At 43.4% G+C, this 144,179-nt stretch overlaps 3 protein-coding genes, 1 non-coding gene and 1 pseudogene across 4 annotated transcripts; 1 reads left to right on the top strand and 4 right to left on the bottom strand.

Annotated features, from left to right (window-relative positions):
• Positions 1–38,015: 38,015 nt before the first annotated feature.
• On the bottom strand, positions 38,016–76,895 carry LOC142432628 (uncharacterized). The gene is made up of 10 exons (XM_075537850.1): positions 76,822–76,895; positions 71,962–72,048; positions 69,601–69,727; positions 68,436–68,531; positions 63,804–65,500; positions 55,791–56,005; positions 52,382–52,433; positions 46,993–47,119; positions 46,413–46,514; positions 38,016–45,020 (listed from the first exon to the last, which is right to left on the bottom strand). Exons 2-10 carry the CDS (start codon positions 71,974–71,976, stop codon positions 43,222–43,224), a joined length of 4,230 nt encoding a protein of 1,409 aa, XP_075393965.1. The 5' UTR covers positions 71,977–72,048; positions 76,822–76,895; the 3' UTR covers positions 38,016–43,221.
• Positions 76,896–80,973: 4,078 nt separating this feature from the next.
• On the bottom strand, positions 80,974–97,019 carry LOC142432284 (zinc finger protein 160-like). Its single transcript, XM_075537421.1, has 5 exons — positions 96,979–97,019; positions 94,338–94,426; positions 91,883–92,009; positions 91,309–91,386; positions 80,974–87,634 (listed from the first exon to the last, which is right to left on the bottom strand). Exons 2-5 carry the CDS (start codon positions 94,350–94,352, stop codon positions 86,394–86,396), a joined length of 1,461 nt encoding a protein of 486 aa, XP_075393536.1. The 5' UTR covers positions 94,353–94,426; positions 96,979–97,019; the 3' UTR covers positions 80,974–86,393.
• LOC142432916 (small nucleolar RNA SNORA5) lies at positions 81,165–81,297 on the bottom strand. The gene has a single exon (XR_012781005.1). It is a non-coding gene; the product is annotated as a small nucleolar RNA SNORA5 (small nucleolar RNA).
• On the bottom strand, positions 89,539–89,693 carry LOC142432800 (U2 spliceosomal RNA; annotated as a pseudogene).
• A 19,895-nt stretch (positions 97,020–116,914) lies between the features above and the next one.
• Positions 116,915–124,207, top strand: LOC142432276 (uncharacterized). The gene is given in 5 exon segments (XM_075537405.1): positions 116,915–117,643; positions 118,007–118,133; positions 119,278–119,373; positions 122,431–124,028; positions 124,031–124,207. Coding segments are annotated over 5 exon segments (1,953 nt in total). The 5' UTR covers positions 116,915–117,541; the 3' UTR covers positions 124,061–124,207.
• The last annotated feature ends 19,972 nt before the right edge of the window (positions 124,208–144,179 follow it).

Genomic DNA, 144,179 nt, shown 5'->3' with positions numbered 1-144,179 from the left:
ACTCTTGAATCAATTTCTTGACATACCTCAAGTATGATATACAATTCAATGACTTAAATATATTTTAGAGTTATGCACTCATCCCCACAATCAATTTTGGATCATTTTCTTCATTCTTGTATCCATTATTATTAGGTTCCTACTTCTCCCCAAGCACCTCTGTTGTAAGCCTAATGAGCTCTCCATCTTACCAGTGTCTCTATGAATTTTCCTATTCTGGTTTTCCTATGAAGACAGCCAAGCCCTCTGAAAGTGGTCCATGAGCAACAAGAAAATAAGTAAGACAGGATAAACAACAAACCACATCAAAGCAGTGAATCTGAAAAAAACTAGCACAAAATAGCACAAAATAGGTCCAAGGGAAAACAAAGGGTAAGATATTAAACTTTAAGCTAACTATGTCTGCAGGAATCAATTTTCCAATGCAGTCTATTTGAGGACAGAGTGAATTTTCCAGAATGGAGAACAACTCTTTTTTTCTGTCTGTACTTACTGCTCCATGTCATGCATGAGCTCCACATGGTTTCCTGACATGCTCTTCCTTTCATTTACATGCTTTCAAGCTTTTCCCCGTGTACTTGGTCTCATTCCATTGATCTGTGTACAAGGTACATGATCATGCAGCTCCCTGTACCCAAGTTTGAGCAAGAGCTTGAGTAGAAAAACCTGTCAGGGAGTAAGGTTTAGAGAAACACCCCTGTTTTACTACTGATCCCTTCCTGTGAGATTCACTTGGCCTTCAGGGTCTTGCAAACAACTTTCCAAAATGTTCTGTTGTTGATTTAGGTAATTAGAAAGTGAAGAAAAAAAGTTTTAGAAAAAAGTGTTCTCAGCTCCCCAGGCTGCCACTGTCAAAGACACTGAAAGTGAAATGATAATGACCGCTCAATGGGGACATGAGGTCACTAAGTCACACGCTTATATTTCAGGGTCGGGCTGCCTTCCTTTCTGAAACCTACTGGCTATCATTCCCTTCACCCTGTCCTTCCACCAGCTTAATGAAGGGACGCTTTGGGTAAGTAATTTCTATTAAGTCTAAAAGAAAGGGAGTGTTACAATCTGTGGGAGAGATCATGTGGGGAAATGGGATACTTCTGGGCGTGGGCTTGGTCCACAAGTTATGAGGTCCCATTATGCAGGCTCTGACTCACGGGCAGCCTGTGCACAGCAGTAGGAGACCCTGTCAGGAACGACGCCACGCTCGCCCCCGTTGTTGCCTGAGTCCGTTTGAGAATACTGTGAAAGCTCATCTCCTGAAGCGTCTTCCTCTTGTTCATTGACCTTCTACTTTGCCATGCATGATGCCTTTTACAGAGGCCTGTCTTTTCTGATCATGTGCCCAAAGCACGTGGAAAGATCATTCTGATTTTTTTTGGGTCAAAGATGAATTCACTCGCTCTGCTGTCCATTCAAAATGCGTTCAATATTCTTCACCAATGCCAACTTGAGAGCATAACTTTTTGTGGTCTTTTTTATTCATTGTCTAACTTTCACACGCACCTGCCCGTCAGTTTGTCACACTGCGGTGGCTGGTGCATTGCGGTGATGCTGCGATTTCATACCAGCAGGTTCACCAACGGTGAACATGTTTCAATGGTGTTTCCTGAATAAGGACACACTTGGAAAAAGGAACATATTGCCCACATCTGATAAAGCAGACACCGAAAACCTGACTAATAGGAGCAGAGCATTGGTTCACATGGTAAACAGGAAGAATTACTATGCTAGGAGCATTACTGGTAAGACATATGGAGGTCCTGAGTCCTATGCTAATCCCTCATGGCTCCTAATGTAACTTAATGTAAGGCTCGCTGAAAGTAAGTGTTGGTGGCTCATCGTAATGCTATGGAGAGCTGACGGCTAAAGCGTAAGGAATATTATTCTAAATTCATTCTGCTCAGCTCACTTCACAAGCATCATAAATCACTAACGATATTTTTTATTATACTCTGCTTGTGCGAAAGCATAAGATGACTGCACAGGAGTCACCCAATCCCATGTAGAAAACAGAATCAAATGACAAGTGGGTCGAAGTATACTCTTCTCTATCTAGACATATGACACAACCAGTAATGATAATAGTTGTGTCTTACGGATTCATTACTGCAAAACAATGTTCCTTTTGGCAGTCAGAGAAATGGTCCGTGAGGGAAAGTGAACGTCACTGTGGGTTTCTGGTAAGATCCAGGAAGCTCTTTCTTGTGATGTTTTCACCATTTCAGTGATATTCTCCTAGTAAACCCAAGGGAGCCTTACTGGCATAGTGGATTATGCAAGGCTAGCAGTTCAAAACCACGGGCTGCTCCTCAGGAGACAGAGGAAGCTTCCTGCTCCCATAAGGATTAACAATTTTAGAAACACATAGAGGGACCTATACTCTGTCCCATAAGGTTGCTGAGAGTGTAACTGATTCTAGCCAGTGTAAGACAGAACAATCCATCCAAAATTCTCATTCATGTTATGAAATGCTTAGGATTTCACGTACACACCTTCTATTTTGCAACGTTATGAAAATGATCCGTTATTCTTTAAAGTCTATATGTTCAATCTTGGAAGCAATTAAAGAAGAGGACGCTTTGGTCTACCTAAATTCAAACCAACGGTAATTTGGTGACTACTAGGCACAAAACAGACTATATCCAAATTGCTTGTGAGTCCATAAGAGAAAGATGAAGCTTTCTCCTCCTGTAAAGATTTGCAGTTCTGAAAACCCACAAGGGCAGTTCTACTCTGTCCTTCAGGGTGTCTATGAGTCTGAATGGACTGGATGTCCGTAGAGGGTTTGAGTTTTAATAGTAAGTGTAGACTATGATATATTATTTGACATAATCCATATAGCCCATGCCTCCTGTTCCCCTGCAGGAACTTCTGACACTGAAGAAACTTGTCAATCACTGCAAACTGATGAAATGGCTGCCCAGTATTTAATAATAGAAATGATCTTTATATCACAGACTGTACTGGGAATCTGGGGGAATTTCGCACTTCTTTGCCACTATGTTTTCCTTCACTTCACTAGGTACAGGCTAAAGTTCACAGATGTGATTATCAGGAACATCCTTGTAGCCAACTCCTTGGTCATTCTGACTAAAGGAATCCCTAATTCGGTGGCTGCTTTTCGGGTACGGTATTTCCTCAATGATTTTGGATGCAAACTCATGTTCTATCTTCACAAAGTGGGTAGAGATATGTCCATTTTTAGCACCTGCCTCTTGAGTGTCTCCCAAGCCATCCTCATCAACCCCAGGAGCTCCAGGTGGGCAGACCTGAAAGGAAAACCGCCCAAGTCCATAGTCTTCGGTTGGATCTTCTACTTAGTGGTAAATGTGTTGATTCTTGTCAATGTATCTGGTAAATACAGCAACAAAAACAACACAGTGACAAAAGATTTAATATACTGCACTTCTTCTAAAATTCTCGGTGAAGCCATGGCCTCACTCTATTCCACACTGGTACAATGTTCTCATGTTATCTGTCTGCTACTCATGCTCTGGGCCAGCACCTCCATGGTTTTCATCCTGTACAGACACAAGCAGCGGGTCAAACACATCCATAGGAACAATGTTTCCTCCAGATCCTCCCCTGAGAGCAAAGCCACCAAAAGCATCCTTGCCCTGGCGAGCACCTTCATATCTTTGTATGCCGTTTCTACCTTCTTACATACTTATGTGTTTCTTGGGAATCATCTCAGTTGGATGCTGGTGAACCTCTCAGCACTCGTTTCCGCATGTTTCCCGACTGTCAGCCCCTTTCTCCTCATGAGCCATGGCTCCAGTGCATCTGTTCTATGCTTCTCCCGGGTACGGAAAGAAAATGCCCTGCTCCCGTGAGAACAATGTAAATTGTATGACTTTTCTCAGTGTCCCTTTGTTGACTCATTATGTTTCATAGAATTTTTGAATTATTTTTATTTTGTACCATGTTCATCAGTGTCCTCTCTTCTTCTTCTTTAGATTTCCTCCCTTATTGTCCAGCTTTCACATGTGTATGACACGATTGAAAATATCATGAGTTGACTCAGAAGCATCTTAGTCCTCAACTGACTTCTTTGTTTTATATAGATATACACATATATAATTTTACTGGGATATCACCCAAATACCATATAACTCACTAGTGGTGGTATACACAACCACATCTATAGATCTTGTATCGATGCCTGTGCATGTACATGACTCAGATTATGTCTCTTATCCTTTAAACAATGTTGTTGCGGTTGTTAGATACCATACAGTCACCTCTGACCCGTAGCCCACCTCTGCACAACAGCAGGAAACCCTGCCCGATGGGGCCATCCTCACAATTGTTTCTGTGCTTGAGCCCATTGCCGCATCCACAGTGTCAATCCATCGCCTGAGGGACGTCCTCTCTTTCACTGCTCATCTACTGTGCCAAACATGGTGTCCTTCTCCACGGACTGGTCTCTCCGGACAATGTGTCCAAAGGATGTCAGATGAAGGAGAACCCCTGCCATTTGACCTCTAAGCAGAATTCTGACCTTACTTCTTCCAAGACAGAGCAGCTGGTCCTTTGAGCAGTCCATGGTGTTTTCAATATTCTTCTCCAATCACACATTTCAAGTGCGTTGATTCTTCCTGGGCCTTCCTTATCCAAAGTCCAACTTCACATGTATCTGAAGGCCATGGAACAGCCAAGGACTTGTGTCAGCCACACTCTAGTGCTCAGAGAAACAGCCTTACCTTACAATTCCCTTAAGAAGTCTTGGGCAGCCAATTTACCCGATGCAATTTGCCTTTTGATTTCTTTTTTATCATCCTGATTTCCTGACAGTGCTTCCATGAGCATTGTTGTGGATCCAAGTAAGACACAAACCTTACAATCCTTAACAACTTCAATCTTTTCTCTATTTATCATGGTGTTACCTATTTAGAGCTCTTTTTTCCCCTTCAAGCAATAATATTGAAATGTTATACATCAATAAATGCAAGACATAAAATGATACTAATGATAACAGTGATCATGCTTCTTCCAGACACCTACTTATCTGATAAATAACCTTCCCTGACAATTGTTTAACTGATTAAAATGACATGGAACGTGTTCATTTCATCTAGTTTGATGTGTATATTTTAATTTCATGTCTCAAAAAAATCTAACTGAATAAAGTCAATTCTTCAGATGGTTTATAGCTAATATGATAATGGATATATTTGAGAATAATTTGCCAATTTAATCGGAGCATTTTAGGATACTCATTTTTCTGTGGGAATTTGAGGACTTGGAAGGAAGTGTATGTGGCCTACTACCAGGACAGCTCTTGGACCACAGCAGTTGACACACAATCCCTAGTGTGAGACACGCCTCCGCAGTGTGAAATACGGTAAAAGCACCTCAATACAAATATTCCAGAGAGGACGTTTCTCCACAGCACACCTGCCCCCATAAATGCGTCTGCACCAGACGCCCGGCTCCTCCTGCGCACAGTTGAAGCGCATTTATCTCAAAGAACATTTGCTCCCTTGCCACTTAAGGAAAGCTTGACCTCTTGGCTCTTTTATGCTTGGTGCTCCTCCTGACATATCCCTGGTAAATGCCTGGAATACCAAGATGAGTACGTTGCCCCTTTGTCTGATGTACATGATTAATGAAAGGACCGCGCGCCTCAAGAGCTACAAAATCCCATCGTGGAATAAACTCTGGGCTCTTCTCCCTCTTCTGGCTTCTCCCGAGCATGGAGTCACGTCCCCTGCGCCCCTTTTCTGTATTCTCTGTCTTCTTTAACTGTGCACACTACTCCTAGGGCCTGTTCGACTGTGGGGCTGGACCCCACATCTTTCTGAATCTAGCTAACTGTACCTCATCTATGTCCATTTATTTGAATCGCCCTACAGTTTACTGTGTCTCTTTCTTGTTTGACTGGTAGTTAGATGAACTTATGTCAACTTGAAGATGAAGGAAAGTATAAGAGTGGAACCCAACCTGTCAATCAGGTCACTGCCTGAGGATGCCTCCTTGGGGTGTAGCCTTCCTAGAAACCAGGGAGGGAGGAGGGGTCTGGCACCGCCCTCTGTCTCTGCCACTCGGTCTTCCTGCTTACTGGGACTCTGCTGCCCACCCTGAGAGCTTCAGGTGCCCTTCCATGCTGCCTTGTACCCACATGACTCTGAACCCTCCATCCTGCGATCTTTCTGCATTCTTTCACACTACATGTAGCTACATGAGACTGAAGAGAGACTTATGGACTAGAATCTGCCTAATGGACTTGGGTTGGACAGAGCTGATACATATAAATTTACATTTATACAAACATATATATTTATATCAATATAAATTATTTCTTATGTGAAGCACTTACTTACACATATATGAGTATAACTGAATTTGTTTCTCTAGTCAACACAGGCTAACACATTAAACTATGAATCACAGCAAAAAATTTAAAACTATTCACAACGTACAGTTTCTTAAAATTTCATTTAGTTTCTACCTTTACAAAAGGACATAAAGGTTATCTTTCTGTTTCTGGGTTTGTATTATTGGAAAAACTGTTCATGATACATGCATGGGGCACCCTTGAAGTTTACAAACTGAGCACACTTGCATTGGCAGCTCTTAGATTAAAAGAGCTAAAAAACCCCACAACAACACAATGTTGGCCTCCGGTACTCATTCCCAGCCCTGTCCCCACTGTATGAGAGAAAGTTGAAGCTCCTCGCTCCCTGAAGGATTTGCAGTCCTGGAAACCCTGTAGAGGGTTGCTATGAGACAGAATCCAGATGATGCCAGTGGGCTGGGCTTTTTGTTTTGTTTTGCTCAACAAAAATGCCCATAGCCATTGAGTCATTTTGGACCCACAACAACTATATAGAACAGAGGAGAACTGCTCCTTTGGATTTCCAACACTGTAAATCTCCATGGGACCAAACAGCCTCATCTTTCTTTTGTAGAGTGGCTGGTGGGTTTGAACCATGGACCTTTCAGTTAACAGCCCAATTCCTGACCACGGTATCATCAGGGTCTCCTTCACTATGGTCAAAGTTCACCAGTATTCTGATTTCTACTAGCATTTTCATCTTCTTGGTACTTTTAAGAAAGGGGATCATATAAAATGGACTCGTACTGGGTTTCTTAAGTTTTCTATGTCCTTTGTGAGCGTATCTGTATTTTCACAACCAGTAATAATAAAATTCCAGGTGTATCATACAATTTCACATGTCAGTGGTTTTTAGGTTTAAGCTATAATGGATAGTGTTACTATGTAAATTCTGGAATGAAATTTGAAGACCAAACTCGCTGCACTGAGTGCATTCTGACTCATAGTGACTCTACAGGACAAGGTAGAACTGTCTGTATGAGTTTCAGAGGCTGTAAGTAACTCTTTATGGGAATAGAAAACCTTACCTTTCTCCCATGGAATGACTGGTGGTTTCAAATTGCTGACCTGGAGGCTAGCAACCCAACATATTACCCACTACCTCACCAGGGTGTCTCCTTTTGCATGACACTGGTAGGAATTTTTTGGGGTGTGCGGACTAGTGGAATTGTGGTTGAATGGGAGGCCAGCTCCCCCAACACTAATCACAGGTTCAGTAGGCACAATGGTACGGTTGAGATATAAAAGTATTATATTAAAGTCAAAGCATGAGAGATAGAAGAGAAAGTCAAAAAATGGAGTCGGACATATTTTATGGCAGCATGCTCACCTCCTGGATGGCCATGATCTTACTGGCCAGGTCCGAGCACAGCGTGGGCCGAGGCAAGGTGGGGCGGAGACTTGGCAGGATGCTCGAGAACCCAGCAGGAGGATTTCATAATCAGAAAAACATACTAAAAAAGACAAAAATATTACAAAACAAAGAACTCAAGAATACCAAAGAAAGCAGAGGAAAAATCACACTCATGAAAAAGCAGAAAAATATTAAAAACTAGAGTCAATTGGAAACGGGTCAAAAGAGGAGAGCATATGTCTACGTGTAATTTTTTTATCCTAATAGCATCTGCAATAACGTACTCTCCACTGCCCTCCGTACGCTAGCAAGGTGATTCACATACCTGGTCTAATGTCAGAGGGGGTTCACCGGAGGTTTCATAGCCATGGGGATCCTACAGAATGACTCAGGGCTGCCACTGTCATCCACAGCCTTCTAGAAACCAGATGTTCAGATGCTCTGATACTGTTCCCTCCTTTGGATTTGATTTTATGGCTTACAATTCTTGAAATTCACTGCCTGGTTGCTTCCTCCATGTCAGCTTAGTTGAAGCCTCTTTGAATAGCTGCTTATTTTTTTAAAATAAATCTTTAAAACCCCAAATGCTCTTCATTGTAACCGCCAGGCACCATCTCATCCGATCACAACAATTAGCAGCCGTACATTCAGTGATCTCTTCATGAGGGCAAACATCAAGCATTGCCATCTTCTAAGTACCATTTGGTCCTCAGATTGGGACTAGAATTAAGTGTGATCCCAAATTCATTACTAGAGCTGTGGCTAATCTATTTCAAGGATGCCGAATACAAGAGTTCATCACTTATAACCTCAAGACACAATCACACAAACAGATATCCATAAACTCATCACCATCAAATCAATTCTGAGACATACTGACCCTATATACAGGGTAGAACTGCTCTGGTGGATTTCTGAGACGATAAATCTTTTTTTAACAGTTTTATTGGCATTTTATCCACATATTATATAATTCAATAGAGACTATAATGCTTTACCGGAGTTAAACAGCCTAATCTTTTCCCTGAGAACAGAAGGTGTTTTCAAACTGCTGATCTTATAGGTAGGAGCCCAACACAAAATGACTCATCTACCAGGGTTCTTCTTCCTTCATGTAAAGTGAAAAAAAAATTGCTGCCAGCGAGTCGATGCTGATTCACAGTGACCCACTGTTGCATTCAGAGTCTCTGTTTATATAAAGTACCCAAGAAATGAGTGTTTGATCAGTGGGTGCAGAGGCAGGAGGGAGCATCTGAGCTGATCGTGATGATGTATATACAACTCAGTTTAGAAGCAGTTTAACCATGAAAATGTAGGATATGTGAACATTTTACCAATGAAAGTACAATAAAATAAGAAGGAGAGAACCAAAATTGACCTTTGGTTACTGTGGGTGAAGGAGGTAGAATTTTTATTAGTGGGTGTTGAATTCATGTTACTGTTGGCAGACAAATGTGGATGTGGAGAGGGATAACGATCATGGTTGCACAACACAAAGAGAATAATTAATGATACTCGATTATTCATGTAGAAGTCATTCTATTGGTGAATGTCTTGTTGCGTATATTTTTACCAAGATAGAAAAAAATCCATGATTAGCAATTGGTGTGGGGAAATGGAAAACGTTCTGAAATTAGTTTTGGTAAAGATTGTAGAGCTTTTTTTTTACATTTTATTAGGGGCTCATACAACTCTTATCGCAATCCATACATATACATACATCAATTGTAGAAAATACATCCGGATTGTACAGCTTTTATTGATATGGTTGAACTATTGGATTGCATGCTGTGTGAAGTGCCAATTAGACTGTTACAGTTAAAAGAAATGTGAGTGCTGTTAGAAGTTTGATTAGTGTTTTACTGTGCATTTAGTGAATGTAATTCTGTTGCTACTGGGGGCTAACTGTTGGGCTGTTCATCTAACGTTGCTGTTCAAACCGAACAGCCACTCTGTGCAAGAAAGATGAAACTGCGCCCATAAATAATTAGTCATGGAATCGGAAGCAGTGCTACATGGTCATTAAGAATCACAATTGCTATTATGACAGTGGCATTTGGGTTGAGCTAAACCAGAAAAATATCAAGTCCATCCCGATTCATAGCGACCCTATACGGGGATTGACAGTCTGTAGATCAGTGTAGGAGCAGATAGCCCTGTGGGTATAGAACCGGTAATGGCTTCAGCAGTCATGTCGTGCTCTGAACATAGTCTGTGTTTTGTCTGCTTGCTTGCTTTAATCTCAAATAGAAAAAGCAAACTCACTGCCATCCACTCCATGCTGACTCACAGCGACTCGCTGTGGGTTTTTGAGACAGTAGCTGTTTGTGGCAGTAGAAAGCCCAGTCTTTCTCCTGCAGGGCTGAGGGTGGTTTTGAACTGCCGACCATGCATATCAAAACCCAACCCATAACCAACACACCACCTGCTCGTAGCACGTTGAAATAAAACAATAAAGAGACTGCCTCGTCTTGTGCCGTTCTCACAACTGTTACCTTCTGGGTGACCATTCTTGAAACTGCAGTGTCAATGAACCTCATTAAACATCGACACAGTTAATAGATAAGGATATCATTTATCTTTGAAGTCATTTGATCTTTCACATTAATCTGAAAGTCATTCATTTTACTCCTGTGGTACTTGCTGAATTTTTACTTCCCATGACTGGTGGAATTTCTATTGACTAAGTATATTTTCTTCTAATAGATTCATTATATTTGCCATCAAAACAAATGTGTTAGGCATACTTGAGCTACTTTGTGACCAGGAGTCTTATGTAAATTATCGGCATATTCTTTCTTTCATTTGATTGTCTTGAAAACCGAACTTGTGTACCTTCTCTCTTTCCATCTCTCTGCATACAGTTTATATGAGGATGCAATTTAATTGTACGTAAGTGAAAGTTGAGTTGAAAAATTTATCTAGGAGAAAGGTATTCCAAGGAGACACACCTGTTTTGATGCCAGTCCCGACCGGATAGACCTCAGCATTTCCTCCTGCCTCCATGTGAACCTCAGTTGGCCTCCAGGGATCCTGCAAAGACTCTCCCAAAGTTCCAAGGGTCTCTTTGAACATGCTAAGAGAAGCTTGTTTGTTGACTTCAGTAATTAACCAAAGTGGGAAGAGTTTTGGAGAAATGTTCTCATCTCCCCAAGCTTGTGCTGTCATTGCCAGTAAAGGTGAAATGAAAATTACGGTTCGGTGGAGAGATGAGGTCACAGAATGACAAGCCCACATCTCAGGCTCAGGTGCCTGGCTTACTTAAACATGCTGGCCATCACGACCTTCATACTGAGTGCACCAGCTTGACAGACACAAGGAATTTGGTGAGTGTTTTCTCTTTTGAGCGTGAGAACAGGGACTGTAAGGGAAAGGGCAATTAGAAGTTGAGCAAAGGGGAGGTGGGAATTTTCTGTGTATGATCCAGGTCCCTGTGTTGTTGTTCACTTCTGCTGCAAAGCAGAGCCACCCCATGCACCACAGAGGGAAACTGCCATATTGTGGGATACAAACAGACTGTCCCCCAGCTCGTCTCCCCCAAATATATATGTTAGACTTAGGACACTGCTTGCAACTAATGGTACATGATTGTCAAGTTATCTCCCTGAAGACCCAGCCATCCAGAGCAAGCAGACACCATTGTTTCTCCACAATAGGTAGGGCTTTGAGGGAGAGTGGATTACTTTCCCTGAAAACTCAGGCTAAATAAAGTCTCCCTCCCGAGGGCAATCAAGGTTAGGCTGTCAGCATGAATCCAGGGTCTGCCCATCTTGTTACATGTACACCCTTAATCCCTCCTCTTCCTATAGCGTGTCACCCCTAGATTGTCCCCCTCCCATTACTGTATTACCTATAGTACAACCCTTTCCTGTGACGTATGTCTTTACCTGTAATTAGGGGGCTTGTATGTCCCCAAAAGATATATAAGCCTTGGTTAGCAATAAATCGCTCTGCTTGCTCCTGCCCTGTACCACCAAGAAGAGCTCAGGTGAGCATGCTACCAGGAAATGTGTCTGACTGCTTTAGGTTACTCTCTTTCCTGTCGCTCTTACTCTCTCTGACTTTATTATAATCTTTGTAGATGTCACCGTACAATTGCGTTTACTGAACCTGTGATTAGTTTTGGGAGACTAGCTCCCCCCACACCATATTCTGCACATGATGTTTGAATTCTCATAGTACGTTTGAGGCTGTGTGGCAATCATTGTGGCATGCCACCTCAGGGAGAATTTCCCTTGACCCTCCACTTTCACAGGCGGGGTGTCCTTTTTCAGGGACTTGCCTATCGTGTTGGACTGTTAACCTCAAGGTCAGCAGTTGGAAACCACCAGCAACTCCACGGGAGAAGCATGAGGCTTTCAACACTCATGAAGACTTACAGTCTCAGAAACTACGCAGAGCTCCACCCTGTCCTGTAGGATGCACCTGAGTTGGAATGCACTCCATGGCTGTGAGTTGGCTTTGGGTTTCGGTGTGATCTAATCACAGCTCTGCCCTTTTGACACCTCCCTCCCAAATAGCATGTGGTTGTATTTCATCCAAGATAGATTTGTTCTTTTGAACCTGCACGGTACTTCCCACATTCTTCACCAATACAATAACGCAAATGCACCCGTTCTTTTGTCCTTCTTTATTAATTGTCCGTGTTTCCCACAAGTATGTGCTTGCTTGCTACTGTGATGCTGGAAGCCACGTCACCAGGATTTGAAATTCCAGCGGAGTTAACCATGGCGAATAAGTTTCAGCGGAGCTTACAGACAAAGCACAGCTAAAAAGCTCAATGTCATCCAGTCAATCATGACTCCTAGCGGTGCTCCAGGACAGGGTAGGTCTATCCCTGTGGATTTCTGTAATGGGAAGCCCTTTACCTGGGTGGAAAGCCCCATCTTCCTCCTTCAGAGCGATGGTGCTTTTGGACTGCCTGGCTAACTGTTAGGAGGGTGCACATAGCCCACCACGCCACCCAAGCTCTTCAAAGGACTCTGCTGGCCGCATCTGAGAGGCAGCCCTGCTGAACAGCAGCATGTCAGAAGAAGGGATGGTTCCTATGGCATGAGTCCTAACCAGTGGGCTCATGGGGTCTTCGACCTTCTACCAAACCACGACGGCTTCTAATGTAACCCTCCCTGGCATCAATTTGCATATAATGCAAATACTAATGATATCTGATTGTTAAGGAGCTTAAGGACTGTTGTTTTGAAATCACTCGATTGTTCAGCCACCTCAGAAGCATCATGGATTACTAGAGACAGGCTTAGTCTTCTCTGTGCCTGCACTAAAGCATAGGATGCATCGGATCTTGTGCAGAAACGATAACCAAAGGGCAATTGCTTGGGTGGAAATATCTCCTGCTAGCTCTGGGTATACGGCATACTTCATGGTGACAGTAGTGTAGCTTACTGACTCAGTGACTGTGAAGTGATTTTCCATTTTGAAAGCAGAGAAACCGTTTTTGAGGGAAAGATAACTTCCTTATGGATCTCAAATAAAAGAAAGCAGACCCTTCTTGTGATATGCTCGCTACTTTTATAATATTCTCCTATGAATCCAAACGTCTGCGATTTCAGTTTTCTAAACGCACGAGATTTTACGCTACACACATTCCACTTTTCACTTCTACGAAAGTCAATCATACATTATAAGCATGCTGTAAAGGCTACACATGCACCCTTATATGTGCAGACTTCCAAAAACCACACCATTCTCCCTGTCTTCCAGTTGATTCTGACTCATAGTGACCCTTTTATAGCTAGGAGAGAACCGTCCCTGTGGGTTTGAGAGAAGGTAATTAGTTACAAGATTAGAAAGTCTCATCTTTCTAACTTTGAGCAGCTGGTACTTTTGAGTGGCTGGCTTTGAGGTTAGCAGTCCAGCACGTGCCACTACGCCACCAGGGCTCCAACTAAAACCTTAGGTAGATCCGTCATACTCAGGCCTGGTGGTTAATGGATATTGTTGTATTTCGGTTGGTGTGATACATGTAACCTATGCCACATATTCCCGTGCAGGAACTCTGGCTCTGAAGATAGACATCAGTTATTGACAACTTGGAGAATGGCTGCCAGGGATTTAGCAATGGGAATGATCTTCGTATCACAGACTGTACTGGGAACCTGGGGGAATGTCTCACTTCTGTACCACTCTATTTTCCTTCACTTCACTGGGGGCAGGTTAAAGTGCACACATGTGATTCTCAGGAACATCCTTGTATCCAACTCCTTGGTTATTCTGACTAAAGGAATCCCCCATTCCACGACAGCATGGGGGTGGCAGTCTTTTCCCAGTGATTTTGGATGCAAACTTGTTTTTTATCTTCACAAAGTGGGCAGAGATATGTCCATGTTCAGTGCCTGCCTGCTGAGTGTCTTCCAGGCCATCACCATCAACCCCAGGAGCTCCAGGTGGGCAGAGCTTAAAAGAAAAGCTCCCATGTACATAGAATTTACTAATCCTGGGCTGGATCTTCTGCTTACTGATAAATTTCATGACTCCTCTGGTTATGTTTGGTAAACGGAGCAACAGAAAAGAGATTTTGTATACTGTTCTTCTGCACCTATTGACAAAATGACACAATCTGTGTATACAGCATTGGTTTTGTTTCCCCATGTGTTGTGTTCAGTCCTCATGCTCTGGGCCAGCACTCCCGTGGTTTATGTCCTGTACAGACACAAGCAGCAGGTCAAACACATTCGTAGAAACCATGCTTCCCCCAGCTCCTGCGCTGAGACCAGAGCCACCCAAAGCATCCTGCCCTGGTGAGCACCTTCGTGGTGTTTTACACCTTCTCTTCCGTCTTGCAGATTTGTGTCTTTCGTTGTAACAGTTTTGGTTCCTGGCTGGTGAACACCTCTGCACTGACTGCTGCCTGTTTCCCAACCATCAGCCCCTTTCTCCTCAGGAATCACGACTCCAGTGAATCTGTTGTATGTTTTTCCTGGTCAAGAAAACACAATCCTCGGCTCTTGTGATGAAAATGTCAATTGCCTGTATTTCACAGTATTTAGTTTTTTGCTCACACGTGCTCCACAGAATCACGTTTATTTTCCATGTCAAGGTCTTTAGTGTGTTCCTCAGAAGAAAGTCCTTTTGGCTGTGCATTGCATGCAGGTTTGCAAACTCATTCCATTTTCCATTCAGTAATTCATCCGCATCCTATTTCATGTTATTGATCGCAAACCCCACAATGTAGAATTACGCATCCCACCTTCTCTGTTTTTCATCCCCCTCCTGTCCTATCCCCTCTGAATTGTCTTGGTGCCTCCAGAGAATCTGAAGCACAATGTGGTATGCACATATTGCAAGAGAGGTGGTGCACACAACCACACGATTACATGTCCTGTGGTAATGTGTATGTATAAAAGGCAAATTAGGATGATTACACCTGAAGCCATGATATTGTAAAATTGTACTTTAAGAAATGTAACATTTAAAATAATATTTGTCATAATAATGGTCATTTTGTAGTGACATCTATATGTTTGATATTTACCCTGTGATGCTATTTGGTGAATTGATTCAAATGATATGGAATGTGTGTTTTGATTATCTACTTTAATTTGTATGTGTAAACTCTAAATCTTAAAAATATATACCCAAACTGATTATAGTCCAACAATGTATTATTTTCACAGGAGCAACTATTTGCTTATATTTTATATGACACTAGATATTGTGTGAACTATTGCTAAACATAATGGGTGTTCTTTATGATTTTTCTGTGTTTTTTAGTTTGTCTGACTTCACTTCATCTATCTTATTTTATTTCAATCATTCTACATTTTATCCCCCCTTTTTTTAATCCTGTATACTCACTAATCACTTTTTAATCTGAAAATTGAAGCTAAGTTGTTTTTTTAAATCATTTTATTTGGGGCTTGTAAAACTCCTATCACAATCCATATATACATCCATTGTGTCAAGCACATTTGTACATTTTTTGCCAACTTCATTCTCAAAAACATTGTCTTTCTACTTGAGCCCTTGGTATCAGCTCCACATTTTTCCCATCCCCATGAAGCAACATTGAAAACACTCATGACAATGTAACGTTACTTAATACCTTTGTTAAAGTCTGTCTTGGCATAACAACATTAATACTAACCATTTATCCTTTTACCTTTTGATATATTCAGGGCATGAGTGAAATATCCCAAACTGAACAACATGCATTTGAAGCTCCTAGATAGAAATAGCAGTATATTGTCAGTACTTCTGATATTGCCTGTGACCACCCCCCCCCCCACCAGCCGTGTGCCCGTTATGGAGAAGGAAGGTGAAGTTATCTGGTTCACAGCCTCAGAAAGATCCCGTAGTGCTTTTCCCACCACCGTTGGAACTATGATAAGATTTCCCGGGAGCAGCATCTGCCATACAGTCCTGGGAAACGTGGTGTACTGGAGATGATTGGATCCAGAGGAAGAAAGGCTTCCTGAGACGGTTGGACCCCTCATGTTTGTAGCAGCTTTGAAAACAGTTGTCTTTCCAGGTGCTGCATGTTCGTCTAGATGCTTAGCGCAAGAGGGACAGAAGCCCAGACCCTTGGAGACACAGTTTTTCACCAGAGAGGATTAGTTCCCTGAGATCACGGTTTCATCTTCCATCAGAGCTCTGAGAGGATCAGCATTGCTCTTCACCCAGGCCTAGTTTAGAGACTTGACATGGGAAGAGGAGTTAGGAATAAGTTTGTTGAGAGTCGGTTTCCCTGAAGGGGTCCTTATTTTCTCTTAATAATCTCTTCCAGGTCTGCTGTGGCCCCCCGGGACATTCCTGAATCCCCCAGGACATTCCTGAATCCACCAACCACATGGAAATTCGGGGCACATTTTGATCAAAAGCTATTACTCAGTTCACACTACCCAATCTCTTTTTTTTCTTCTTTTTTTCTGTGAGTGAGAGAGTGAGTGAGAGAGTGAGTGAGTCAGTGAGAGAGTGAGTGGGTGAGTGAGGGAGTGAGTGGGTGAGTGAGGGAGTGAGTGGGTGAGTGAGGGAATGAGGGAGTGAGTGGGTGAGTGAGAGAGTGAGTGGGTGAGTGAGAGAGTGAGTGGGTGAGTGAGAGAGTGAGTGGGTGAGGGAGTGAGGGAGTGAGTGGGGGAGTGAGGGAGTGGGTGGGTGAGTGGGTGAGTGAAGGAGTGAGTGAGGGAGTGAGTGCGTGAGTGAGTGGGTGAGTTAGTGGGTGAGTGAGGGAGTGAGTGAGGGAGTGAGTGAGGGAGTGAGTGGGTGAGTGAGTGGGTGAGTGAGGGAGTGGGTGAGTGAGGGAGTGAGTGAGGGAGTGAGTGGGTGAGTGAGTGGGTGAGTGAGGGAGTGGGTGGGTGAGTGAGGGAGTGAGTGGGTGAGTGAGAGAGTGAGTGGGTGAGTGAGAGAGTGAGTGGGTGAGTGAGGGAGTGAGTGGGTGAGTGAGGGAGTGAGTGGGTGAGTGAGAGAGTGAGTGGGTGAGTGAGAGAGTGAGTGGGTGAGTGAGGGAGTGAGTGGGTGAGTGATAGAGTGAGTCGGTGAGTGAGGGAGTGAGTGGGTGAGTGAGGGAGTGAGTGGGTGAGTGAGGGAGTGAGTGAGTGAGTGAGAGAGTGAGTCGGTGAGTGAGGGAGTGAGTGGGTGAGTGAGGGAGTGAGTGGGTGAGTGAGGGAGTGAGTGGGTGAGTGGGTGAGTGAGGGAGTGAGTGGGTGAGTGGGTGGGAGGGAGTGAGTGAGTGGGTGAGTGAGAGAGTGAGAGTGAGTGAATGAGTGAGAAAGTGAAAGAGAGATAGTCGCTCAATCTCTTTTTTTGTAAGAAGGATGTTTTTATAGCCTTGTCTGACAATCCCACCGGCGCATCAGGAAATGTGCGTGATCTCTTCATGTCCGCCGTGGAAGCCACATGACGCATGAACGCTATCTTTCAGCGAGCACCATAATGAGATGCAGGCCCTATGCAGATGCTCTGGCTCCAAGGCCTACGATCTACAGACGTCACCCGTGTGGCTACGCTGCCAAGTGCAAGAGGAAGTAGAACTGCTGTGCCAAGATGAAATGACGGAATGCCACCCGGACTGATCCAGGGAGACATCTGAACATGGCAGACCGCACCGCCGATCCCAGGATGGATTCTGTGAATGAGCAACACCTTAACCCAAGAGGGGAGTATTTGCAGCGTCCAGCACATCTGGAGGATGTCAACATTTAATGTGCAATAAATGTCCTCGTATTAAAAATGTAAAACAAGAAAAGTAGAAGAAAAATTTTGTAAAGAGGAAAGAGCAAAGGTCAGCCTTTTTTCGGTTATGTTTTTCTCAGTTTTGTTTTTGCGCATATTATTGTCTATCCATGTCTGCCTGGACAAGATAGGAACAATCCAGAGGAGAGAAAAACGGGACCAACAGTTCGGGGGGTGTGGGGGTGGACAGGAGGGGGAGAGATGGGAAAAGAGGGGGTTGCCAACAAACACAGGGGCAAGAGGAGAGTAAGTGATATAAAACTGATGGTGATTAAGGCATAGGATGCTTAGCAGGGGCTCAATCAAGGGCAATGTAGTCGAGAGGAATTAACAAAACCTGAATGAAGGCCAAACGTGGTAGTGGAATGGGAGCACAGTAAAAGGAAATAGAGGAAAGAACTGGAAGGCACAGGACATTTATAGAGGTCTAAATACAGGCATGTCTATGTGTTAATTCATTTATATACAATGACAGGGGAATAGATCTTTGCACATATATTTATAAAGTATTATGGTAGTGGATGGACAGTGGGCCACCACTCAAGTACTCCCTCAATTTGTTCTACTAACATGGCTCTCTGTGATGCTCACCTTCCCTGACACAATCACGGAAGACAAAATGGGTGCATAAGCAAATGTGGCGAAGAAAGCTGATGGTGCCCGATTAGCAAAAGAGTTAGCATCTGGGGTCTTAAAGGCTTGAAGATAAACGAGCAGCCATCTAACTGAGAAGCAACAAGACCCACGTGGAAGAAACACACCAGCCTGTGTGTTCATGAGGTGTCAATGGGATCAGGTGTCAGGCATCAAAGACCCAAAACAAAACAAACAAACAAAAAGCATATCAATGGAAATGAGAGGGAGGGCAGAGGGGAGACCCAAGGCCCATCAGTAGTCAATTGGACACCCCCTATCAGAACGGCCACAAGGAAGAGAAGAGCCAGTCAGGGTACAGTATATCACCGATAAAACACATAACCTTTTTCTAGTTCTTTAATGTTTCCTCCTCCATCCCACGACCACAGCTCTATCTAACAAATCTGGCCAGACCAGAACACGTATACTGATACACATAAGAGCTCACAACACAGGGAATCCAGAACAGAATAAACCCATCAGGACCATAAGGGGAACAGTAATACTAGGAGGGTAAGTTGGGGCATTAAGAGGGAACCGATCACAATGATTGATATAGGGCCCCCATCCCAGGGAGACAGACAGTAGGAAAGTGGGTGAAATGAGACAGTAGTGCTGTAAGACATGATAAAGAAACGACTAATGTATAAATTATCAAGGGGCCATCAGGGAGAGAGTGAAGGTGAGGGAGACAAGGGAAAAATGAGGAGCTGATGCCAGGGGCTCAAGTAGAAAGAAAGTGTTTAGAAAAAGATGATGACAACATATGCACAGATGTGTTTGACAAAATGGATATATGGATTGTGATAAGAGCTGTAAGAGCCCCCAATAAAATAAAATTTAAATTAAAAAAATACTCACAAGAATGTAGACGGCGGCGTGCAGGTGGAGGCGTCCCCCGGGGTGGCCCGGCGGCCGGGCACGCAGACTCCGCTGCTCAGCCGTTTTCTGGGCGCGAGAGCGCCCTCCCAGGCCATCAGCCTCCGGAACTTCAGCCGCGTACGAGGCGCCCCACCCCCCCCCGCCCCCTCCGCCGAACGCCCCATCTGGTGCGCTTCCCTGAGCAGCGAGGAGGAGGAAGCTGAGTCAGCGGAGGAGGCCTTGGAGCCCTAAGCGGAGAGAGCCCAGCCGATGGTCCTGCCTGTTCCCCAAGGCCAGGCCCTGCCGCCCTTTGCGCACTGGCCCCGACCCTGAAATAGGAGGGAGGCTGGAGGGCCTGAGCCGGGCCTGGGAGGAGTGTCCAGTTTGGTGGGAGCGAAGGTGAAGCTAGACCTGCGCCCAGGCACGCTGTCCATGCCCTGCCTGTGAGGGGCTTTGTGGATCTTGGCCTGTGGTTCCCAAACTTGAAGCATCACCAGGGGAACTAACAGTGCTGGACACAACTCCACTTCTCACCTGGAGAACTTGCATTTCTAATGCGTTCCCAGGTGACGCTGCTGCTTCCGGTTTGGAAGCCACAATAAGAACCACATGGGACAGAAGTCTTCATGGAGGACCCACCATGATGATCCTGGCTGGATCTCACCCACCTCTAATTTTGAACAGGGCTGCGCATAGCAGGCGGCGGCCCTGGTGGGGCAATGGTCAGGCTCTAGACTGCTAACCAAAATTTTCGTGGTTCAGATACCAGCTGCTCACCCCCATGGGGGAAAAATCCATCTGAAGAATATAGTCTTGGATATTTGGTGGGGCAATCCTGCTCAGGCCTGTAGTAAGCTCAAGTCAGAGCCAGGGTTTGGGTTATATTGATCTAATTGACAAGAGGAAGCTTAGGGGGGTTGAGTTTGCAGTTGACATGCATTCGGTAATGGGCTTCTGCCCTGGAGGTTGTTCAGAATCAGTTGTGAAGATAAGTTTCAGCACCCACTAGATCTTGGAATGAATGCTTCTACTCTGCTAGCCAACCAGAGAAAGGGCAGCCTGGGGGGGGGGGCGCAGGCTGTCCATCTTTGGGGGGAGGCTGCAGTGCTGGGAACACCTCAGTTATGAAGTTACAAGAGCTCCTGTGAAGACCCCGCAGAACACAAGATTTCTTGATGGGATCCATCAAGATTCCTGTCTGCTAAGGAAGTCAAAGGAAGATAAAGGACCGGGCAGTTCATTCTGTTGTGCTAGGGCCACTGTGGGTCGGGCTGACACGATGCACCTGGCACCTAACAGCACGTGCAGCCTCCTCTCACCTTCATCAACTAGCTGAGATCTAACCCAGTGACCACGGAGATCTAACAAATCCCATATATAGAGAACTATTAAATAAAAAATTATGCGTTGACAGGAAGTTTTGCTTCGGGGAGAAAACGGGCACCAATATAAAATGGAAGGCCAGTTTACAATAAAGCCACTAAGCAGAGAAGGGAATGGATCCTTTTAAAGATTCACTGGCTAGTGCAGGGCAAGTACAAAGACCAGACCAGACCTACTAATGGTCTGAGGTTAATCTGAACAAAGCATGGTGGCACTTTCAGAGATGAATCCCGTAGCCTGGCGGTGGAAGAGCAGGAGCCCTGGAGGGGCGGGGAGTGGTTTGGTGACAAGTGGAGCTGTATTCCTCACAGTTGGCAGCTTGATAGCAGCTCCTGGAGAGAAGCCTGGGCCTGCAATAGGGCTTGCGCGCAGTCAGTACTGACTCTATGGCAGTGAGGTTCAACCCTCCAGCAGACAAGGACCAGGTGCTATAGCTTTGCTGTCATGGAAGACATGCCGCTAGTCTTCCACTCCCACAACCCTTACTTGCACCCTATGATTTCCTTGGCAGCAAGTAATCAGAAGCCACCCCCACCCACATCCTTTCTTTTGAACCCTGGTGGCATAGTTGGGCTGCCAGGTGAGCAGTTCGAGACCACCAGGTGCTTCCAAGGACAGACTAGGTTTTCCTCTCCCCAGAGCTGCCAATACTCATAGAGCCAACCCTACCCTGTCCTATAGGTGAATTACAATTTAATGTCTCTTCCAGCAGAATGCCGGGTCTGACGGGCTAGAACCACTAACCTTTCAGTTAGCAGCCAACATAAAGCTCTCAGTAAACATGAATTATCGAGATGAACCAAGGTCAACACAGGTTGTCAAGGAAGTATAATAAAAAAAAGATTGATCTAGCTTCCTTTCTTAAAAAAATGTAGAGGGCTATAGTAGTTACAATGACGGGGTTCAAACATAACAATGTGTGTGAAGATGGTGAAAAGTGGAGCGGTGCTGTGTCTTGTCATAGGAAGGGTTGTTTTTTTTTTTCTCCTCTTTTTTTACATTTTATTAGGGCCTCATACAACTCTTATCACAATCCATACATATACATACATCAATTGTATAAAGCATATCTGTACATTCTTTGCCCTAATCATTTTCTTTTTTTTCTCCTCTTTTCTTTTTTTACATTTTATTAGGGACTCATACAACTCTTATCACAATCCATACATATGCATACATCAATTGTATAAAGCACATCCATACATTCCCTGCCCCAATCACTCTCAAAGCATTTGCTCTCCACTTAAGCCCTTTGCATCAGGTCCTCTTTTTTTTCCCATCCCTCCCCGCTCCCCCCTCCCTCATGTGCCCTTGGTAATTTATACATTGTTATTTTGTCATATCTTGCCCTATCCGGAGTCTCCCTTCCCCCCCTTCTCTGCTGTCCATCTCCCAAGGAGGAGGTCACATGTGGATCCTTGTAATCAGTTCCCCCTTTCCAACCCACTCACCCTCCACTCTCCCAGCATCGCCCCTCACACCCCTGGTCCTGAAGGTATCATCCACCCTGGATTCCCTGTGCCTCCAGCCCTCATATGTACCAGTGTACAGCCTCTGTCCTATCCAGGCCTGCAAGGTAGAATTCGGATCATGGTAGTTGGGGGGAGGAAGGGAGGGTTGTTTTTGAGTCCGAATCAACTCAAAGGCACCTAACAACAACAACAACAAACAGCACTCGGGAAAATAAAAGCAACATTAAGCTGCTTTTGAGTTTATGCAAGGAGCCCTCTTGGTGTAGCAGTTACTCGTTGAGCTTCAGTATGAAAGGTCAGCAGTTAGAGGGCACCACATACTATGAGGGGAAAGATGGGGCTTTCTATTCCCATTAAGAGCTACAGTCTGGGAATCTCCCAGGGGCAGCTCTACTCTGTCCTCCCCTGTCACTGAGTTGGCATTGACTCTCAGTGCGTTTGATTTGAGCATAGTACAGGTCACCATACTTGCTCGATGTCCTGCCCCATGCGCTCTTTGCCAAGTTTAACAATGCGCTTGTGACGATTTGCTTTTTGTAACCCCAGTTCTTGCCCAATTTTACAAGGGCGTGTGCGTGTGACGGAAGGATCCATTAGAAATCACGGAGCACTGTGACCAACAAGGACATCAGATGTTCCCCTGAATCCCTGAAGTGACTTTTCGCTTCAGCCAACCCAGCTTAAGGAAGTGAAATGGTAATTCATCAAGCCAGGATCACATCATGCCCATTTGAAGCTGAGATCCCCAAGACCAAAGGAAACCCCAGAAGCCTGGTCTGGACTCTGAGGTCTTCAAGGCCTTACATATACGTTTAAATGAATCACAGTATAAGTCTTCCCAGTTGGCTTTTCACTTCCCCTAATGACTCATCAGAAAAATGGTCTTTCTTTTCTTAAGTACTTTCTGTATTGTTTCATCTCTACTGTTCTGTGTTGCTATCAGGAAAGGCTGGTCCCTCGATAAAGTACAGGGGCATCGAAAAGGAGGTTGGCTTTTTTTTCCCCGTGGAAAAATAAAAATGTTATAGCTACAAAGCAAGAACAAAGAGAAAAATCTCATCTTCACGTCATCAAAACCAAAAACCAACTCTAGTGACGTCAAGAGCACTCTGACTCATAGAGGTCTGTAGGGCAGGGTGAAGTCTGTGAGTTTGCCACAGGGTTTTGTTTATTGTTTACCTCCTCCCTTGGGTCTTGTATTTCCCTTTGGCACTATCATTTCATCCTTTTTCTATATTGCTCCCCTTATATCCTGTATGATTCGAAGCAGCATTCTGAAGATCATTTTCTTTAAAAAAAAAATCACTCTTTTTGACTCAATGGCAGTAAGTTTTGAGTTTTAGTAATTGAACTACCACTGTAATTGTTAATTCTGCTTCTCCAGTAGCCAATAAATGTCTTGAGGTCTTAAAAAATCATTTTATTGGGGGCTCTTACAGCTCTTATCACAATCCATAAATACATCCATTGTGTCAAACACATTTGTACATACGTTGCCATCAGCATTTTCTTTCTACTTGAGCCCTTGGTATCAGCTCCTCATCTCCCCCACCCTCCCTGATATACCCTTGATAATTTATAAATTCATATTTGCCCCCATGTCTTACACTGACTGCTGTCTCACTTCACCCACTTTTCTGTTGTCCATCCCCCTAGGAAGGGGTTATATGTAGATCATTGTGATCAATTCCCCCTTTCTACCTCCACCTTCCCCTTCCCCTCCTGGTATCTCTACTCTCATTATTGGTCCTGAAGAGTTTATCTGTCCTGGATTCCCTGTGTTGTAACTTCCTATCTGTAGCAGTGTACGTGCTCTGGTCTAGTTAGATTTGTTAGATAGAATTGAGGTCATGATAGTGGGAGGGGAAAGGAAGCATTAAAAAGCTAGAGGGAAGTTGTATGTTTCATTGGCTCTATACTGTACCCAGACTGGCTCATCTCTTACTTGTGACCCTTCTGTAGGGAATGTCCAATTGTCTACAGATGGGCTTTGGGTCTCCACTCCACACCCACCTCCCCCTCATTCACATTAATATGTTTTTTTGTTCTGCGTCTTTGATGCCTGATTCCATCAACACCTCATGATCACAGCCTGGTGTGCTTCTTCCCTGTGGGCTTTGTTGCTTCTCAGCTAGATGGCACTTGTTTATCTTCAAGCCTTTAAGACCCTAGACATTATCTCTTTTGATAGCTGGGGACCATCAGTTTTCCTGAAGATTTCTTTGTGTGGCACTTCAGCATGTACTTCTATGCATGTCATTAGGCTCACCATTTCTTCCAGCATTGCCTTTTGTTTCTCCTATCCAGTTGGGCTCTCCTTGTGGAAAGGCCCCACACATCTTCTTGGTCAAATGGAATTCTATGAGGAGGTTTCAAAAAGTTTGCATCAAAACTTAATATATTCATTCCATTTTTCCATGAACTTTTGGAAGCAGCTGGTATATTCAAGCATGAAGCCATGTTGACTCCCAGGAACTTCTTGGCTTTACAAGAATGCCTGGTTTTCCTGGAAACCTTCCTTTCTTCTGTGTCAAATCTCTATAATACCTCAAGTCATTTGTTTAAAGTGCACCAGTGACTAACATGGCTCGATTAACTTAACCACGAAAAAACCCTGTTCCATGTGGGAGTCCATCCATAGTGTGTTGCTGTTGTTATGTGCCACCCAATTGATCCCAAATCAGGCACAGTAAGTCACAACGAACCTTGGGGAATTATATGACATGTGGATAAAGTGCCAATAAAATGTCTTTAAAGAAATAAGTAACTTAAGGGAAGTTAAATTTGAGTAGTAGTGTAAGTAATTCTATGGTTAAAACTGCCTTGCTTTCCATGTAAACCCCCAAATATAAACTATGTCTGACATTTATCAAAAACAACACATTATCCTGATTAGTGTTTGGCAGATATGATGAGCAATAAAGCAAGAATGATTCTGCTGTTTGCTTCAATCTCTACTTGCAATCTAGAAGTGGTTAAGGAGTCCAGTCACTGCTCTGGGGTTTCCTTTGGCTTCAGGACATCAGCGTTGACTGGGCATGACTTGACTCAGGTGTGATGAATTGAAGATTTCACTCACTTGAGCCATATATCTGTGTTGGCAGAAATGGAAGGTCCTGCTGGAGAGAGCACCTGCTTTCCTGTGTCCTCCTATCAGTTGAGAAATGTACTTGTGACCATGTAGTTTCTTTAACCTCAATTCTACCCAAATTTTACAAGGCAATGAGTGTGCAACAGATGTTTCTGTTAGAAGTCATTAGGAGAATGACACAGTGGCAGGAAATTGAGTGAGTATGATCGTCTGTAAATCTTGAGGCTTCCCAGCCACATGTAATGCTTTTCTGCCTAGTTGGCTGTCAGGGGAAACCAGCCTCTAACAACCAAAGGGCAAGACGGGGCAAATGTACAGCAATGATGAAAAAAGATTATAATAAAGTCATGGAGGATAAAAACGATAGGAGAGAGAATAAAACAAAGGAGTCAGACCCATTTTATGGTAGCATGCTCACCCCAGCTCCTCTTGATGGAGAAGTCAGAGAGAGCCTTTATTATTTTGGGAAATTGATAGGTAGCCATAGACTTGCATATTCGGTAGTTATATATATCACAAGGTGGGTGGTATCTACATTAAGGTCCCTGAGCTCACAGGTAGGGAGACCTAATACCTGCATTGAGGGAAGGTACAAGGGGGTTGGGAATCACAGCAGGAAGAGAAAAGGATCATGTCTGCTTTTATAGGGAGATAGAATCAACCACGTGCGCACTTTAAGGCAGCGTAGCTGTTAAGGGGAGAATCTGTGGGCATGATTTTCAAAGCAGGATAATGTACCTGGGCTTTACCTCTGTCTTACCAAAGTGGAGGCTTTCCTACCATGGATTGCCAGCTTTCCAGACTCCCTCAGTAATAAGTTAGGGAATATAGTCCTCGTCCTGTTTCCCTCAATGTTAGTGTCCCACAGATGGCCCCAATTTATCACTGGAACTATAAATTAATATCACTACATACAAGAGTTGTGGGTTTCTTTAGAGTGGAGGAATAAATAAATATAGACATTTATGCAGATACACTTTTTTTGCAGATACACTTTTAAGCACCTATTATGAACTATGAAATCTTAGTATTTGTTAGTATAAATACAGGTTCATTTGAGACTTTTTTTAAGTCATGAAGTGAAATATGAAATTTGACTTGTGGTCTCTGTGTTTGTGGACGTTCATAATTCATAGTATGCTCTCCAAGATTCTTTTACCTATGATTCTGTCGTTATTAACAGAGTATGTCTAAAATAGTGCCCGCGGCTTCATCTGGGGAATAGAGTACTATTGGCTCATGGTGTACCACTCACTGATGTCCCCAGCCTGCCCTTTCCCAGAAAGTGGTAGAATAAATCACCCAGGCAGTTGAAATTACAAGTCATTAGGACTCCCACAGTTCTGGAAGAAACGCTTTCAAGTGGACCCAGGAACAGAACTGAATTGCAAATGGTTTGAATTGCAAAAAAGTTCTTTCAGAATTAGAGTCAAAGCTTGGTTAGCTGTTGATATACATTTACTGTCCTATGAATTCTCCACTCTCTTACCTAAACGGTGGCAAACAGAAAGATTTCTCCCAAGTTGTCTCCCCCAAATAGATGCCAAACCCAAGATGCTGCTTGCTACCCATGGTAAATGACTGTACACTCAGTGGTCAATGAGAGTAGGTCAGAGGTTATTCTCCTTAAGGGTATCCACAGCAACCAGACTCACCCTAAGCACGGCCCACTCCCTTCTGATATTGCTCCCTCAAAGGAGAGCCCGAAGGCAAGCCTGGGACCACTCCAGGATGACTAAGGTTAGGCTACTATATTGAGTCTAGGGTCAACCCATGTTGCCACATATGGACCCCTATTCCCTCCCTGTACTATTGTGTGTACACCCTTAGGTCATCCCCCTCCTGTTGCTTGTATTGCCTATGTTACAACCCCTTCTCATGATGTAGATCGTTATCTGTAATCAGAGGGCTTGCATGCCACCAAAGATATATAAGCTTTGGTTAGAAATAAAACCTCATGAGCTGTCTCCTGCCCTCTTGTCTCCCATCTCCACATGTACCACCAAGAGGAGCTGAGGTGAGAATGCTACCATGAAATGTCTTTATTTTACTCTCTTCTATCTCTCCCATTTCTCTATGCGTTTACTATTATCTTTATATATCTTAACCATACAATTGTGCCTACCAAACCCGTGATTCATCGTGGAAGCCACACACAGACACACATATACCGGTTTTACTGAGGCTGGCCTCAAAGAGCTCATTTGTGCCTTCCCCAAACCGGTTGTTAGGACTATGGACCCACTACTTATACTTTAAGGAGCCCTGGTGGTCCAATAGTTAAGCACTGAGGTGCAAACTCAACTGCACTGTTAGTTCAAATCTGTCTAGTGACTCTGTGGAAGCCCTTGTAATCTGTTTCTGGGGAAACTGCACCCTGTGAAACCCACTGGGACAGTTTTACTGTATGACACTAGGCTGGTATGAATAAAAAACTAACAGCTCCTATTTTGAGCTTTCTGGGAATGTTTAAAAGCAATAAGCAGCAATGTGTGTGTATATATATATATATATATATATATATATATATATATATATATATATATATATATATATATATACACACACACACACACACACACACACACAACTAACTAGTACCTGTCTTAATTTTTAAGTCCTAAAAAAAGTAAAAAGCAGAAACAACAATAAATCTCCATTTTAAATGCCTGTAATAGAAATGTATTTCTATTACACTCCTCACCAGCACACACATTAATCCTGTAAATTCTTCAATCATTTTGAAGTGTTTCCACCCTGGGAATCTTCTCCTATTATGTCCTCTACCTAATTGTTTTTTTTAACTAATTAATCAGGTGTTGAGGTGATCAATTATAACAATTAGGCAAAGTGTAATAATCAAGCATTTAATTGCTTGCAAATAACCAAGCCATTACTTAATGTGTATTTCAAGAACGAAGCAAAATGATGTGCCAGCTCCCAAGTGTTGTTCCATTTCCCTGCACAGCGCAGAACGGTGGCAGCATCAGGTGGATGCTGCAGAGACTGAAGAGAAATCATCTCACTACTAATGAGCACCAAGAAAAATAACAAAAAGAGGGGGTGCCACTGGGTGGAGGAAGGGTTGGGAATAGAAATGTATTGAAAATGAAAAAAACGAAACAAAACAAACCCTAGCTACAGTCCCAGCTGTAATGTCTGAAATGTTAGTATGAGCGTGGTGGGCTGGAACTGAGAGGGCCAAGTCCTTGGTTATAACCCTCTCCAGAAACTGAACGCTGAAGAGAAAGCATCTCATCACCTCTGGAAAGGCCTGAATGATTGGTCACACAAGAGTTTGACCTGGAGCAGCAGGACTTCTTGCCTTTCCCGCCTTGCAGCTGGCCGGCCTAATCTTTCAATCTTTTCAGAGTACTGAGCAAATAAAACCTTTATCATAACAGGCATAGTTGGAGACCCTTTTACAACTAGTATCCACTCTCACGAGACTTTGATTTTTATTATTGGTGGTTTAAGTCAGCATATAAGCTACTTGAAGGTAGGGAATTGAAAAATAAATCTGCAACATATTCCACAATGCAATAATCTTAAATGGACATTTTCATAGCCTGTGACCGATTGCCTCTCTATTAAAATTACTCATCCCTATGGATAACCGAATGAACGTTTCCAGTTAATTTTCAGAGCATGGGAGGCTTGGATCAGACCTAACTCAGCACAGGACCCCTTAAACATCCCAAAGACCTATCCTCCAGGCTTAAAGCAAGTGACCAGACCTAACCAACTTGCAAAAGGCCAGCCTTTGTTCTTGGTGCATTAAGTTTGATGAGCCAAGAAAAGGCTCAAGAGTCCCCATAGCAGTCTGTTAATATCAAAGAGCAAGCACCTCTGCTTGAAAGAACATCACAGCTTTTATCAGGGAAACATAACCTAAGCACTCAAGTCATTCAAATTGCTACTGGGGTTATCCAAAGTTGTGGAGGAAAACTAAATGCTGTAATTAAACCAGAAATGGGTCAATTGCCTAAAAGAACTATAGGGCGTTTATTAGAAAAATAACCTAAATTCTCAAGGTGTTCAGATTGTTATTGGAGTTATTGATCAGAACTATGAAGGAGATTTTAAGGCAGTGATTAAATCTGATATACCATGTTTTATAAAGGATTGCTTAAGCCAATTATGTTTGCTTCCTTACATTTCTAAGCTTATACTTATCAGGAAAGAGCACCAGAGAAGTCTGACCACCCTATAAATTAAGGGATCTTTTGGGATGCTGTTGTGGGGAAGCAACAGTGGCCCCCATGAAATTAGAAATTGAAGGGAAAATGTTTTTAAATTCTGGCTATGGGTGCACTCCCATCAAGACAGCCACAAGGGCCTAAGGCCATCCCACTAACGTCCTCTAAATTCAGAATGGATGGAATAAGAGAAGCACAGTGGCTGTGCAGTGGTTAAAGCACTCAGCTGCTAACTGAAAGGTCAGTCATTCATACCCACCAGCTACTTGGTAGGAGAAAGATGCAGCAGTTTGCTTTTAAAGAGATTTACGGGGGGGGGGCAGTTCTACTCTATCCTACAGGGTTACCATGCGTCACAATAAACTCAATAGCAATGGGTTTGGGTTTAAGGTCCCTGGCTGGTTAGGGAACATTGCCCAGCAATTAACAAAGGCCCCATCTACCCTTTTTCCCCCCAAATAAGACAGTGTCTTATATTAATTTTTGCTCCCAAAGATGTGCTAGGTCTTATATTCAGGGATGTCTTATTTTTCCATGAAGAAGAATACGGTACACATTTACTGTTTATTGTTTTATTAAAAGAGATGTCGCACTTACTGTCTGCTCCGGCTGCCTTGTGGCCAACAGTGAGCTGCGTGGCAGCGCCCGCTGCTACAGTCCGGAGTCCAGAGTTACGGTAGCTTGGGGGGGGGCTTATTTTCAGGGAGGTCTTATTTTAGGGGGTGCTTTATATTTCAGCAAGAGGCGAAACTGTAAGTAGGTCTTATTTTCGGGGGATGTCTTACTTTTGGGGAAACAGGGTAGTAACTGACAAGAAGCATGTGGACTGATTTACATGGAGGCTCAGCTGGAGTTTCCAGGTTTCCGGGTTGGGCAGAGCGAACTCTGCTATGCATCACTGATGACATTGAACACTGCACTGACACTCCTCTTAGACCGTACTCGATGTGTCTCCTCATTTGTGCTCTCTCTTGTCACATTAAAGTTGTTATTGCAAGGAAGGTATCGCCCATGAGCTCCAAACATCTTTCCATAGAATTACTGAACCCAAAGGAGCAGGAGCAGGCAGCTCTAAAGAGGAGGGACGATGTGGCTGGTACCCAGAGGAGCTACAGGAAAAGGTAGATTGGAGTCCAGCATGTCTAACAGGGAGGCAGTTGTGTTATCGGCCGCACACTTCAGTGTTGGAGGTGCCTGATCTTGATCGTAGGTCCTCTGCGAGGTCCCTATCATGGGCATGCCGTAGCTGGCAGGGTTTGCCGCACTGACCACTAGCCGACCTTGCATTTTGGCTATTTTCATCTCGTTCTCCTCAGTCCAGGGCACTGTCCCTTTCTTCAAAATGGAGCCTTTATTCACCTCAGAAGAAAAGAGTCCTGATTAGAAAAAGGGACCCTGGTGTGCTGTAGCTTTTGTAGAATGTGCACTCTAAGTTTATTCTCCTCAGAACGTCGCCGCTGCCGCAAGAAAAAAATATTTTAAAAATTCATGCACAGATTTCGTTATCCAGAATGCTTAGGGGATGTATGAAATATGCAGATAGCTAGCTCTCTTTCGGTAACCACCAAATCCAAAGCATGGGAGTAAAGCAGGAGACTGGTGAATATTAAGACTTAGCCACACCGTTTTGTGCTTACATAAGCTGGGGAACCAGTACTACATTAGTATAAAGCATGCATAGTGTTTTGAAGAAAAGCCAAACTTAACCCATCGGTTTCAGCCAGGCACCCTGAAGGTTAGGCATTAGACTGCCGACTGCAAGACCTGCCGTTTGCCATCACCAGCCACTCCACAGAAGAAAGGTAAGGAGAGTGGGGATACTGGGAGGATGGAAGGAGGGTGGGATGGAACGAGGGAACCGATTACAGGGATCTACATATAACCTCCTCCCTGGGGGATGAGCAACAGAAAAGTGGGTGAAGGGAGACATCGGATAGTGTAAGATGTGACAAAATAATAATTTATAAACTATTAAGGTTTCATGAGGGAGGGGGAAGTGCAGAGGGAGGGGGAAAATGAGGAGCTGATGCCAGGGGCTTACATGGAGAGCACATGTTTTGAGAATGATGAGGGTAACGAATGGACAAATGTGCTTTACACAATTGATTGTATGTATGGATTGTGATAAGAGTTGTATGAGCCTCCAATAAAATGATTAAAAAAAGAAGAAGAAGAAAGGTCAGGCTTTCTACCCCAGTAAAGATAGACCATCTTGGAAAACCCAAAGAGCAGTTCTCCTCTTTCCTACAGGGTTGCTATAAATCACAATCACCTTAATGGCGGTGAGATTCTTTTTGTTTTGGGTTTGTTTTTTTGAGTTGTCGTGTCAATTCTGACTCATAGCAAACCCTACAGGACAGAACAGAACTGCTCCCAAAGGGTTTCTGAGGCTGTAAAGCTGCACGGAACCAGATAGATCTGCACCGGATGACCGTCTCCAGTGGAGCTACTGGTGAGTTTGAACCAATGGTTTGTAGCCCAGTGCTGAACCCGCCATGCCACTATGGCTTCTACTGGCAGTGGGGAAGGGTCCAGACCAGACTCTGGATTGTGAAACTCTTCATTGCTGAATCTAAGTTCAATCCCTGTCAGAAGAACAGATTTCAAAGTCCATCAAGCACAGAAACTCACAAGGCAAAATGCAGAGATACACAGGGCAGATCCTGACTTCTGGGGGGAAGGGATGCTCGCCCAGGGAGACCGGGTTCCTCTAGTGCTCCAGCATCACCTCACAGCACAGAGCCCTCTGAGCAGGGTCCAGGCAGTCCCACTCCTCCTGAGAGAATTCTATAGCCACATCCCTGAAGGTCAACAGTTCCTATAATAAAAATCACATCTCAACAAACAGATAAGAAAGAGTTCTTATTTTTACACAACATGAAAGCCCGGTGGCCACTGGCATCAAGTTGATTCTCACCCAAAGCAACCCTACAGGGCAGAGTAAAAATGTTCCATAGAATTTCTAAGGCTCTAAATCTTTACGGAAGTAGACTATCATAGCCTTCTCCCTCAGAGTAGCTGGTAGGTTTGAACCACTGACCTTTTGGTTAGTAGCCATGCACTTTAACCAGGGCATCACTGGGCACCTCAAAAGAGGTATAAGGATCAACCAGGTTGATATGAGAGTGTGAGAGATCCACATTTTGCCCCTCCTTGTGTTTCAGAAAGAAAAGCCAATGAAGCAAATAAGCCAGTGAAAATCCTAGGGATCGTGATGGTGGAAAGTCTATCCCACAACACTGCTCAAGTGGAGCCTCTTCACTCGTTCCCTTTCCTTGGGTCATGGTGGGATAGTCCCTGTGGGGATGACAGGTCCTGGGGTGAGCGCAAGCCACCATCACACCGGACATATCAGAGTCTCAGGACAGCATTTCAGGAAGGCGAGGGCAGAACCACCAAGAGGGATTATGACAGTTACCTCAGACAGAGCCATTCTCGATGCCTCTATCTTCTTCTTCCTCCGGGCTTCATTTCAGGAATGATCAGTCTTGAGAAGTCAATCCTGAGCATCAAAATTATGCAGTTAAAAGGCTCAGCTTGCACACACCCCTTTCCTGTGCCACAGTCACACACACACACACACACACACACACACACACACACACACACACGACTATGGAGGATAAAGGCAGTCCCTGTTGCCTATGCTGTAGGAGCAACTCAAGGACTATGATCTTCTACATGGAGATCAGCAGGTGACATTACTGCCCCCACCTGGTGAAGCCCACTTGGCTACAACAGGGAGATCTGGACTGTGGCAGTCACTTAATCTGGTGCCAATTTGAGGATTAAGAGTGTATGGGTGGAGTCTAGGCTGTCAATCTGGAGATAGCCAATGAGACTTCTGTGTGGGCATAGCCTTCTCCTGAGAATTCTGGGAAATATGGTACTTCCTCCTTAGAGGCAGAAGACACTTCTTGCTCTCTCTGCCACTCCCTGGGAGACATTTGCAGAAGACATGCCACATGGATGAAACTAGATCTCTGAAGCCAGTGGGTAGATAGTCACAGAGAGACCCCTGCCAGTGCTGAGATACTTACAAAGACCCTGGACCCAAAGACTTTCTACCCACTGGCTTGTGATCATCCTGCATTTGGCTTCATTGCATGTGTTTTGTGAATATGAAGAGGACTTTGTAGATTGGTATTGAACACATGGGCTATTATCAGATTTATGGCCTTGGACTGGACTGGGATATTTTCTTAATGTACAATTGCACTTGTATATAAGCCTCTTCCTTATTTATACACACGTGTGTCCATAGATTTGTTTCTCTAGTCCACCCGGACTAATGCATGGGCTGAGCTGACCTCCCCTTTGGATCTCAGAGCAGACCTGACACCATACTCCATGCACACCAGAGGCCCCTCATCTCTCCCTATTAGGAAGATTGATCTCATGCTCAGAAATGGAGGATAGCGCCCTGGATATAGACTAGAATCACCGGGGGGCCCATTAACATTGCAGAAGCTGAGTCGGATCCCAGGGAATCTCTGGAAAGGTGGGATAAGCAACACGTATGAGGGAGCTTCACATCATTCACTGAACAAATGGAGTGACAAGAGAACAGAATACTTGCAAAATGCTCCTGCAGTCCAGTGTGACTCGGGGCTGAGCCCGCCTTGGAGGAGATAAGCCCCACCTTGGCCCTGCTCTCCCCTGGATCCAGAAGGGGTAAAGGGCAAAAGAAGAGAGAAATGTGCAGAGTAGGCATTATGAGTTGGGGTGGGGTGCCAGGTATGGCTGGGATAGGTTTAATGTTGGACTCAGAAGGCCCCACTGAGATGAGATCATTAAAAAGTCGCTGAGAAAGAAGGTGTGTTTACAAAGCCCACATGGAAGAAGCACACTAGCCTGTGTAGATTACAAGGTGTCGAAGGGATCCGGTATCAGGCATCAAAGGACAAAAAAAATCAAACAATGAATGAGGGGGAGTTCAGATTGGGGACCTAAGACCTATCTGTAGGCAACTGGACATCCCTTAAAAAAGAATCTCAAGAGAGGCGACGAGCCAGTCAGGGTGCAGTGTAGCAACGATGAAACATACAACTTTCCTCTAGTTCCTAAATGCTTCCTCCCTCCCACCACACCTCACCCCCATATCATGATCCCAATTTTACCTTACAAATCTGGCTAGACCAGAGGATGTACACTGGTATAGATAGGAACTGGAAACACAGGGAATCCAGGACAGATGATCCCTTCAGGACCAGTGGTGACAGTGGCGATACCGGGAGGGTGAAGGTGAAAGGGGGAGCTAATTACAAGGATCTACATTAACCCCCTCCCTGAGGGATGGAAAACAGAAAAGTGGGTGAAAGGAGATGTTGGACAGTGTAAGATATAAGAAAATAATAATAATTTATAAATTATCAAGGGTTCATGAGGGAGAGGAGAGTGGGGAGGGAGAGGAAAAATGAGGAGCTGATGCCAAGGGGTCAAGCGGAAGCCAAATATTTTGAGAATGATGACAACAGGTGTACGGGTGCGCTTGATGCAATAGATGGATGTATGGATTGTGATTAGAGTTGTACAAGCCCCTAATAAAATATTTTTAAAAAAAGAGTTGTATGAGCCCCCAATAAAAATATTTTTAAAAATAAAAGTTAAAAAAAAAAAAAGCAGGTATGTCTGACAAGTTAACTGGAGGGGTCAGAGATCCAATGAGTCAATATTGATAGAGCATTATTGACCCAAGTTCATAGATTATGTAGATTTTTTCCAGTAAATTATTTGTCATGTCTCCTAAGGCTCTTCTTGGCTGTGACAATTCTCAAATACCTCTTAAGTTTGGTGACTTTAGTTACCCAGTGCTGCTGAAACAGAAATACCACAGTGGATGAACTTTGTAGTAATTTATTCTCTCCTAATTAAGGAACTAAAATTTTAATTCAGAGCACCAGAAAATGGAATTTTAATTCAGAGCACCAGAAAATGGAATTTTCTGTCCATTCTGGAGAAAGATCCTGTCTCTCAACTTCTCCTGGGTAACCATCAGTGGCTTGACAACTCTCCTGCTTGTTCGTTTTCAATCTCAAAAGAGAACAACGTGATATACACTACACTAATTATGGCACATTAACATAACAAAGACAAGCCACTCCCAACTGAGATCATAATCACAAAAGTTAAGATTTAAAACCTATTTCTGGGCAAGAATGCAATCTCTATCAATGTCCTTGACAGTTTTAAGGAATATTGCTTACATTGTATGATGTGGTTCTACTAACATTCTGTTCTTTTCCTGATTAGGAGTGATACAAGATTTCGGGAGTAAGATAACATAAGTGACATTTCATCACATCCTATCATGAGAACATACAAAGCCCATGGCTTATCCAAATCATCACAAATGGACCAATAGGTAATATCGTGATAAAAGGGGGAAAGGTTCAAGTTGTGGAGGATTTCATCTTAGTTGGATCTGCAATCAATGCTCATGCCAGCAGCAGTCAAGAGATCAAAGGATGCATTTTCTTGGGTAAATCGCTACTACTTAAGACCTCTTGAGAGTACTGAAAAGCAAAAATCTTACTTTGAGGACTAAGGTATGTCTGACCTAAACCACGGCACTTTCAATTGCTTCATATGCACATGAAAGTTGAACATTGAATAAGACTGAAGAATCGATGCATTTGAATTGTGGTGCTGGAGAAGTGAATTCAAAGTACCACACACTACTAAAAAGACAAATCAATCTGTCGTGGAAGAAAGGCAGGCAGAGTGCTCCTTAGAGGCAAGGACGGATGGTGAGACTTCATTTTACATACTTTGGACATGTTGTCAGGTGACACCAGTCCCAGGAGAACATCACACTCGGTAGAGGGGTGTGAAAAAGAGGAAAGCTCTGAGATGGATTGACACTGGCTGCCACAATGGGATCGAGCATAGGAACAATTGTGAGGATGGGGCAGGACCAGGCAGCGTTTTGTTCTGTTGTGCATAGATAGGGTCACAATGGGTTGGAACCAATTTGATGGCTCCTAACATCACTATGGAAAGGAGCCCGGGGAGTAGTCAGTTAAGTGTTGTACTGCTACCCATAAGGTTGGTGGTTCAAACCCAACAGCCCCTTCTAGGGAGGAAGGTAAGGCTCCAGCAGATTTACAGCCTTGGAAACCCTGTGCATCTGAAGTTCAACTGGTTTGCAATGGGTTCAAATCACTGTGAACGTTGACTTTCACCACCCCTGATGTACTATTTCTAATAGTCTCCCCTCCTTTAATGTACAATGTTTACACAATGATTTGAACATGGGCGTTACAGATCTGCCTCCTGTTCTCCATTTAGCAATTCATCCTATCACTATTTCATGTGGGCGTACAGATATTTTACACTTTGGTTTAAAAGTATATTTACTTTGCTACTCAAAACCGCCACAGCTTTGTTCACTGGGCTTTCATTTGGCCTGTTGTACCTTGTTTCCTAATTTCTTTTTTAAAGGATTGAGTCCTTTAAGATACTTCAGGATTACCATGTGTTATCACCTCTGTTCTAGAATTAGTCAACCCTGGTTCCTTTGAAACCAAGCTGTAGGCGCTAGTTGTGCTTGTTGCCAATAAGTTTTAATTTAAGCATTCTCAATGACAGAATGTGTATACACCAAATCCAGCGCTCTGATGGTGCCGTGATAAACTGCTCAGCTGCGAACCAAGAAGTCAGCGGTTGGAAGCTGTGAGCTATTCCATGGGCGACGTGAAACTCCACCCATAAGACTTATAACCTTGTAAACCCTGAAGGGCCCTTCTATTCTGCCCTACAAGTGAGAAGCCAACTCAATGGCAGTGAGTTTTCTATCAACCCATGTCTATCTCTGGCACAGTGAGGAGCCCTGGTGGTGTAAGTGGTTATGTATTGGCTATGTGCATGGGCAGCAGTTCAAATGACAGGAGTGCCTCAGGAGAAAGACTGGGCTTTCTACTCCCACAAGTTAGTCTTCGGAAACCCACAGGACTATTAGTCAGCACTGACTCGATGGCAGTTTAGCACAGAGCAAGCTACAACCACAGTTTAAAACGGGGTTTTCTACTCCCAACGAGTCAATCTTGGAATCAGACAAGGATAGTTCTACCCTGTCTTGTAGGGTTGTTATGAGTTGGTATGACTTGACGGCAGTGTTTTGTGTCGTGTAGTTTACACAATATTTCTGTACTTAGACATCTATAGCTATATTAAAAGGGCATGAATTCTTGTCTCAAACTCAAAGCTAATTTGTCTTTTTGATGTTTCCACTTCCCATGATAAGCTTAGCTTCCACCCCCTGTCCACACTTCTTAGTCTTGTCTAAGTGTATAGCAATCACAACAAAAATTGTTAACTGGTTTTCCCATGGAATCACCGGGTCAATAAGGTGGCTGGATACACGTATGATAGTTATTTTGTTACATTCATTCCACTGAGGGCCTATTAACTAGAGTTTAGAAATGTTGCATCATTAAGGTCTACTCTGTATCCTATGGGTTCTATCAATGTATAATGTCACACATCGTAAGTCAAAAAGTAATGCTACAAATCATAGAAACCTTTATTAAATAAACAAACCAAGCTATTGTTTCTCAGCATTTGTTACATCTAGGTATTTCCATCTCTCCGACATTTCTCAGTCTTTTACACCATGTTAAAACATCAGCTTTCGAATCCTTGAGGGAATCCAATCATGTTCCTTGTCAATGTTCTTTGAGCTCTCGGAACAGAGAGAAGTCTGAAGGAGCAAGATCCGCGTTGTAGTGTGAATAAGGGTTCGAAAGATCAGTTGCAGAGCGAGTAAGGGTTCGAAAGATCAGTTGTAGAGTGAGTAAGGGTTCGAAAGATCAGTTGTAGAGTGAGTAAGGTTTCGAAAGATCCGAGTTGCAGAGTGAGTAAGGGTTCGAAAGATCCGAGGTGCGGTATGAATGAGGTTTCCCAATGAAGTTTCGTAGCGCAGTCCATTGCCACCCTCAAAGGAGCGGTGCATCGTTGAGATGAAAACAAAATAAACCTTCTGCACAATGTTCCTGTTATTGTTGTGAGTGGTTTTCACTTTTCTTGATACTTCTTCCTATTATGTCCCCAAGATGACTATCCAGTGTGTCCTTTGAGAAAATCTATCAAGATGACCCCTTGGGAATCCCAATGATGTAGCTGTAATCTTGTAGGCAGGCTTCTCTACCTTGACTAACATGGGCCCAGCTGAGCCCCGTCAGACATCACTGCTCTGACAGGACTTTGTGTGTGTGCATGTGCATGCACGTGTGCGTGTGAAGGCACCTTAATGAGACTAAGATAAGTGTATTTCTAAAAGAACTTGTTTGCAGTTATCCACTAATCACCAAGACGTGTTTAAATACATTTTATTTGGAATAAACCTAGGCATGCATTAACTGGAACCCTAGTAACAATACTTTTTACTTACCCTTGTATACCCACCATTATTGTACCAGTATGCTCTTTCAATCACTGGCATAAAAATGGTTCAAAGCTCCAAGTGTATAAAATACTCTCTTCATTTTGTTTCAATTGTGCAAGAAAACTTGTAAAATGAATATGGAAGTTTTAGGTTTAAATTAGATTTTTTAAAAAATAAGCCAAGTAATATATATGCTAAGCACTTCAAGCAGACCAAGACTTTCAAACACTCCTTGAGATAAATTACAACCATTTTTCATATGAGGGGAGAAGGCACACAGAATTACTGTATGCAACACTAACTATAGAGACTGACTGCCTGATGACCAAGGTAAGTTCATGCTTAGGGAATTAAGAACACATGGGCGCTCGTTGTCCAAAACGAAGACCCATATACGCCAAGCAGACAGGACACAAGGTAAAGCGAGCACTGCAATGGAAGGGAACTGACGAATGAAAATGGTTTCGGCTATAGTAATGATATCAGTCCCCTCCATTGTAACAGGAATTCCTTGTCTCAGTGGGTGTCTTGGGGGCATATAATTGATTTTTCCTAAAGAAGAGGTGGAGCATGCTGTTGACGCTAACTCCTGCTACATTTACCCAACGTGCAGCTGGATCCAAGTTTGGGCTGTGGTACTGCATAACCGGTCTCTGATTCACTGTGAGAGAACTGTCTTGTACATCCATGTCTGCTGATCCAGCAACACCAGCCAGGAAGGCCAGTAATACTCTTTGCAATGACACAAACCCAAGGGTATGCTCTCACACATTCTTGGCAAACTAATGAGAACCCAGTCCCAGATGGTGGGCAAATGTGAGTGAATCTGAGCAAGTTGACCACTGCAATAAAATCAACCAAGTTATTTTTTAACAATAAACCATTTACAAGTAATGTCCTACGCTTTGTAAACAATATTTATGACTTTAACTTTAAAATGCTTGGCATACACACGAACACAATCTAGTATATGCTTAATACTAACATGGGCCAATAATTTAATACTGTGGAGTATTACTTTCGTAGAAAATGTGGCTTATGGGAAAGACTTTAGTACCCACAACCACTAAGTTCTAAAATTCAGTTCATCTCATTTTGCTAAAATGGCACACACCACTTTTGTGTTCAATCACGAGTGCTATACAGTTGCATTAAAAAGAAGTTACATCAGTTCAAACACACACACATATATACACATATATACATATAAATCATATATGAAGAGGCATCAAGAATTTGTAGAAAGTGGAATTGAAAGTTTCTCCCTACAGAGTTCTTGAAGCCCCTAGATATAATTCGCATATCCTGTTTGAATGCATGAGTAAGCAGAGGAGGGGGCACCACAGATTACCAGTGCCTTAGCGTCTTCATATGATTTAAACCAGCCTGAGGTCATAAAATAAGCGAGGCAGGCAGGATTTCATCCTGAGCTTGCTGGTTCAGGGCACACATGCCTAAGTACTAATCATCACTGCTCAAGGAGTATAAATCATGAGAGATGACAGCAAATCCCAAAACCGTACGAAGAAATACTTCAAAGCAGACACCGGATCTCAGCTGAATCACTAATAGCGTGATGAAGCCATCACTCCTGTATAAAATAATCTGCCACCACAGGCAAAACAAGTCTTAACAACTGGGATCGAATCTCTTATATATTTGACGAATGATTTTTTTCCCCCTATTTGTTCATTCACTTTTACCTCCAAATCCTTGCTGACATTGAGGCTGCCCTACATGAACTTGTCCAATATAATCCCCATATGGGTCACCATGAAAAACTTTTTTAGGGCTGCCTGTGTTCTCGTTAGAATGGAGTAAATAAGCAAGAACACACCCAACACGTTTACACATGTTGAGTATCAAGTCCAAAAGTAATAAAACATTGCAACTTCCAGAAATCTCTAATTTTGTCTTTTATCAGAAAAACTGGAGAAAGAGGAGGCTGCCTGCTTCCATAAAGATTTAGTCTTGGGTGGAAAAAAAAGAAAAAGATTTACAGTCTTGGAAACCCTTGCATAGGGGCCACTGTGAGTCGGAATTGACTTGATGGCAGTAGGTTTGATTTAGGAAACAGGAGCTTCGTACCACATGTCTCAGCAACACACGTCTAGGGCACTCTTCAGTCTTTCCTATCTGGGGAATCTTCTCTTATGTCCTCTACCTCATTGCTTTTTGGTGAGCAATTAGGCTTTGAAGGAGTCAATTAGGATAAGGAACAAAAATACAAATAAAATTAAGCCTTTTTACTGAGCCAGATACAGCAAGCAAAAAAGTTAAGAGGAAAAAACTCACCAAGGTTCCCATGAAGTAGATCTGGATGAGGTCCCTTAGAAATGTGTATAAGCCTGGTTACTCTGGAGGTGAGTGGCTGAGTCCTTGACAGCAACTCTCTCCAGAACATGGCACTGCACTGGCCGTGTACCAAGTGTAACGAGTGGAGGAAACTTCCCAGGAGGTCTGCCCTACAGTGTGAGGCTTGACTGATCACGCATAAGACTTTGACCACAAGAAAGACCTCTCAACTTTCCCACCTTGTCAATGCCTGGCCCAGTCTTTTATGGTTCTGTTCAAATATAACTTTATCATACACTTATAACTTGAGAAAACTTTTAAAACTAGTATACCCTGTCACTCTATTCCTTTAAATGTACATTCTACTGGCTTATCCTAGTAGAAGATAAGCTACTTGAAGTCAAGAGAATCGAAAAAGAAAATATTCCCAACACAATTCAAATGGATATATTGATAGTCTTTGACAAATTCCTTTTTGAGTAAAATTACTGATCCACATGAGTAACACAAGAAAACATGTCCGGAATTAGTTTTCCTGAAACTATAAAAGTAGCTCAGTTTATCTAAACAATATTCTACAACACTTTTCAACAATCGTCTTGTGCAAATGCGCCCATGTGTGTTGCGGGAAAGATCAAGCGTTGATATCTTCATGAAGAAAAGTGGGTTTCCCCAACCAATCAAGGAAGGAGTTGGGAGCTTCCAGAATACATACGCAGTGTTATCTGCAAGAACCAGAATTCATTTTCTGAGTTCTGACTACTAAAAATTCTTATGTCTTCTTCCCTCTTCTCCTAATACAAGTTAATAAAAAGTGATTTACGGTCCCTCGTTTGGCACTACTACAAGTTTAATTCACACATACTTGTACACTCACACTGGCCTCACCCTCTGACCACAAGAATTCTTTTTTTTAAAGCAAATCACCTTCCCCTTTTCTAATTTGGTAACATTTTTACATCCCTTGTTGTGCAGGATCATTTAAGTCAATATTCCTAGCAGATTTTGATGGGGACTCTGTTGGTGACCTCAAGAAGATATGTTGAAGTCTTCACTGCCAGTTATCTGTGACTACAACCTCATTTGGAAATAGTGTTATAACAGATATAATCAGTCAAGATGATAAAGATGATCCTTTCTCTCTTCATAATTGCTTTGTTTGCTTGTTTAGAGATAAAGACACATATGGAGATCACAATGAGATGAATGGAAGGAATCGCGCACAAGCAAAGAATGCCAGAGGACCGGCCACCCCCAGAAGCAGCACGCAACAGCCTTTCTTAGGTTCTCCAAGGGCCAAAACCTGCTAACACCTTGACTTTGGACTTCTAGCTTCCAACACTGAGATTAATAGTCAGTGGTTTGAAACTACTCAGCTTTTGGTACTCTATTAAGGCAGTCCTAGGAAAATCAGAGTTCATCTCGCTTCTGTAGATTGGCCACAGTGGAATTAATGAAAATTACTTCAGAGGCGAATATATAAACACTAAAGTTATTTGTTTACAAGTAAAAAAACACTTTCCCACTGTGTACACTAAGGGAAACTCATGAATATTCATCTTTTAATACTAATTCTAAACTAAAGATTTAAAGGGACTAGCTGTGTTCATATTTAGATAGAGCATGTACTTTGTATTTACAATGGCCTTATGTGTGTTTTCACGTTGTAGCTTTCAAAAGATGTTTTACGTATCTCTGTTTTCCCTAGAAGAACACTTGAACAAAAAGTAAATTAAAATATATAAACTAATATGAAGTGGAGGAAAAAAGGTAACAGAAATAACAAACCTAAATAGAACGACTAATTCATAGTTAAGATTTTTCCACACCTGTTACCGGTTGCCATCAAGTCAACTTCGACTCATGGAGACCTCATGTCTGTCAGGGTAGGAAAGTACTCTATTGTACCCCAAAGTACTCTCTTGTAGGAAAGTAAAGGACTATTGATTTTGCAGAAGTAAATCAGCACATCTCTCTTCTAAGGTGCCTCTGGGTGGACCCCAATACCTAAGTGTTCAGTTACAGGTTAACTGTTTCCACCACCCAGGGACTCTGCCACATATTTTACATCTATAAAATTTTGCTCTCTAATGGACTCTGTGATATCTAGTGAGAAATGGGCTTTCCAACATTCATTACATTTGTACCTTTTCTCTCCTGCACGGATTCGCTCATTAACTGACTGGTAAGAATGAATGAATTCCTTACCACAGTCATCACATTTGCAAAGCTCCCCTCCAGTATGATTTTTTTGATTTCCCATAAAGCTTGCACTCTGGGTAAAAGTCTTGGCACACTGCGCCCGCTTACAGTGCTTCTCTCCAATATGAATTTTCTGATGATACACAAGGCTCGAACTATGAATAAATGCCTGACCACACTCATTACATTCATAAGGTTTCTCTCCAGTATGGATTCTATAATGGGTTGTAAGGCTGGAACTCTGAGTAAAGAACTTGCCACATACGTTACATTTATATGGCTTCTCTCCGGTATGGATTCTCTGATGTTTAGCGAAGACTGACCCCCACTTAAATGTTTTGCTACACTGATTACATTTATAAGGCTTCTCTCCAGTATGAATCCTCTGATGTTCCACAAGACTTGAATTGTGGATAAACGCCTTACCACAATAATTACATTCGTAAGGCTTCTCCCCGGTATGGATTCTGTAATGAGTTATAAGGCTTGAATTCTGAGTAAAGAACTTACCACATACATTACATTTAAATAATTTCTCTCCATTATGGGTCCTCAGGTGGCTAGTAAGATTAGAGCCCCACTTAAAGGCTTTGCCACAATGGTTACATTTGTACGGTTTCTCCCCGGTATGAATTCTCTGATGCTCCACAAGGCTGGACTTATTGATAAAAGCCTTACCACATTCATTACATTTGTAAGGCTTCTCTCCTGTATGAATCCGGTGATGTTTCACAAGGTTTGCTCTTTGGATAAAAGCCTTTTCACACACGATGCATTTGTATGGTTTCTCTCCCGTATGGATTCGTACGTGCTTCGTGAGAACTGAGCGCCACCGGAAGGCCTTGCCGCATTCGCTGCATTTATACGGTTTCTCTCCAGTATGAATTCTCAGATGATTTGCCAGGTTTGAGTTCTGCCGAAAGAACTTACCGCATACTTCACATTTGTATGGGGTCTCTCCAGTATTAGTAATTTTTGATCCACAATTAAAGGCTTTGTCACACTCACTACCTTTATAAAGTCTCTGCACAGAATGAATGCCCTGAAGATTGGTAAATATTGACCTGTGGCTAAAATCCAGCCCATATGCATTATAATTGTAGAGTTCTTCGGTAAGGTGAGTTTTGGGATGTTGTTGTTTAAGCAACGAAGGATGCATGAAGACCTCCCCATATTCGTTAAAGATGTTGGTATTTGGAGTCGGAGGGCTTCTTTGAAATGGTAAAACCGAGCCATGGTTTGTAGACTTCTCTACTTGCATACATTCGTATATTTTCTCTCTGGTGTTGTATCTGTGCTGCAGTTCAGACAGATGTGACTGAAAGCTTAGTTCAATCTTATTTTCAAAACACGGCATATACTTGTTTCCTTGACCTCTGGTAGCACGTGGGTCCCTTCTCACAGTGAAATCGTTGGCACAGGTCACAGTCACTCCTTTGCCATTTCTTTCATCATCTCCCCACTGACTCTCAGACTCATGTGTACTTTGCCTAACTTGCCTGAAGTCAAAATCTTCGATGCCAGGATATTCGGGTCTTTCTAACATCACTGTCTGCAATAATTCTCCTTTGTTAACGTTCTCCTTTGGTGATAAGTCCTCAATCGTACATGTAGGAGAGACATCTAAAATATATAAAGAACCATTCCTATTAGCTATAGCTAGAAACACATTTAATATTGAAAAATGTATCACTCTAAAAACAATCCATACGGTGAGCATATTTGTAACGCTTCTTAATCATAATCTTCAAAGGCTTATGATACAAAGTTAATAAACCTCCTTATTGTAGAAGGAGTAATTACATGTAATTCAAATTACTTTCAGGAAAGCTCATTCAAATGATGTATTATCATATTTGGATTTCTTTTTATCTCTGCAATAAGAGACATAAAATGAGGGATGCTCTTACAGTTAGTATTTGTAGATATATAATTATATCTATGAATCAGTAGAAGTCAATGTGCACTTAACTGGATTTAATAAAGAATGAATTTATACGTATCACCACCAGAACAAAATCAAGATGATTTTTGTTGTTAGCCAATATTCAGTCAGTCCTGACTGATGGTAAGTAACCCTGTACAAAGGAATCGGGCTGCCATGACCCATAGGGTTTTTACTGGTTGGTTTTTGGATATCGGCATTTCTTCCTAGTCTTAGAACAGAAGCTCCACTGAAACTTGTTTAACGTCACACCAGTATGCAAGTTTCCACTAACTTCAGTGATAGCTGTGCTTTGGGTGTCCTGGAAGGGAATCAAACCTGGGTCTCCAGCACGGAAGGCAGAAGTCTACCACGGAACCACCAGACTTCTAAGCACTCGTAAGAAACAAATAACTAAATCATCAAGAATGAACAGTGACCCGTACAAGAAGGGTGGTGCTAGTAGTGGCAGTGAAGTGTAGAAACAAATGAGGGAAGTTCCCCAGAGACCATGGAGGGGGGGCTGTTAAAAAGAGAGTTGGTCCGTGACAAAGTAGCCAAAAATGGCCAGAGAAATCTAGGACAAGCACTGGGGTCTGAGTCAACAGGGAACAAGCAATAAAAAATTCAGTGATTTTAAACAAATTCCAATATGTTTAGAAAACATAAGACATGCTATAATAAAGCCATTTTATGTAATAAATGATTGAAAATCAATTTAATGGGTTCACATTAAAACAGCAACTTGATTAAAAAAGCAAACAAAAGAAACTCAGTGCATTCTCAAGATATCAGAAATTTCCAACTTGGAAAATTCCAATGAATTTAAATGGAAACTGTGAACTTTCATGTAGTAGGTACTACTTCAGGTAAAAGTGAGAGGAACAAGTAAGACCATCTTTCCACGAATGATAAATAGTTGAGGCAGGAGTCAGAGTAATGAAACATTTCTGATAAAAAGTTCACAAGAAATAGATGTGTTTTCCCACGTAGGGGGTTTCCCGCGCAACACTCAACATTACGACTGCTGCCTTGTTCTCTACTGAGACGAGCTCTTACCTAGAGTCGCATCTGCACACATTCCCACTTACCTGGGGTTCGCACTATTTTCACCTTGTTCTCCACGGTCCAGGGTTCTTCTGCGGTCCCTTTCTTCAATATGGAGATAATATTCATCTCAGAAAGAGAGACTTCTGTTTTCCAGAAAAAACAGAGACACAATGTGCTGCAGACTTTCTAGGATGCAATCCAAGCTGTTTGTTCAGCTGAGAATATCACAGGTTTCTCCAGAAAAAGGTTTTCATGTTCACTAACTGCTTCCTTCGAAATGCTTAAGGAATATTGAAAATATGCTGACGCCTAGCTCTCTTCTAGGAACCACTAAATCAAAAGCACAGTGTAAAGTCACAATCTAGCGTATATTAAAATCTAGCCATATGGTTTTGTGCTTAACCAGTACTACGCTAGTGTGAAATGTATAGTCCACTGGTAAAAAAGAGGAAGCTAAGTACCAGATGCTGCTTTCCAAAATGTTTCATTTCTGAACAGACTGTTATTTTGTCTTAAGAACGTGGGTTTCATCCAACACGGCAGGGATCTTCAAGAGACTCACAGGCGAAGTAAGAACTACCTAAGGGAAGGCCCTGATTTCTGCAGAGAAGTGATGCTCACCCAGGGAGACCAAGTTGCTGTAGTTCTCCAGCATCACGTCCCAGTACAAAGTCCTCTGAGCAGGGTCCAGGCAGTCCCACTCCTCCTGAGAGAACTCCACGGCCACATCCTTGAATGAGAGCACTTCCTGTAATGGAAAACACCCTATGAACAGGTGAGAATGTTCTTTCCCCCAGAAAATAAAGAGACGCATAAGGATCGATAGGTGGATGTAAGTGTTCCGACAGATCCACATAAGATACTATTGCACAAGTTACATATTCTGAGTTTTGTTTTAGGAAGAAAGCTTTAGCAATTGAGGACAGAGCAAGGGGCTCTGTTTGACTTTCTCTTGTATTAAACAAATAAATGAAGAGGAGAAATCGACTCCAGCCCCAAGGTTGACTGTCACAAGGCAGAGGCTGGACAAGCGTCCCACCTCCAGCTTTCTTTATCCTGCTCTGACACTAACGGTCCCTCCCAGGGCACTCTACTTCTCTGCTAGGTTTGGCAATCGATTGTAGTGGCCCCAGAGAATTCAGACAATGCTCACAACGTTACTATAAGTCAGGATCAGAAACCATTAAGGGTAAACCCTTGTGTCCACAGTGTCTCTCCTCAGTTGTGCCGGCAGACAACAGTCCCGGTCGCTCAGCCACGTGCTTCCCCTGGCCTCTGTGCTGCTATGCAGATCCTTTAGCGCTGATCAATGGCCAAAGGACACCTGAGGCTGCAAGGCAGCCTCCTGCTGGAAGCTACGAAGCTGTGTTTGTCTCCTGGGCTGAGAAGCCTGCTCCTCTGCAATGTCGTATGGTCTGAGCTAGAGGCTCTGCTGCCGCTGCCACGTCACACATGTACTCTGCTGGCAGCTCTCTCTTCCTGCTGGTTGAGCCATTCTCTGTTTTTGCCTCTGAGAGGGCTCACTCTTACACCCAGCTGAAGGGCAAAACCGGCCAATGCCCGAGTCCAAGTCACCTGCACCCAGTCATTTGGAGGGAACTACAAAGACTGTATCAAGGAACTAAACGTTGGTGCAGTGGGAGCCCCTAAAATCGCAGTAGTCCCATTTACCCGTGTTTCACTCCATGATGCCTGGGTCACCAGGAGAGGGGCAACTGAATGGCAGCTACCAAAAAGAATTTGGTTTTCTTCTACTTTTCCACCAGATAGGAAGCCTACTAAATTGCTAGGGATGGCATTTTTGTGGACAATACGAGAAATACACAGATGCAAACATTTCCAGCAGGTTTATGTAGAAGTGGCGCCGTTAGATGCTACTAGTTCAGTTCTAACTCAGACCGATCCCGTGTACAACAGAGCAAAATACTGCCCGGTCCTGCACCACCCGCACTATTGTTCCTATGTCTGAGCCCACTGCCCATTATTTCTGCCACTGTGGCAATCCATCTGGTTGAAGTGCCAAACAGAACTTCCCACAGACCAAGTGACATTCACTTTTCCGGGAGAGTAAAAGCACAAAAGTAGTGGTGTGTTCAGGGATAACTGAGTCCACGCTCAGGCTTTAAAGCAGTGGTTCTCAACCTTCCTGATGCAGCCGCCCTTTAATACGGTTCCTCATGTGGTGGTGACCACCCCCCAACCATAAAGTTATTTTCGTTGCTACTTCATAACTGTAACTTTGCTACTGTGATGAACTGGGCGACCCCTGTGGAAGGGTCGTTCAACCCCCAAAGAGGTCGTGATCCACAGGGAGAGAACCGCTGCTTTAAAGCAAGGTCAGAATCAAGTACTATGAAAATGATGGTAAGAGAAACAACTAAACCTTCTGGCTAATTTATTTATGAAATGCTAAGCAGCCCTGGTGGCGTAGTAGGTACGGTTGAGTTGGGCTGCTAACTACAAAGTGAGCAGTTCAAATCCACCAGCCACTCTGCTAGACAAAGTTGCAGCTTTCTATACCCGTAATGATTTACTGTCTGGAAAACCTCCAGGGTACAGTTCTACTATCTGATGAGGTCGTGATGAGTCAGAATGGCCTTGATGGCAGTCAGTCTGCTTTTAGAGTTTTACCATACGCTAACCACTACGCTAAAGGCTTAACGTGGAATAATTCATAGAACAACATAATGACTCTTGAGAAATTACTGGCCCTGTTAGAGATTAAAAAGAAATGTACTTCAGGTCAAATAGCTAGTAAGTAACAGAATGAGCTCCTGAACCTAGGTAGTTGGGCTTGAGAATTGAAATCTAAGAATTCAGGAGATAAGAAACATGTATAACATTAAAGAAAATCCAAAATATGTTCAAGACCAACAACAAAAGCTGGATGAACAGTCCTCAGAAATGTGTGCATTAATACGCTTTGTACTATTATCCGACCAACCTTACAGTGTGGAGAATCAAGACATAGGAAAGAGCTAAGGAATATTATCAGGTGTCAAGAGACATAAAGTACTTACTCAAAGATGATGTGCCTTTTCTACAGAACCAAAGGCTTGAACATACATGCCCGTGAATACCCACATATACAAAGTGACTGAAAGCAGAAGTTGCCTGTGAATGACTTCTGCATGATTTTTGATCACCCATTATGTTGCTCATGTGTGCTTTAGCATTTTTGGCATGAAGAACATGTATAAATGATATTTATGAACATTATTTTATCTTAGGTTATTAGGAATATTCTATAAAAATCAGAATACAGGGGAGGGAGGGAGAAAAAAAAGAAAAAAAAAGAGGACCTGATGCAAGGGGCTTAGGTGGAGAGCAAATGCTTTGAGAATGATTGGGGCAGGGAATGTATGGATGTGCTTTATACAATTGGTATGTATATGTATGGATTGTGATAAGAGTTGTATGAGTCCCTAATAAAATGTAAAAAAAGAAAAGAGGAGAAAAAAAAGAAAATGATTAGGGCAAAGAATGTACAGATGTGCTTTATACAATTGATGTATGTATATGTATGGACTGTGATAAGAGTTGTATGAGCCCCTAATAAAATGTTTAAAAAAAAATCAGAACACAGAAAACTTTAACTCAAGGCTCAACTGAATACACATCTGTTAAACCACAAAGGCAATTTTATTCATTTAAAGTTAGGTATTTAGACATAAACAAATGTATTCTAATCTACAGTTAATAAAAATGATTTGAGATTAGAAAATGAATTGATGTTATGCATTAATTTAAGTGATTAAATTTTTAAAAAGTTATCCAAGAAGGTGATTCTTAAAAGAAATGACTGGATAATTTAAAATCATGCCAAACGAATGAATTCATTAAAATTTTTAAAAAGCAAACTGTTACTAAGCAAGAAAACTTCAGCAAACAATGGAAGCCTTTCCCCTCACTGCGCAGGATGCCTGAGCCAGAACCAGGGGAAGTGGAAGGGAGGGAGGGAGAAAATCAACAAACTGAAATTTTCAATGATTCAAAAATGACATGACTGCAACCTTAAAAAAAGAATGTACTATAAGAACTGGCAACAATAATGGAAAATCTTTTCCTTGAAAGAAAATCCATAAAAGCAAGCTTGTTGCCTCGGAGTCAATTACAACTCAAATCCACCCACAGGACAGAGCACTGCCTCAGAGGGCTTCCAAAGCTTCATTTTTTTGGGGTTTTTTTTTAATCATCTTATTGAGGGCTCGTACAGCTCTTATCTCCATCCATCCATCCATCCATCCATCCATCCATCCATCCATCCATCCATCGTGTCAATTCTTGCCCAGGCTTCATTCTTTATGCAAGCCCAATGCCACGTCTTTCTCCACGGAGGGAGCGGCTGGTTTGTTTGAACTGTAGACAGATGTGCACATAACAAGTTGCTCATTAGCAGCTGGCCAATTACTCAGTCTCCGGGCTAAGAGTTAAAAAATACAACTCACAGCTACCAAAATTGTAGCAACAGCCAACGTTTCCAAGAACACATATAGAGTTTCCAGAAGTTCATGGGTAAATCCCATTATTTTGTAATTCAATTTCTCCACAAACTTTTGGAAGCCCCCTTGTATATCATCACACTTACGTACAAGAGTTTTCCATCTCTATGTAAAGAAACGATTAGACGTTACTGAAGGATGTAGGCACCCTGGTGATGCAGTGGTTAAAATGCTCGGCTAACTGAAAGTTTGGCAGTTTGAATCCACCCACCCATTTCCAGGTGGGTGTGAAAATTCAATTACAGCCTTGGCCATCCTTGGGGGCCATTCTACTTTTTCCTATTAGATTGCTATGAGCTGGCATTGCCTCAACAGCAATGGGTTTTACTGACAGGCATAAAGACACACGCACAGGCCCATCAACGTAATTCTTATTGGAGCATGTGATAACTTACGAAAGATATCAGTGAGTGCAGAAATGTAGAGCAACCCACACTCCAAAAGAACAGCCCTAACAAAACACGGGGTTCACCCAGTTCACAGTCAAAAAGTATGAGATTTCAATAGAAATATGCCAGACTGAAGCCCGACCAATCCTCTCGGTAGGATCAGAGGCCAACCCTTCTTTGATTACCCAGGAAATGTCAATCAACTCGGGCTTGTCAATGACCCCACTGGGGCTAAAAACAAGGAATCAAACTGTCAAGTCGTCAATAGTTTATTCAGGATCTACCTAGTCATTTAGGAAATCTCTTCCCAGACTTGTTTTCCATAAATGCTGGGCAGAAAGGTCACATAAGCAAACACACACTGCATCACAGACTTCTGCTATCACGGGCATCTATCACTGAACTTTCTTTCCCATGCCAAATCATTGATATTTTGGAACTGGAAGTGCCCTGGCTCACTTGCTTAGCTTCACATGCATTATAAATTTAGGCACAAACGGGTTTTCCCGCATCAGGTTCCTTTTCTAGGCATTTCAGCGGGGCCCACCCATAAATATGCAGTTGCGTTAATGCAAAGGAGTCCTGGAGAAGTGCATGGCTGTTAGCAAAACGTCCAGGGGTTCGAGCCCATCAGTTGCTCCACAGCAGACTCAACAGTCTAAGCCCTTAGAGATTACAGTCTAGGAAACCACATGGGGCAGCTCTATTCTGTTCTAAAAGCTCACTATGAGTCAGAGATAGTTGGATAGCAACAAGATTGGCTTGGTTTGCTTTGCTTCAATGCTGGTCCACAGAGAGCTGACAGGGTGTTTAGCTTTGGCCCTTAAACTCACCCAATTGCCTATCCTCAAGAACCCACACCCCATCTCTCCCCTGGGCCTGGTATGAAGTCCTTCCCACGAAGCTCCCCAAATGGAGCCTCTTCGCAAGGCCCTGGTGCCCAAGTCACAGTGAGATGGACTCTGTGTGGTGGCAGGAGGGGACTGAAGGAAGGCCCTGAGTGGATGTGAGCAAATATGTCAGGGAGGGCATGTCAGAGTCAAGAGAAGAAGAGCAAATTCTTAAGCTAGCATTTCAGGAAGGAGAGGACAGAGCTCCCCATGAGGACATGACCGTTACCTGGAACAGAGCCATTCTGGACACCTCTTTCTTTCCTCTTCCTCCGGGCTTCCTCAGGAAAGATCACTTTTGAGAAGTCAATCCTGAGTGTCAAAAACAAGTTGTTAAAAGGTTACAGTTCACACATCTCCTTTTGCATGCACACATGCACCCCACTCTCTCTCTCATCATGGAAAGAGATGCTCCCTGCCCCCAGGAGAAGAACAGGTAATTTTATTACCTTCCCAGTCTGGTGAAGGCACTCTGGGTTATAATTAGGGGGCTCTGGGCGGGACTAACCTGCCCTTCAGATGACAGTGCAGCCCCTGACACTCCACGAAGTGCAGAAACCCTCTTAGCTCCTCATTGAGCAGACCTAGTGCTCAGTGCTGGAGTCACCAAATCCCTTTAACTATTCCTGAGCCTGGGCTCACCCCAGAAGAGCAATTTCAGGGGATGGTAAACAAGACAGGGGAGAGGGAACCAGAAACATACGAAGAAAGGGAACAATTAAAGATTGGAGCAGCGAACAAGAGGTGAAACAAGTTGTAGGAACGGGGTCGCATGGTGGTGGAAGAAAACAAGAGCAAAGGGGAGGGGGGAATAAACATGGAGCAGAAACGGATGTAAAATTGGAAGTGTCAAGTTGTTTCAAAGCCTGAGATGATAGAGGTCATGGGTGTGGATAGAAAAGAGGTCCAAGGGGCAATGTCCTGGATGTTCCTCAATTCAAAGACCAGGAAGTTCAGGAGAAACCAGAAGAGGAAACTGACACAGGATCAGGGAAGAGAGAGAAACCGGAAATCCACAGTGAGATGGACATGGAAAGAACCTTTCAGTGCCTGAAAGCCGAGAGAAAAGTGTTTCCAGGAGGAGTGCTCCACCATGCAACCTGCTGCTGATCAAAGAAGGGTTCAATCTGGACATCGGCTCGAGCAGATGTCTGCATCAGAACAGATGGGCTCTTTCCGAACAAAGGTCCAGGTCAGTCCAGCAGGGCCTTCAACATGTTAAGGCAGGGCAGGAAGGCGGGGCTTGAGGAGAACAGCGACCTAGCAGCTCACAGTTTAATACCACACAGACCACTTAAGGAAAAGAACGCAGCAGCACACTGCTTCCTGAAACCACGCTTTGTGTGCTACCATAAGGCAGCAGGCACATCCCGCAAAGCACACCCTGAAAGAGTCTAACATTACTGATGCTATGCTTTTTTTTTTTTTTTTAACTAAGCACCCGGAAACATTTTCCACTAACAGAGAGTGATAGAAAGTGATGTGAATACCGCTTGCTTCCGGTGGGGAACTTCGGAGACCTAGCAAAACGAGGTCATCCGATCGGGTTCTGGCTCCCTCTACGAGGCCCCCCAAAAGGTTTCTGATCTATGACATACTAGAAAGCATGTAGCTCCTTGAAATCTGATCCCGACACGGAATAGTTTAAAGGGAAAACAATTTGGAAATGAAAAATTAATGCAGAGACCAAGGTGTAAAAAGTTGGGACTATATTACATTCAGAAATGATGACATGGGGAGGAGGAAAATGAGGAGCTGATGTCAAGGGCTCAAGCAGAAAGGAAATGTTTGGCAACAAATGTATAAATGTGCTTGACACAATGGATGGATGGATTGTGATGAGAGCTATAAGAGCCCCCAATAAAATAATTTTTAAAAAAGATAGGAGCTGTATGTTTTCCTATATACACCATATATATTCATGTATAAGCCGAGTTTTTCAGCACATCGTTAATGCAGTTTCTGTGGTAAAATTAGGTGCCTTGTGTGATATTCGGGTCAGCTTATACTCAAATCTATACAGTATTTCTACACCACAACTTAAACAACAAAAAGGTGTAAGCTCACTAAGTAAAACGTTAATCTTAACAGTTAAATGGATAGGGGGGAAACTCTATCGCTTTAGCTCACAGAACTTGTACAAAATGAAGGGAAAAGAAAAAGCGAACCTGCAAGTGTTCCTTTAGCAAGACATCAGGTTGAGACACAGAGCGAGTAAATTCTTGCCCCATTTTCCCTCTTATCCCTAACATATACCCAGACGTTAGACAAGGGTGACCCGAAGAAGACAAGTCACTATCTTTGGGAGGATGATAATTGCAATGAAAGTCCTATTCAGATGAAAAACTATAGACCCAGGTTTCACAACTCTTATGATTTACACAAAATTTAAATAGGTTTATTCTGCCACAAAGCATGTCACAACTTAAGCATCCGTTATTCCACGAATTCCCCGCTCATTTAGATTTAGGGTGCCTCCTTTCTCTATGTCTCTCTCTCTCTCTCTCACTCTCTCCAAGCCATTTGTCCCTGTCTTTCTGTTCAAGTTCTGTGTTTGCCCCCTCAGTCTCCGCTCTTTTTCTTCCAGCCCTGGTGGTATAGTGAGTTACACACTGTGTTGCTAACTGCAAGGGTCAGCAGTTCAAAACCACTAGTCATTGTGTGGGAGAAAAATGAGGTTGTCTGCTCCCGTAAACCTCGCAAACCCGAGGGAACTACTCAGTTCGACTCCGTAGGGTTGTTGGATTGGAATCTACTCAATGAATGGCATTGAGTTCGCGTTGGTTGCTCTCTCTAGTCGCCCTTCTCCACCAGTTCGGTCCCACTCCCACAACCTGCTTCGCCTTCGCCTCTTGTTGGTTCTTTTCCCGTCTTTTGATTGTCCCTCATCTCCGAATATTCCTGCTACTCTCTCCCCTGTCTACTTTCCCTCTGCCCTCAATCCCTGTTCTGCCAAACCCACTCTGTTCCCTCCTTCTTTCTCCCTATCATCTTCAAACCACCCTCCTGCACGCCTTTCTGTCCCTGGACCAAACTGCTCCGTCGGCTGGCCTCGTCCATCATCTCGCCCACCCGTCTGCCATGCCTCCCCTCCTTGTGGTCCCGACTCCTACTGCTAAAGGCTCCTCTTCCTATCTTGCTCTGAAATTGGCTCAATGGCTGTAAGTTTTTGGTGCTTGTTTTTCACTCGTAAAAGATTCGCCCTTTCTCTAGATTTGTTCTCTTTTCTCCCGGTTTCCTTGGCACCTGTCGTTGCAGGCGCCCCTCCGAGGCCTCTCTATTTTGGCATCGCGTCACGGCTCTCCCTCCTTCTCTTCAAGAGCTGTGTTCTCTCACAGTGGCCCTGTCTCCCCCGGCCTCTCATCCACACGGGCACAGACACGGAGTGAGGTGCCCGCTGCCCGAGAAGGGCGTACTTTGCAAGGGATGCGACGGGAGGTGAAGCTCGCGAGGTGCCACCGGAACGACAAGGACCCCTTCCTCCCTCCCCCGCGTCCCCGCACTTCCATAAGGGGGGTCGGTGAATGGGCCGAGGCTGCGCAGGGCGGCCGGGTCTGGGGGAGATGTGGGCGTCTCAAAAGGCCAGGCCCAGGGAGGAGGCGCAGGGCCGGCGAGTGGTCCGTGAGGTGCGGGGCGACGGTCCTGCATCCATCCCCGGTGAGGCCTGGACGAGGCGCGGGGCGGGAGCGGCGCAGGAAAAGGCCTGTGCAGGGACCCGCTCCCGGGCGTCTGACGCCCCAAGGGCCGCGGCCGGCCGGTTGGCGGCGGAGCAGGGGTCGCTGGAGGCGGGCAAGGGCAGCCCGGGACTTGAACGTTCAGAGTGACCCCCGGAGCCGCCAGGGGACGGCCGAGGCTGCGAAGCGCGGATTTAAACCAGAAAGTCGGAAAGTCACTCACCCGCTGGGACTTAACTCTCGGCCCGCCAGCTTCCGCGTCTGGAAGCAACTGCGCCTGCGCGCGGCCGGTGATGACGTAGCACGCAGGGCGGGGCCTGAGCGTCGGAAGAAGCACTGAAGGAGGATGCCTAGGGACTCAGCCCTCCCGGCCACCTGGTGCGCTTCGGGTTACTGTTACTTAGCAAGGTCGGCTTTTTTTCTTTCTTTTTTAAAAAATGGTTTTGACTTTTATGGAGCCGGTGGCCCGCTTATATCCCATGAAAACGCCTGAATCTCCAGCAGACTTGCCCTCGGTAGATTATTTTTAACTTTTTTTTTACAGTTTAACGTAAAAACTGAACAGGTGAGATATTTCCATGGTAAAAAAGCATTGCCACCGAATCAAGCCAAATGCCAAACCCACGGAAATAGAGTTGATTTTAACTCGTTAGGGCAATATGGGAGTTGTTTAAGACTGAATCGTTGCGGGAGCCTATAGCCCAGACAATCTGATCTTTCTGCCTGAAAGCAGCTGCGTGGTTTTGATTGTATGACCTTGCTGTTAGCAATCCAGTGTTTAACCCACACCGCTACCAGAGTTCCTCATATAGAAAGAATCCTTTATTAAATAGATATTGAAAGATGCACCTATTGCTTCTCTATCTCTAGGCCTATACACTTCTTTTTTTAATTTATTTTTTTTTAATTTTAACAATTTATTAGGGGCTCATACAATTCTTATCACAGTTCATACATATACATACATCAATTGTATAAAGCACATCTGTACAGTCTTTGCCCTAATCATTTTTTTCTCCTCTTTTCTTTTTTTACATTTTATTAGGGACTCATACAACTCATCACAATCCATACATATACATACATCAATTTTTAAAGCACATCCATACATTCCCTGCCCCAATCATTCTCAAGGCATTTGCTCTCCACTTATGCCCCTTGCATCAGGTCCTCTTTTTTTTTCCCCTCCCTCCCCTTTCCCCCCTCCCTCGTGTGCCCTTGGTAATTTATACCTCGTTATTTTGTCATATCTTGCCCTATCCGGAGTCTCCCTTCCCCCCTTCTCTGCTGTCCCTCTCCCAGGGAAGAGGTCACATGTGGATCCTTGTAATCAGTTCCCCCTTTACAACGCACTCACCCTCCACTCTCCCAGCATCGTCCCTCACACCCTTGGTCCTGAAGGTATCATCCACCCTGGATTCCCTGTACCTCCAGCCCTCATATGTACCAGTGTACAGCCTCTGTCCTATCCAGCCCTGCAAGGTAGAATTCGGATCATGGTAGTTGGGGGGAGGAAGCATCCAGGATCTGGGGGAAAGCTGTGTTCTTCATCGGTACTACCTCGCACCCTAATTAACCCATCTCCTCTCCTGAACCCCTCTATGAGGGGATCTCCATTGGCCGACACTTGGGCCTTGGGTCTCCACTCTGCACTTCCCCCTTCATTTAATATGGTATATATATATACATATACATATACACATATATACACCTACATACACACACTTATATCGTGTTTTTTTTTCTTGCATGATGCCTTATACCTGGTCCCTTGGCACCTCGTGATTGCACTGGCCGGTGTGCTTCTTCCATGTGGGCTTTTTTGCTTCTGAGCTTGGTGGCCGCTTGTTCACCTTCAAGCCTTTAAGACCCCAGACACTATCTCTTTTGGGCCTATACACTTCTGAGGGCAGTGTTTCCATCGCTCAAACCCTTCCTCAAAGAATTTTGTGCTCTTCGCCAGTTTTGAGATGAGTGTCCTTTGAAATTCTCATAGGCCAGCCCTTGTTACATTCAAAGACCAAGCATCACCATGAATCAAAGACAAACACAAACAAAACCCTTCAGCCCAATTTTCCTGACTTTGTGTATGTGTTACAAATACAGTCTCTAATTTTCTTGTAACTTATTCCTGTGTCCTTTGAGAAACTCTATTAAGATTACCCGCTTTGGGAACCCCAAATAGACATAATTTTCTGAACTCACCTGTTAACTGCACATGGTTGGTACTTGGGCTTAATGAAGAAAGAACTTGAGGCAGGGTGGTTAACGTAGCCTGCTTGTTCTTTCCAGGGTGTGGGGTTAGCAGTTGTGTGGTTTTTAGCTGTTCTGTGTGCTTGTAATTTCCCTTTGGGTGGTTTTGAAGACAGGATTCCTGAGCCCCTCTCTGCATTAAAGGCACTTCAGTTATCTGTGTCTCCTATACAAATAAAAACGTGAAATATGCAATTATGCCTGTGAAAAGGTGCAGCTCCATCCTGAAACCCTCAGATCACTACCATTTTCCTCATGGTCTCAGGAGACATAGACTCACCCCTGTACTCAGAGCCTGAAGGTGGGGACATGGAGAGTAAAGGATTTGCTAACTTCGGTCATCAACCTTTGCTTAAATAATAGCAATACTTTTAAACATAGATGCTTGGTTTTTATTCTTCGTTATATTTGCTATTCTTTCCTACACTTGAAATCAATGGTAAAATCAGTGCTTTTGAGCTAATTTTTTTTGGTGATAGAAGGTGCCAAAAAACTTAATTCATAAATGTAATGTAATTTAAAATCCACGTGATACTTGAGACTAACCACAACACATATTTTAAAGTTAAAAATTGTTATGGATAGTACCTATGGTAATTCAAATTATTCCCAAAATTCCTAATTCCAAATAGTCGTTCTGGTGTAGAAGCCATAGAAAATGAATTTTGAAGGGAAGCTTATTCTCTTTTATATAATGGATGTTTGATGATCATGTTTCCAGTAGCCTCATTGCTACTTTCAGTAATTTTTTTTCTGGTATAATACAATCATAAAGCTTTAATCAAAATGCCTAGATTTGGGGTCAATAGTAAAAATCCAAGTCAGCCCTCTGTTGAAGAACCAAATCTCTCATTGTCTAGAGTACACAGACAATTCCAATTGGGCAGACAGCAAGAGATGTATGATGACCAGAAGCAGCGAAGTGGTGGCAGCAGCGGTCCTGCGGTGGCAGACAGGGTGGTGGATTCCCTGGTCCATGGAAGGAGAAAGCTGTGTTTTATGGCAGAAAGCTTCCATTCCCAGTGGTGTGCTTTCTCACCAGAGCAGTTTATTACTTGCCTAGACCAAGAATTAGAGTATCCTGCCTGTAAGTATGGCTGTTAAGAAGCTGATAAAATAAGTGTATCCTGAGCATGTGACTCTGAATTGTAACCAGCTACTTCCCCAATAAAGCCCACAATCATGAGTACTATGTTTGAGTTCTCGGTGGCCCTTGCAATGGAGTATAAACCCAGCAGAGCAGATAGATGGCTGTGGGGTGGATGCTTGGTGTCAGCATTGGTAAAAAGGTTGGCGTGTGGAGCTGTTATGACCTTTGACTACAGAAATACTTGGCTTTGGGGTGATACTGGTGCCAATTCCCCTCCTCACCACTTGTCTAGAAGTCAAACATTGTTTCCATTCCATTTTTATACACTCGAAAAATGTGTACACTTCCCCCAATAAAATTTTTAAAGCCACCCCCCCCAAAATGTGTATATTTCATCTTTATTTGTCTTAGGTTGCCAATATTTAATTTGCCCATTGCTATCAAAGCAGTTAGTCTCAGAAACCCACAAGGCAGTTGTGGTAGTTACATAATCTGGTGTCGACTTGAGAATATTAAGAATGAAGGAATGGAGTTTAGCCTGTCAATTAAGTTGCAGCTTGAAGACCTCTTATTTGGAGGCATGACAGAGATAAATAGCTCATGGGGCCAGATACACTCACTCCCTGTGAGATATTCCTGTTGATAAGGCACATGGAGCTACCCTGATAGAGCCAGAGCCCTGAAGCTGGAGAAGCCACATGGAGACCCACACCAGCGCTTAGATGCTTCAACTGCCACTGGATCCACATGACTTTCCACCCACTGGCCTGTCATCTTCCTGCACTCAGTGTCATTTTATGTGTTTTGTGTCTGAAGAGGAATTTATAGACCGGTATTGGGCATATGGACTAATGTTTGACTTGTGGATTTGATCTGGACTGGGATGTTTTCTTAATATACAATTACTCTTTATATAAAGCTCTTTCTTATGCATGAGTGTCTATGAAATTGGTTTCTCTAGTCAACCCAGACTAACACAGTAGCTCTGCCCTGCCCTGTAAGGCCACTCAGTTAGCACTGATTCCATGGCAGTGAGTTGAGAGAATCAAGCCAGTGTCTGAGACAAGAAGTTGGAACTTTGCGCATTTATATCCATAGCAAATTCCAGTCCAGAGCAAGTGACCAGAGTACAGTAATTTACATGAAATCAGTGTCAACCAGCTATTTGCTCTGGTTATGATTATTTCATGCCTAGCCAGCCAAGCTAGGTCAATGGGGTCCTTGCAATAGTCTTGAGGACCTACAAACCTCTCTGCACTTCAGAATAGCCAGTCACTTATCCCTCATCCCTAGCCCCTAAGGGCTAGGTTGGTGGGCACCACCCAGAGGTCCCGGTATCCACTAATTCCTTGAACTTCAGACTAGTGTCACCTCCCTCTCATTTCTAGTTCACGTGAGCGAGGTCAACAGGTGCCATGGGGTATGTTCAAACATCTTGTCTCTTCACTGCTGAGCTCTGCACCTCCACCTCCACCCCCAACCCCCTCCCATTTCTACTCATTTGGTGGCCACAGGGAGTCACCTGAAGCAAGTATACCAGGTTGTCTACTTACTGGGGCCCTTCAACTTCCAGTCGGAGAACGTATTGCTTTTTTTTGATACCTCCAACCGTAAGCTGCTTGTTCAAAATTCAAAACTTGCTCCTCATGGCATCCATCAAATGCAAATATCCTGCTGAGTTTCGTGGTTATGCATGGGTCTCAAATTACATATATACACAGGTAGATATATGCATATATCTATATATAACTTCCAAGGTTCTGGGTAGGACTTGGCTTTTCTTTTGTACAATTTTCTATTTGGTTTCCACGAACCACTATAAATCAAATTGATTTTTAAAGTAAACAACTTGTACTACTTTTTATTGTAACCCCTACAGTTTGACATTCTTTCTGCTTTTTCCCCGTTTATCATTTTCATATGTCCTTTTCTATTTCTTCCTGCATTCTGATGCTATGTCTGGTAAATGCTGCACTTTGATCTAGAGTCGGTGATTCTAGGGAGCTGTATTATACTGTCCCAGCATATGCATCTGATAGGCCTGGATATTGTGAGAAACCCACGCCAGATTCAGAGGACATGGAATGTATGATGTCACTGCTCAAATTAGGCTTGTAGCCAAGAAAGGGTGCTGAGGGGCCATGCATGTCAGAGGCTTGCGTGAGCTCATGCCGTAAAGTGAGCTGTCCTGCACTGGCCAATGACATGCTCTCAAGGCCAGGAAGTCTTCCGGATTCTACTTACATGCTTCCGAAACCTGACCCTGTATTATACCATGCTACCTCCTTAAAAAAACCACTTAACCGTAAGTACAATTCTGGGGGAAGTTGCAGAGAGGGGCCAAATATAAATGAGGGACAAAATAGTGCAAAAGGAAATGGAGAGGGGCTAGTATCAGATGGAATGGTACAGCAGCTTGGAGCATAGACAATTGGAAGTCATAGCAACACATTCCGAACTTCAAGCACAAAACACAAGGTAGCCATTTCCAGAAGTTTTAGCTAAATTGCATAAAAAGTTTATTACTGAGATAAATGCTCCTTTCACCTCTCATAAGCTTTAACAAACCATCACAATCTTTTAATTATACAGTATCACAGGTTGCTTGTTCAAGACTAGAGTTCTCCCTTGTATGAATTCTGGAGTCATAGTGAAGTGAAACGACTTATGGCCCTGCTACTTCTTTGTAATTCCCACCAAATGATTGGTTGAGACAATGCAAATAGGTGTAGGGAACTCTTAACTTGAAGGTTGGTCAGTTTGGCCATGCTTCTGAGCGTGAGAGGCACCTCAGAAGCAGGGACAGATTCCCATCGTCACCTCCAAGTCAGAAGTGGAGCACCTGAGAAACCCTGTCTGAAGTGGCAGAGGAGCCGCATTGGCCCTGTTGTGAGAGTGAGGCAGAGCAGCGGGTAGGCTTCCTGGTCCAAGGAGGCACCGGCCAAGGGACCCTGTGGACAGTCTGAGAATCAGAGACTTGGCTGCTGGGTGAGACAAGGCGCTGCCGTGGAGCAGTTACCGTGTCCTTGAGGTTTTCTGAATGTGGTCTGTGGAAACCTGTTACCTTCCCAAATAAAACTCCCTAGTCATGGCTAATGTCTGATCACCGTGTGGTCCCAGCCGACACATGGTCAAACCCAGCAGGTGCTACGGGAGGAATACTTAGTGTCAGAATAAGGTCAGCGTAGTGTAGGGCGGAGAGGCATGTCTGACCTCCTGGTGGCAACCGGCCTGGGGCTGGTGAGTTAGATTCTCCTCTGTTGTGTACCAAAGGCCATATATGACTGCCCTGTCTTCTCAGCAGTCTGTTGTAAGAATTAACTGTAATGTATCAGGGTCTTCACTATGAATTCCGAGACGGTTCATAAATATCAAATTTGCCATATACATTGCATTTACATGGTTTCATCAGCTCTGGTAGTACTGTCAGAAGAGCGTTGGACTGCTAACCACGAGGTCAGTGGTTCCAAACCCACCAGCTGGTACTCAGGAGAAAGAGGCTTTTTGGTCCTATAAAGATGTAAAGCTTTGGAGAGTGGTGATACCGGGAGGGTAGGGTAGAGAGGCGGAACCGATGACAAGGATCTACATATAACCTCCTCCCTGGGGAATGGACAATAGCAAAGTGGGTGAAAGGGGACGTCGGGCAGGGCAAGATATGACAAAATCAATTATAAGTTATCAGTGGTTCATGAGGGAGGGGGGAGTGGGGAGGAAGGGGGAAAATGAGGAGCTGATGCCAGGGGCTTAGGTGGAGAGCAAATGTTTTGAGGATGAGGGTAACGAATGTACAAATGTGCTTTATACAATTGATGGATGTGTGGATTGTGAGGAGTTGTATGAGCCCCCAATATAATGATCTAAAAAAAATTTAAGCGTTGGAAACCCTTCAGAGGGTTCAGTCAGAATCGACTTGATGGCGGTGTTTGGGGTAGTCACGTATAAACTCAGTGCTGTCTAGCGGATACTGGCCCGGACATAAAGGTCTGTCATGCCATTTATTACGTGGAAGGGTTTCCCAAGTAAAACTTCGGAAATTCCACAAGATTTCATCTCTTGGTAAAATCAAGAGATTTTATCATACCCACAATTATGAGGTTTTTTGTACAGTATAAATCTTCTAATTAGTGAGACTTGGATCCTGGTTAAAGGCTTTTCCATTCACTGTATGACTATTTATAATAATTCCCTCCAGTATTATTCTGAGATCTGAGGCTTTCACCACGGCTTAAGCCTTTGTCACACTACATATGTATGTAGTATTTATATGTCACTATAGCAAATTTATATATGTAACTGTAATACACGTGACAAAGGCTTAATGGATATACATACTCCCCCCCCATGCCATTCACTTGTTAAAACGTTTTATTGTAGCTGTGGTGAAAGCTTATAAATTACTTTCCCAATCAATAATTTAAACACGTGTTATTCTGTGACAATGGCTGCAGTCCCCTCAAAGTAAAAGCCTTCTTCCCACTTGTTCCACTTTCCTCCTCCCCTCCCCTCTCTCCTACCTCTTTCTCCCTTCTGAGCTTTGATTTCAGGCACTCGCTGCCATTTACAGCTTATATTGGATTACTGTATTGAGGAGTACATTAAGCCCCGTTGTTTGGATTAAATCATAGGCCAACTGCTTGGCTAAAATCTCCCGTATAAATTTGATTATGTTCCCAAAGGACTGGTGAATGGTAAAAAGCCCTGTCACATTCATTACTTTTGTAAGGTTTCTCTCCACTATGAATTCGCTGATGTTTCAAAAGGCCCGATTTTCGGGCAAAGGCTTTACCACATTCAATACATCTGTAAGGTTTCTCTCCACTATGAGTATGTTGATGTTCAAAAAGGGCTGTTTTTCGGGTAAAAGCCTTCCCACATTCAATGCATTTGTAAGGTTTCTCTCTACTATGAATATGCTGATGTTCCAGAAAACCGGATTTTCGGGTAAAAGCCTTCCCACACTCAATACATTTGTAGGGCTTCTCTCCGCTGTGAATTCGCTGGTGCTCCACCAGTTTTAACCTTTCAGAAAAGGCCTTCCCACATTCAATGCATTTGTAAGGACTCTCCCCAGTATGAATTATCTTGTGTTTCCGAAAGACTGATCTACTGCTAAAAGTCTTACCACATTCATTGCACTTGAACGGTTTTTCTCGACTGTGAATTCGCTGATGCTCTACGAGACCTGACTTCTGGGTGAAAGCCTTGCCACAGTCAGCACATTTGAAAGGTCTTTCTCCAGTATGGCATCGCTGATGAGTTCGAAGGCTGGCAGGATGACTAAAGCTCTTGGCACACATATCACATGTGTATGGTTTTCCTATCATGTGGATTCGTTGGTGTCTGGTGAGATTGGAGCCCCATTTAAAGGCTTTCCCACATTCCTTGCATCTGTACTTCTGCTCTCCGGTGTGAATTTTCTTGTGATTCCAAAGGTTCGATGGCGTGTTGAAAGCTCTGCCGCATTCATTACATTTGTAAAGTTTCTCTCCGCTATGAATTTGCTGATGTTTCAGCAGACCTGATTTTCGTGTAAAAGCCTTGCCACATTCATTACACGCATAAGGTTTCTCTCCACTATGGGTACGCTGATGCTCCACAAGTGTTGATCTTCCAGAGAAAGCCTTACCACATTCAACACACTGGAAAGGTTTCTCTCTACTGTGAATTGTGTGGTGGCTCTTAAGGCTTGAACGCTGAGTGAAAACCTTGCCACACAAATTACATTTGTAAGGTTTCTCCCCAGTATGGATTCTCTGATGTTTAGTGAGGTTTGAGCTCCAGTTAAAAGTTTTGCCACAATCCTTACATTTGTAAGGTTTCTCTCTGCTGTGAGTTTTCTGGTGCGCTATCAACAAGGAAGGGTGCATGAACATTCCCCCACATTCATTAGAAATGCGGCTCTGGAGAGCAGGTGAAATACTTTGAAGAGGTGACAGTGAAGGTTCATTGTTGATCGCCGTCTCCAGTTGATGGCATTCATACATTTTCTGTCCGGTGTGCAATGGCTGCATTTCAGTCACATGTGACTGAAGGCTTAATTCAAGTGAATCATGAAAAACGGTCACATACTTGTTTCCTACCTCTGTTTTAACATGTTGAGCTCCTCTGGCTGAGAACATTTTGTTATGGGCCATTGTCACTCTGTTACTTCTTTCTCCTCCTCTCCACTGACTCCCACACTCATGCACATTTTCCATGACTTGCATGAACTGAAAATCCTCGATGCCATGGAAATCATTTCTTTCCAACATCACTCTCTGGAATAATGCTCCTTTATCAATGATTTCCCGTGCTGGTAATTCCTTGGTCATATGTGTAGAAAAGACATCTAAAATATAAAAAAAGCCATAAACTTCATATTAACAGTTGGAAAATATTCTATATCCCAGAGCAATTTTACACCAACATTTAACACATAAGAGAATTTTGAAACTTCTTCACTATAGTCTTCAAATATTTAGAACATAAAATTAATAGAGTTCTCCAATTAAAAAAGGATGCTTACATGAAATGCAGATCATTTTCAGGGAAGTCTAGTTTTAAATACACACATTTTGGAAAGACTATAAACCCTAAGGGAAAGAGATGAGTTGGGAATTCTGTGGTGGATTGTTTGGCTCTGCGGGTGGAAGCTATGGTATCTGTATTTCAAGACGCTGTAGACTCAATGTAGGTGAACAAAAGTCTGTAAACTTGAGACTTAAAACAGAATCAGAAGGAGCTGGTGAGTGGTTACAGGTGACAAAGTAAGGACAACTTCTTAAGCATACCCAAACAGCTTGAGGAAACAAGTTACTGCGCCTGAGGGACACCAAGGTCAATTCAAATAACAAGAGCTCACAAAGACAATGTTCTATATCCTGCTCTGGTCAGTAGCCAGTGGGGTCTTAAAAGCTCATGAGCAGAGGACCTGATGCAAAGGGCTTAAGTGGAGAGCAAATGCTTTGAGAATGATTGGGGCAGGGAATGTGCGGATGTGCTTTATACAATTGATGTATGTATATGTATGGATTGTGGTAAGAGTTGTATGAGCTCCTGATAAAATGTAAAAAAAGAAAAGAAGAGAAAAAAAAAGAAAATGATTAGGGCAAAGAATGTACAAATGTGCTTTATACAATTGATGTATGTATATGTATGGATTGTGATAAGAGTTGTATGAGCCCCTAATAAAATGTTAAAAAAAAAAAAAGCTCATGAGCAGCCATCCAAGATGCAACTACTGGTCTCTAATTGGAAGAAAGAAGAGTGATTAAAATGGGAAGGTACATGGAAAGAAAGAGCCTGATGCACAAACAAGACCATGCAAATATCGGTCTCCACAAGCCTGACATGAACAAAAAAAGTAGATGGTGCCCAACTACACTATACCTGCTATGAAAGGATCACATTAGAAGGTCTTGGAATGTGGACCGAAGCTCAAAACCACGAGATCACGCTTACTGGTCAGATGGAGAGATCTAGCCCGTGCCCTTCTCACCTCTGTGCTGGCAGACTCTACCTTTAAAATCCACAGGGAAAAATTTGCTCGAGGACAAAATGCAGAGGGCTGGACAAGAAGGGAAACAGGTGACACAGGGAGGAAGTGTATGAAATAGTAAATGTACGACCAGGATATTCTCCATGATCTTTACCTTCTTAATGAAGGGGCTTCAAAATAAATTCACAAGCCATGAAAGATAATGGCATTTTCCCCACATGCTTTGGAAGCGGCCTTTTGTTGTTGCATGCTCATTGAACTATGTGAAACGTCCTGTGACCCAGGAGCCCCCTCTCCAGGGAAGTCTACTGGCCTTAGGTTGCCCATTACAGAGGGGCAGGTTGGCTTAGCAGAAAAAGGAGACTGGCATTGCAGACTTTAGGAACTACAACAAGCTTCAGGAAAAAGTGTCCAAGCCTAGGAGAATACACTTCCTGTCTATGTAGACAGTGCTGACAAAGAGAACACATAAGCTATGGGCGTCAACAAAGGGCATCAGAGTTGGGGATCCCCTTGAGAAGGGTCTTTGTGCTCTGCCCATAAATGTAACCTGAGATCCCGAAAGACAGAGAGAAGGTTCCTGGGATCTCTAACAATTAGACAGCGTTTGACAACAACAGAAAATCAGATACAGTAGAGAAAATGTCAGCTCCGTGGGAAGATTTTGGGCACAGTAGTGGCTTGAGGGTAGATACAGGTTGTTTTGTAACCCAAGGGTCAAGATGAACACATACTATGTTAAATTCCAAGTAAAAACATTTATTGAGGAACAAAACAATTTGCAGTTCCCCCTGCGCCCCCCCCCACAAAAAATAAACACCAGGATCTCTTTGTCCAATATCTTTGGCAGCCTGCTGAGTAACAACCTCAAAAGTTCCTCCACATTCTCCTGATAAACACATTCTTGAAGTGTGCGGAAGCAGGAGTCACGGTATGTCTGAAGGGCTTGACTACCCAGAGAGGTCTAGTCAAAGTCCTATGCAATCTTCATCTGCAATCAAAGAGACAGCAAGGGTCTTGCTTGAGCACAGAACCAGGATAGAGGAGTCCTCAGCAATGGGCTTTAGGAACTGAGAACGCCAAATCACATGAAATCAAATATTAAAGGAGAAACCAAAGGGGCAAGACCCTTCCCCCCCTAGTCCCTATAAAAATCACACCAAAGATGCCAGCGTGACCAAGTGATAGCACGCTACAGGTTATAAAAGATCGCACCACTGGAGGACGGGATGGGACGCATCTGAGAAGGGCAAGGGGAAATTTCCTTTGAATGTTCGCATCAAATAAAGTTGAGTTTCCCCACCGAGGGAGAGTGTCCTCCAAATACAGACAAGGGTGTGATTTCCCTAACCATCTGACCGCTTACCTATTGTAGTGGAATGAACTGTGCCTTCCGAATTTTTATGTGGCAACTCTGTCCCCTGATACCTATGGATGTAAATCCCACTGGGGCCTGGGGGTTTCTTTGTTCTGTTAAGGAGGCCATTTGCAGACAGAAGTGAATAGATCAGTCCCTGTGGAAGACAGGATACACAGAGGGGAAGACACCGAACACATGAAGGTCACCAAGGAGCTAAGAAGCAGAAGCCGAGGAGACAATGACCTGCACCTACAGCTGACAGAACGTTCCCCTGTAGATGGTGCCCTGAACTTGAACTTCGTGCACTGTGACTGTGAAAAAATGTATCTGCTTGTTAAAGCCACCCACCTGCATGAAGCAGTCCTGCTACAGCAGCTCTAAGAAACTAAGACCCCTCTATTTCCGTCTCCGTATAGTTCCACCTACCTGGGTTTCCTGCTGGTTTCACTGTCTTCTCTACTGTCCGGGACTTTGTCTTTTTCTCCAAAATGGAAATAATATTCATCTCGGAGGGAGACATTCCTGCTGATTAGAAGAGAGATTATTGATGTAGCAACGGTGAAACATACACCTTTCCTCTAGTTCCTAAATGCTCCCCCCCCCCTTCACTATCATGACCCCAATTCTACCTTACAAATCTGGCTAGACCAGAGGATGTACACTGGTACAGACGGGAACTGGAAACACAGGGAATCCAGGGCAGATGACCCCTTCAGGACCAGTGGTGAGAGTGGCGATACTAGGAAGGTGGAGGTTAAGTCAGGTGGAAAGGGGGGAACCAATTACAGGGATCTACAAATAACCTCCTTTCTGGGGGACGGGCAACAGAAAAGTGGGTGAAGGGAGATGTCGGGCAGTGCAAGATATGACAAAATAATAATTTATAAAGTATGAAGGGTTCATGAGGGAGGGGAGGACGGGGAGGGAGGGGGAAAATGAGGAGCTGTTGCCAGGGCTTAGGTGGAGAGCAAATGTTTTGAGAATGATGAGGGCAATGAATGTACAAATGTGCTTTACACAACTGATGTATGTATGGATTGTGATAAGAGTTGTATGGGCCCCTAATAAAATGATTAAAAAAAACAAAACAAAGAGAGATTATATTGTGCTCTAGTTTTTGCTGAGTACAATGCAAGCCATTTGTTTGGTTTACAATGCCAGTTTTCTCTGGGCAAAAATTGCAAACATTTATCTACTAATTGCTTCCTTTGGAACACTTAGAGAATTAATCAAATACATAGATATCTAGGTCTCTTCCAAGAACTAAGCAACCAAAAGCACAGAAGTAAAGCCAGATTATTGAATATATTAAAAGTTGATGATAACATTTTTCCCTTATGCCTACGGTATGTTAGTACCAGTGTCCTAGAATGACAACCATCTAAAGAAAGCAACCAGTTAATGTGCCGATGCCGTATTTTGAAACTTCATTTCTGAGCTAACTTTGATCTCTGTCATAAGATTAGACATTTCACAATCCAGATTAGAGATGTCAAAATCCATCCAGACGAGGAGAACCTCCCAAGAGACTCACAGAGAAAAGGCGAAAATTCAAAAGGGCAGATCTACAGTTTTGGTGGGATTAGCTCACCGAGGAAAACCAAGTTGCCATAATTCTCCAACATCACATCCCAGTACAAAGTCCTCTGAGCAGGGTCCAGGCAGTCCCACTCCTCCTGAGAGAACTCTACGGCCACATCCCTGAATGACAACAGCCCCTGTTTTTTTTTAAACAAACAAAAAAATAAAAAAATCTCACATATTTCACAATCAGAAAACAAAGTTTTATTTGAACATAAAATGATAAAAGGAGAGAGGTATACAAGCAAATCAACTGATGTTAGAGGTTTATCAGAGACACATAAGATAACAGTGAGCAAGTTACATTTAACAAATTTTATCCTATTTTCCATTATGGGATAGGAAATATACTCCATCACTAGGAATTTCATCTTGGTAGATAACAGGAAAATAAGCAAATAATTCCATAGGCTTTGTAGCAGTGCTCCAGCATCTTGCCAGAATATTTTAAATCACTAGTGCATTATCCTAGATGTAAGCACCATTAAGTTGTCCACCAAGGAGGACCCCTCAGACAACTGGAAAGACGTCAAGGGACTCAGAAATGACCCCCACATCATTCTTTCTTACTGCAACAACAACAAAAATGTTCGTTAGGAGAACAGTCTGAGGATCTCCAAGAGTAAGCTATCTCTATGCTTACTAACATGAAAAATCCAAGATATGAAAATTTTCAAAAGTTGAAGAACAAAATATCACAACAAAACATTCACTGAAGTTTTTTTCTCAAAAATCACTTATAAAATAATGAGGGGTTAATGACAGAGGTGATGCATGATGCAGGAGGATGTGATGGGTAGGGAATGCTTAAGCTTACTCCCTATCAGTGGCACCATTTCTAGCTTTGTCACAAAATATGTCCATGCACGTTTAAAAGAAAAAATAAATAACAAAGGTGGAATTTCCCACCATTCCTACTGATGACAGAGTTCTATTCCTAGCAGCGGAATGACAACCATTTATATCTAAAACCCATTTGTTTGTTAAAGAAATATCAGTCTCTCTAAGGGATAGGTGTAGGGTTTACTTTACCACACAAAAAAGTGGTCTGTAGCCTATAATTTTGAGAGGTAACCTTGAAAACTTTAGATTTTCACCATCTTCAATGTCTGAGGGTTAAGATCATATGTAACCCAACAGGTTATGCCAATGAGGTGTCTCTTGGGTAGGAGCTGGTGAGGTCAGAAAAAGACCCTGTCACAATAGCCACCTGGGTACTTGCACATCCCAAAGAAGAGGGATGGCAGCTTGACTTACATAATGAGATACTCCACGGAGGCTCTATGGCTTCTCTGGTTGGTAAACGACAGCTAGGCACAAAAGTTTCAGCCACTGAAACCCTGAAACTCTATCAGACCTTATTTTTACGTCTCTTCATAAATATATATATATATAGTAAAACTGTAATGTTAAGGATGATACTTTCCATGAGTTGTATATTAACCCAAGGGAGAAATAGAAGCCAGTAGGTTAGAAGGCGGGGAGGGTGACAGGTGTAACCCTAATGTTACAGAGGCTATCCCAAATTTGTAGTCAGCAGGTCAAACGTGAGGGAGTCTAGAGAAATCTCTGAAAGTATAGGTGCACTCTGAAGTTTGGGGCCGCTTCAGCAGGCTGGCTATAGCTTTGGCTTTTAACTTGGGAAATCTGGTCTTATTCCAAGTGTTTAGACTCAGGGAAGTCTTACATGTACAGCTGGGGACAGAAAACAAACCAAAGAAAGGAACAGAATTGATAACAGATTATTGGCAGTGATGAAGTCATTCAGTATCAGAGAAATAAGAACAGGTATTAGATTTTCCCCCCAGCAGATGTGCTGTGAATGGTTTAAAGAACCTCCTACTATTAAATGTTTAAATTGATTCCATATTTTAAAACTGATGATGGAAAAAAAGTATCTTCTATCACGGATGTCTGTTATTGAATCCCCTCTCACTGATATCTATTACCAAACTTTCCATTCTATCCCCAATCATTACTTTGGAGCAATAACACACAATCATTTGCTTAGCTTTAAGTAGATCATAATCAGGGAGAGAAAATGAACAATTACAAGTTCCCCTTTCCAGGAATTTTCTGTTGCTACTACAGATTAATATAGTGTATAAATGTGTGGTTGCTAGGCCCACAAAGAGCGGGTCTACTCCCCCAACTCCCAACCAACACTGGCCTGAAGTCTTTACCATAAGGCTCCTCACATGGCTCACATGGAGCCTCTGCTTAAGTTCTAGGTCACTGGGCCATCATGGAGTTAAGTGGGAATGAGCTTGTTAGTCAGGATATGTCAGTGTCAAGAGGAGATAAACAAATTCTTAGCACAGCATTACAGAGAGGAGAGGACAGAGCAGTCAACTGAGAACATTGCGTGTACCTGGGAAAAAGCCATTCTGCTCTCTCTTTTATCTTCTCCTCCTTGGAACTTTTTTTCTCAGGCAAGATTAGTGTTGAGAAGTCAATCCTGAATGAACAAATCATGCTGTTAGATGCCTGAATGAACACGCCTCTTTCCGGGGCCAGACTCACACACATCTATATTCTTTATTTTATCATAACTCAAAATACCAATCAATAATGGACAGTGTTGTGTACTTTTGAAGCGTTTTCCATCTAAGCTTGGAGCAGCTCTTAGCTGAGACCTGGAGAAGTTCACGGGGAATACAGGAGGTCAGAGGATCATTTATGTACATTTAAACGTAGCGAGGTCTTGAGAGGCCCAGCAGAGATGTTGAACAGCCACGTGGAACCATGAGTCTGAGATTCAGAAGAGCTTAGGCTGGAGATGTGAAGGTGTTTAAAATTGAGACATTAGATAATGGGAAAAGGCTGTGGATGTACACAGAAATAAAGATCCAAAACCTGCTCCCCTGGGTGCTGACAAGTGATAAATGAAGCGAATACAGAGAGACTGAATTTCAAAGAAGTGTTCCGAGAAAGAGGCAATGATCAACGTGGAATACGCGGCTGCCTGAATGAGGGCTCAGTGTAAGCAATAAGCCGTGTGCACATTTCATCAAGGTGATAAAAGCCGTTTGTGAAAAACACAAAGCTAACCAGACACTCAATGGACAAGGACTGGAAGCTTTCGCAGGGGGATTAGGACCAAGGTGAGGATGTCTACCCTCAACACTACTTTTCAACAACATAAAGTCCTAGACAGAGCACTCCGGGCACTAAATAAATAAATAGATAGATAGATAGATAGATAGATAGATAGATAAACAAATGGCACCCTGATTAGGAAGGAAGAAATAAAACCATCCCTTTTCTTAGACGATGACTGTGTTGAGTGAACATACAGAATCTTATGTACAACAGAACGAGGCACTGCCTCCACGTCCTCCTCCATCTTCCCGGTTGTGCTAAGTTTGAATTACAACCACTGTGTAATCTATCTCGTTGAGACCCTTCCTCTTTTACACTGACACTACATCATAATCTCTTTTTTTGGAAAGAGCCAATGGATAAACTAGGGGTCATCAGCCAGAACAAGGTCAGAAGCTGACTGAACAGGCCATCAATTGATCCTTATGCAGGTTCAGGCTGAATGTGAATAAAAGTAAAGCAAGTCCACAAGAACCAAAATATGATCTTGAGCATATCCTAATGGAATTTAAGAACAGATCTGACACATGGAGCAATCAGGACTGGAAACCAGAGGAACTGTGGGATAACACCAAGAACAACATGCACGAAGAAAACAAAAGATAAGTACAGATATAGGAAAGGATGACAAGACTAAGTGGATGTCAGAGGAGATCCCAAAAGAGTCTAGAGACGCTAAAGTGACTGGAAGAAATAAATGAGTGGAACAGAAATTTTCAAAAGGCAGCTTGAAAAGATAAAGTGCTATTTCATAATGAAATGGACAAAGACTTGAAGTTAAAAAACCCAAAGGGATCAACAGGCTTGGGACTCTCTCAAACTGAAAGAACTGAAGAACAAACACTAAGTTCTATGTTATAATACTGAAGGAGTCTATGAACAAACTATCGAATGACGTAGGAAGAATCAAAAGAAGATGGATGGAGTGCACAATCAATGTATTAAAGGAATTGGTCCACGCTCAACCATTTCAAGCAGAAACATTTAAGTGACAACCAATGGTAATGAACAATGAAGTCTACCTGTAATGAAAGCATTAACGAAAACGAAAACCAAAAAAATCACTGCCATCGAGTCAATGCTGACTCATAGCAACTCTATACGACAGAACCACCACCACCACTACCACCATCACCACCCACCCCCCGCCCCAAGAGTTCCCGAGACTGTAACTCCTTATGGAATTAGAAAGCCCCATTATACTACATGGGGTAAATTATCAAGTCATTAACATGCAAGTAGACTTTTGCTGAAAATAATGTAAAAATGGTTGTTGTAGTACAAAAATAGGAAGCTGCCAGGAATTCACACTGGATTCAGAAGAGGATATGGTACAAGGGATATCAATACTGACGGTAGATGGATCATGGATAAAAGCAAGAGATACAAAGATGCTTACTCTTGTTTTATTAACTATACAAAGGCATTTGACTGTGTGGATCATACCAACCTATCAAATCTGGAATTCCGGTGTGTTTACTTGTGCTCCCAGGAGCCTTGGTGGCAGAGGGGATCACACGCCAGGCTGTTAACAACAAGGTCAGTGTTTCAAACTCATCGGCAGCTCCTCGGGGGAAAAATGAGGCTTTCTGCTCCTGTAAAAATTTACAGCCTCTCAGCCGACTTGATAGCGATGAGTTTGGTTTTAGTCTTTTATTGTGTGCTCATGTGGAACCTGTGTATTGACCAAGAAGCAGTTGTTTGTGTAGAAAGGGGATATTGAATGGTATAAATGTTACTAAAGTAAATTAAACCCTGAATGGTATAAATGTTACTAAAATAAATTAAACCCAAACCCACTGCCATCAATCAATCCAACGCACGGCAACCCTGTAGGACAGACAGAACTGTCTCTTTGGGTTTTTCCACAAGTGTTCACTGCACGCTCTTCACAACAGCCAGATGGTGGAAACATTCTAAATGTTGTTTGACAGATATAAGCTAAAAAATGGTATTATTTAGCCAGAAAGAGAACTAGAGTTCTGATGCACGTCCCTCCACACATGAATGAATGTCGGAACCACCACCTGGTGCGTGAAGTCAGCTGCAAAAGGACACCCCTATGGCACAATCTCATTTATGTAAAACAGACAACTGCACAGTGACTTCAAACGTCTGTGGGACATTTCTATTGTCTTTTAATCCATCTTCCCATGAACTTTTAGAAGCCCTCTTAGAGACAGAAATAAAAGATTACTAGTGGTTACCAGGATAGAAGAGGGCACCTGATGACGTAGTGTGTTAGAAGTTGGGTTGCTAACTACAAGATCAGCAGTTTGAAACCACCAGCTGCTTGCTGTGCAGGAGAAAGCTGCTTTCTCTCTCATAAACCTGTTTCTGGTGGAAACACCCACTTGTAACCTACAGATTACTATTTTCAGAGAAAAAAATTTTAAGAGAAAAAAATTGCCTGGCTAATAGACTTCACTGCTTAAACTAGGTTTTGTATGTTACTAGAAAAGATTTTGTATGTTACTGATAAAATGTCATAGCCACAAAGTATGCACTGATGGTTTGACACAGTGGCTCCAACAATGGGCTCCAACAGAAAAAACTGTGAGGATGGTGCAGGGCTCAGCAGTGTTTCATTCTGCTGCACACAGGATTGACATGAGTGGGAACCGACTCACCAGCACCTAACAACAGCAGCATGCATTGAAACACTCTAGCATTACTTACTTGGCGTGAACAAATGTTTCCAATACAGACGCCATGGATTGGATTGTGTTCTGTAACAATATGTGTCAACTTGGCTGGACCATGATTCTCTGCTTTGGCAATTATGCATCGTCCATCCCCCATGGTTTCATCCGCCGAGCCATCAATTGTATAAGGATTACGGTGTTCATGCAGCACCCCTTAATCTCATCACATCGCTGATCGGATCTAAGGAGGGTCCCTGGGATGTGTCCACCAATACTTTTTATTTCACATCAGGTAACAGGCAAGAGAAATGAGTAGAGAGAGACTAGAGGACCTACTATCACCGATAAAGAGCCAGGAGGGAAACACATCCTGTGGACCAAGAGCCGTGTGCTAGCAAACGCCTAGATCCAGGGAAAGACTAATACAAGCGGAGCTCTCCAAGGATTGCCAGGTCTCTCCAAACCGAACCAAGGTCACTGCCGTCAAGTCCATGCTGACTCACAGTGGACCCCCTGGGGGTTTCTGAGACTGTAATTGTTAACGGGAGTAGAAAGTTCAGTCAGAAGTAGAAAGCCCAGTCTTTCTCTCGAGGAGCTGCTGGTGATGTTGAACTGCTAACCATGAGGATTGCAGCCCAACGTGTAACCACTACATTGCAGATGCTGCCATGAAACAAAGACCTTTACCCAGAAGTGACAGAGAAAACCTTCCACTGGCATCGGTGAGGTGAATTCTACCTTTTACCCTCTAAACCATAAAAGAATAAACTGTGTCCGAATAAGCCATCCATTTATGCTATGTCCGAATATGGCAGAATACAAAACTAAGACACATACATGAGCATGCAAGTCTCTCAATTTTGACTGAAAGCAATTTGGAAAATTAAAGACACATTTAACGACGTCTGGGGTCAAAGGCAAACAAAAGCGAGAAAAAGACAAGAGATTGTGTGTTGAAAAGACCATGCCCTCATTACGGGATGCTGCAAGATTATTTCAAAAGATTAGGATTTACAGGCAAGTTGGAATCCAAGAAGCTAACTCCCACCATCCACCCACGAAGCCGGAAAAAGAATAACCAATTAAGGTAAAGGCAAAAACATCTGGAGAAATACGCTTTAACGATTATTTTCAAGGCGCCGCGCAGCCGCAGGGGGGATTCCCGCTTCACGTCAGGAGCGACGGCGAGGCAGTGGCTGCACCTCTCTGTGCAGGACGAGGTGCGGCCGGGGTCACGGGGGAGAGGGTGCTCCCAGGGACCCCCGCGAGGCCGCGAGTGAACCCGGAGCCCCCCCGGGGGGGGCACACGGGACGCGGACGCCGGGCCGGCGGTCGAGCGAGCAGGGGCGGCGCCCTCGGGGCGGCGGGGCTGCGGGGCGGGAAGGGCGGGCGTGGGGACCGGCACGTCCGAGGGACTCAAGGGCCGCGCGTGCAGCCCGCACAGCGCGCTGTGACGACGGAAAGAAAGAGGGCAGCTCACTCACCTCACGGGTGTGCAGGCTCCGGACAGCCCGCTTCCGCGTCTGCCATCAACTGCGCAGCCGCGCGACGGGCGAAGACGCGACGGCGAGGGGGCGGGTCCCACAGGCAGGGGGCGGGGCCTTGCGAGAAGAGCCAATTGTGAGCCGAGAAAGAGAGCGAGGAGTAGGAGGCGGGGAGAGGGCGGGGCTACCCTCATGGGGGCGGGGCTACCTTCCCTTCAAACTCCACCCCCACCCGCCCTCCTTTCAAACTTTGGTGGATTCTTTTATCCACGTTGCGAAACCCTTGAATGTGATCGTGCAGAATGGAAAGCGGTTGCTGTCTGCCCCGTTTTAAGTTAGTGTTTCAGACAGTTTAAGGTCAATGCTTAGAGTTGGGGAGGGCTACTTATATTAGATTCATTTTCCTTGTGACAAAATCAGGATTGTTTGGGGGAGTCAGGGAGGTATTGAGGACTCTGGGGTCAGGAGTCTAAGCTCGGGGACTTGTACTGGTGATCGAGGTGCGGACGTGGTTGCGTCTAGGAATGTCTTCTGCAATCGGCTGTCTATGGAGGGTACACAAACCAACACGTGAAATGCAAAACTGCAAGTGGTAACCTACAGGTTCATCGGGACGCCCCTTGGATCATTTTCATGTCTAGCTATCAAGCACCTGAGCCTCAACCTTGTGCTCAGGTCTCTGGCTGTGTGGCCAGAAGGACTAAGACTCCACACAGGACAGACTAGCACTGCTCCATTCTCCCATCTTTAAGGATGAGCAGTTCTATGGTTCAAATCCACCAGCCTCCGCTAGGGAGAAGTTGTCTGCTGTTGTAATGATTACAGTCTAGGGTACCTGCTAGGGCAGTTCTCTGTCCTGGAGGGTCGCTGTGAGGCCAAATCAACTTGGTCTGATTGAGTAAATCTTAATGGAAGTGAACTGCTACACCTTTTTTTCCCCTGCAGAGCAGCTGGTGGGCTTAAACCAGTGACCTTTCAGTTAGCAGCCCAACGCTTATCCCGTGGCACCACTGGGACTTTTAAGGACCACTGTGGTAGCTATGTAATCATTTGTCAATTTGAGGGCTGGACCAGTGAAGGGGTGGAGTCTAGCCTGTCAATCAGGTCATAGCCAATGAGGCCTCTGTGTGGGCACTGCCTTCTCCTGAGGATTCTGGGAACTCTTGTATTCCTCCTTGGAGGTGGGAGGCACTCCCTTGGCTCACTCCCTTAGAGACATTCCTGAGACGACATATGGACCTACCCTGATGCTGCCAGAGCCTTAGGAGCCAAAGAAGCCACATGGAGACAGCTGTCAGCACTGAGATGCTTACACCACCACTGGATCCACAAGACTTCCCACCCATTGATCTGTGATCTTCCTGCATTTAGTGTCATTGCATGTGTTTTGTGAGTCTGAAGAGGACTTTATAGATTGGTATCAGACATAGGGGCTAATATCAGACTTATGGACTTGCTCTGAACTGGGCTGGGATGTTTTCTCAATATTCAATTGCTCCTGTATCTAAAGCTCTTTCCTATATACATGTGTCCTTGGATTTGTTTCTCTGATCTACTTGGACTAACACAACCACCCACTGCCATCAAGTTATTTCTGGTTCATCGCGATCCAAAAGGGTTTCCAAGACCGTAAATCTTTAAAAGAACATAAGCCCAATGCTTACTCTACAAGGCCACCAGACCTCCTTTCTAAATAAATAAGATAAAAACCTAAACAAATAAACAAACACTACCATGTAGGGTTCTGGGACTAAACCTTTAAAGGAGCAGACAGCCTCGCGTTTCTCTTATGGAGCATATCAGACAGCACCAGCGGGTTCCTTAAAGGGCTCAGGTATATGGTATTGTAACTCACCAAGTTTTGCTTAAAAAGATAAACTTTTGGGGGGCAAAACCCAACAACTTCAAAATAGAGATAAATTGTATTGTGTGATTCTTCATTTTATTCCAAACTTGATTTAGATAAAATTTTAGTGACATATTTTGCTCCAGTCTTTAATTTCTGAGAATAACTAGAAAGTGTATTTTTTTAACTTACAAGTCATTATCTATTTTACTGAATACATTTTTAACAATTGGAAACATTCTATCATGTCTGAAGAACAAAGCATGTAAAATGCATTTGTATTTCTTTTCGTCTGAAGAATAAGCAGTTTTTCAGGGAGACCCACTTTTGTTTATACAACTAGAAAAAAGTAAAAGACGTTTGCATCAGGCTGGGTTATCTACAGAAACAAAACTAGTGACACTCATATGAGGGTTACCCCCCAAACACACAAAAATGAGGGGAAAAGGCTCCATTGGGCAGAGCTTTCGTAGTACACATTTTTTCCCAATAAGTGAGCATCAAGCAACTTTCTCTGAGTTAGTGCACCCAGTGGCATCGCCTGGGAAGTTTCTCCCTGGTCACAGTGAATTTTTTCGTCAAAGCAGTTTTGCTTAAACCTCGTTTTGTGTGTGTGTGTGTGTGTGTGTGTGTGTGTGTGTGTGTGATGGCTAATTTAAGAGAACAGCATGAAGCTGTGAAATATTTCTTGCTGAGGAAAAATGCCACAGAAACGGTTGTCCTTGTAATGGCTGAAAAGGGCAGCCCTATGGGAAAAACTCATGTGTACTCATGGCTTTCTCATTTCAAAAAAGGTGAAATGTTGACTGATGACAAAGCTTGTTCTGAACATCAGTCAGCTTCCTGAATGGGCAAACATGTTGATAAAATTCATTCACTTCTGCTTGACACTGTTGTCGGACCATTGAAGAGATGGGGAAGTTATCTGGACCCTCTTGGAGCTCATTTCAGCAAATTTTAATGGAAGATTTGGGAACAAGAAGGGTCTCTGTGAAATTGGTGTCTCGGGTTCTGCTGACCAGGAAAGAGTGTGGAGTGGAAACATACTGTGCTTTGAAAGAACAGCAGCAAAGCCACCTAGACTTTCCCCCCAAGGTCATTACTGGTGACAAGACATGGTGCTATTCTTACAAGCTTGAAAACAAACATCTATCAATCCAGTGTCATCTCGCCCCAATAAAGACCGCCAAGTGATATCCAAGATCGAGATGATGCTCTTTTTTTATTTTTTTATGTGAGGGGGATGGTGCATTTGGAGTTTGTTCTGCCAGGTCAGACTGTTCATCAAGCTTTCTATTTAGAGGTTCTGAAAAGATTGCCTAACAATGTGTGACAAAAAAGGGCCGATTCGTGCCAGAAAGGGGACTGGTTTTGCCACCATGACAATGCACTTGCTCACACAGCCATCTCAGTGTGCCAGTTATTTGCGAAAAACAGCATGCCTCTCTTGCCCCACGCACCTGACTCACCTGACCTTGCTCTGTGTGACTTCTTTTCGTTTCCATGGAATGTAAAAAGGAACATGAAGACATCAATTTGATGATGTAGAAGAGGTGAAGGAAAAAACGAGGGCGGTGCTGTCAGTCATTCAAACAGATGAGTTTGAAAAACGTTTCCAAGAATGGAATCGCACATTTGACAAATGTATTAAGTGTAATGGAGAGTACGTTGAAGGTGAAAAGGCTGTTTTGTTTTAAAAATATATAGTTTTGAGAAGTAATTCCATTTTGGGGGGTACCCTTTCCTATGTATATGAGAGAGTTTTATATCAAGAATTAATCTTATATTAAGAAGGCAGCCCAGTCGGTCCAACTTAAGTGAATGGGTCGGATGCTAGCCAGAGCCCTCTACAGACTCACATGGCTCCAGGCTAATGACATAGAAAGGTGAGAAAAGAAGAGAGATCACAAGCTGGCAGTGGCAGAATCACGTGGATCCAATTTCAATGGAAACATGGCAGCGCTCAGGCGCAGGTGGACTACATGGGGCCTCCCCTGGAAGCAGGTGCAGCATTCCAGCAAGCAGGGCGGCAAAGGGCAGCGAGAGAGGAGGGGGACCCCGTGTCTCTCTTTAAAATAAAATTTTAAATCATTTTATTGGGGGCTAATACAATTCTTATTACAATCCATCCATTATGTCAAGCACATTTGTTGCCATCATCATTCTCAAAACATTTACTTTCTACTTGAGCCCTTGATAGCAGCTCCTCATTCTCCCCCCTCCCTCCCCCCCATGTCTCTCTTTTAAGGCCACATTTTTACAAACTGAAGGAAAAAAACCCACACATTGTTTTAAGTGCACTGTGCCAATTTATTTATTTTTAAATTTCTGACCTAAATTTCTATTTTTGTTCACATGGATACTTCACTTGAAGTACTGATTTTTTTTATTACTTGAAATTTAACCAAAATTATATACTGGTTAATCAAAAGTCCTATACAAAATATATCTGTTGCAATTTTCTGATAACAGTTTGCAATTATTCTTTTTTTTTTTTTAATGTCTGTAACAAAATGTATCCCTGAAGCTCACCAGAGGAACAGGGCCCATGAGTTACAGTGTCTCTGTGGCAGCCTTTTGGGCCAGTGCCAGCCATGGGTGGGGCAGGCACTGAATTTGACACAGCTGCAGCAATTATTCTTGTGAACTGAGCAGCGAGACACCATGTTGAACCAGAGATAAGAGACACAAAAACCTACAAGTCCCTAAGAAATGATGCTAGGCCGGACACCCACAACAATGAGCTCAAATATATGAACAGTGAGGATGTCACGGGACTGAGTGTTTTGCTGTGCTGTGGTCGCTAATAACCCAAACCAAGTCAACGGCACCTAACACCATCATCATCTCAGAGCTGGCCAACTACGCTCACTTGTGACTTCTGAACTGATGCTATCAATATTGCTGTCCTTGGCAGCTTTATCTCTGTCCAATGTTCAGCTCTTCCTCATTCTCCTTGTATACAACCCCAGCTTTTCTGGCAGGGGTCATCAAACTATGGCCCGCGGGCCACATGCTGCCCGCCGAGGACATTTATCTGGCCTGCCGGGTGTTTTTGCCCCGTTTGGTTCTTTCACTTCAAAATATGTGCATTGTGCACAGGAATTTGTTCATAGTTTTTTTTTTTAAACTATAGTCTGGCCCTCCCATGGGTCTGAGGGACAGTGAACTGACCCCGTTTAAAAAGTTTGAGGCCCCCTGGTTTATGGGGTTCTTTACCCTAGACAGAAGTCACCCAGTTGCAGTCTTCCATAAATGCTACCCAATTCAGTTGGCTTGATGTTGTCAACCTGTGAGCCCAGCGGCATCCACTCGCCCATCTCATTCAATCATCCACTCCCTCTCCCGATGAAAGTTCGAATTATTGGGTAGTTAATGGTGGCAGCTTCCAGAGAGGGTCTCCAGGTATGAGCGTTATGTGAGCGAAAACAAAGCAATTCAGCGCCATCATCAGTTCGGACTCACGGTGATCTGGTAAGGCCGAGTAGAACTTCTCGTGTGGGTTTCTGAGACCGTAACGTCCCCACCCCCTGTGTTATCATTGATTAACTTTTAAGCTTAATTTACTCTGGAGCCACCCGTGTTTGCTTCTTCAGTGTCTTCTGGGAAACCTGTGCTACCTTCTCTTCTGGTTTAGGACAGTCTGTTCCTTTGCAGTAGGGCTCATCTCAATGTGGCAGGAGCTCTTGGATGGGTTCACTATGAGCTCTGTGTAAGTCCAGTCGTGCATCTTGGGGGCTTTGTGTACCTGGATGGGCTCAGTGATCAGAGAACCCACATTTAGACCCTTAAGTTCAGCATGACTCTCTGTGTTTTTAAGGACGTGAAACAAACATTCAGCCCTCTTTTGGGGTCAACAACCCTGGGCCCAACCCCACTATGTGACCTGGGCACACCTACCAACGCCGCCACTGTACTATCGGAAGGGCACACTGCTTCTGCAAAGTGACATCTTTCAAATATTTGGTGGCCCTCCAGATATGCAGAGCCTTGGTGGCCTGGGCATTTCATGGGCGTTCTTAAAAGGGACCCGAAGATCCGACCCTCTGATGTGCATGATTTTGTGAGGTTTTCTGGGGCAAGTGAGTCGTGAACTATTTTGGCAGCTCACCTCAGGCCACTATGGGAAGAGCTGAGGCTGTAACTCTTTACAGGAGTAGAAAGCATCATCTTTCTTCCCCTGAGGGTTCCAAACTGCTGACCTTCGGGTCAGAAGCCGGACGTGTAACCCTTTATGCCACCAGTTAATCAATAACAGACATTATTTTCTTGGTGGGCTGTGTTGGCAGTAAATATTGAGGACGATTTCTTCCAAAAGAACCCTCCCTGCCTTGCTCTATAACATTTATCTACCTATACCTTTGTAATTCATAGTTCATCTAGCCCATCTTAGCATAATGAATTACCACTGGAGGTTTCTTTTCTTTTTTTTTTTTTACAGGGTGTGGTAGTTACATAATCTGGTGCCAATTTGAGGATTAAGAGGGAAGGGGTGGAGTCTAGCCTGTCAATCGGATCATAGCCAATGAGGCCTGTGTGGGCATGGCCTTCTCCTGGGAATTCCTGGATTTCCTTGTTGGAGGCAGAGACTCTCTCTCTGCTCACTCCCTGGGAGACATTGCAGCTGACAAGACACATGGAACTACACTAGTGCCCTGAGCTTGTGAAGCCACGTGGACCTACCCTGATGCAACCAGACCTCTGAAGCCAGAGAAGCCACGTAGAGACCCCTGCCAGTGCTGAGATGCTTACACCACCACTGGACCCACAAGACTTCCCACCCACTGGCCTGTGATCTTCCTGCATTCGGCGTTATCGCATGTGTTTTGTGAGTCTGAAGAGGATTTTCTAGACTGCTAACGGACATATGGGCTAATATCAGACTTATGGGGCTTGAAATGGGACTGGGATGCTTGCTTAATGTACAATTAATTACCCTTTATATAAAACTCTCTCTTATACACATAAGCGGTTCTATAGATTTCTCTAGCCTATCCAGACTAACACACAGGCCATTACTAATCCTCTTAACTATTATCCTTGGCTTTGATTTCACCCGATTTGAAAAGCAACTAAGGACCAGAGTAGAGCAAGTCCCCTTATGCTTAGGGGTTGTACCAGACAGCTAGGTTTGGGTACTGAAGCAGCTACAATCCTGGTGACAACCATGTGAAAAGGTACCAGGACTTTGTCCGTATTAATTACATACATTGTGACATACAAGGTTGGAGCTTTCCTGTGACATAACGCATTCAGAGATTTTTCTTTGGTGACAGATTGGCAAAAGTCAAACACCTTTTGCTCATGGTCACGTGGAAGAGCTGGCCTACAATGGTTCTCATCTCATGGAAAAGCAATCTTTTTCACAATTTTTGAAACCGCGTTGAAACCTGCCTTGACACAAGGGATTCCTCTGCCACTTGCCGGAAGCCTTGCTTCGATCTGAATTGAGACAGCGGAGATGCTTAATTGTGTTCTCCTGGAGAAAGATTCCACTTTTCCAAGTCACTCTCCTGCTGAGGTCACTTGCTTTGGAAACATGACGTCAGTGCTTTTTCAGAGGATTTTCCAGCTTTTTCTCTTTTGTCCATTCACAAACAGGCACTGGACAACCCGTTTCTTGACAACTCCTTGATGCTTGCTTTTCCCCTCTTCCTATCTTTCAGGTTGGAGTCAGTCGTAGAAGACTTGCACTTCATTCCTTGCACGATCCGAGTTCAGGAAATCACACACAGGTTTATGTTAGTCTACATTGGAAACTTAGAAAAGGTTGTATGCCTACAGTTAATACAGATCATTTTAGAATAACACCTGCATCCCACCCTATAAAAGGGGTTGTGAGAACGTACTCTCAACTTTGGAAAGTTTACTAAAACTGAAATGGGGGTGTCCTTTTTAAGAAACTTGAGATTGATGGCAGGGGAAGTTGGGGGTGGGGAATGGAGAGCTAATAACAAGGAATACAAGAATGTGGTAATGACTGAACTACTGAATTGATTGATCTATTGTGGTAATGATTGAACTACTGAATTGTACACCTGGATTATGTCCCAATAAAACCATTTATAAACAGTAAGATGCAGGCCTATAAACTGAAAAATATGCACACTGCAATCAGTAACTGATTAATTCCTGTAGAGACCAGGAAATTGAAATGTGAGATGTGTAAGTAGTAAGAATCTTTTTTTTTTTTTTAAGCCAATTGACTAAGGTTTGCATGTTCGACTGTTGAGCTCTATTTACACCTTACATTCACGGAAACATACACACAATTTTGCTTGTTAACTTTCTAACTACTGGAGGACTGTCAAACTCTTGACGATGGTTTATACCTTTTAATGTAACTTTGATCAAAGGTAACATTTCTGGATTTTTATAAACATAATCAGGGAATTAAAAAAAACAGAATATGATTTGTACTAAAAGGTTACACACTGGTCTGCCCATAAGGTCAGTTCAAACCCAATTGCTCCACAGGAGCAAGATGTGTCCGCTCTTAAAGTTTCATGGCCTCTGAAGCTCACAGGGGGCAGCACCATTTTGTCCTGTATGGTGGATGAGTTGGAATCTACTCAATGATAGTGAGTTTGATATATATTTAAGATGAGAGGTCAGTTAATGAGGTAGAAATTTACTTCTGGAAATGTTACAAAAAATGCACAGAATATGCATGTTGCACTATGCTAGAACTATTTTACTTAATTTCACCATTCTCATACACTTGATGTGTATTATTTATGAAAAAATATAGCAATGAATTGTGACATCAGAAAAATGAGTTAACACAGTTTACATTTATAATGTTTATTTCTAATGTAAATTCTCTCTGGATCTCAAACACGTAAACACTTGAGAAAAGCTTACCAAATAGAAAAAGACTTGTAAAGTTTCTCTCCAGAATAAATTCTCAAATGATTTAGAAGGTGCATTTTATGACCTTACCTTATACAGTGCATTTGTAATTTTTCACTCCCATGGATTTTCTGTTTTTTTAAATGAGGATTCATCCCAAATTCGATGTTTTGCTACTTTATTTGTAACTTTTCTCTCTTGTATGGATTTTCGACAAATTGTAAGATTTAAATTCTGACTAAAGTCCATTTCACATACTTATATTTATATAGTTTCTTCAGTATGAACTCTATGATGTGTATTAGTCTGATGTGTAAGAAACTGAAGTTAAAAAAAAAGATTTATCACAATGTTTATAAGGTCTCTTTTAAATTCTCTCTGGACTCAAAATATACAGAATTCGATAAAGGTATATCAAATATAGGAAATGTATCTCACTACAGAATGGTTTGGCAACCTGAAAATTTAAGTAATGACTTTATAGACTACATTTATGACTTCACTCTTAGATGAACTTTATGGCATCTATTGAGTATTCAGCCTTATTTAAAGGTTTTGTCACTTATTATACCGGTCAAGTTTCTCTCGACCATGAATTGTCTGATGTTCTACATCTTTTGATCTTTGGGTAAAAAAGCCTTATCACATTCATGTTACCAAAGTTCCTCTCCAGTATGAATTCTGAGCTGTAAGGCTTTGACCTTGCCACATACATTCATGTTTTCGCTCCAGAACGGATTCTTTGATGTCTACTGAGGTTTGAACAATGAAAGACTTTTCCATGATCTTTGTTAATTTCCCTCTAGTATAAAGTCTCATGACCCCAAAAAAGATAGATCGACGGCTCAAATCCTTGTCCCATTCATTTCATTTGTCAGGTCTCTTCTGTATGTATTCTCAGATGGACGGTGAGATTTGAATTCTGACTAAATTCCATACCACATATATTACAATGATAGGGTTTGTTTCCGCTGTGGATTCTCTGGTGTCTAGTAAGGTGGGAAGCTGAGTTACAGGATGTGCCACATTCCTTACATTTGTAAGGCCTCTGCGTCAAGTGGATTCTCTCATGCTCTACAAGCGTGGCTCTGAGGGTAAAGGCCTTCCCACACTGATTACATTTGTAAGGTTTCTCTCCAGAATGAGTCCTCTGATGTTCCACGAGCTTTGTTTTCCGGATAAAGGCCTTCCCACACTCGTGACACTTGTAAGGTCTCTCTCCAGTATGAATTCTCTCATGAGCGGTAAGGTCCGAAGGTCCACTGAAGTCTTTGCCACACACATTACATTTATATGGCTTCTCGCCGGAATGGATTCTCTGATGTCTAGTTAAGTTTGAACCACAGGTGAAGGATTTGCAACATACATTGCATTTATAAGGCTTCTCTCCTGTGTGAATCCGCAGATGAACTGCAAGGTGTCCTTTTTGGCTAAAGACTTTGTCACATATACTACACTGATATGGCTTCTTCCTGGTGTGCACCTTTTGATCTTTAGTCAAGTTTGAGCCACAATAAAAGGCGCTGACACCCTCGCTACACTCATGAGGTATCTGCACAGAAGGAGTTCGCTCATGACTGGGGAAGACTGGCTGTTGGATAAAGGGGTTTCCACATTCATTGCATTCACGAAGCGTTTCTCTGGTATGGGTTTCCCAGTGATTAGGCAATGAAGTATGTGTGAAAACTTCCCCATACTCATTCTGAACGTCGGGTTGGACACCGGTAGCAATATTCTGAAGCAGTGGAATCGAAGCGCCACCGTTGATAGCGTTCTCTCCTCGATCAGGTTGAAACGGTGGCATTTCACCCAGGTGTGACTCGAAGTTTGATTCGGTGTTTTTCTCAATACATATCATGCACTTGGTTTGGGCATCCACTCTTACACGCTGATCTCTTCTACTGGTGAGAAATTTCTTGAGGACGGTAATTACTTCTTTGTCATTCCTCCTATTTCCACACTGACTCTCAAACCCATTGTCTCTGGCTTGCTGGAAGTCAATATTCCTGATGCCACACCTTTCATGTCCTTCCAACATTACTGTCTGACATAGCTCTCTTTTATTATTGATCTTTCTTGGTGACAACTCCTTGATTAAACATTTAGAAGAGACATCTAAAAGATATAAAGAACCACAGGGCCCCAATTAACAATCGCTGGAAAATACTTCATATTGAAAAACCTAATTTTATATCACAAGAGAACTTGAGAAGAACAGTTATGAAAACTTCTTCACTATGGTCTTCAAACGTTTAGGAACACAAAGTTAATACTACTTCTCAATAAAGGGTGATCACCATGGAAGAAACAGACAGAAACAATGTGGAATAGTTAACTGAGGTCAATGAACAATTTACATAAAAATTGTCGAGTAGGAACCTAGTTTACTTGGAAAGGTTCACCAAAGACAGTTAGATATCATTAAAAGAAAGAAAAGAAGGATGATTACACGCATTTCAAATTATTTTCTAGGAAACTAAGTTCCAAATGCTGTATGAATATACCATGTCTGGTATGAAAAATACAAGTAAACCATAAGAGAAAATGTCATTTTTCACCACTATTTTAAAGCACACAACAGCAAGTATAGTTCATTGCTGCCTCTTAAGTGAAAACAAATATTAGATTAATGCATGCCAATGTAGAATTATTATACCCAATCAAGTGCCAACCAAGGACCTACATTAACGGAAATAATCCACATTAAAGTTATCTAATGAATAAAATAAATAAGGGAGATACAGAATTGCAAACCAAGAAACAGCACAAGTAAAAACAATTTTTTTAAAGAAAACACCACCGTCAGAACAATATTTTTCTGAATACTTATTTTTTAATTAATTTATTTTCCTGAATACCTATTTTTAAAGCAATTTATACCTATGCAGAATAGGCCTTTCACAACCGCGATTTTAGCCAGCTTGAAACAGCTCAGTCTGGGCTGAAGGAGCATACACGTAGTCAAGCAAGCAGACTCTCACACAATCAAAATCTCTTCAGTGTGAGATTTTGACCTGTTTCGGAAATACGCAGCCCCGCCCTGTTCAGAGTTGGCAGCCTGCCACACTGCTGTACATTTGCCATCCTCAAACAGGGTTTAGGCGGCTGCTTTTCTCTTGGGTAGAAATTCCATGTGCGAGAGCTTTGGTTGCTATCCAGCACATATGCCCCATTGATCACCACCGAATAAGCTGTGTTTTGGGAATTTATAGTATATCACAGAAGAAGTCAAGTAGCTTGTGGCATGCCAATTCTAAAGACTTTCTCAGATGAAGGCAGTGACTTAACACATGTAGTGTATTCTATGGATAATGAAAATTGCTCAGTTAAGAATTCAACGAACCGTTTGGTGGAAAAAGCAAACTTTGCAAGTCAGTACTGAATCTGTGAAAGAAAGGCAAGAGGACTATGTAAGAGCCTGCTGAAGCAAAATTTCCTAAGTTACATGGGTTTTTGGAACATGAGTGGTGATTCATAACCCTCAGCCCGCACCTAGGAAATCTTGTACAACTGTTAAAGTGATATTTATTATTCAGTCCTGCACCTCCATAAGCAGCCGGTGTCAACCACTTAATGTAGAACACGGATTGTGAAAAACATGTAACCAATAACGACGGAGATGTAAAAACAAGAAACCACAAGATCAACACAGGAGCCGCTTCCAAGGGTAAACTCAAACAAATGACAGCAGAGTTCAATAATGGGGGCATTCTTCAACTGCCTAAGTGGAAGACCATCAAAAGACTATTGGTGGAAGAAGAATGAACAAAGTCACACACATGGATGTGTGTTCGGATAAAAGCCTCAAAGGCGGAAGTTGTAAGCATGGTCACCGTTCCTCCTAATACAACTAAATGTAACTACTGTCCCAAAGAAAGGAATACTACTATGTATCCCATCCGTGCTGGCACACAGCTCTTGGGAAACCCCTGGAAACACTTATCAGTCTGACTCCTGTGAGCCTTTCTGTCTCAGCTTCCTAGAGCACGTTGATCCCTTTACTCACTGGCTTCCAGAAGCATTTTTGCATTCAGCAAGATAATACTGTTATATATTAATTGTACTCAGTAAGCTCCCTCTTTGGAGACTTTCACCTCAAATTACCCATCACCTAAAGGATAGAGTATCCCAAAAGATACTACACTTGATCTTAGCCAAAAGGCTGAGAAGCGATGAGTATCCCAAAAGAAACCTCAAACAACACATTGCCATCAAGTTGGCTTGGACTTCCAGCAACGCGACAGGACAGACTAGAAACTAGGCTCTCAGAGACTGTAATCTTACGAGAGCAGAGTCTCATCTTTCTTCCACAAGCTGTACGGAGGGTTCAAACTGCTGACGTTGTGTTTAGGAGTCCAACATGTAACTGATTACAACACCAACGCTCATTTCATAAAAGAAAGACAGGGTGTCATTTCAGAAGCTGTGCTAGGTGTGTGTACTTTCAATCACCCCACGTGCACTCAAAACCTGGACAATGAATAAGGACGACTGAGAAAGAATCTATGCCTTTGAATTGTGGCGTTGGAGAAACATATCGAATATGCCGTGATTATCGGAAGAACGCAAAAGATTTGGGTCAGAAGAATTACAGTCAGAATGGTCCTTCGACGAAGGTGAAACTTCACCTTGTGCGCGTTGGGCATGTTATTGGGAGGAACCATTCCCTGGCGGGTAGAGGGTCACTGAGAAATAAGAAGACCTTCAACAAGCTGACGGACACAGTGGCTGCAAAATGAGCTCCCACACAGAATGCCAGTGATGGCACACGACCAAGCAGGGTTTCATTCTGTTGTACACCGGGTCCCTGTGAATCAGAGCTGGCCTGACAGAACCGAACAGCAGCAATGCGTACTTCAAAAGAAAATTTCAGAGGAAAAGGAATCACACACATGGAGAATACGAAAACCCAGAAGAGTCAAGGTTTTTCAACGATTCTTGTCTATAGAGAGAGCTGGAGGAAGGAAAGTCTGAGATATGGGAGTAAAGTATGGGGAGTCAGAATTGATGGGGTCCTTAGGAAGGGGCTGGGTGCCCTGCAATAGTAATCAGGTGTAGATTTTAGAAAGACTTAGAAAGATAGAGATGATTGCCACCTAGGACTGTAATTCTAAGATAGTATCTGTCTACAATTTTTAGAGCACTCTTGAGAGAAAATCTCAGAACATCTAATCCATTCTGTCACATACGCTTCTTAACCAGTATAGAAAACTAGAAGAAATGGTGGAAGATTTGAAAAGATAGGTCCTGAGAAAGCCTTGTGCAATTTCTTTGGGCCATATCTGCAATGGAAGAGACAGTAATGCTTCGACAGCTCCTGAGAGGGTCTTCAATGAGCACAGAGTCTGGATAAATACTTCAGGGTGAAGGTCTCGGGCTGGGCTTTAGAAACCAAGGACTGACAATGAGGTAAGATCAACTGCAGAAGGAGCACCCAGGTGGAACCGGCCCACCTGGTCTGTCTCAAAACCACGGCCAAGAAAGACCTCACAAGGACCACAATAGAGTGTTCTACCGCGCACGACAAAGGCCGTGCTTTCAGCTCTGCTTGGGCTAGAGTTCCACCAAGGGGATGAACTTTCTATGCCTGAAGACTGTGACAATGGAGGGACAAGCAGAGAGTGGGAAAGAAAAAAAAAATCCCCTTCGAGAATTCATCAGAAATAACCTTGCTACAAAAGTACTGTGTGTCTTCCCATTTTGGAAAAGTTTGGTCAAGCAATCTCTAACGGTGCGTTTTCTTCTCTAATCATCTGACCTCTTAATATCTCGATACACTCCCACCTTACCTGGATTTTTCCCCACTTTCAGGCACGCTGAGGTTTCCTTCTTCCGAAAGAACATAAGATTCATCTCAGAAGATATTCCTGATTTTAAGAACAAAAAAAAAGAAGAAGAAGAAGAAGAATATGATGTTGAGCTAGCTTCTGCAGATGAATAACCAAGCCACTTGTTAGGGTTAGGGCACCACAGAGGTCCCTATGAAACATGTCAGCCATTCATCATCCACTGTTGCCTCCTGCTTAATGCTTTAGGGAATGCACTAAATATGGAGAGATCCAGTCCTCTTGCAATAACTATGCAAACAAAAGGACAGAAATCCAGTCAAAGAGTTCTATCAAAAGTTGGCCCTAAGCTTGTGTGGCTACTTAAGGCTTGTAACCAGCAATTATGTCCATGGTGTGAAGCTTTTCAAATAGATCCTTCTGAAGCTTTGGATTTTAGAGCCAATTTCCATCCCTGCTTTAAGAATGCCGATTTCAAACGCCATCCAGCAGAGTAGAGGCTGAGCAGAAACTTACAAGGTAAAATGCAAACATTCATGAAGGCAGACCCTCATTTCTGACAAGCAGTGATGCTCACCCAGGAAGACCAGGTTCCTGTAGTTCTCCAGCATCACGTCCCAATACAGAGCCCTCTGAGCAGGGTCCAGGCAGTCCCACTCCTCCTCGGAGAAATCTACAGCCACATCCCGGAAGGTCAGCAGTCCCTGGAGTGAGAAACACAGTCCACCAAGTGGACAAGGGAGAGAGAGTTTTTTTTTTCCCATACAAAATGGAAAATAAGAAAGGTACACAGACTAATTTCACATGTGATAATGTGGAGTAACTTATATATCCCTATAATAAAACATTATAGTTTCCAAGTAGAAGACATGAAATTTATTCAGTTCCTGAGGATTTCAATTTTGTGGAACATAAGAGAAATCTAAACATGCAAATAAGTCCCACGGGGGGGGGGCTCATTTTATGTAGAAGTACTAGACTATATATTATGCGCACCAAGTGACACTTAAAGTTTCTCAGCTGAGCTATAGGAATGGTGTCTCCAAGGGTGACAAAAGCCAACTCTGGCTCTAAAGAAACTCAGAACACTGTGGTGATGAATAGCAACTACTAAAACATTACGGACATCTACCATTTGCTAAGTATTATCCTAAACGTTCACCACGAATGAGCTCATCTGATGTAGCTTTCCATGAGAAATGCATTTGTTCTGAGTTTACAGAGGTCACAACTCTGTCACAGAGATGAAAATTCTCTCCTCAGTTCATACAGCTAAATCAAGGGGAGGGCTGGCATCGGAGGTCAGGTGGGTGGGCTTCAGAAATGAACTTAAGTAAGCCAGCAGTGAATTAACAGATAGAGCATTAAATAAAAGGGTCACAAAGGGATTCCAAAGAGATTACCTGAGTAAAGTTCAGGAACAATAACATTGGTCATTAAATTAGCATGCACATACATAATGATTTGTACTTGGCTAACATGATACCTGATTTAAAAAAAATGTCTAAGCTATAGAAAAGACATTGTTTCAAGTGTTAAATGTCTAAGCTACAGAAAAATAAGATGTGGTTTCAATTGTTAAAAATAGAATCTATAAATTAAAAAAAAATTTTGAACTTATAAAATCATGTGTTCTGTAAAACCCACCGTCTTGTGCACACACTCACATACATTAAAATTAACTGAATTAAGAAGTCTTCCTAGAACTTGTGCTTTTGTCTGTTTATTCTGATCCTCATACGCATCTGCTATCATAGAGTGGTAATCATAAGTACAGACTTTTCCAGGATTTCTGTGTTATTCTAGGTGGAATCCAAGGTAGCAGGAACCGGTAAGTCAGAAGTGAGAGAAGCTGGCTGGGACACCCTGAGCTTGTGGCTGATATCCTGACAGTGTAGCGGGTACCCTCAAATGTGTAGCTAGTAGATCAGAAGTAGGGGAGCCCCAGGGGCTTCCCAGACTTCTGGCTGGCACCTAAAGTTTACGGCAGATTTGACAGTCTCGCAGACCAGGTCTTTGCTTTGTGAGATCAGGTCTTGCTCTGGATGGTTGGGGCACAGGATTAAGAGCTCCCTGGGCAGCTGGTGTCAGAGAAGGGAGAACTGTGATTTAAACATGCTGGGACCTAAAGAGGCGCCTCCGACTCAGCATGGAGGTTGATTTTCCAACCGATGACGCAATAAGACACCCTCTATTGCTGATTGTTGCTGTTGAACTTTCCCTTCAATTTCAAATCACTGACATTTTGCAACCAGAAGCACAGATTCACCTGCTTAGCTTCAAAGGTATTAGAAATTCAGGCAGAGTAGGCTTCCATGATGTCTTCTTTTCCAGAATGGTTGGCTGTTCCTACAATAAGTACAGCGCATGCTGTGTTTTTGTGCAAATCATGCGTGCTACACTTGCGTGCATGCTATTTGTAAATTTGTAAAAAAAAAAGAAAAGAAAAGAAAAACCAAATACAAAGGCAAGTGCATGTTTGCTTTAATCCTGGGCCAGAAAGCAGACAAAGCAGGCAGACAGGGTTCCTAAACCCTCTTGCTGCACAGGCTCAAGGCCTCCATGGGCGTTCAGTCCCTGTCTCCCACCAGGCCTGGGGTCCCCAATAGAGGAGCCTCATCCCATGTCTTATGTCACTGGGTTACTGTGACAGGGAATCTGCCTGGGGGGTAACAGGGTACATGTAAGCAAACGTGTCAGGAGGGCATGAGGAGAGTCAGAGGGCATGAGGAGAGTCTCAGGACAGCATTTCAGCCAGGAGAGGATATAGCAATCGATTAAAAACATAGCCATTTAGAGGCCTGGGGGTGTAGTGGTTAAGCGTTGGGCTGCAATCTACATGGTTGGCAGTTCGAAACCACCAGCAGCTCCTCGGGAGAAACACCCAGTCTTTCTATTCCTGCATAAACAATTAGACTCGGAAACCCACAGTGGGGCGGCATTGACTCGCTGGCAGTAAGTTTGCTTTTGGTTCTTGCAGAATGAAACAAAAGACATTAAAAAATATAAATAAATAACACGGGAGCTGTTACCTGGGAAAGCGTCATTCCAGATGCCTTTGTTTTCCCCCCCTTCTCCTCGGAGCTTCACTCTCAGGCAAGATCAATCTTGAGGATCCAACCTGGGTGCCAACAATGCGCTGTTAAATACAAAGAGGCAACATGCCCTTTTCCTGTGTCTCAAGCACACACCCATGGACGCCCTCATCAGAGGGCATGACAGTCCCAGCAGCTCACTGCCCCAAGGCGGACTCAGAGACAGTAACCACCTACACAGAGACCAATCGGTGAGCTTACTGCCCTTCTCGCCAAGTGAGGCCCACATTCCATGACAGCAGGGAGCTGTAGGCTGGACTGACCGTCCCTTCAGGTGCCACACCAACCGAGCCTGACATCGCACCCTGTGCAGAAACTGAGAGCCCCTCATGTCACCTCGCAGCAGGCCCGGTTCTCAGACCCAGAAATGGAAGATGCAAAGACTTGAGCTCCAGACGGAATGCAAACTATAATGACTCGGGGCCCATTTACTTTTTCCTTGAGACTGGGACCACCTGGACTATTTGAAGAGACCTCACCTTGTGGGAGGGTAAACTAGCAATGTATTTGCAAAATATCTCAGTAAACCAGTGTGCAGGGAGAGGCGGCAAGCCCAAGCACATCTTCCCTTGTGGCTTGGCTCTCCCCTGGATCCATGAAATGATGTCACCTGGATCCAGCCAGTGCAAAGAGTAGGGACTGAGGGAAACCTGCAGAGCAGGCTTGATGCACCAGGAGAGGGGGTGCAAGTGTGGCTGGAAGGTTAAATAGGGGACAGAGAAGTTCACCCTGAGATGTGATCTGTGAGTGTGATAGCAGGGGAAAAACAACAACAACCACCACCACCTGGTAGATGGGTACTTTTGCCATTTGAGTGGGAGGGACCCGAGTTCTAGGCAGAGAAATCAGCCAGGCGAATGCCATGAGGAATTAGGGATTCTCACCCCAACCATGAGAAAGGTAAGCCTGTTGGCTTCAGCGGAGGAAGTAAACAAGGAGACTAGGAGAAAAGGTCATAGGGGCCCTGGAGAGCCGATCCAGAAGCGTCCAGCTCTATACCTAGTTTTCTCCCACACCCCAAAAGAATTTTGGGAATCCTGTGCAGTGCAACAGTTCTCTCTTTATATGTGGCCTGCGGTTTAGAATTATGTCCCCAAGAGAGCAGCAAGCTGCCCGGTTAATTTACAACGCAAAACCACCCAATAGGATCCAGTGACTTAGGGGGATGGGTCAGAGTGTCTTCCTGCTGGGAAGGCCAGATCTTAAATTTGCCAGGGAGCTTGCTAATGGAAGCAGCCAAACCCACAGTGGTTTGAAAGAGAAATCTGAGGAGATCAAGCAAGAGTCCAGCGCTGTAAACAGTGGAGACAGCACAGCAGGGAAGGAGACAGAGAAACAAAGAGAATCAGACTCACACAGTGAATGGGCACTCCTTCAGGCAGACTTGCTATGGGAATGGGGATCTGTCAGCAGTGCAGCTAAAACAGATGCTAACATTTCTCTGAGCAGGTGAGAGTGCTAGTGGAAGGAAGCAGCTAAGTGGCTTTTCTATACCAGGGGGTACCCCAAACAACCCGATGCTCATTTGTGTGTGTGTATATATATATATATTTTCTTTAATGTGAGCGGGATAGTGCATTTGGAGCTCATTCCACCAGGTCAGACTGTTCATTAAGCTTTCTATTTAGAGAAAATCGATTGTGTAATGGTGTACGACAAAAAAAGTCCAATTTGCAAAGGAAAAAAAAAGCCCAGTTTGTGGCAGAAGGGGAACTGGTTTTGCCACTGCGACAAGGCCCTTGCTAACAATGCAGCCATCTCAGGGCGTCCTTTTCGGGCACAAAAACCCAGCCTGCCTCTCTCGCCCCAGGCACCTGACTCACCTGACCTCCCTCCCCGAGACTTCTTTTTGTTTCCGCGAATGAAGAGAGTCGTGGAAGGGCAGCGATCCGTGGACGAGGTGAAGAAGAAAAAAAAAACAAAAAACCAACCAGAAACGAGGAAGGTGCTGTCAGCCACCCAAACAAGAGGAGTTTGAAAAAAACAAACAAAACGTTTCCAAGAACGGAATCGCAGATTTGACGACGTGTAAGGGAGAGACTAGTTGGAAGGCAGTTACGGCTGGTTTGGAAAAAGATTTAAATACATAGCTTTGAGGGGTGAGTAAAATCCGGGTTTTCTTTTGGGGGGGCGTACTCCTGAAGCCGGGGTGTCTGGGGAGAGGTGGGGTCTCGGAGTCCCACCGCGCCCCGCTCAGAGGGGTGTGTGCCCAGCCACTCCCCCGGTGAGCCCTTGACCCGGCGCGGGCAGGGGTGGGGGCGGGGGTGCGGGGGGGGCGCTGGCAGGTGGGGGGGCTGGCAGGGCTTTTGTCTGGAGAACCACGCGGCCAGCGAGGCGCCCACCAGGCCCGGCCGACAGGCCCAGGCGGGTACCCACCCACCTCGGCGCGCTGGACCCCGAAGGGGCGCGGATGCCGACGCGCCGAGCGGAGTCGCGGTGCCTCGAGGCCCCCGCGGGGGTCCCCGGGGTGCCAGGGGCGCGCGCGGAGGGCTTCACAGGTCGGAAGTGACCGCCCGGGTCGCAGGTGGACGGCAGACGCCGGGAGGCGCGGGGTGAGAGCAAAGAGAATGAAATTTACCTCCGGGTGCCCTTGGCTCGGCGCGCGCGGCTTCCGCGAAGGCGGGGCACTGCGCATGCGCGGGGCGACCTGGAAAGGGGCGGGGCGACCTGGAAAGGGGCGGGGCGACCTGGAAAGGGGCGGGGCCCGCAGCGCCCCGCTGGGCCCGCCGACTCCGCCAACTCTGAGTCCCTTCTGACTCAGAGACCCCAGAGTTGCAACCATCCTCTGAGCTTCCGAGGCTGTAACCCTGTGTCACAGCGGTAGGAAGCCCATCTTTCTCCTGGGGAGCTGGCAGGTCGTTTTGAACTTGGGACCTTTCTTAAATTTAGCAGCCTCAGGCATAAGCACCAGGCCACCAGGCTTCTAGGCACTTGGCGTAGACGCTCCCTGAAAGCACAACCCACTGAGATCAGTGACCCTATAGGATGGATTAGAACGCTTCCTGTGGGTTTCTAAGGCAGAAACTCTTTAGGGGGTCAGAAAGCCTCGGCTTTCTCACTTCCATTGGCTGGTGGATTAGAACTGCCGACCTTATCAGCGCAGCGTAGTGCATTACGCTACCAGGTCACCCTTCAGTCTCTCCTTTTTAGGTTTGGCCACCCTTGAATGTCTTAGTGTCAAGTGGAGAAGAGTTGCTTCCTATGTATTTTCCAGTAAAAGCTAAAGAGTTGTGAGAGGCTGATACCAAGGGCTCAAGTAGAAAGCAGGTGTTTTGAGAATGATGATGGCAACATCTGTACGAATGTGCTGGGCACAATTGATGTATGGATGGATTGTGAAAAGAGTTGTATGAGCCCCTAATAAAATGATTTTTTTAAAAGTTGTGAGAGGTTCTTACATTGGCCACTGTGATACTTTCATCATAATGTAACCTAACTTCGGGTAGTTAGCCTTCCACCACCACCACCACCCCTGCCCTGTGTCCCTTTAGACTTTTAATAACTTGTTGTATTGCTCAGAGACACAAATTTTAGCCACAGATGCCTCCTGGTACAGCCATCCAGACACTACACAAAATCCTCTATTTGCTTCACCTGCTTGTTAGTGGCCAAAAGATTCTGCTATCTTGTTAGTCAAGAGACATCCAGAGACTGGCCTAACCTTATTGTTCTTGTCTGCTTGCTCATGGTCAATAACTGATTATCCTGAAACCTGATGTAATGTCAAGCATCAGTGAGACCCTTCTGGTGTGTGAATTCCATTAAAAGATAAAAGCTTATCATTTCAATGTATTCTAAGTACAAGTGGGCCTGTGTTGCTGTCAGTCTCCTGGCTAGTGCCACCTTCTAGTGACCTTATTTTTCTCTAACTTGGAGCTTAGTGGATTGGTTCGACCCTGAGGGGGACGAACAAGAGAAAGCATGGGTGTAAGATATGAAAATAATAATGACTTATAATTTTTCAAGGGGTCACGAGGGTGGGAGGGGGGAGGGAGGGAAGAAAGAGGAGCTGATACCAAGGGCTCAAATAGAAAGTAAATGTTTAGAAAATAATTATGGCAATATATGTGCAAATATGTTCAATTCAATTGATGTATGGATTTTTATAAAAGCTGTAAGAAGCCCCAATAAAAATGATTTTAAAAAGCAACAACAATAAATTTAAAAATTAAAAAAACCCACTTTCCCCAATAAAACAAATAATAACATATGTAGGCATTAAATGAAATGAACCCATTTGTTTTTAATGTTACTCGAGTTCTGGAAACAACAATGTCTTAGCATGAAGTGAGCAGATCATTTGAAAAGTTAGACTAAAGTCTAGATACTGCATTCTGAAACTTTTCCTTTCTGAAATCAACTTCGTTTGTCATAAAAGCAGAGATTTCAGAGTGCCGTATTGTTCCAGAAATACTGTGCATATTATGCAACTTTTGTTTTCTTCCCCCAAATCATGCAAACCACCTTCATATTAATTTCTGATGTTTACTGTCTGTATTATATGCACATTATCTGGGGGAAATGTTGTACACCAGCTGGGTACAGGCTTCCAGAAGACTCGGGAAAATCCACAAGATATACATACAAGGGCAGATCCAAATTTTTGGAGGGAAGTTTTGCTCAACCAGAGAGACCAGCTTCCTGTAGTTCTTCAGCATCACTTCCTGGCACAGGCATCTGAGCAGGGTCCGTGCAGTCCCCCTCCTCCTGAGAGAATTCCAGGGCCACATCCCTGAAGGTGAACAATCCCTGTCATGGAAAACACAGCTCACCAACTACATAAGGGAAAGTTCTGATTTTCCAGAAAATAATGAGAAGCATTAATCAAATCACTAGAAATCAAATTTATGTATTCTGCAAGATTCATATAAGATCCATGTTTTACAAGTGTTGTCCCTAATTTTCTCTTTAGATTGATAAGTGGCATCATGATAAAGAGAGAAAAGATTGAAGTTGTTCAAGGATTTCGTTTTATTTTGATTCACAATCAGCATCCAAAGGAGGAGTCAAAAAATCAAACAGTGTATTGCATTGGGCAAATCTACTTCAGTAGACTTCTTTCAAGTTCGTGAGAGCAAAGAAGCCTCATTACACCCGGGAGTCAAGTTGATCTGGAGCGTTGAAATCCTGACATGCTCGTTTGAGATGACTGTGTCCAGGAGAGGACGGAAAATGAGGTGCAGCGATGCCGAGATGGACCAAATGTAGACATATTCCTGTTTTGCTTCCTGAGGCACAAAATACCACAAAGAACTGTCTGTTTGCCAGCAAGAAAGCTATAGATTAGAGATGGCTTCCAGGCAGATTCTTATCCCAGCCCCTCCACCTACCTGGCATGTCAAACTGATGCTGACAGCTCTGGGATGCTACACGTCCTCGGGACTAGGACTTGTTTACCTTGTGGTGTGTTCAAATAGAGAATACTTCCTATTAAAGAGCCAGGACATCAGAGGCTGCACCAACTTGGACGGCTTTTCAAAGGAACATGTGTTTACCCTCAGTAGTTTGATAGAAATATGGACTGGGTAATGGAAATATTTCCTGTCTAAAATGGAGAGGGAAAGGCATGGCGGGCTAACCTACACACCTCTGGTTAAGCTGTTGAGGGCTGAAACATTGTGGCACCAGGACTCCTTAATGAATCACCACACAGAGTGCTGTTTGACCTTCGCCCTTGGTTTCTGATAGATGTCACTGCTGCTGGGTGCTGTTGGGTGGATTCCAACTTTTAACAGAGCCCGTGTGCTCTCACTCAATATGAGGAGCGAAAAGGGAGAAGTGTCAACAGATGGATTCTTAGAACTTTTCTGGTGGCTGTGGGGAGGAAGAAAGGCTGGAGGTGGATGGTATTATGATTATACAATTCTTCCCTCGAATACTTACATTTTTGTCTCATTTCCTTTACATAACCTAATCCTTTTCCACTCTAGAATCCAATGCTGCGTTCCAGGACATGGGCTACAACCAGTGAAGAGAAAAAAAAGGTTCAAAAACAAGCAATCAAAGTGATGTGAAGGAGCGTGGACAAAGCGGAGACCCAAAACCCACCTGTAAGATAAGAAGGACCACACAGAAGGGATGATATATCCAGGGTGTAGTACAGCACTGATAAAACACATAACTATCCTCTGGTTCTTTAATATTTCCTCCACTATTATGGCCTTAGTTTTGCCTACTGATCTTGCTAGACCTGCGTACATACACTTGCACAATCAAGATCTTTCAATGTAAAAAATCCAAGATAGATTAAACCCCTCAGAAACAGTAATAGGAGTAACAATTCCCTGAGGGCACTGGAAGAGAGGAGGGGAGAAGGGGTAAAGAAGGAGCTGATAGCAATGATGAATGCGTAACCCCACTTGAGGAGAATGAATAACAGAATTGTAGGTGAATGGATACATGGGATGATGTCACATATGGCAAAATAATAATAAATAATAATAATACTATATTAAGGGTCATGGGTGTGGTAGGATGGGGAAGGGAGAGCATAAAGGGGAGCTGACATCAAAGAGTTCAAGAAGAAATAAAATATATCAAAAATGATGACAGCAATTGTATAATTTGCTTGATCTAATGGAATTATGGATTGTAATAATATTCATAAGTGCTCCTAATTAAATGTTAAAAAAATAGAAGGGTGATTCGACATGAGAGCTGTACCTATGACTGAGAGTAGACTGAGTGGAAAGCTCTTTCGGGAGCAACATTGCTGCTGGCAGTCTAGACCAGGACAGTGGTCGAATCTAAAGCTGGACGGGTTCATGAATGCATAGAGACAAGGAGAAATAGAGTTAATGAATGGGCTATAAAGTAGTGGAAATGTAAACATTACACAATCACATTTTGTTACGAGGCTTTTGTCAGACAGTGTAAGATATGACGAAATAATAATTTATAAATTATCAAGGGTTCATGAGGGAAGGGGAGTGGGGAGGGAGGGGGAAAATGAGGAGCTGATGCCAGGGGCTTAAGCGGACAGCAAATGTTTTGAGCAAATGATAAGGGCAACAAATGTACAAATGTGGTTTACACAATTGATGTATATATGGATTGTGATGAGTTGTATGGACCCCCAATAAAATGATTAAAAAAAAAGAGGCTTTGAACGAGGTCTAGAGTAAGAGATGATCTAGCCCTTTACCTCAATTACACAGCGCCTGAAAGGGTGTCTAGACATCTCCATTTGGAGCTTGACAAATCACACAGAAGGGAGTTAGTTGTATGTAAACAAGTGGCCTAAGGATATTTGTCATATGATTATTTTTATCATTTTATTGAGGGCTCTTAGAGCTCTTATAACAATCCATACAACAATTGTATGAAATTGTCTCAATAACATCTGTGTATATGTTGCCATCATTATTTTCAAAGCCTTTCCTTTCTACTTGAGCCCTTGGTATCAGCTTCTCTTTTTACTCTCCCTCCCTCCATTCTCATCCTCACAAACCCTTGGTAAATTATGAAGAATTGTTATTTTCATATCTTACACCGTCCACTGTCTTCCTTCACCCACGTTTCTGTTATTCATTCCTCTTGGTGGTGGTGGTGATGGGGTGTTAAGACGTTGATCATTGTGATTAGTTCCCCCTTTCCCCACTTGTCCCCCCACCTTCGCCCTACCCTCATGGTATTGCTACTCACATTACTGTTCCTGAGGGGTTTAATCTGTCCTGGAATCCGTGTCGAGAGCTCTTATCTACACCAATGTACATGCTTCAGTGTAGCCTGATTTGTAAGGTAGAACTGGATCATGAGAGTGGGGAGGAGGAAGCATTAAAGAACTAGAGGAATGTTGTGTGTTTCATCGGTGCTATACTGCACCCTGGCTGACTCGTTCCTTCCTTGTGACCCTTCTGTGAGGGCATGCACAAATGTCTACAGATGGACTTTGGGTCTCCACTCCAACCCACCTCGTTTGCATCATATTATTGTTTTGGATCTTCTGATGCCTGATAGCTGATCCCACCGACACCTCATGATCACACAGGCTGTTTCTTCCATGTGGGCTTTGTTGCTTACCTGTTGCCATATGATTTGATCCTGGGCTGAACTTAATTTCTGATGTGACTACAGAAATATGTCACCTTCTTTTGACTCTGTTTACAGATTATGGTATAAACTTGGCCCTGCTGAATACTAATATTGATGGCTAAATGTACAGGTAATTCCTGGGTGGCAAATGTCAGATTCAGTTGTAGCCAGTAGTTATAAACTAACCCCATAAAGGCTATTATATAAAAAATTTGACATACATATAGAAGTCTGTAATAACAAGTAGGCTTAATTTTGTTATTAAAAAAACCAAACTCACTGCTATCCAGTCATGGCTGATTCATGGGGACCTCCCTATGAATTTCCAAGACCATAACTGTTTACGGGAGTAGAAAACCCAGTCTTTCTCCTACAGGGTGGCTGGTAGTTTCAAACTGTCGAACTCTTGGATTACAGCCCAATGCACAACCACTACACCATCTACTATGACTACTCTACACCAGCCACTCCTTTGTTATACATGTTAAGATATTATTATTATTACTACTATATCATGAAGATCTTTTAGTATAACTGGAAGTGTTTCTTTAGTGTTTTTGTGCATACAAGGGACACGCTATACAAAGACAAACATTTGACTAACAAGCTAGATATGAACTGTACTTGACTGCTCCAATGTAGGTACAAATTCAACTTAACGATGGCCTTAGAAACAGAACTCACTTAGTCATCTGGGCATTGCCTGTATGGAGAAATTGAGCGAACACCTGTTCCAGATAGAATCACTAACCAGCCAGAGTGTAGGCTGTGAGGTCATCACTTTGTGTTGCTGTGTGCCAGTAAGATACGCACAGTGGAACCATCCCAAAGGATTTCCTACGCCACAACCTTTATGGGAACAGACAGAACTGAGAGCCCTTGATGCGTTCAAATCACTGACCTTTTAGTTAGCAACTGAGTCCTTAACAATTGTAGTTCTGGAATTCCTTAATGAATCAACGGGCAGAGATTTCCCATTTGTCCTGCGGATTGTCCAGTCAACCGTGACCCAGTGACCCTATTTGCTTCTATGACTCTGCTGTACTCTGTGCAGAAACAGGCCACGAGCTCATTCTCTCACAGAGCTGCTGAGTAGGTTCACACCGCTAAGCTTTCATCTGTTGGCCAAGTGACTAACCATTGCTCTACCAGGACTTTCTCTCCCGACAGATAAACCCACGGAATTTCCTGAGTAATTGAGGTTCCACGGGAGTGAGTTGAGCTGAGCCCTCTGTACGGCTGTGTGAACTAATTAGCTGTTATATTCCTCCGCACTGTGTCATCAGCATATCTCAGGTGGTTAATAAGCCTTGCTCCAATCCTCATGTCATATTCTTCTTCACATAATCCAGCTTCTCTGCTTCTTTGCTCAGCATACGGATTGAATCAGTGTGGTGAGAGGATACAGCCTTGATGCACACCTTGCCTGCTTATAAACCAGGCATGGAAGGGAGCATAAAAGAGGAGGACCCTCAATGAGATGAATTGACAGGAGCTACAACCATGACTCAGGTGCAGGAACAGCTGTGCTTGGGGCCACTCTGGGTCCAACACCAACCGTATTCTCTTGTTCTGTTCTCACGACTGCTTCTTGATCCGTGTACAAGTTCCACGTAAACACTATCTTCTCTAGCTTATCCATAGTTTGTTATGATCCACACAGCTGAAGGCCTTGGCACGCTCAATAAGACACAAGTAAACATCCTTGTGGTATTCTCTGTTTGCAGTCAAGATCCATCTGACATCAGCAATGATATCCCTTGTACCAAATCCTCTTCTGGATCCCACCTAAACCTCTGGCGACTCCCTGTCAATGGACTGCTGCGACTCTGTTGGATGATCTTCCACAAAATTTTACTTGCATGTGATGTCAACGATATTGTTCTGTTAGGTCGCCTTTTTTTTGGAATGGGTACAAATACAGATCTCTTCTAGTCAACTGGCCAAGTAGCTGTCTCCGAAATTTTCTAGTATTAGACGAGTAAGTACTTCCATTGCTCCATCTGTCTGTTGAAATATTTCAGTAGAAACTTCATTAGTGTCTGGAGCCTTGTTTTTAAGTAATGCAGCTTCAAGGTCTTCCTTCTGCACCATTGGTTCTTGCTCCTGTACTACTGCCTGAAATGGTGGAATGTTAACAAATTCTTTTTGGTACAGTGACTCAATGTATTCTTTCCATCTTCTCTGGATGCTTCCTGTATCGTTTCAGGTTTTTTCCCACAGAATTTTTCTTTCTTTTTTTTTTGGAGGGGGCGCCTGGATCCCACAGAATCTTTCAATGGGCAACTAGAAGCTGATTTTTTTTTTTCTTGAGCTATTGCAGTTTAAGATGTGCTGAACATGTTCCTCCCTTTTGGTTTTCTAAATCTAAATCGTTGAACATTTCACTGTAGTATTTGACTTTATCTTCTTGAGCTGCCTTTTGAAAATTTCTTTTCAGCTCTTTCATTTTCTCCCTTCTTCCATTTGCTTCAGCTACTCAGCAATTAAGAGCAAATGTCAAAGTCTCTTTTGACATCCACGTTGATTTTTTTTCTTTCTTACCTTTTAAAATACCTTTGCTTCCTTCATGAATGATGTTCCTGATGACCTCTCACAGCTCATCAGGTCTTCCGTCATTAATGTCCAATGCCTCAAAACTGTTCTTGCAATGTTCTAGAAATCCAGGGGGATTTGTTTTAGTTTTCTTCAGCTTTCGCTTGTGTGGTAAACTTAGGGACTGGATGAGAATGGAATCCAGCTAAATCTTCCATGCTCATAATTACGGGTCTGGAAAGCTGACTCTGCTGGAGGAAGACTCTCATGGTTAGGAGATATAAATGATTCTTAATATACATTCTTGTGACTGGACACAGTCCCTCCAATCAGCCCCCAGAAAGGAACTGTCATAAAGGAGCTACCATATAAGATGAATCATTTCTGGGTCTGGCAACTTCGCCATGCCTAAAGGTTCTCTGTAGATAAAAGCAATCAGGTTCAATAGCCAACCCATCATACATGTAGCAGCTCCCTGGGGAAGGTGCGGGAGGGCTGAGGTCAACAAGCAATAGATCAAGAAACTGACTCATAGTATTGCTTATTATGTTACCTGCTTATGATATTACCTATTGATTATGTCTGATGTTAGCTGTATGACATGCATGCCTTATGAAAGATCTGTAAGCCCCATTATATCTACCCATTGGAAAATACATCTGCTCTCTCAGTCCTGACATGGGACAAAGATGCCCTGTGCCCTGCTGTCTGTCTGTCTTTAATATTTTCCACAATCACAGTCACTCCTGAGGACCTGTTTGAGTGTTGGGGACCCCCTCACCCTGGTAAGCTTGAACTTACATATGAGCAATTGCTAGTCTGTTTCACAGTCCACCCTGGCCTGGTTTTAGCTACTAGTATTGAGCTCCTCCATCTTCTCACCCCCCAGCTACAGTCAATTTGATTTGTGTGTATTTCATCTGGAGTGGTTCATGTGTATGGTTGCCTTTTGTAGTTACTGAGAAAAGGAATTCTCTGTGAACAAATTGTTGGCCTTGAAAAATTCGGAAGAGGGACTTGTATCAGACTTATGGACTTGAGTTGGACTGGGCTGGGATGTTTTCTTGACATGCAATTACTTCTTGATATAAAGCTCTTTCTTAAACTTATATTAGCATCCCTGGGTTTGTTTCTCTAGTCAAGCCAGTTGAACACACTTAGAAATGTTTTGTTTTCAAGCGAGGATAAAAAAAGACTGCAAAATGCATTTGGACTCATTTTCACAGAAAGAAGAATTAAATTTTCAGTATTTCTAAGGAGAATTTATGGATGTCTGTTCATCTTTATATAAGTATGAACCCCAAACAAAAGTAAAATTAGATGATCAGGTTTGCAATAGTCTCCATTTGACCCACGGTATTAAGGCATCACATGTAAGCTAACACACTATGTGTCTAAGTTTGACTCCATGTGGGACTGTGGTTATTTGGCATGATCCATCAGGTGCAGCCTGAGGAAGTGAGTCTTTTACAGGAAGGCCAGCAAACAAACAGGAGTTGACACAGGCCCAGAGAGGAAATGACGGCACAATCTTGATGCAGGACAGCACAGTGGGCTGCACACTGGTGTCTTATATATTTGTATTTAAAAGGCACTGGCATCTTATATATATTCGTATTTAAAATCTGTCAAAGCAAGCTTCTTCCCTCACTGCTCTTCTTTTCCATCCTGGGCTGTTGATATACAGTTTCTTCATTACTGCTCAACCCAGAGGTAGTGACACAGCTTTATGGGCCCTTAATACTAGATTATGCTCCTCTTTATTGATACCCAACATGCAACTTGCTTTCCAACGGAAATCTTGGAAATCAAGGTTGCATTTTTGGAACTCATCTGAATGGTAACCCTACTCCCTTGGCCCTGGTAGGCCTCATTCTTCTGCCTCAAGGTGAACTAGAAGGAGAGAAGAGATAACAGCAACCAGCAAATTGAAACCCAGCAGAACAAATTTCACTGGATTTTATGGCTTGAAAGCAATCTGAGACCCCCAGGGCATTGGCTGTCCTTCTAAGAATCTAGGTGTTGGTCACTCCCTCTAGATTCTGGGTGAAGGCCCTCAGGCTCTGCCTCCAAGGCCCTCTAGAAAGGCAACTCCACTCCTCCAGCTAAGAGGCTCTATTCTCCTAGCCTCTCTTACTGATAACTCCACCATAGTTCTCCCCGTTGTTATTTCCCGTAGTGTGGACCCAGCCCATATCTGGATGGGTCCTAAGGGATGGTTGTGTAATTGAGGGGAAGAAATTAGGAGGCAGCAAAAGTTTTGGGGTGCTCACCAACTACCTAGCATCAGGAACCATGTCTGAGTGGGAGAGAGAATGCATTCTTCCACCAATTTATATAGTCTCAGGGCATACACCTCCCCTCCCCCTAATGACAGGCAACAGGTGGGTAGTACTTTTAACCCTAGGGCTCCCTGAGTTCATTGAAGGAGTAACTCAACACCAGTGTTTCAGGCAGATAAGGGGGCATCGCTGTCCCCTGAGCAGGGAGAACAAGAGCAACAAATTTGCTCCTATAGATAGATAACACTGCCGGCCAGATAGCAGTCAGCTATGTGCTTCCACGTGCTCCCTGCCCTCCCAGGCTTCTTAAATATGAGAACAAAGAATTTGTCTGCATACACTCTCTTCCCATTCCTCAGTTTGCCACCTCCAAGACATAGTAGACAGACTCCCTCGACTTTACGATGTTGCCCCCAGGCCCTGGTGCATGTTCCTCACATGCTGAGACTCCATATTCCATAACCAGGGAGCAAAGATCTGGCAAAGATTGATCCAACTCGGAACTCAAAAGGATCATGGCCAGAATTTGTTCTTTTCATTTCTTGGAGAACAACAGACATAGCTCCTTGGTCTGCTTCCTGCCTGTAGAATTCCAAGAGGCAATGTTCTCTTTCATTCTTTTTCTGTGCCCTCCTTTCTAAGCTGATGGGTTTTCTCCATTGGTCACAAGCTTAATTACTCTTACAAAAGATTCCATAGTCACATTGTTGGTGAACACAGGACATGTGTCCTTTGTATAACAGCATTTCAAGATCCTTGAGGTCTGCTTTCATTTTGGCTGATTCATATTTAAGTCCATTTTCTTTGCTCACATTTTAATATAAGCAGCAAGGAGTGCCATGGGAAAAGGGGGTTGGGGGCTGGAGAGGGCCCTGAGCTCAGTATGGATCACAGAATGGAGGGAGGGACAGGCGGGGTGTAGTGCCTGGGCTGCCCTTGGCCTTTTTCCACCAGGACATTTCTCTTTTTTGACTTTGAAAATACGTAAATCTCTTTTGTATCCTATGGATAAGGTTGCTTTTTGCCTAGCTCAAAGGGTCTGGTGCTGGCTAAAGTCCCAACCTCGCCCCTGGAAGACTGGGCTCTTCCTTGGCCTCGACCCAGCAGGCAGAAAACAAACCCAGGAATTATATTTGTTGTCCGTCAGGAAACGAAAAAGACCATCCCCTGGGACAGTTCGGAGACCAGCAGATCTGTGGGACGGGGCCATGGATTTAATTGCTGACTGAATTGACTAGAACCTGGACCAGGTGGAGGAAGATGTTTGATCCTGTGAGCTGGTGTACACTGCTTGCTGATAGCTTGCTCTAGATTTGACTTTGCTTGTGAATGCAGACACATAAGGTTCCAAGTAGAATTAAGATTCTTCACACCAGAAACATACTCGTCTCCTCAGATCAGTGGGTTGGTATAAGTAGGCAGTTTAGAAATTGAATACTCAAAACAGGGGAAGCTAAAGGCTGGCTTGCACTTTCATGGGCGGAAGATGTTGATAGGATTCAACTCTAGTAGGTGTCCCGGAAACGGTAATTGCTAGGCATAGACTATTTCTGATTTATAGTCTCTGAAACCCACACGAGACAGTAGTTCCACTCTCTCCATTAGGATTGCTATAATTATATGGTTAGTAGAAAAATACTGTATCACAGAGGACCCGAGAAAAAATGTATCAATGAAGAAAGAATAAAAGCAGGAACAGGATGTCCTGAATCAATACAAAAAGGATTATTAGAGGCCACGTTGTACAACTCGGTGAAAATGAATATGAAAACATACTTAAATCCGGGCTATTTTCCAAGTCGCTTCGGCCTCCCTCAGCTCACAAAAATAGCTTCCGACTGAAACCGTTACCAAGTTGTCAGGAGGAACACATCCCTGATTTCAACAAGTGTCCCACAAGCTTTTACCTCCAAGTCCGCGATCCAAGCTTAAAATAAGCAGAAAGCAATCCTGCTGGGGAAGAAAGGGCTAAGCGGAGGAACGCCCCGCCCAGGCCCCGCCCCCGGCCCAGCTCCTGGCCCCGCCCCCGTCGGCGCGCCAAGCTCATTATCTGTACGTCGCGCCCAGGCCCCGCCCTCACGTCTCACGTCGCTCCCAGCCGCGCGCCTGCGTAGTGCGTGACAGACGCGGAAGCGGGTAGAGCGGTGCGAAATTGACTGCGAGGTAATTGACTTTCCTTTTTTCCGCCTTCAGTCGGTGCTTCGCGCTCCCTGTCCCAGTCCCTCCACACCGGAGACTCAGCGGTCGTTCCGGACGTTAAGAAACCTGCGCACCGGCCTTTTCCGCCCCCGGGAAATCTCCTCAGGGGGTCCGGCCCGGCGCCCTCCGCCTCTGGCCACCCACCCGTTTGGGTGTAAAACGCGCTGAGGCGGGTCCCCGCCCAGGCCTTGGAGACGTGTAGGCGTGCAGACGCGCCGGCGCGGTCGTTTAGGACACTTCTCATCCCTCTGCCCACGCTGCGCCGGGTCAGGTCCTTACCCGGAGAGAGAGATTCCCGGCCTTCCCTCTGTCGCCCATTGAGGGTAACGCCGACCCCCCGCTGCATGGGCGCTCCGTGATCCTGGCTTTCTGAGATCTCACCTTTTCTCTTCGGTATTGACCGCCTCCTCCCTGAACCCCATGTCACCCCGGTGACACCCCGTGGTATTCGTCCCCAATCCCACCCCCAGGCAGCCGGGGACTTACTCCATGTTCTAGGGCCCTTGTGGATGGGGAATCCGAAAGAGTCTTTGCAAGAGAAAGGACAACTATTAAAAGTTAGACAGCAAACATCGGAGAAGCATCCATAGATGCAAAATAGAGGCTGGGGGTGGGGGTGGGGCTGGTCTTGCAAAGAGACCATAAAAGTGCAGAATAAACGGAGAGAGCAAACAAAAGAAAAACCAAACTCACTCCCAAGGAGTTGATTCCGACAGGACAGGGTAGAACTGCCCCTGTGATTTTCCACTGTAACTTTTTACGGGAGTAGAAAGCCTCATCTTTGACTGCGAAGCCCCGGCTAAGCCAGCAGGGTTCCTCAACCGAGAGAGTAGCAGGGAGGAAAGAAACCGAGAGTCAAGGCGCAACACTAGAGAGTGAAGGGGTGTAAAATAAAGGAGAGGGCCCTTCGTTCCCAGTGGTAGCCGTGTCATTGGGTTGGCACTTCAGACAGAGTGAAGGGGGACGGGTCAGAGAAGAGTCCTGGCCAACAGAGTGACTTGGTGCAGGCACAGAAAGGGGTGAGACCAGAGGGAGAGACAACAGGAGAGGAACAGGGGCTTGTGGCTGTCGGTAGGGCAGAGAGGAGGTGTGCTGGAGAGGACGTGAGGAGCAAAGATGGAGAGAGTCGCAGAGGTAGATGGAGGCGACGGAGGGTCAGCTGAAAGACGGGAGAGGAAAAAACAAGGAGGTGAAACAGACTTCAGGAGTGAGGCTGAACAGGTGGAGGACTCCAGAGAAGGGGAGGAGAGAGGGGAGGAGGGAATGAGCAGAAAGGAAAGGCAAAGCATCCCAAAGAGGAGAGAAGCAGAAGAGCCAGGCAGTGAGCAAGGGGAATGGTGGGCAGAAAGAGGGGGCCTCCCATCCAGCTGAGTGGGGAGTTGAAGGGGTGCCAGTCAACACATTCATCCTGGGAGCCTTTATCATCTTTTTTATAGATGTAAAAAAATCAGGTGAGAATTGCAAATCTCCTATTTATTAGGCGTCTGCATTTTATCGTGGTTTGCCCTGGAAGGTAGCATCTATGACAGTTGCTATTTAGCAGCTGTGACTTGTATCAGTGAATTCTAGGGCACCCAGCCCCTTTCCTGGGGCAGCAGGGGAGGGGAGTGGGTAAAATGGGGCAAGAAATTGCTCTCTCTGCTACTACAGAGGACCCCTGGTGAGTGTAGTGGTTATGTATTGGGCTGTGCTCCGAATGATCTGCAGTTTGAAACCACCAGTGGCTCTGTGGGAGAAAGATTGGGATTTTCACTCCCGTCAACAGTTACCAGTCTCGGAAACCCACTGAGGGGTCTCTGTGTGCCAGCATTAACTCGCTGGCAGTGAGTTTGGTTGGTGGGTTGGTTTGGTTATTACATGGGACCCTCCTAAGTGTAAGGAGTCTTGGTGGTGGTGAGGGCTAGGCGCTGGCAGTTCAAATTTCCCACCACCCCGCAGGAGAAAGAAAAGGCTGCTCAGAGCTGGGCCTATACTTAGCAACTCAGCCCTGCCAGTCTCTTCTGGCCTGCTGCCTTAGGGGTCCAGGGTATCTTGTTAGGTGCTTTTGGGTCAGTTCCAATTCCTAGAGACTTCCTGTGTAACAACAACAACACACTGCCCCGTCCTCTGCCACCCTCTCCATTGTTGGCGTGTTGGAGCCCATTGCTGCAGCCATTGTGTCAGTCCATCTTGTTGAAAGTCTTTCTTTTTCGATAACCCTCCACTTTAGCAAGCATGATGTGCTTCTCCAGTGGCCGGTCCCTCCTGATACCATGTCCTCATGACATCTTGCCGTTCTTGCTAAGATTTGTTTGGTGATTGAATGCATAGTTATGACAGTTCCAGTCAAGGAATATGCACAATGCCACCTGGCTCCCCTCCCTTCTTGAGACTTTTTGGAGCAGAGGAGTGCAGTTTCTTGCATACCCTTGACTGAAGGACAGTCCTCCTCCTATCAGGGAAGGAGTATGCAGCTTCAGGGGTGGGGTTGGGGGACACACATGGAGTGGTGAGGGAGGAAGGGAGCACCCGCCTAGTCAGCCAGATCAGCTAAATCAATGAGGTGACAGAGGTCGCAGCCAGATCGCCCTCACATCTTCCCCTTCCTTCTTGAAGTGAATCCCCTAGGTATGGGTCCTGTGTGGCTCCTACTTGCCTGGCTTTTTACAAAGACAAAGAAGACCTTAATTACTCCAGCTAGTTTCAGAAACCAGATCCAGTTTCCAGGTGGACTAAGTTGTCTTTGAACCTTTTCCAACTCACTGCTTGTTGTATCCATTCTGACTTCTATTGGCCCCATCCAGCAGAGTAAAACTGCTGCTTGATAGGGTTTCTGAGGCTGTTAATCTGTCTAGGAGCAGTCTTTCTCTCTTGGAATCGTTGGTGGATTTATACAACTGGCCTTGAAGCTAGTAGCCCAGTGCTTAATCCCCCGAGCCACCAGGGTTCCTTTTGTTTGACCAGAGCCCATCTCTGATGAGACTGCTCAGAGCTTATTTCTGTAGCGGAACCCTCATTCACCCAACAGCGTGGGGCAGTCCTGATTATGTCTTTTTTCCCCTTCTAAAATATTTTTCTTGGTTTTGGGGTAGGCACTGTGTGCGTGCGTGTGTGTGTGTGTGAGAGAGTGAGATCACGTCTCGGGTTCCTCCTCTGCCTTCTCCTGAACTACATGGGCGGAGTGGCAGTCTTCAGATCTCCTTGCTGCTCTGTCTACAACCAATGCTTTATTTACCCTTGCCAGTTCCATTCATGCCTCTTCAACTCACCATCTCCCAATTTTACCTCTCCCGCTAGATCCCTGTGCTGAAACCCCGACTCATGTGTCCACCTGGCTCCATGGAATCTCTGCTGGGGCCTCTCAGAGGTACCTCCGCCTTAAAACATGCCAGGCTGACCTCCTGAACCTCCCCAGTGGTGTCCATGGTGCTGTGAAGTGCAGCCCCGAGCTTCCTGGGGCTCAGGCGAACCTCCTGGTAAGCTTTTGTCCTATACAAGATGTTATTTCATCTACCAGCATTTAAAATTATTATGTAAATAAATAGGTGGGTGAAGGAAGACAAGGTTTCTGTAATTCCTTGGAGATGTGTGTGTGTGGGGGGGGGAGGGGAGGGATCTTTCTGATCTGTCTCTCCAGGGCCTATTTGATGTCATCTTCTGGCCATCACACTGTCGGCTGCAAGTCACTGAAGCCTGCCTGGCTTTCCTGAGGGAGGGACCCTGTTCCCCCAGGACTTTCACAGAGGTGGCCCCTCACATACACCTGACAAACACCCTGGGTTTCTTACCTCTCTGTTCTCTGGGGACCCTTCCCCAAATCCCATGTAACATTCGGGTCACATCCTCACCTGGCCCATCATACCTGTTCTGCATGCATCTCTCTGTTCTTGCCCCTTTTGCTGTCTTCATTTAGGACACAGCAGGCCCCCAGGGAGAGTATGGGCACTCCTCTCCTCCGAGCCACCCCAGGCCAGCTTCCACTCTGGATTGCTGAGGCCTTTTGCTGCTACTTCCCTAGTGTCTCCTTCCAACCAACTGTGGGGGTGGAGCTCTGCTCCATCATGTTGAACTGCCCCAGGCACTTTTGAACTGCAAGCCAGCTCAGGAGAGAGAGAGACAGACGACAGAGACTAGCCTCTTTCCAAGAGGAACTGAGGGGCCTTTGCTGTGCATGGGCTAAGTGTCAGGCCTGGTGTGGGGTCTGAAGGAGAGGTCAACCGGACCCAGACATCTTGCTGCAGCAGCATTGGGGCTTCTCTAGAAGGGGTGGCCAAGAAACCCACCTGTTGAGCCCCCATGTAGGAGGTCATTGTCTCCGAGTACCTCCTGGGCAGTGGGTAGCCAGGACCGCCTTTCCTTGTTGTGAGTGCCTACAGTGTGGGCGGCTGTGGCACTAGCAGTTGGGTATGCTGATTGGAAGCATTAACAGCATATATTCACCCCTCAGGATTGAATTCTTCAGACGGACCTTGCTTGAGAATGAAGCTTGGAGGAAGGAAGAAAGAAGCGTCAGGAATGGCTCTGTCCCAGGTACCGGCCCTGGTCTCGGTTGGTGGCTCTGTCCTCTCCTTCTGGAAACGCTACCCTGAGAATTTTCTCATCTCCAACTCTGACATGTCCTGCTTGACAGATGCATTGGCTACCACTGGCCCAGGGCCTTTCCTCGTCACCAATCACCTCAGCACAGAGTCATTGTCACCGTGTCTCAGGGACATGGGACTTAATACCAGGCTCCATTTGGGATTTGGGAATGTTCTGGGAAAGGCTTCACATCAGGCATGTGTGGGAGGCCGGGAATGGTCCCCACAGGGGCAGTGAGGGTCAGCAGCAGGGAAGGAGTGTATATGGGCCACATCTGGATACCTTTTCACACATTTTCCAAAGTGGGTGTTACTGCCATCCCCCTAACCCCCTGCCCTCCACTGGATTGATCAGGGTGGGGGTGGAAGATGCATGAGGAGGCTGCAGAAACAGATACCTACATACTTCATTATGGGTTATGGGCTATTTTTCATTGCTGAGGTGGAGGGCGGGGTTATGGGTCATGGTATCTGTAAAGGGGCAGTAGGACAAGTAAATTTGGAGACCTCTGCCTTATCTCTGTGGACCACCTTGAAATAAAGTACATATTTTTATGTCCCACGAATGTGCATGAGCCTGTAGAAAATTCAGGATACGGAGACTAATCCAGTGAAACCTGCTCTGACTGATTTTGTAATCCTTCGAAGCCAAATGAGGAAATCAATGTCTGACTGCCTGCTTCCTGTAAAATAGGGCTGGTGAGGCATCTGGCTTTTTACTTCATGAGTGGGAAGAGGCACCATCAGTGGCCCAAGGATGCCAGAAGTCTGAGCTCAGGGTACTGGCTCTAGGAGAGGACATTCTTCTGCTATTGTCTCTAGACTAAGGGCCTTGTCTCTGTCAGCTGTGGGGCAATCTTCATGTGTGTTGACACCTCGTGTTTGCTTATTCAGCCTTTTTTCTTACTCTCAATTTGATTGAAGCCAGACTCTAAAATGACACTCATTACCATAACAAAGAAAACCATCCCCAATGGCATTTTGTTGGGGAGGGGGGGGACGACAATTCAAATCATTACTGTTACTTGTCCACCTTTTGCAGTTTATACTCTCTTTGCCATGAAGTCAAAGTAGTCTAGTTGATTCTGACCCTGTAGGATTCTGACTCATAGTGACCCTGTAGGACAGAGGAGAACTCCATTGGGTTTCCAAGGCTCTAAAGGTTTATGGAAGCAGACGGTCAAATCTCTCTCCTGGAGATTTGTTGGCAGCTGCATACTTAGCTCCTGACTCATGTGTCACCAGGGAGCCTTCCAAATATTTCCACACGATGGTTAAGCATTTAGGTGCTAGTCCAAAGCAGTTCAAACCCACCAGTGGCTCCAGGGGCGAAAAGAGCAGGCTATCTGTCCCGTAATGATTTGCAGTATAGGAAATGCCGTGAGCAGCTTTACTCTGTCTTACAGGATCGCTGTGAGTTGGAATCCACGCTCATCTACTGCAGCAACAGTATTCTGATATTTATTTTCATTTGTAATATGTTTACAGTGAAATTTCTGTGCTGTCTCCCAGAGTGCTCTCTCCGTTTCAGCTGCTGGGATTTACAATTCATTCCAGTGACGACCTAAACCAGGAGTCCTCAACCTCTGAGTCGTGACCCCTTTGGGGGTTGAACGACCCTTTCACAGGGATCGCCTGATTCATAACAGTAGAAAAATGATAGTTATGAAGTAGCAGCGAAAATAATTTTATGTTTGGGGGGTCACTACAACCTGAGGAGCTGTATTAAAGGGTCACCGCCTTAGGAAAGGTGAGAACCACTGTCCTAGATGCACTGACAGTGCTCATGGATCTGGGGTTTCTTAGGGAAGTTACTATGTTACCATCCAGGTGAGAAAAGCTCTGGATGTAGTTGTTCAGTCAGGACATGTTACAGAGTTCTTTTAGGACTACCAATAAAGGCCCACATGCATGCCTCTAAGGCAGTCACCCACAGATCCTTGCAGTAAGGTACCCCCTGCACAAGCCAACCTCCTGCTCAAGAGCACTTACCTGTCCTTGCTCTGTGGGTTTTGAAGTCCACCACTCGGTCTCATGTCCTATCTCCTGGTTCCGCTGTTGCCACTGCTCTGCCGTCAGAGCTGCCTTCTGGATCGATAGGGGCCATGTGCATGAGGCTGCTCGTTCTCTATGTTCTATATTTGTAACCCTTGAAACTGTGACTTATTTTTCCTGTGATTTTTTTCCCCTTCTTTTCCTTTTTTCCTACATGTCAGTTAATTCTAAGGAAAAGTAATGGTGTGTGTGTATGTTTGTGTGTGTGTGTTTAATGATTTTTAAATCCTGTTCCAGGTTGTTTACTTTTAAGTTGTTTCAGGTTTGGTTTTGAATCCATTTGTCAAAATACCTTCAGTGCTGTATCTGTTGCTCAACTGTTCCATTCTTTTGGTTCATTTCCAAAGCTACCACGTATAGGTACTGGCTCTGCCACATACTAGCTGCCTGACTGAGACAAGTGTTTTAGTATTTGTGACATAGCATTCCCCTCTGTAGAACGGGGAAAGATCTCCTCTAATGGGTTGGGTTTTTTTGGGCTGTTAGTTGTATTAAGACATGTCAAGCCTTTAGAATAATGTTTCTTGTTTTGTGCTATTGAACCAGTGCTGACTCATAGCAACCTTATGTGACAAGAGTAGAAAATCCCTATAGGATTTCCAAGGCTTTAATTTTTTTTTAATTTTAACAATTTATTGGGGCTCATACAATTCTTTTCACAGTTCATACATATACATACATCAATTGTATAAAGCACTTCTGTACAGTCTTTGCCCTAATCATTTTTTTCTCTTTTCTTCTTTTACATTTTATTAGGGACTCATACAACTCTTACCACAATCCATACATATACATACATCAATTGTATAAAGCACATCCATACATTCCCTGCCCCAATCATTCTCAAGGCATTTGCTCTCCACTTAAGCCCCTTGCATCAGGTCCTCTTTTTTTTCCCCTCCTCCCTCCCCCTCAAGGCTTTAATTTTTTATGGGAGATTCCCAAGTCATTTTTCCTCATAGGTTCAAACTGTTGACTTTTGGTTAGCAGCTGGGCACTTAAGCAATATGCCACTAGAGCTCACACACACACACATACACACACACACACACACACACACACACATTGTTGTCAAGTCAATTCCAGCTTCTGGTGACAGAATAGAACTGTCTTTTAGGGCTTCCAAAGCTCTCGTCTTTATGGAAGCAGACGGCCACACATTTCTCCCCTGGCGGCACAGTTGGTGGGTTTGTCACACTGACCTTTGGTCGGCAGCCATGTGCACTGTACCACCAGGAACCCTCACCAGGGCTTGCAACCCCAAACCCAACCCATTACCATCAGAAAGAATGGGATTGCTTCTTGAGTCTATTTCAACTCATAGCAAGCCGAGAGCACAGGGTAGAACTGCTCCGTAGGGTTTCCAGGGCTGTACATTTTCACAGAAGCACACTGCCTCATCTTCCTTCTGCAGCGCAGCCGCTGGCTCTCAACTGCCATTCAGTTAACAACTCAGTGCTGGACTCATCACACCACCATGGCTCCCTCACCAGGGCTTAGCACGTGGGAAATGTCAGAGATTTCCGCCTTCGCCGTCATGACCGTCTCACAGGTTTATGAGTCTGACGTGTTAAGAAAGGTACTGTGATCTTGGTCAAGGCCAGCCCTGCTTTCGCACATCTGAGAAACTGACTACCAGTTGTGCGGAACTCAATAGCTAGTTCCCTTCTCTATTGGGGACCCTGCGAGTCTTTCTAGCCCGACATTTGAATATTTCTTTTGTTCCCGATGGAAATGAAATCAGCATTGATTGAGTGGATTTCATTGTTTCCTATGGAATACCGTAATAAAACAAAGAGGCACATAATTTGCTCATAATTATCTTAGGTAGTCCTGTCAACACCGACTATCAGCCACATTTATTCCCATACCTCCTCTTCCCATTTTGTGTGAAAAGAAGAACTCTCCTGATTGTGTGGGTGTGATATGTTTTTCATGACAGGGACTGTTGACCTTCAGGGATGTGGCCGTGGAGTTCTCTCAGGAGGAGTGGGACTGCCTGGACCCTGCTCAGAGGACTTTGTACAAGGACGTGATGCTGGAGAACTACAGGAACCTGGTGTCCCTCGGTGAGGATCACTGCCTCCTAGTAGATGAGATCTTTCCTGGAAGCCTCCTGGAGGCTCCTCCCCTCCTTGCTGCAGATTCCGATTCTTGTCCTTCAGGCAGAGAGGAAAAGCTTCTTCACATGGCACCTGCACTTGAACCCACCCACCTTTTTCTTCAGATGATCTGTCTCCCGCTTCACCCTAGATCGATGGTGCTTTGAGAATTTGAGTCAAGAGGAAAAACTTAATGCATACTTTAAAATAACCACTGTTCTAATTTTCACCCTGGTTTTGATTTAGTAGTTCTTTGGAAGAGAGCTAGCTATTTGCATATACTTAATCCTTATTGATAATCTTGCTAGTGGACATTTCCCATTTATGATAACATTGCAAAAAAACAAACAAACACCAAATTGGAGAACTGAAGGCAGTGCCTTTGATAGTCTGAGTCTCCTATAGCCTCACTGTCTGTCAGCCATTCTGAATGATATAGCACAGACCATGGCAGTGACCAGGCTATGTGAGGGATGGTGGTCAACCAGCTGCAGGATGCCTTTTCCTGTTTCTCTGCAGTGTCTTAGCTCAGATATGAAATGAAGGATTCAGCGTGACGGTGTGACCAGGTGTGGTGGCAGGCAGGCTGAGGGAGGCCAGGCAAGGGCTTGAAGGTGTCAAGAGGTTGGTGGGAGGAGATGGGAAGGTAGGAAAAGGGATAGGACCTGTCTGATGCTGTGGTTGGGATGGACAGAAGATGAGCAGGTCTCCACCCAGGGCAGATGGTGGGCAGGAGGGAGTGGGTGACTTCTGACTACCACAAGCTCCAGGCCATGCAGGCTCCACAGTGATGGAGTGGGGCCCACCATGCCGAGTGCATCCTAGATGTGAAAGGGTAACTGGGCGGTGGCCAACCTTGCAGGTCACTGCTGCCGAAAATCCCTTACCGCTGATTGTGCTTCATGACCTGGTCTTTGGAACCTAACCAAAGGTCGATAAGTGAGGAGTAGTATATTTAAAATATTCCCTAAGCATTCTGTACAAAGCAGTCAGTAGATGAAGATTTGAAATATTTTTCTAGACCCATCTGTAACATTTCTTTCCAGTCGAACAGATGGCTCAGATGTTATTCGGCAAAAGCTATAGCACATCATGGTTTCCTTTCTAACAGGCATCTCAGTATCTGAGTTGAATATTATCTCCATTCTGGAGCCTGGGACAGACGCGTGGACAGCAGAGTGGAAGAAGAAAAGACCAAAACACCCGGGTAAGTGGCCAATTGTGACTAAGGGAAGAGCTTGTAACAAGACCTGTCATTTTGTAAGGTTTTTTTATTTTGAAAAATAAAGACCTTCTTTGTGAAAATTTACACAGCTAATTAGATCCCTCCTGAATTTTGCACAGCAAATTAGGTTCCTATTAAACAGTTTATATACCTATCATTCGCTGACGTTGGTTACATTTTCCACATTGTGTCATCCTTCTCCATATTTATGGTCTGCTTGTTCTGTTTCATTAATCCCAATTTGTGATCTTTGTTGACCTTCTGTATGCTTTTTAGGGCAAATGTGACCATTTATTTAATATATATTTTTAAAGAAATATGAGACTCATGGATTATATTGCTTATTTTATAAGCCAGTCCGTTATTTTGAAAGTCTCAATATTTCCTTTAGTCTCTTCTGGTCCAAAAAGTCAGTTTTTTGGTTTAATAAAAATGACAGGTTTGCTCTGAAATTTTGTTCCATTCTCTTTGGCCATCTATTGTGTCTAGCTAGAATGGCTGATAGTGGTAACTGGACACATCTGGGTCTTCTGGTTTCTGAATAGGTGAGGCCAAGGTTTGTGTAGGTTCTTAGTCCTGTAAGACCACATTCTTCTTGAGTCTTTGTCTTCCTTCTTCCTTGTTCCAGATGTGTAGAGACCAATCATTGTATCTTAGATAGCCTAAGATGTGTTGTTTTGGGTTAATCTTTTTATTGGGCTAAGTTATATGTTTTACCAATCTTGTTTTTATGTTGTTGTTTTTTTCTCTTATAATGTTAATGACGGTACTACTAAGAATGAGTGACAGGTAGTGTTTATACATAGGTATGGCCATGAACTGAATGACTTTTCTGTTTCAAATTGTTTACCTTCAACTTAACGTTTCATGTTTCATGTTGGGGTTCCCTTAGTTAATGTACCCTGAATGTTATATGAAAGGAAGTCTGCTGTAAGAAATAGAGGATGCTGTTAAGTATTGTTTGAGCATTTCTCCTCAATGAGAGCAGTCTGTGGGAGAATGAAAGTTAACTTGTTGTGTACTCCCAGAGAGAAATTTCTTCTCCATACCCCCATTTATCACTCACCTTTTCACCTTCCAGCTATAGCAGAGACAACGTATAGAGTATAACTTGTATTTTCTAGTCCTTAAGATCTTTTTAGTGCTTTCAACAAAAAAATCCATTTTTGTCCAATCAATTATGACTTAGAGTAACTGTCTAGGACAGAGTAGAATTGCCCGGTAGGCAACTAGTAAATCTTTAGATAAGCCCATTGCCATATCCTTTCTCTCTCTAGTGACTAGCAGATTTGACCTTGTAACCTCCCTGCTAGCAAGCAGCCAAGTGCTTTAACGACTGTGCTACCAGAGATCCTTTGAGAGGAACAGTGCCAGGAAATCAGACCCCACTTCTGTGACAGCAACCATGGAAATAAAATTGGTCTCAATTCAGTTCTACGTTAGTTCTGTTCTAACAACACACTAAGCACCTTGAACATCCTTCAGAGCCTTTATTGAAGCATCATTATTTAGACATAAGTTGGTTGTATTATGTCTCCCTCTCCAAGAAAACCAAACCAAACTTACTGCTATCAAATCAGTGCTGACTTAGAGTGACACCCCCTACCCCGCCCCCGTGGATTTCTGAGTCTTAACTTTTTACGGAAGTAGAAAGCCCAGTCTTTTCCCCACAGAGCTGCTGGTGGTTTCGAACTGCTGACTGTGTGGCTCATAGCCCAACAAATAATCATCACATCTCCAGGACTCCTTCCTACTCCAAAACGACTAAAACTAAACTGGATGCCATTGAGTCGATGCTGACTCATAGCAACCCCCTTCTGGCTTTCCAAGTCAGGAGCACATAGCCCAATTTTTCTCCCGGGTGCATCGCTTGTAACCACTGTACTACCAGGGCGCCCACTCCAAGAGACTAGTACATATCAAGTGGTGGGTCTTTGTAGCCTGGCCTCCCCAAACCAAAGAGGCACCTCATAAGAACTCTCAGGCCAAAGAATACTTTCAAAGACAAATCAATCATTGGGAATTTTCGAGGTTTTAAAGGCTATTTTTTCAGGAACTAAGGATCAAGATAAATTTCTTTAGTTCAATTACTATAAACCACACAGCAGTAATTCAGCCCTTCATACTTTTATCTCCCCCATTTTAGACAACTAATATTTTCATTGCCCATTCTAATTCTCAGCAAACTATCAACATTTTATACCCCACAATGCCCACCCCCCATTCTTGTTTTCTGTGTGCACTATGTGTTCTCTGCCATGTGTGTGTTATTTATAGGAGTATGTTATATACAAAACACAATACTCCAGGGATGAAAGTGTGTTCCTCAGTCTGAATAAATATTATTGGGGGTGGGAATGGGAGGGTTATCCAAATGGACTTGGAAGCTTTTGCTTTGTTTAAGTACTGTGAGCATATGCCTCTTCCACTGAACAAGTAAAACCCCATCCAGTGTAAATGTTCCTGATGGGACCTATTTGTAGCATTTGTAGGGTACTGCAGTCAGTGTGACTTGTCCCAATTTTTCAGGCCCTTCCCAGGAAAAGTACGCACTGGAACCGCCTGCAGTGTCTGTTTCTTGTTGGAAAGAACCATTTTTACTTTCATTTTATGCTCCAAAGTGCACAAGAGAAATGTCTTTTTTTTTCCTGTTAGAAAATTTTGTAATTTTGAATTGCCATGTAGGCATGTGTTAAATGTATTTTACGTTATTTACCATTTCATTATATAGTGTGCTCTAGCATTTATTTGGGTGAAGTTATTATGCAGCAAATATCTACAATAGATGTTGTTTCTCACCAAGTGTGAGAAAATCTTATGGCCACTGCCAGTCGGTGTGTACTTTGGTGTAGTTTGCTATAAGCTGTTTGAATGTCGTAATTTTTTTTGAGGAATTTATTCTCTGTGCTTCTGAACATTTGCAGACAATGGTTGACAGGCCTCATAACTCGAGTCAAGATAAGCATTACTTTTGGTATGTACACCATTTATTTTCCAAGTGTAGTTAATAAGAAACCTGTGTTTCTTTATTTCTTTTAGGTGTCTCACCTATGTGTATGATAAAAGTATTATCTACAAAAGAGAACATTAATAAAGGAGAGTTTCATGAAACAGTGATTCCTGGCTTTGAAGATGTTGACTTGAGGAAAGTCAGGAAAAGTATGCATGAATTTGAGAGGCAGTGGGAAGACACCGAACGAAATTACAAAGGAATGACTACGACCCGTAACAAGAATTTCATTTGTAGGAAAGTTCAACATGATAAAACTAATGTAGGAAACAGCTATACAAAATGTTTTGAAAATACGATTGGATTAAAGTTTCAGTTACATCTGGATGAAATACAGAGTTGTCAAACTAAAGACAAAATGTGTGATTCTAATCAAGTTGAGCAGTCTCTCAGTAATGGTTCTTCAGTTTCACCACTTCAAACAGTTTCTCCCAGTGTGAAAACCAGTATTTGTAATAAATATGGGGAGGTTACACAACACCAAAAGACACACATTAGAGAAAAACCTTATAATTGTAATGAATGTGGGAAGACTTTTAGCCAAAAATCAACACTTGTTAACCATCAGAGAATTCATACTGGAGATAAACCTTACGAATGTAATGTGTGTGGCAAGGTCTTTACACAAAATTCCAACATTGCATTTCATCTCAGAACCCACACTGCAGAGAAACCGTACAAATGTAGCGAATGTGGTAAGGCTTTTATACACAATTCAAGCCTCGTGGATCACCAGAGAATTCATACCGGAGAGAAACCTTTCAAATGCAATGAGTGTGGCCAGGCTTTTATCAGACGGTCACAACTCTGGGACCACGAGAGACTTCATACGGGGGAGAAGCCTTATAAGTGTCATGAATGCGGCAAAGCCTTTAACCGTGGCCCAAACCTCACTACACACCAGAGAATCCACACTGGTGAGAAACCTTACAAATGTCATGTATGTGGGAAGGTGTTTAATCAGAATTCACATCTTGTGATTCATCAGAGAATTCATACGGGAGAGAAACCTTACAAATGTAACGACTGCGACAAGGCTTTTATTTATAGATCAAGCTTTGTCAAGCACCAGAGAATTCATACTGGTGAGAAGCCTTACAGATGTAACGAGTGTGGCAAAGCCTTTACCTGCGGCCAACACCTTACTAGACACCTGCGGGTCCATACTGGCGAGAAGCCACACAAATGTAGTGTGTGTGGCAAGGCATTTATCCAAAAATCAAAACTCGTGCGGCATCAGAGAGTTCACACCGGAGAGAAACCTTATAAATGCACCGATTGTGGTAAAGACTTTATTCATAGTTCCAGTCTTATTCAACATCAGAGAATTCATACCGGCGAGAAACCGTACCAATGTAATGAGTGTGGCCAGACATTTTTTACACACTATCAGCTTTGGTATCACGAGCTAATTCATACTGGAGAGAAGCCGTACAAGTGTAACGAGTGTGGCAAAGCCTTTAACCTTGGCTCAACTCTGAATACACATCAGAGAATCCATACTGGAGAGAAACCATACAAATGTACCGTGTGTGGCAAAGGCTTTATTCAAAAATCACAGCTTGCGAATCATCTCAGAATCCATACTGGGGAGAAACCCTACAAGTGTAATGAATGTGGGCAGACTTTTTTCACAGGCTCTCAACTTTGGTCTCATGAGCGAATCCACACGGGAGAGAAACCATTCAAATGTAATACCTGTGGCAAGTCATTTAACCGGAGTTTACAACTCACTAGACATCAGAATATACACCTTGGGCAAAAAACCCACATGTAATGTCTGCCAAGACATTTTTCTCTCCCAGAGATCAAAACTTGAGCATGTCAAAGAATTCCCAGTGGATAAACTCTTACAATGAGTGTATCAGATCATACATCCTTGAGAGAAACTTAATGAAAATAAGGTATGGCACGACTTTTATCCAAAGTTCTGGCAGTGTGAATTCATACTGTGGAGAAATCTTACAAATACTGTCCTAAGGCATTTTATTTTTATTATTCATGCTTTTGAGGTTATGAGGAAATTCATAGTAGAGTGAAACTATAAAAGTTAGGAGTGTGCTAAGGCCTTTAGTGATTTGACCTCAGACTTCATCAGTTCTTTTTTTTTTACTTCATCAATTCTTGAAGGATACAAACCTTATACATGATCAGTGTTGTGAGTCATTTAACCAATTCTCATGATGGACTATCAGTTCTTACTCGGTTAACTTAGTTTCTAATGCTCACAGATTAATCAACGTCAAATGTTGCATTTTACAAAATAATTACATTTCTAAATCTGAAAACTCAATGAAATATATCTCAAAGAAGGAAACACATTGTAGGAAGTCTATTTTCAATGTGTAAAATATTTCTACTCATTTGTGGTTTCCTGAAAGGGTGACTTTTCTATGAGTTTCAACCTGGGGTTTGAAATCTGATATACCTACACACTGACTTTTTCATGTGAGAACAGATCAGTGAGACGGAATATTTAAATGTGCTTTTTGTTGTGGTAGCTATATGGGTGACAAAACAGTTACAAAACAATCTCATGTATAGTTCAGTGGTATTAATTACTCATTGGACGGAGTTCACTTTATTTTTACATTCCCTGGGAAAAACAAGGACACTGTATTTTAAGATAAAACATGGTAAAAACTGTGGGTATAGGATTGGGTGGAAAACAAAGGCGTTGATATGCCATCATTATTAAGGTACTCAAGAACACGTTTAATTAGTTACTGTGGATCACAGGGAAGGATTTCTTTGCCAGCACATTAGGACATTGAGACAGATTTTGGTGAGAGCAGAAGGATAGGTTATTAAGAACTGATAGTGAAGGGAGATTGATGGTGAGCTCTCCTGAATGACTAAAGCAGATGAATAGTAACGAAATGTGTTCTTTTTAGAAAACGAGAGAAACTTTAATCAAGAATTTAATCAAAAGGTCAAAGTTGTGTGCAGGATTCACATTTAACCTCTGGCAATGTGTTTTGGTAATGCTTTATTAAGAATGTATCATCACTTATTTCTAATAAAATGTAATATTTTTCATAACCTCAAATAGAACATATTTCTTGAGTCGACACACATCTCATCTCAGGAGGGAATGTCATGACACACCAGCGCACAATTAGGCTCTCAAGGTTGAATGGCATGGGCAGCAGTTACTTTCTGTGGTGAAATACAGCATGCAATTCTGGGAATACATACCCATAATTTACACTAGGAAAAGTCATTCTGAACTTTTCCTTTGATAGTTAAGTAGATACAATGAAAATTCCTTGGCAAGTCAGTTTAACTCTGAGTTGTTCCCTCACTATTTGGGGTGTTTATTATTTCCACATGCTCTTTTTTCCCATATATATATATATTTTTAAATTTACTAAATCTTTTTATTGGGGCTCATACAACTCTTACCACAATCCATACATACATCAATTGAGTAAAGCACCCTTATACATTCGTTGCCCTACCACATGCTCTTTTTTACTCAAAACCTATGACTTGGATTACCATTGGTTTACATGAAGTGAAAAGTAGAAACATTCAGCATGTGAAAAGTTAGGATACAAGAAAATATCCCAATCAATAAAATTAATATATATTTTCCTGCCTGGAACACTAAGTGAAGTGAAAATATCTATGCTCATGAATTTTCAGTAAGGAGTGAAAAGGAAAGGCTTTTCATTACAAATAAACGGATCTTTACAAACACTTTCTGATTCTTTTTGTGTTGCTAATTTTCTCTGGTGGCCAATGTGGAATAACAGGATAAATACCTTGATTCCTTGAGGTGCCTTAACAAGCTTCCACTGAGTTACTTAAATTTATTCTCTACCAGGAAACTAGGAAGTTTGACATTTCTGTGTGTTGAAGGTTTGGATCCTTCTGGAAGACTGAAGAAGATTCTAATTAAGTGCTTCTCTCATAAGCTCCCAGAATTTTGGTTTTTCTTTTGGGTTCATCATTCCAATCTCTACCTTCATCTTAGCACAGTATTTTTCAGACCCAAGTAAAAAGATTAAAGTGCACTGTAATTACCCTATAGTAACTCCTTCCTTCTGCAATGACCTTAAGGTCATATACACATGTACTGTAGGTTAAGAAATTAAAATTTATCTTTTTGGGGTCACAAAATTCAACCAATAACAGACAAAGGGACATGAGAATCTTACTATGCAGAAGTAAGGCAGCTTCCCCAAAATGGTTTCAAAATGGCTTGGGGTCTTATGATTGGTAAGGGGTATGGTGATGTGCATAGTTGGAACTTCCTGCTTGCACCAAGAGTAGAACCACTTCGGCTTTAAAAATATATATATTTCTATTAAATCATGTCTAGATGTAATTAGAAGGGAAAGGTGCCCATGCTTTCATACCTGTTGGGGGACCCATGCCCCCACAACTCCTTAGGGATGTCTGAGGTCAAGTAGCACCAGGTCAGGATGATGACTCACTTCATTGCTTGTTACCTGCTTATGATATTACCCACTGACTGTAATATGTTAGCTGTATGACACGTATGACTATTGAAAGATCTATAAGCCCCATTATATATACTCATTGGAAAATACGTTCACTCTCTCGGTCCTGACATAGGGACAAGGAGCCCCTGTGCCTTCCCCAGGGGAATAATCTATGATCCAGTATCAGAAGACTGGCAAAACAGAGTTTGCTACATTTTATGGTGGGTCGGGGTTTAGAACCTGATAGCTCTTATGTACAGATAACCTTCGGCCATAGTGAAGTGGCCAGACACAGGAATGATTCATCTATCAGCACAACTCCTTTATGACTGCTCCTTCATGGAGGGCTGTTATGGTTGGGGTGGTGGGAGAATTTTTGGTTTGGAGGACGTGTATTTGAAAACATTTCTATCTCGGAACAATGGAGCTCTTTCTCAAAATAGGGCTCGTTTTCCATACCTGTGGTTGTGAGAGTAAAGATAAGGACAAAGAGACTTTACCAAGTGCTCAGTTTACCACAATGTCTATCATGTGAAGGGTGAATATTGTGTGGAGATAATTCTCCACGACATTGTCAAGCCTCTTTTTGGTACAGCCATTGCTAGAGTTTGTTCTGAATTGTCTTTAGAAGGATGCCTTTTCTTTTTCGCTCATGCCCTTTACTAACCCGCACACAATCACTTGTCTTCTGATTTGCTGACACAGTAGGTCAGACCACACTTACCACGGTAACATTGGTCAAAATAGGTGGCCATAAAAACTTCAGCACCACACTCATAGGGAAGGCACCACTGATGAAAGCTACTGATTTTGTCATGTTTATGTACCTTACAGTATTTTAAGACAGTCCGCTTAACCTTTCTTGTATTCTTGTTGTTCTTAGGAGGAGTGCAAGACTACTTCTTTTTCTCAGCACCACCCTAAAGTCTCAACACAAGGTGAATAGTGAACCCCCTTTGCAAGCCAGACAAGGTTTGTCTAACTTCCAGCAGGTTGCCAGTGAGGAATTCCTTCCTTATCCTGGACCTCGGCCTTTACGATTTCGATCATATCTGAGAGTTCAACCTCAAGAGTGATTTGATATATATATTTTTTAATTTTAACAATTTATTGGGGCTCATACAATTCTTTTCACAGTTCATATATATACATACATCAATTGTATAAAGCACATCTGTACAGTCTTTGCCCTAATCATTTTTTTCTCTTTTCTTCTTTTACATTTTATTAGGGACTCATACAACTCTTACCACAATCCATACATATACATACATCAATTGTATAAAGCACATCCATACATTCCCTGCCCCAATCATTCTCAAGGCATTTGCTCTCCACTTAAGCCCCTTGCATCAGGTCCTCTTTTTTTTCCCCTCCTCCCTATTCCCCCCTCCCTCATATGCCCTTGGTAATTTATACATCGTTGTTTTGTCGAGTGATTTGATATTTAAGGGTTTTTTGGGTGCCAACTTGGCACCTGTAAGAAGATATGGGTGGAGTTTAGCCTGTAAATCAGGTCTAAGCTTGAAGACCTCTTTTGGAGGTACGACCCAGATAAATGGATCTCTTGAGGCTGCTCACCCCTCTCTCTGCCTTCATCGTCCCATTGAAGAGCCAGACGGAGACTGCCAGAGTCCTGTGATGCTCCCTTCCACCACCATTGGATCCCCATGACTTTAACCCACTGGCCTGTGATCTTCCTTCAATCGGCATCTTTGCATGTGGCTGCATGAAGAGGGATTTATGAACTAGCATTGGACTGAAAGACTAGTATCGCACTTAATGGACTTGATCTGGACTGAGCTGGGGTGTTTGCTTGGTATATAATGACTTCTTGATCTAAAGCTCTCTCACACATATGGGTGTCACTGCATTTGTTTCTCTAGTCAACCCAGCCTAACACAGTGATGGTCTTCCTCATTAGGGCTTTTATGAAAATCTACATCTTGGTGATGATTCTTTAGCAGATGGAAGATCGGTATAAGCATGCTTTCTCTTTGCAAGAAAACAGCCTTGAAAAATAGAAATTGTTACTCTCTAGGAGAAAGAAGATGGATTTTTTTTTTCTTTTGAGGAAAATGAAGATCAAAGGTTTCTTTTAGGATGTTAGCGGTTCTCTTTAAAAGAGTGTGACTTTCTAAGCTCAAGGTTTCTACTCTGTGGGGTAAATTGACTACATGCAGCCATTACATAATTTCATGTTGACTTGAAGACATATAAGAGTGTGTGGATGGTATTCAATCTGTCAATCAGGTCACAACCTGATGGTGCCTCTTTGGGGCATAGCCTTCTCATAAGAAGGATCCTGGGAACTCTATCCCCCCCCCACCCCTCTGGCTTCACCTTCCTGCTGGCGAGGCGCTCTCGGACCTGTGAGAACCATGTGATGTTTCCACTGCTGTTGGCTCTATGCTCTGCACCCACTGGCTGGTGATAGTCATGCATTCTGCACCATTGCTTGTGGCTGCATGCGTCTGAAGAGGGACGTAAGGACTCGTACCAGATGAAAGGACTTGAGATGGACTGGGCTTGGATGTTCTCTTGATGTGTGATTATAAAGCTTTCTCTTAAACATATATGAGTGTCACTGGATTTGTTCCTCTAGTCCAACTGTCCTAACGCACTACACATGCAGGGTATAGCTCTCCACCACTTCCACAGGTCTTGGTGAGCAAGGGGAATGGCTGAAGCCATAGAGAAAAATGGGACCAATGAAGGGTAATCAAGAAGCCCTGGCGGCACAGTGGTTAAAGGCTATGCTGTTAATTGATGGGCCAGAGGTCAAACCTACCAACTTCTCTGTGGTAGATGTGGTGATCGACTTCCATATGCACTAAAGCCCTTGAAACTCTAGGGCGGTGGGGGGGGGGGGGAGACGTTCTACCCCTTCCTACAGGGCTGACGAGGTAGGAATTGATTTGATGGCAATAGGTTTGATTTTATTTATTTAAAGACGGTGGGTAAACACCTGATAAACTTAATGCCATGGAATTGTACGTGAGAAGGTTGTTGAAATGGCAAATGTTTTACCGCTGTATTTCCTATGATCAAATGTATGTGAGTTAGTTTATTGTGCCAACCTGGCCGATAAACACATGTGGAGTTAATTGAAGGGCGGAGGGATAAATGGCTCGGTGAACCTCGCCTTTCTAGTTCTCGGGTCTCTTGCTTTCTGATGGTCGGGCCAGGGTGAAGTTGCCTTGGCCAGTTCCCTGCTTTAGCAGGCGGGGCTCACTTCCTGCAGGACGTTCCTGAGAAGAAGCCACATGGACCTGCCCCCATGCAGCCCTGGGTGCTGGAGCAGCCATGTGGAGACCCCTGCCAGCACTGAGGTACTTACATGTTCACTGACTTGGCTTTCCTCCCACAGTCGGCATCATTGCATCTATTTTGTGGGATGGAGGAGGACTTTGTGGGTTGCTGTTGAACATATGGGTTAATGTTGGACTGTGGGCTTGGGCAGCACTGGGTTGGGATGTTTTCTTGATGCACACTTAACCTTTATATAAAACTCTCTCATATTCATGAGTTTCTGTTGATTTGTTTCTCTAAAGTACCCAGACTAATACAGCATGTAAAATTTGATTGTGGCAAAATTATACATAAGAAAATATATACCATCTCCATAATTTCTACATGTACAATTCAGTGATAGCCATCACATTGTCCATGTTGTGCGACTAATCTCACTGTACTTCTCGGAATCATTCCACCAACAAGAAACATTCCTTTAAAGTCACCTGCAATCATTTGGAAGCTTGTGTCAGGGGCAATTTCTTCTGTAGAAAGGTTCCAGGTTTGGTTCGGAATGCCAAAATACTACCAGTGCCCCTTTACCCCATGGGGTGGAATGAATTCGTTTATGTGTCCCTTTCCCTCTCATCTTTGAACTTTGGACCAGCAGTTTGATAGAATTCCCCCCCTGAAGATTTATCTTTGGCCCCTTCCTCCCCCACCAGATGGTTAGAGTTCTTTTTCCAGGTTGATTGACATTTCCTGGGTAAACTGGAAACAACCTGATGAGATTCTGTGTTATTATGCCGAATACCAACAGCATAACATTCTCAAGACCGCACAATACAAAACAAAGCAGCACATACATACGAAAGTATCTATGTCATTTTAGGCAGTTCCTGTTAGGCAAACCTCTACTAAAATTACTGAAAATTTCCTTTAAAGGCCAACACCGATTTTCTGAAGAATTCTTGACAAGTGCATGACAGCAGGTACTGCATGAGTACAGGTCTCGGCTGATAGCTAGTAGCATTCCATTTTATCAAGCAACATGTTTTAAAACAGGCTGGGAACCACTGCCTTTCCCCCTACCACTCCATCCACCTTGAATTTCTTGCAAGATCTGGTGACTCCAACCCAAACAGAAGAGCACAAGATCAAATGGCAACAATTAAGTACAGAGACCGTGTGTGTCAGCAGCACCTCTCATGAACATGTGCAAACAAAACAAAGCAACCGACCTAGAGCTCCTTGAAACGAGAATAATTCCCATTAAATGCTGGAAGCTTGCACTACATTTTAGATTATCTCTGGGTTACAACAACTGGAAAGTCCTGATCAAACTGAGAGAGCAGACAGGCATATAAAACTGGAGGTTGGGGGAAAAAAGGAAAATGAGCTGATTCCAGGAACCCAAGTAGAAGGCAAATTTTGAGAATGACGAGGGCAATGAATGTATAAGGGTGCTTTACTCAATTGATGTATGTATGGATTGTGATAAGAGTTGTATGAGCCCCAATAAAAAGATTTATTAAATTAAAAAAACAAACAAAAAAACCCTGGAGGTTGGATCAAATTGAAAGAGACCAGCCAAATGTGTTTCCAAACAGGTCAAACAAATGAAAAAACTTCTAATAATGTAAAGATGATAAAATGCAACAAGACTTAATATGACTTAATAAAGTCTCAGGAAACTTTGAAACTCAGTCTCATAAATCCAGGAGCGCTGACCTTGTGGGTTTCCCAAGGTCCATGGAATGTTGGATGGGAAAACATTCCTTTCTCTGGCATCAATCTTCTACATCTTGGGAGATTCTATTCCTAAAGATGGCTTTGGATCTTAGCTGAATATGCCTTTTTTGTTTATTTTTTCTGGAGGAAAAGGAGACCCCTCTCCCAATTGAAATATAGTACACAGAGATCCATTTACCAAGTCTTAAATGGGACAAGGACAAGAAAGTGGGTGTTAACAAACCCAGGGCCAAGGGAACAACAAGTGATCTAAAATCGACAGTGAGGAGGGTATAGGAGGCCTGGTAGGGCTTAATCATGGGCAATGTAACCGAAAAGAATGACTGTAACTCAAATGAAGGTTGAGCATGATAGTGGGACAAGAAGAAAGTAAAACGAAATAGAGGAAAGAACTAGGAGACAAAGGGCACTTATGGAGGTCTAAATACAGGCATGTACATATGTAAATATACTTATATATAATGATATGGAAATAGATCTACGTACATATATTTATAGGTTAAATATTAAGGTAGTAGATGGACATTGGACCTCTACTCAAGTACTCCCTCAATGCAAGAACACTTTGTTCTAAAAACATGGCATTCTGTGATGCTCACCTTCCTGACATGATCACTGAAGACAAAATGGGTGCATGAGCAAAAGTGGTGAAGGAAGCTGATGGTGCCTAGCTATAACAATATATAGCGTCTGGAATTTTAAAGTCTTGAAGATAAGCATCCATCAAGCTGAGAAGCAAAAAAGTCCACATGGAAGAAGCACACCAGCCTGTGTGATCACGAGTTGTCAATGGGATCAGGTTCCAGGCATCAAAGTCCAAGAATAAGAAATCATATCAATTTGAATGAGGGGAAATGCAGAGGGGAGACCCAAAGCCCATCTCTAAACAATTTGATATCCCCTTACAAGGAAAAGACGAGCCAGTCAGGGTACAGTATAGCACTGATGAAATACAACTTTCCTATAGTTCTTTAATGCTTCCTCTCCCCCCACTATCATGACACCAATTCTACCTTACAAATGTGGCTAGATGAGAGCATGTACAGAGGTACAGATAAGAGCTGGAAACACAGGGAACCCAGGACAGATAAACCCCTCAGGAACAATAATGATAGCAACAATACTAGGAGGGTAAGGGGAAGGTGGAAGGAGAGAGGGGGAACCGATCACAATGATCTACATATAACCCCCTTTCAGGGGGATGGGAAACAAAAATGTGGGTGAAGGGAGACATCGGAAAGTGTAAGATATGAAAAAAATAATAATATATAAATTAATTATCAATGGTTCATGAGGGAGGAAGGGAAAAAATGAGGAGCTGATACCAAGGGCTCAAGTATAAAGAAAGTGTTTTGAAAATGATAATTGGAACAAATGTAAAAATGTGCTTGACACAATGGATGGGTGTATGGATTGTGATATGAGCTGTACAAACCCCCAATAAAATGATTTAACAAACAAACAAACAAACAAACAAACAAACAAACAAACACAACAAAATCATCCAGAGGAGGGAGCCCATGAGCATGAGGCTATAATGATATTTCTTTTAAAGACAGCTTTTGTGATGAGTGGCCTATTGTTCAGAGTGCAAGTCTAAAACATGACTCAGCTTATGTTCAAGAGTAGCAAGAGTCGGTCAAGAGTCATTGGAATCTCCTGATTGGCATGGCGAGTGTGTGAACAGTTCAGAAGCTGGATGGAGAGCCCAAGGGTGGTCAAACATCTATTTTGCTGAAGACCTCCCCAACTCTATAGGTCTGATGTGCAGTGGGAGCCTAAGCACCAGAAACTAGGTCACAATCAACCCGCAGCTTGATTCCGGTCAGTCTCTTCAGAGAAAGGGGTCCTCACTGTGGGGCTTTGTGATGATTGATACCGACAGTAAGATCTGAAATTTGTTTACCACCGTTTACAAAAACCAATAAGGTGTGTTCTCTGTAATTTTCAAAATGGCAGAACAAATTCCCAGATGTGGGCAAGAACCCCAAACTACGGAGGGCACTAACCCTGTCTGCTTTCAGTTCTGCAGGACAGAGTGACAGAATGGCCACACCAGCCCAGTGGACATTATGGATTTGAGCTTAGTCAAAGATTAGTTGGACATATTCGCTTAAGGAACCCTGGAGGTGCAGTGTGTTACGAGTTGGGCTGCTAGCCTCGAAGTCAGCAGTTTGAACTCATCAGCTGCTTCTTGGGAGGAGGATGAGTCTTTCTGCTTCTTTAAAGAAGTGACTGGTGGGTTCAAATGGCTGACTTCACAGTTAGCAGCTTGATGCATCCCCTACTGTATCTCCAGGCTTCCTTAAGTGAATATATCTGAAAGCCAACTCACCACCATCGAGTCCATTCTGACTTACAGAGGTCCTAGAGGACAGAGTAGAACTGCCCCTGTGGGTTTCCAAGACTAAATCATTCTGGGATCGGAAAACTTCAGTCTTGTTGATGGAGAAATGCTTGGGAAGGCAAATGGTTAAGCACTCTGCTACTTACCCAAAGGTGAATGGGTGGAACCTGCCAAAGGTGGCTGGAAAGAAAAATCTATTCGCTTCCAAAAGGCCACAGCTGTGAAAACCTATGGAGCACACAGTTCTACTCTATAGTGAGTCACCATGACTCAGTGGCAACTGGTCTAGTTTTTGGTTTGCTGTCTTCCTGGTCTACTGGTCTAGTTTTTGGTTTGCTGTCTTCCTGGTCTACTGGTCTAGTTTTTGGTTTGCTGTCTTCCTGGTCTACTGATGTAGTTTTTGGTTTGCTGTCTTCCTGGTCTACTAGTCTAGTTTTTGGTTTGCTGTCTTCCTGGTCTACTGGTCTAGTTTTTGGTGTGCTGTCTTCCTGGTCTACTGGTCTAGTTTTTGGTTTGTTGTCTTCCTGGTCTACTGGTCTAGTTTTTGGTTTGCTGTCTTCCTGGTCTACTGGTCTAGTTTTTGGTTTGCTGTCTTCCTGGTCTACTGGTCTAGTTTTTGGTTTGCTGTCTTCCTGGTCTACTGATGTAGTTTTTGGTTTGCTGTCTTCCTGGTCTACTAGTCTAGTTTTTGGTTTGCTATCTTCCTGGTCTACTGGTCTAGTTTTTGGTTTGCTGTCTTCCTGGTCTACTGGTCTAGTTTTTGGTTTCCTGTCTTCCTGGTCTACTGGTCTAGTTTTTGGTTTGCTGTCATTCCCAGAATGACCCACCTCAAACGCGAATCAGTCAGAAAGACATAAGTCCTTCATAGTGCAGGCTTTTGAGTTGCAACAATGGGTTTAAACATAACACTTGTAAGGACGACATAGGACTGGGCAGCATTTGCTCTGTTAAACATAGGGTCATTATGAGTCAGAACTGACTTAATGGTACCTAACGATATTAAGTAATCCTGGAAACTTGGACTATGATTTTTGAAAGGCAGGATGGACAGTGGATTGATTTCAGAACCACACTCCTTCTGGTTGCCTTTTAGTTGTCCGTGAGTCACATCCAACTCACAGTGACACCAAGTGTGCAGTGCAGGAGCGACCTTTCTAGGGGTTTCAAGGCCTTTCAGAAGCAGATTGCCAGAACTGACTTTCAAGGCACCTCTGGGTGTATTTGAACTGCCCACCCCTGAACCTATAGCAACACTTTACTGTTCTGTCATCCATAAAAATCAAGAACCCATAGCCAGTGAGTTGGTTCAGACACACAGAGACACAATGTGGCAGAGCAGAATTGCTGCATCATGTCACCAAGGTAGTAATCTTTATGGAAGCAGACTGCTGCATTTTTCTCCAGTGGAGTTGCTATGGATTTGAACCATTAACTTTCTGTTTAACATTCAGTACCTAACAGCTGCATCCCTAGGCTCCCCAGTAATCGTAAGCACCTTATAATCAGGTTTTATTATCACATGGATGAGACATCAATAATTACTGTCAACCAAGAATTCATTAAATGACATTGAGAGACACCAAGCACTAGTGTAGGGTCTACGACCTTTATATTTTCTTGATTAGCTCAACTTGTGCCGCAATAATTAATCTTTCTTTCCATGTAGCTTTGACCTCAAGCAAGTTCATGCACAGAAAAACTCCCTTTTCTGACATGATTATTCATTGCTGATACTATTTTCCCCTGATAGAACCTTTCTCTCAGACTAAAGAAAGAAATTGCTCAATGGACTCCTTCTCATTGTCAAGATAGTGGGCCCAGTGGGATCATCATGACAGGCAGTAAATACATGTGTGGGTATGTGATTCTGTGACCTCACCTCCCCAAAGAACTTCAGTTATAGTCTTGCTTACAGTGACAAGGACAGTGTAAGGTAGGGGAAATGAGACCATCTCTAATTAAAAAGAAAGAAAAGACTCCCCCACCCTGCCACCAATGCTAATTAATGCTAATTACCAGACACAATTAAAAGTTTCTAGGTAGCATCTGCCAAGAGACTATTGTAGTACTTTGGAGACTCTTAATTTTCCACCATCTCTACAGTCAGAGCCTAACACACGAGTTATCAGAATCTGACAGCTGCTCCCTGGTACCATAATCATAATATTATCTTTCCCTTACAAATGGCTTTCTTGACTCCAGGAAAAGATGCCTGCTGGTGTAAGGGTTAATTCCTCAGGTGGTAACCAAATAGTTGATGGTCCAAACCCACTAGTGTCTCCACAGGAGAAAAGACCTGCTTCTGAAGAGACCATAGCCTTAAAAACCCTAGGGGATGCGTCTACAGTACAAGGTACCATAACCTCAGGAAGTGCTGAGATCTGATGTGTGAAAGTTCTCACAGCATCGCAGGTGCATCTCACTGGGTGCTTTGCTCCCATGAGGAGTCCTTTCACCCCAAATGAAGTTCTTTCCAGTGTGTGTGTGTGTGTGTGTGTGTGTGTGTGTGTGTGTGTGTGTGTGTGTGTGTGAGAGGGGTCAGATGCTTGCAGGCATCCTCCCTGAGGGCCATCAGTTACCAGACTGCAGTGCCCCCCCCCCCTACTGTTAAGGACCATGGACAGGCTTGCAGTCATGGATTTGGTTCCTGTAGGTGGAGTTCACACCCTACTGATAATGGTTTCTATGGAGATCCAGCTGCCATCCTGACTCTAGGACCTGCCCATGTTATCATACACATACCCCCAATCCCTCCTGTTCCTATTGTGTGTATATCCCTAGATTGTCTCCCTCTCATTGCTGTATAACCTACAGTGCAACCCCTTCCTGTGACCTATGTCTTTGTCTGTAATTAGTGGGCTCACACGCTCCCCAAAGGTATATGGGCCTGGACTAGCAATAGAGAGACCGCTCACTCGCTCTGCTCCTCCCTTGGCCTCTCATTGGCTCCCCCTCTCCAGTACTCGCTCCCTTATTCCCTTTCCCCTTGTCCTCCTTCCCTTCCCCCTCTCTCCACTTGGACCACCAGGCGGGGCTGAGGTGGGCATTGTTACCATGAAATGTGTCTGACTCCTTTATTTGACTCTCTCTTCTTTCTCTCATGCTCAGAATGACTTTAATCTAATATATATATACCTCATCCGTACAATTGTGCCTATCGAAACCATGATTACTGGTGGGGGGCTGGCACCCCAATTCATACCTCATTTTCCTGTTCTTCAGACCACTGAGGTACAACACGATTTAGGTAGTGAGCAGAGAAATGAGACGCGGGAAAAGTACTGGAGATGACTTTCAAGGAGACCGTGAAAAGACAGAATGCAATGCCAATAGTCTTCCTGGGAAAATCTATGTACTTACTTGCACAGTTCAATGCCCACCAGTAGAGAGATCTTGTAGGAAAGGATATTTGATCAATATTGATCTTTATTAGCGATAGGATCTGACCCAAAGGACAGAGGTTTGAATGCACCAACTGCTCCACAGGAGAAAGATGTGGCAGCCTGCTTCCTTAAAGAAGCCAAGGAAACTCTAAGGAGTAGTCCTACGGTCCTATAGGGTCACTATGAGTTAGAGTAGACTTGATGGTAATGGGTGCTAGTGATAGAAAGTCGACAGAATGGAATCCATAGAAAATGGAAGTCTGTGAATTCAGCACACATTAATCATGAGAATCAGATGCGTTCGCAGGAATTTCCTGGCCTTATTGTAACTATCGATAAGTCAGTGCTGTGTTCTTAACTCAGGACTGTGGAGTAGTTATCAGCCAATACATGTATTTTCTGATATTTTTAGTAATGAGTACTGATTGCTTTTGTAGCTAATTAAGATATATGTGCTATGAGTTTAAATTAATAAAGGACACTTATCCCATCTCCTCCCTTCCCACTCACCAATAATAAACATAGTCTATATACACTTGGCTATTAGATGTCATGCAAACTGATTCCTACAATATGTGTCACTCTCTGATTGCCTCATTCCACCCATCATAATGTTTTCAGGGTCCATCCGTGTCATGGCGTGCATCAGGACTTAATTTCTCTTTATGAGTGAGCAATATTCCATTGTATGTATATATCACAATTTTGTTGATCCATCCATCTGTGGATGGACATTTGGGCTGCTTCTCTATTTTGGCTATTGTGGTGAATATGCTGCAATGTGCATTGGTGTATAAGTAGATGTGTTTTGACTTTTCAATTCCTGAGTTTTTGGTAGTCTGTACTTAAAGTTTTGACAAGCTATCCAACTGTTTAAAATTCCATCAGCAGTGGATGAGCATTCTCACCTCTCCACATCATGACCATTTATTTCTATTTTAAAACCATAGCCAGCATGGAGTAGGGAACCAGTGGAGAAGTCTGAGGGGCCAACCATAATCCCAACTATGTGGACAGCACCTCTCCCCACAGAAGAACTTATTTCAAAGAACAACACTGAAACTGCAGCTCAGGGAGAGGGGCAAGTCTTATCAGAGCACATGGGAGCAACTGAAGGGGGAGGAAGAGAGTGGAGCACATGCTGGCCCACCACGCCTTGATGATGATATCCCCGCTCAGAGTAGTCAATCCACAGAGAGGACCATATGGATGGCCCCACTATAAGATAGGCCATCCCTCCCTGACCAATAGCCCTACAGGAGACAACACTGGAGACACAGTGTGGGAATTGCATCTGGTCTGATCCCATCACACTGAGACAAAACACTAAAAGCATGCAACAGAACAGGAAGGGGAACAGAGCAACGAAGTCCCCAGAGAATACCAAATTAGACTTTGGGGCCAGGGCTTGGCACCCCATCAGACTCGACCAGAAAACACTCCTAAATGCCAACAAACCATCCTAGAAGTAACTACAAGCTTTTCCTTTTTGTTGATGTTGTGTTGTATTTTTTTGTCATTAGCTTTTTGTTGTTGTTTTGTTTTTATTTTGTTGCTTGGTTTTCTCTGTCTAGTTTTTGTGCATGTTATTTTCTCTGAAGGTCTGTCTAAATAAGATAGGCTGGATGAACTATTTGGAGAAGGAAACAATGGGACCAACAGTGCTGGGGAGACATGGGAGAGGAGGAGGTGGAGGGAAAGGAAATGATGTTAATAAACCCAGGGAAAATGGAATAACAGGTGATCCAAATCGGTGGTGAGGAGGGTGTAGGAGGCCTGGCGGGGTGTGATCAAGGGTAATGTAACTGAGAGGAATTACTGTAACCCAAATGAAGGCTAAGCATGATAGTGGGACAAGCGATAAGTAAAAGGAAATAGAGGAAAGAGCTAGGAGGCAAACGGCATTTATAGAGTTCTAAATAAAGGCATGTACATATGTAAATATATTTATATATGAGGATGGGGAAAAAGATTTATGTGCATATATTTATAGGTTTAGTATTAAGGTAGCAGATGGACATTGAGCCTCCACTCAAGTACTCCCTCAATGCAAGAATATTTTGTTCTATTAAATTGGCATTCCATGATGCTCACCTTCCCAACACAATTGCTGAAGACAAAGCGGGTGCATAAGCAAATGTAGTGAAGAAAGCTGATGGTGCCTGGCTATCAAAAGATATAGCATCTGGGGTCTTAAAGGCTTGAAGGTAAACAAGAAGCCTTCTAGCTTGGAAGCAACAAAACCCACATGGTAGAAGCACACTAGCCTGTGGGATCACGAGATGTCGAAGGTATGATGTATCAGGCATCAAAGAACAAAACATCATATCATTGTGAATGAGGGGGAGTGCAGAGTGGGGACCCAAAGTCCATCTGTAGGTAACTGGACACCCCTTTACAGAAGGGTCACAGAGAGGAGAGGAGCCAGTCAGAGTGTAGTGTAGCAATGATGAAACATGCAACTTTCCTCTAGTTCCTAAATTCTTTCTCCCTACCCACTATCATGATTCATGATCCCAATTCCACCTTACAAATCTGGATAGACCAGAGGATGTACACTGGTATAGATAGGAACTGGGAATCTAGGGCGGATGATCCCTTCAGGACCAGTGGTGAGAGTGGCGATACCAGGAGGGTGGAGTAGAGAGGAGAAACTGATTATAAGGATCTACATATAACCTCCTCCCTGAGGGACGGACAACAGAAAAGTGAGTGAATGGAGACGTCGGATAGGGCAAGATATGACAAGATAATAGTTTATAAATTATCCAGGGTTCATGAAGGAAGGGGATTGGGGATGGAGGGGAAAAATGAGGAGGTGATGCCAGAAGCTTACATTGAGAGCAAATGTTTTGAGAATGATGGTCATAGGGCGTTGTAGGACAATATTCCAACACATTTTTTCTTTCTGATGGTATTGTTATTCCATTTGTCAGACTCATCAATTGGAAAAATGGCCTTTACCAGCATGTGTAGCATCCAGCAGAAGATATTGGAAGGGTACCTGCACTTCAGGGCTGTCAGTTTAAATGCTGCCCATGTAGAGTGCATAGGGCTGATTGTGATGGTCTGAAAAACAGTCAAGAAGCTGGTGGTGCAAATGGACACACCCCTGGCCAACCCTTTGAAGATAAAGCACAAGTTCACATCCTTCCTCATTGAGGACATGATTTAACCCCCAATCAAGCATTGTCCTGGGACTCCGATAGCGAGAATGACTAAGACATCGGCTACAGTCAAGTTTCTGAGAATCAAATCAGTAGGCCATGGCCTGCATCTATAGAGATGAAGGAAGATACAGTGAATTATGAGTGAGAAATTCGCCAGGATTCCAATGATCATCTGGAATAGGAGAATCATGGCTATTTTCAGATCCATGGATAGTTTCAGTCAATTCCCTGAGCTTGACATTGAAATTTACAAATAGATGATTCTTCATGGAACCAGGCTACATTGTTCATGGGGGAAAGAGGACAATATTTTCCACTTAGCATGATGTTGCTCTGAGCCATAATCTCTAAACACTACCTTTTTGTTTGGAGAGTTCTAATGATTTCTGTGTATCTTCCTGCAGCATTCACAACATCTTGGTTACAATTTTGAATGCTTTACCTGTTCTAAATTATTTCAAGTTTATAACTTTATGAGTTATGTGCTAATATTATTCTCTTTTGTCAGCTCAAGAAAATTTCATTACACAGAGGTGAAGAGATTTCTATCAATAGACACAGTCAGGTCGAAGCTGCGTAACTAGGTGCAATGACTGGTTGTACTACTCTATCATAGCTCTCTCATTTGTATCCTTCTCATCAGCCAAGTACTTGACTTTTAAAATATACTTTATAAATTCAGTTATGATAATGTCATATCGTCAAAGTGTTCTGTAGACTGGAAGCACTTATGAATCAAAATAAAGGTCGGAGGTAGATGTTGCTATCTTGAAACAAGTTAAAAACAGCTGGATTTAGTCAATAATTATTGATACCGTAACAAAATAATTAATTTTTTGGTCAAAAGCTAGTGGTCGGTTACTCCCATTAGAGACGTTACTGTCCCAAAATCTGCTGTGGTCCAAATGATAGATCTTGGAACATGACAAAAATGTAATGTCTTGAGGCAAGAGCAAAATTAATCCTCATCTGAGATCATGAAATGATATATAAACGTGTTTACAAATAATGAAGCTAAATAAGAATGAATCTCTGTTTTGTAAAATATATTACAGCATAAGAAAAATATACAAAATTACAGAACCAAATATATTTTGACTTATCCAGTTACACTGAGTTCCTATTGAAACCAGATAATTCAATGTGCTCTATCACACACATCAGAACATGCACTGAATCTTTTGAGAAATACCTAACATGCTTCTGAAAATGTCTTTGTGATTTTCATGCATCATACTGAGTGACAGATGAATTTTGATATTTCAACTTTGAATCTGTATAAAATAAGATTTTGATACGATTTGGATCCAACCTTAAAAAACTAGCTTTCTCAAGGATTTCATTAAATCCCCTTGACAACAGTGAAGGATGAGTGGTGGGTCAGAGCCTGGCAAATGCTCTAAAAGCTCAGCCCGATCCTTATGAATTGTCACCCTTCCTGGTGACACTAGCACTGGGTCAATTTCTACCCAGGGTAAATCTCTATGACAGATGTTATTGCTCACCCAGCTCCTGGTTTGCCTCTTTTCCTTCTAGAACCTTCTTTTCAGGCTGAATTAGAAAATACTCACTTGAATTCTATCTCTTGCCAGGATGATGGGTGAAAGTCACAATAGTCCAAACAGGTGTGAAAGAGAGGGCATCCGTACCCTGAAATACTGGCTGGAGACTGTGTGACCTCACCTCCCCACAGATTTGCAATTATCATCTCACCTGTAGCACCATGACAGTCCACCACTCACTGAGGATATGCAAAAAGTTTTGGAGAAGTTTAAATCCAAATACCCAGAATCTCTGATGTCAGGTGATCATGTGCAAAGGGACCACTTCACAGTCTCTCATTTTCCAAAATGTTTCTTGGCAGAGAGGTGCTCCCATGGAGGAAGAGGGAGTGGGTGGGATCTGAGTCGGGAGGGACTAGCAGAGAAACACATTGCCTCATTGCACTATTTTCTTCACTGAGAAGTTTGCCCATCAAAATCCTGAAACTTCACAAGGCCTCATGGCTCAGGACTATGATCATTTAATTTATTCACAGTGTAATGGAATCACAAAAAGAAACTGCCAGTGATCTTCAATTTGTAATTGTGAAAATAAGAGCAGGAAATCAATCGTAGCTCAATCTTAACTAGGAAATCTAGATAGAATGGATATATTTTGAAGAAGATGCACGATACCAACATTTAGTTCAGTTGAGATTATAAATCTATTTTTATTATTGCATGTCTATACATATACATATATAACAAAACATGTTTTAATTTAACATTTTGATACAACTCGGTAGTATCTATGACATTGTTCATGCTCTCTGATCATTGTCTATTGATGAAAAAATTTCCATCACACTAAACAAAAACTCATTGGTTCCTAAGGGCATCCCTGATCTCTTCCCGCCCACTCGGGGTGGGGGGGCACATTTACATATTCTTGTCACTTCATGTAAGTGAAACCATATAATATTGTCCTTTAGTGATACAATTGATTTAATAATTTTTTTCCCCAAAAGAGCCGTGAAAAGGATCACCTTCTTATAGTAGGTTCTTCGACGATCGTTCCTACAGCCTCATGCAAAACAACTGCTCAAAAGTCCAAGGTTTGTTAGCCAGTCAGCGTGTTCATAGGTTTGCTATGGAGGCCACTTTCTATCTCCTGTGAATCCAGCCACAGGAAGCTGAAAAGGTAGGTGAACGTTCCCTAGCTTACACCTAGTCTGGGTTTCTTCTTACACAGGGACCCCATGTAATGTAAGAATCCTCATTGCTGTTAATTTCTTCAGCAGTATCATATATGGGTATTAGTTTTCTAAATCTGGAATGATGTCCATCTGATTGATCTGATAAACCAAACCACGCACGATTCCATTAAGTGGATTCTGGTTCCTAGAAACCCTATTGGACAGAGTATGGCTCCACAGGGCACTTCAGGGTTCAAGTCCTTATCAGAGTAGACTTTTTCCCATGGGATGGCTGTTGGGTTTGAACTTCTGACGTGTTTAGTACTCCAACACTTAACCTACTAAGCCACCACAGCTCTGGATCAGCTCTGGCAGTAGGGTAGTCATCCACTCTAGCACTGCCATCCTGTTGATTTTCTATGTGTATTTATGAAGGTAAGAACATGAAACAATTCACAGACAGTTGAAACCATTTGCCTTATTTGTCCAGCTTACTATTAAGTAGGAAACCTAGTTGAAATGAAAATTTTCTAGGAACATACATTTTGCTAACATTCAGTTCCATTGAGATTGTAAATTTTTGTAATATTATATGTATATAAAACACAACACTTGCCAATTAAACATTGTTAAGATATGCATCTTTATAACATCAATTACATTAATCATGCTGTACAACCATTATCCATAATTGATGACCAATTTCCCCATCACATTAAGCAGAACACCATGACTTTGGATTCTCTGATCTCTTCCCTTCCACT

This window comes from Tenrec ecaudatus, chromosome 18, assembly GCF_050624435.1.
Source record: "Tenrec ecaudatus isolate mTenEca1 chromosome 18, mTenEca1.hap1, whole genome shotgun sequence".
Lineage (NCBI taxonomy): Eukaryota > Metazoa > Chordata > Mammalia > Afrosoricida > Tenrecidae > Tenrec > Tenrec ecaudatus.
This window is presented reverse-complemented; position numbering and strand designations above follow the sequence as displayed.

Bases quoted from the DNA above. Each gene is read 5' to 3' on its own strand.
- LOC142432628 (XM_075537850.1), bottom strand. The intron at 52,434-55,790 runs GTCGCCCCGCAC...ATCTTTCCTGAG, and splicing joins CCGGGGATGGATGCAGGACC to GAAGCCCGGAGGAAGAGGAA. The intron at 46,515-46,992 runs GTGAGCATCACT...TCTGGAAAACAG, and splicing joins CAGCAACTTGGTCTCCCTGG to AAGTCTCTCTTTCTGAGATG.
- LOC142432284 (XM_075537421.1), bottom strand. The intron at 91,387-91,882 runs GTGAGCATCACT...TCTTAAAATCAG, and splicing joins CAGGAACCTGGTCTTCCTGG to GAATATCTTCTGAGATGAAT. The intron at 87,635-91,308 runs GTAAGGTGGGAG...TATATCTTTTAG, and splicing joins GAAAGTGGGGAAAAATCCAG to ATGTCTCTTCTAAATGTTTA.